Source organism: Hibiscus syriacus, unplaced genomic scaffold (genome assembly GCF_006381635.1).
Source record: "Hibiscus syriacus cultivar Baekdansim isolate YM2019G1 unplaced genomic scaffold, ASM638163v2 tig00112636_pilon, whole genome shotgun sequence".
NCBI classification, from domain to species: Eukaryota; Viridiplantae; Streptophyta; class Magnoliopsida; order Malvales; family Malvaceae; genus Hibiscus; species Hibiscus syriacus.
Genome location: NW_024063373.1, coordinates 3,954 through 146,436, shown reverse-complemented (window position 1 = coordinate 146,436; position 142,483 = coordinate 3,954). Strand labels below are relative to the sequence as shown.

At 34.4% G+C, this 142,483-nt stretch overlaps 17 protein-coding genes and 6 pseudogenes across 21 annotated transcripts; 12 read left to right on the top strand and 11 right to left on the bottom strand.

Moving 5' to 3' along the window:
* Positions 1-4,983: 4,983 nt before the first annotated feature.
* LOC120182289 (probable beta-1,3-galactosyltransferase 12) lies at positions 4,984-7,947 on the bottom strand. The gene is made up of 7 exons (XM_039187281.1): positions 7,388-7,947; positions 7,160-7,312; positions 6,973-7,055; positions 6,800-6,899; positions 6,603-6,716; positions 5,742-5,884; positions 4,984-5,184 (listed from the first exon to the last, which is right to left on the bottom strand). Exons 1-7 carry the CDS (start codon positions 7,825-7,827, stop codon positions 5,096-5,098), a joined length of 1,122 nt encoding a protein of 373 aa, XP_039043212.1. The 5' UTR covers positions 7,828-7,947; the 3' UTR covers positions 4,984-5,095.
* Positions 7,948-8,533: 586 nt separating this feature from the next.
* On the bottom strand, positions 8,534-11,281 carry LOC120182319 (zinc transporter 4, chloroplastic-like). Its single transcript, XM_039187309.1, has 4 exons — positions 11,042-11,281; positions 10,895-10,952; positions 9,948-10,681; positions 8,534-9,058 (listed from the first exon to the last, which is right to left on the bottom strand). The coding sequence occupies exons 1-4, from the start codon at positions 11,054-11,056 to the stop codon at positions 8,603-8,605; spliced, it is 1,263 nt and encodes a 420-aa protein (XP_039043240.1). The 5' UTR covers positions 11,057-11,281; the 3' UTR covers positions 8,534-8,602.
* A 2,298-nt stretch (positions 11,282-13,579) lies between these two features.
* On the top strand, positions 13,580-14,545 carry LOC120182277 (pathogen-associated molecular patterns-induced protein A70-like). The gene has a single exon (XM_039187271.1). The coding sequence runs from the start codon at positions 13,664-13,666 to the stop codon at positions 14,528-14,530; it is 867 nt and encodes a 288-aa protein (XP_039043202.1). The 5' UTR covers positions 13,580-13,663; the 3' UTR covers positions 14,531-14,545.
* A 15,440-nt stretch (positions 14,546-29,985) lies between these two features.
* LOC120182278 lies at positions 29,986-31,064 on the top strand (annotated as a pseudogene).
* Positions 31,065-32,434: 1,370 nt separating this feature from the next.
* LOC120182293 (NDR1/HIN1-like protein 13) lies at positions 32,435-33,233 on the top strand. Its single transcript, XM_039187282.1, has 2 exons — positions 32,435-32,802; positions 32,879-33,233. The coding sequence occupies exons 1-2, from the start codon at positions 32,435-32,437 to the stop codon at positions 33,231-33,233; spliced, it is 723 nt and encodes a 240-aa protein (XP_039043213.1).
* A 6,195-nt stretch (positions 33,234-39,428) lies between these two features.
* Positions 39,429-42,069, top strand: LOC120182276 (translation machinery-associated protein 22-like). Its single transcript, XM_039187270.1, has 7 exons — positions 39,429-39,759; positions 40,132-40,227; positions 40,357-40,421; positions 40,925-41,006; positions 41,098-41,165; positions 41,259-41,342; positions 41,768-42,069. Exons 1-7 carry the CDS (start codon positions 39,612-39,614, stop codon positions 41,822-41,824), a joined length of 600 nt encoding a protein of 199 aa, XP_039043201.1. The 5' UTR covers positions 39,429-39,611; the 3' UTR covers positions 41,825-42,069.
* A 667-nt stretch (positions 42,070-42,736) lies between these two features.
* Positions 42,737-48,733, bottom strand: LOC120182282 (type 2 DNA topoisomerase 6 subunit B-like). The gene is made up of 12 exons (XM_039187272.1): positions 48,637-48,733; positions 48,436-48,538; positions 48,022-48,105; positions 47,899-47,925; positions 47,301-47,409; positions 47,150-47,225; positions 46,445-46,465; positions 44,754-44,950; positions 44,332-44,470; positions 43,816-44,008; positions 43,584-43,714; positions 42,737-43,062 (listed from the first exon to the last, which is right to left on the bottom strand). Exons 1-12 carry the CDS (start codon positions 48,670-48,672, stop codon positions 42,751-42,753), a joined length of 1,428 nt encoding a protein of 475 aa, XP_039043203.1. The 5' UTR covers positions 48,673-48,733; the 3' UTR covers positions 42,737-42,750.
* A 3,695-nt stretch (positions 48,734-52,428) lies between these two features.
* On the top strand, positions 52,429-53,874 carry LOC120182281 (annotated as a pseudogene).
* A 374-nt stretch (positions 53,875-54,248) lies between these two features.
* Positions 54,249-54,667, bottom strand: LOC120182295 (glutaredoxin-C6-like). Its single transcript, XM_039187285.1, has one exon. It carries the CDS (start codon positions 54,658-54,660, stop codon positions 54,289-54,291), a length of 372 nt encoding a protein of 123 aa, XP_039043216.1. The 5' UTR covers positions 54,661-54,667; the 3' UTR covers positions 54,249-54,288.
* An 8,015-nt stretch (positions 54,668-62,682) lies between these two features.
* LOC120182285 (peptidyl-prolyl cis-trans isomerase CYP57-like) lies at positions 62,683-83,663 on the top strand. 2 transcript variants are annotated; one of them, XM_039187277.1, is made up of 11 exons: positions 62,683-62,687; positions 79,341-79,560; positions 79,668-79,846; positions 79,934-80,035; positions 80,188-80,294; positions 80,389-80,530; positions 80,859-81,081; positions 81,970-82,009; positions 82,436-82,631; positions 82,916-83,053; positions 83,252-83,663. In XM_039187277.1, the coding sequence occupies exons 2-11, from the start codon at positions 79,341-79,343 to the stop codon at positions 83,390-83,392; spliced, it is 1,488 nt and encodes a 495-aa protein (XP_039043208.1). In that variant the 5' UTR covers positions 62,683-62,687; the 3' UTR covers positions 83,393-83,663. The 2 variants fall into 2 exon arrangements, with proteins under 2 accessions (XP_039043208.1, XP_039043207.1); XM_039187276.1 differs by lacking the exon at positions 62,683-62,687 and having other exon boundaries at positions 79,227-79,560.
* On the bottom strand, positions 63,339-65,991 carry LOC120182286 (mitochondrial carrier protein CoAc1-like). The gene is made up of 7 exons (XM_039187278.1): positions 65,514-65,991; positions 64,727-64,812; positions 64,427-64,634; positions 64,150-64,282; positions 63,826-64,010; positions 63,554-63,685; positions 63,339-63,478 (listed from the first exon to the last, which is right to left on the bottom strand). The coding sequence occupies exons 1-7, from the start codon at positions 65,703-65,705 to the stop codon at positions 63,377-63,379; spliced, it is 1,038 nt and encodes a 345-aa protein (XP_039043209.1). The 5' UTR covers positions 65,706-65,991; the 3' UTR covers positions 63,339-63,376.
* On the top strand, positions 67,840-69,837 carry LOC120182287 (cytokinin riboside 5'-monophosphate phosphoribohydrolase LOG8-like). Its single transcript, XM_039187279.1, has 7 exons — positions 67,840-68,111; positions 68,577-68,674; positions 68,812-68,842; positions 68,991-69,090; positions 69,167-69,237; positions 69,321-69,464; positions 69,618-69,837. Exons 1-7 carry the CDS (start codon positions 67,998-68,000, stop codon positions 69,708-69,710), a joined length of 651 nt encoding a protein of 216 aa, XP_039043210.1. The 5' UTR covers positions 67,840-67,997; the 3' UTR covers positions 69,711-69,837.
* Positions 71,458-71,955, bottom strand: LOC120182288. The gene has a single exon (XM_039187280.1). The coding sequence runs from the start codon at positions 71,886-71,888 to the stop codon at positions 71,541-71,543; it is 348 nt and encodes a 115-aa protein (XP_039043211.1). The 5' UTR covers positions 71,889-71,955; the 3' UTR covers positions 71,458-71,540.
* LOC120182283 (U-box domain-containing protein 35-like) lies at positions 72,649-76,828 on the bottom strand. Of its 2 annotated transcripts, XM_039187275.1 has the most exons (9): positions 76,600-76,827; positions 76,358-76,431; positions 75,811-75,932; positions 75,459-75,671; positions 75,129-75,295; positions 75,013-75,089; positions 74,800-74,901; positions 73,203-74,471; positions 72,649-73,037 (listed from the first exon to the last, which is right to left on the bottom strand). In XM_039187275.1, exons 1-9 carry the CDS (start codon positions 76,757-76,759, stop codon positions 72,987-72,989), a joined length of 2,235 nt encoding a protein of 744 aa, XP_039043206.1. In that variant the 5' UTR covers positions 76,760-76,827; the 3' UTR covers positions 72,649-72,986. The 2 variants fall into 2 exon arrangements, with proteins under 2 accessions (XP_039043206.1, XP_039043204.1); XM_039187273.1 differs by having other exon boundaries at positions 75,013-75,295; positions 76,600-76,828.
* Positions 83,664-88,057: 4,394 nt separating the features above from the next.
* On the top strand, positions 88,058-89,401 carry LOC120182297 (protein ALP1-like). Its single transcript, XM_039187287.1, has one exon. It carries the CDS (start codon positions 88,192-88,194, stop codon positions 89,263-89,265), a length of 1,074 nt encoding a protein of 357 aa, XP_039043218.1. The 5' UTR covers positions 88,058-88,191; the 3' UTR covers positions 89,266-89,401.
* A 2,048-nt stretch (positions 89,402-91,449) lies between these two features.
* Positions 91,450-96,207, top strand: LOC120182299 (annotated as a pseudogene).
* Positions 96,208-97,089: 882 nt separating this feature from the next.
* On the top strand, positions 97,090-98,110 carry LOC120182292 (annotated as a pseudogene).
* A 642-nt stretch (positions 98,111-98,752) lies between these two features.
* Positions 98,753-100,338, bottom strand: LOC120182298 (probable WRKY transcription factor 50). The gene is made up of 3 exons (XM_039187288.1): positions 99,974-100,338; positions 99,754-99,895; positions 98,753-99,675 (listed from the first exon to the last, which is right to left on the bottom strand). Exons 1-3 carry the CDS (start codon positions 100,176-100,178, stop codon positions 99,552-99,554), a joined length of 471 nt encoding a protein of 156 aa, XP_039043219.1. The 5' UTR covers positions 100,179-100,338; the 3' UTR covers positions 98,753-99,551.
* Positions 100,339-101,784: 1,446 nt separating this feature from the next.
* Positions 101,785-103,168, bottom strand: LOC120182302 (annotated as a pseudogene).
* Positions 102,437-114,850, bottom strand: LOC120182303 (PHD finger protein ALFIN-LIKE 4-like). 3 transcript variants are annotated; one of them, XM_039187291.1, is made up of 6 exons: positions 113,998-114,212; positions 113,822-113,854; positions 112,992-113,220; positions 112,276-112,408; positions 111,615-111,909; positions 102,437-102,448 (listed from the first exon to the last, which is right to left on the bottom strand). In XM_039187291.1, the coding sequence occupies exons 1-5, from the start codon at positions 114,092-114,094 to the stop codon at positions 111,640-111,642; spliced, it is 762 nt and encodes a 253-aa protein (XP_039043222.1). In that variant the 5' UTR covers positions 114,095-114,212; the 3' UTR covers positions 102,437-102,448; positions 111,615-111,639. The 3 variants fall into 3 exon arrangements, with proteins under 3 accessions (XP_039043222.1, XP_039043223.1, XP_039043221.1); XM_039187292.1 differs by lacking the exon at positions 102,437-102,448 and adding an exon at positions 114,841-114,850 and having other exon boundaries at positions 111,545-111,909; positions 113,998-114,122; XM_039187290.1 differs by lacking the exon at positions 102,437-102,448 and having other exon boundaries at positions 111,545-111,909.
* LOC120182300 (solute carrier family 25 member 44-like) lies at positions 107,954-109,351 on the top strand. The gene is made up of 2 exons (XM_039187289.1): positions 107,954-108,082; positions 108,186-109,351. The coding sequence occupies exons 1-2, from the start codon at positions 108,060-108,062 to the stop codon at positions 109,231-109,233; spliced, it is 1,071 nt and encodes a 356-aa protein (XP_039043220.1). The 5' UTR covers positions 107,954-108,059; the 3' UTR covers positions 109,234-109,351.
* Positions 114,851-121,391: 6,541 nt separating the features above from the next.
* Positions 121,392-122,881, top strand: LOC120182296 (protein BIG GRAIN 1-like B). The gene is made up of 2 exons (XM_039187286.1): positions 121,392-122,111; positions 122,157-122,881. Exons 1-2 carry the CDS (start codon positions 121,657-121,659, stop codon positions 122,803-122,805), a joined length of 1,104 nt encoding a protein of 367 aa, XP_039043217.1. The 5' UTR covers positions 121,392-121,656; the 3' UTR covers positions 122,806-122,881.
* Positions 122,882-128,770: 5,889 nt separating this feature from the next.
* On the bottom strand, positions 128,771-131,177 carry LOC120182279 (annotated as a pseudogene).
* Positions 131,178-142,483: the final 11,306 nt, after the last annotated feature.

Sequence of the window (142,483 nt, the reverse complement as noted above, 5' to 3'; positions counted from 1 at the left end):
CGCAATTTATCAGGATGAAGTTTTATGCTTTAAAGGTAGATATTGTGTGCCTGATGACGCTGAATTGAGGCAGACTATCCTTACTGAGGCTCATAGTAGTCCATATGCTATGCACCCCGGAGGAGATAAGATGTACCGGAATTTGAGAGAGAGGTATTATTGGACTGGTATGAAGAAAGACATATCTGACTTTGTGGCTAGGTGTTTGACTTGTCAGCAAGTTAAGGCAGAACATCAACATCCAGAACATCAACATCCATCAGGTTTGTTACAGCCTATCAAGATTCCTGAATGGAAATGGGAGCGTATTACTATGGATTTTGTTACTGGCTTGCCTATGACTCCTTTGAAAAAAGATTCAGTTTGGGTGATTATTGACAGACTTACAAAGTCAGCTCACTTCATTCCTGTGCGAGTAAATTATACTTTGGATAAGCTGGCAAGATTGTATATTTCAGAGATTGTCAGATTGCATGGTGTTCCATTGTCTATTATTTCTGATCGAGATCCGAGATTTACTTCGAGATTTTGGAAGGCGTTACATACGGCTTTGGGAACAAGATTGGATTATAGTACATCCTTTCATCCACAAACTGATGGTCAATCTGAGAGAGTAATTCAGATTCTGGAGGATATGTTGCGGGGTTGCGTAATCGATTTTCATGGTAGTTGGGAGAACTTTTTTGTCGTTGGCTGAATTTGCTTACAATAACAGTTATCAGACCAGTATTCGTATGGCACCCTATGAAGTACTCTATGGGCGTAAATGTCGCACTCCGATCTGTTGGACTGAGTTGCGTGATAGGAAAACGTTGGGACCTGAGTTAGTGCGAGAGACGGAGGACACAGTCAGATTAATCCGTGACCGTCTGAAAGAGGCATTTGATAGGCAGAAATCTTATGCAGATCAAAGAAGGAATGATATACAGTTTGAAGTGGGAGATCGGGTCTTTTTGAAAGTTTCACCCTGGAAGAAAGTATTAAGATTCGGGCGTAAGGGTAAATTGAGTCCAAGATTTATTGGACCATTTCGTATCTTGAAGAGGGTAGGACCTGTTGCATATCAGCTTGAGTTGCCTTCTGAGCTAAGTCGTATTCATTATGTCTTTCATGTATCAATGTTGAGGAGATACCATCCAGATCCAGGTCACATTATTCAGGTTGAAGAAGTAGAGCTGAGACCTGATTTGTCATATGAAGAGGAGCCCATTCAGATCTTGGAGAGAGATGAACGAGTTCTTCGGAATAGACGAATTCCAATGGTCAAAGTTCAGTGGAGGAATCGAGGCCCCTCAGAAGCTACTTGGGAGACATTGGAGTCAATGGAGGCTCAGTTTCCTCAACTATTCTCATAAGGTAAATTTCGAGGACGAAATTTCTTGTAGAGGGGAAGAATTGTAACAACCCGATTTTCAAAATAATATTTAATTAAAATTTGAGGGTTTAATTGTGAAAATTTGGGACTGAATTGAAAGATTTTAAAACTTGGAGCTTGTTTTAAAGTTAAAGAAAATTCAGGGACCAAGCCCTGAATTTAACCATGGAGTGTCGGCAGACAATTGATATATGCGTGATTTCTGTTTTGAAAAACAGAAATCAATTTCACAAATCCTTCCTCACGCACACAACTTCCAAACTCGATTCCGACGCCGTCCGAATTCCGATCGTTGTTTTGAAACCACCGTTGTGTTCATCATCGAGCGAGGAGCAAAACCTTCAAATTAATTGAAGCGAAACGCGGCCAAACGTCGGGAATTTCCAGTCAAAGTAGCGACGGTTTTGTTAGCTCTATCGCCGAGAAAATCTTAAATTCACCGCTGATCGTTGCTTTGTTTACGACACCTCCCGCACCATCGTGTTCCTTGTGCCGTTCCGAGTTCACCGGGTGTCAATCTTGTCCGCCGTAGACGGCGGCGCGTGAGGAGGTGGTGCAGTCAAAGATTCGGCCGATTTGAAATCGAGCTCTCCGCCGTTCAAAAATTTGAACCGATCGTTGTAAGTATCTTGAAATCGCTCAAAATAATTTTTAGAAATTTTTCCGGGATTTTTAGGGCCCCGGAGGACGCCTCACGCGCCACATGCGCCGCCGCAGGGCGAGTGGCTGCTGGAAACCGGTTTGACCGGTTTTCAACCGGTTCTGACCGGTTTTGACCGGTTTCAACCGGTTCGAACCGATTTGACCGGTCTGAATCGGTTTGACCGTTGACCCGACCCGACCCGACCGTTGACCCGACCCGACCCGACCGTTGACCGTTGACCGTTGACTTTCTTTGACCAAAACTTAAAATGGCTTTGACCGAGCATTAAACGACCGTTAATCTTTTCCGAGTATACCTATCCTGATAGTTTTCGACGTGCCGAATCCGTTTCCGTGGTCTGTTTTGTCAAATTCAAATCTGAAGGTCTCCAAATCTACGGTCAAAGTGGTTGACTTTGACTTTGACCAAGAATCTGAATTTTCAAAAAGTCATACTTTATGTTTCTCGACGTCCTGATTCCGATTCCGCAGTCCGTTTGGCCAAATTCAGACTCGAAATACCCCAAAATGATAGTCAAACCCGAAAAATGCTTATATACTTAAGAATTCTAGCTTTGAACAATTAAGTAAGATTTGGGGCTGATTAATTATTATTGTTTGAAGGTACAAGAGACTCTCCGGATCGTTCGATAGCTCGACCCAACTCTTCTAGATCAGTTAAACCACGTATACCAGTATTCACTCGTAAGACTCGTAAATTTTATGATTTTAGAGATTTATTTATGTTACCCATTAGTAATATAGTGATATTATAAATTAGGTTCGAAAACTGTAGCAGAGTGTGGTGAAACCAGCAATCAGTAGATCCACGATTTGAACCTATTATCGAGGTGTGTTCCCTATTTATTATTGAACTGTTTTATTTGTTTTAATATGTGGTACACTGAATTCTTTGGTTACCGTATTGTTGATGCACCGATTTAATGTGATGATTTATGGATTATGACTGTTATCTGATATTTGTTTTGAAATGGTATAGAATTACCATGTTTATGGTTTTATGGAATTTATAACACGGTGCAATTGAATTTTTGGAATATGAATTTATAAAGTACAGCTCTGATCAAGCTGGAAAATTTTACGGACCTAATGTGACTCTTAGGTAGGCTCTGCGGCCCTGAGATCATTCTCGGGTAGGCCCTGCGGCCCTAAGATGTGTTCTTAGGTAGGCCCCACGGCCCCGAAATCTATCTTGGGTAGGCTCTCAGGCCCTAAGATGTTCCCTTAGGGTAACGTTTTTTAAAGAGATTTACTGCAGTATAATTTTATGAGACTTATTGGATTATGATTTGTTTAGTGTACCTATAGTGATTTTATGGTAATATTGGGACACACTGAGCCTAGCTCACTTTTCGAAAATGTTTTCCCCCTTTCAGATATTGTTGGTTAGTTACCCTGGATTGAGCACTTGGAGGATCAACATATCTCTTGAAGTATATTTGATTGTAATGTTTTTACCTTGCAAGTTGTCTTTATTTTGTTAACATTGACCTTATTTTAAAGTATGGGATTTTAATATGATGACATTTTTACTATTACTATTCGGTTTATCGTGATTTGATTTTTAAGATATGTTTTAAATTAATTTATTACTTATTGGTATTATATTTACAAGTTAGGTTTTGATAGTATGATTTATTATAATTTCATGTCATTTATAATGTGATTTTACATTGTTTGAATAACGGTTTCGGAAAAAAATGTCTTAAAGAATCATAATGTGATCCACTAGACTTAGTCGAAACGCATAGGCCGGGTCTAGGGGTTACAAAAATATTCAAAATCCGAAATTATAGATAAACAAGTTTATTTACCATAATCAATCTCTTAATTTTAGTAACAAGATTCTTATGTTGCGTGACACTATACCCGTACACTACAAAGGTCCCTCTTTGTACGGCAAATTATTCATTGTTGGGACTCCTCCAGTTCCTGTGGAACCCATCCTAGAACTCTTGCCAGCCACTAATCATCATTATCATCGTCGACGTCACTAATCTCCCCTTCATTGCAGCCGTCCATTTACTTTTCTTCTTCTCCTCCTACAGCATTATTGGTTAACTCATTCTGGTTAAGTACTTCCCGTTGGGTGCCACGAATACAATGCCAGCCATCCGGTGGACCAGGAGTCAGACATTGAAGCCTGCGATATCTGATTTACAGCTCTCACTGTTAACGTAATTGATGGTAAAGAACAAAAGAGACGATGAAGGTGACGACAAAGTTGTTGTCGATAAGCCTTGTAAAACCATACATTATCAACCTCCAGTTTCGCTTCTTCGAGCAAGCCCTCATTGGAGAACTTGCTTTCATCGTCAAAGCCCGTTAGAAAAAGGCAAAATCTCCAAAAGTTCAGACTCCGGCAACTTCAATTCTTCTTCTTTTCGCCTTAACATCATATTTTAGTTTCAGGAGCTACACCAAACTATTACTTCTTTACTCTTTTTTTTATAGGAACTATTACTTCTTTTCTATTTTCTATTTTGATCTTCGAATTAATTTTCTTTAAAATATGTCACTAAAATTAATTTCTTGTAGTATCTTTTAAGCTGTAAATGATATACTACATACCTTAAACCTTGGGAAGCCTCGAAAACAAGCATGAAAATTATACATCAAGAATACGAATCTGAATCTGAATCCAAATCCAAATATATATATCTATCAATTTGAGCACGATGAGTTGATATTTGTACCTCAAAGAAACCATATATGATAAAATGAATACAAAAACAACAATCTTATATTCAATATCTAATCTCTTCAAGAAGCTAACTAGTCCATAACCCTCTCTTTTTCTCTAATGCTTCTATATATAGCACAACAATCTTGCATATTGTCCAATAGAACCCATGAATATGATGATGTACATATCATTACCCCCCCCCCCCCCCAAAATTTCCGATAGCTTCAATGCAGCACGTGGCAAAAGAATAGAATGCTTGAACTAGTTTACCAGTAAGAAGAACACAACATTTATAGCATTCGGAGGTTGCTTTGAGAAACAACCCTACCTTGTGCGATCGAGATCCTGGCTAAATTCAAGCCAAAGAGGTATTATACGTCATCAGGTGGCAATGTTGGGCTTTTGGAGCACATTCCGATCTTGTGAAGCTCCCTAAGTTTGGTAGCTGGATTGCATAAACCTGAAAATCGACATCAGTTTATTCACCATAGAGATCAGACACGGATTATCGTGAACAGATTTCACAAAGCTATCTCATATTCTCATCTTAAGGCATAGCTTAAGCATTAGCCAAAGAGCAAGCTGAAAGTATTACAGTGCGCAACTTATCTAATAAACAGTGGAATCTGATAACATCCAGTCTCAAAAATCTACTAATTTCAAAGCACAAGGCCGCATTACAATGATGATATGAAGTTAAAGAAGCAAAGACGGAATTCAGGGCGTGAGCGAGAAAAATAAATGTGGAAATGTGCTTGAGGAACTAGATTTGTGTAATTGTGCATATATGAAACTTAGAAGGATACTAGCAGGAACTTGGCACAGTACGGGCAAATGCACAAATTCTAAGTCCATTTCCCTATGCCTGTGTCAGAGCTTTATAATGGAAGGAAAAGTAGAACAAGGAACAGGCAAATCATAAAAATTTCAAAAACACCCATGCACTCTTAAGAATTTATCACATCCTAACACCTCGTTAATATAGCATAACGGGGTTTATTACCATGGTCCTTTTACCTGAGCATCTTGGAATATCCCAGACTGCTATTGATGTAGGTGTACATCTAGGATCACATATTGCTCTATTATCTTCATGATGCACGTTCATGGCTAGCATCCATGATCCAATGGTGACATCCTCATTGTTGAACATCCTCAAACTGAAAGGTTGAAACCTCATTTTATAAAAGAATAACTACAAGAGGTGGAGAAAGGGAGAGCAATTGAGAGGTTATAGAGAAGAGAAACAATGAGGATAAAAACCATACAAATAAAACCAATAACAACTTTGATATTGTATATTATGGAGTCGGTCATTTCTATCAAGTATAAACGGAGTATGACAAAGTTATCAAAAATGCAGAAAAGGGATAATTAGAGCTATATGTGTTTGCAACATATCCTACTGTTTTGATTGAACTGATAGTTGCATAGCTTGTTCACTTTGCATTAGCCTTGCAACTATGAGAATCAATTTACTAAAACCAATTAAAATGAATGACCGAAGTCGGATTTGGTAAGAAGAAGTTGCAGTGTTTAACAGCTTGGTGATTCCCAACAAGTAGGAAAGTAGGGCATAAATGAGCTACAAGCTCAAGGAAATGCATTCTTTTATATTAAAAACTCATTATATCAAGCTCATGAATCATGATATTAGGTCAAAAAACAAATATCCAAGTTTCAAGGCAAACTATGAGAAGGCCGCCACTTATATTTCAGACACTAAATAGCAGCAACGACAATCATTCTAAGCATAATTCAATCGGGTGCATAAAAACAAAACACAGAACATATGCCTATGGCCGATTCGATTGGAAGAATGATCAAGATTCAAGAGTAAAAATAGCAATTTGAACCAAACTCAGATCGAAGGTAAACCTGTTATTCCTAGCAGCTGCCAATGAAGCCACCACCTCTGCAGAGAGAACATATATAGGACCATAAGCATGCAAGAAATACTCATTTCCAATCAGATGTCCTGATTTCTCATACCTGATAACTTATACTAATAAATCCTCCAACAATTTTACATATTTCAAGGTAGAATATGAATCATGAAATGAAAACATTCGTACCACTTCAATTTAGGATCAGTGATCACGGGTCCCTTCTTCATGCACCCAATGTAAGTCATCTTCTCCCTTCGTTCCTTAGCAAGAAGAGTCGCAAGCCGATCTAATGAAAGTAAAACAAAAAATTAACATCATATTCAACACATAAACACTCGAAATCACACTTTGGGATTTACCTGGACGCAAATAAATGTCATCATCAGCTTTGACATAATAATCTGCTTTGAATAGCATAAAAGCTGCTTTGAAGAATGCTAATCTGAAAAAGGGCAAAAAGAAAAAGATATACATATACATGATGATACAAGGCCATTGTCTACATTAATAAGCTGATGCTAAACATTAGCATATTATTTTCCTTACGTTTTGTAAGGAAGCTTAAGATATTCTTCTTCAACATCTATCAACATGAAATCTCTATACTTTTCAATCTCTTTCTCAAGCATTGCCATTTTCTTCGCATCTTTTGATTTCCCTATCACAAATTTGAAACCCAGACCGGTAGCTTGCTCCAGCCTTAATAAGAAAAACGTCAATTGTCAAAATTTTGATGAAACAAAAGAACCCACTTGGGAAAAATGTGAATTATACCTCAAAAGGCCCTCTGGATCGGAAGGGAACCAGGTGTTACGAAGGGCAGCTCGGCGTTCACCCGATTCGAACCCGGTTTGGATGCCGACAAACCCGAGAAGCTTGGGGCTATCAACCAAGCCTTTGCTACTGTCATCGCCGAGCTTTGCGAAATCTGAGGAAGAGTAAAAGGCTCGGAAAGTGTCCTCCGATTTACCACATCGGAAAACAGGTAAGGGCTGGTTGCGGCGGATGGTGGAGATTGCGAAGAGTGTGCCGGCGAGACCAATAAAGAGGCAGAGGAGTGAAAACACGAGAAGAGGCAAGGGAGTTCGACTTGAGGAAAATGAATAAAAGAGCTTCGATGGCTTGACGGGTTTGGAGGAGTAGAAGGAAGGGAGCGGAGCGCCGCCTGCGGAACCTCCGGATCCGGCGGAGAAGCGGTGGGAGCAAAGGGACATTTTCGGTGAATTATGGGCGGAAGGGTGTGAGAAAATAAAGTTAATTGGTAATGAAGAAAAAGATTTTTAACAGCAGTCACCCTCTGAGCTGAATAGTCGTGTACCAATGCAGGAGCAACAGCAGTCACTCACCGAGTTGAATAACTCTTGGTAGTTGCCAGTTTGTCTTTATTTTTCTTTTTCACCCATTTTTTCACCCTTCAGAGCTTCACTAACAAGTAACAATGTTAGACTTGTTTCGATCGTTTAAAATTGGTAGAATAACAAATCTAGCCCCTAGTATTTATTCCCCTTGTTATTTTGACCCTAACCTTCCATTTAGCCTTCAATCATAAAATTGGTAAAATTATTATAACAACCATTTTACTATGTATAATTTATGAATTTAATCTCTTATAGTCTAGTTTACTCATGTTTAGTCATTTACTTTTCAAATTTTATAAATCAAATTCTTACCCAAATAGTAATCATTAAATATGTTATGTTAAATTCTTCTAATAATCCATTTATCATGTATAAGTTGTAGCAAAGATTGAACCATCAAATTCTATTGAACATGGTGTATTACTGTCACATTACATATATAGAATTGCATCTTCTTTACAACAGGTAAGAAATGTGTGGAGCTTGGCAACATCTGTCTCTCTTTTTTTCTCCTATCCGTTGTGTAAGAAATGAACAAAGAAAAGGGTTTCATGGTTTGTGGTTGAATTGCAACACTAAATGCCCAAATGAAAGAACTAATAAACAACAGTCTTCTCTGTAGTTACTTCTTTTAGGCCCAGATGGCAAGGGCAGCCATCAAACCAGCTCCTAGGAACAGCATGAAGTAAGATACTACTTGAAGTCTAAAATTGCAGCTCATCCTCTTACTCAGAAAATCAGCAGCAATTAGATCCACTAATGCCATGTAAACTAGGATGCCGGCTGACAAAGAGTCTAGGATGCCTTCGGTAACCAGAGCTGCCGGGCTGTAAGGGTTGTAGAACGAAGCGACGCCAATCCCGATGCCGATTCCGGCCGGAGTCGTTGTGGCGAAGAAACATGCCATGATTGTGGCTGATAGGTTTTTGAATTGTGCTTGGGCGATGCAGCCTCCGAGGGCAAATCCTTCAAAGAATTGATGAAACGATAATGCCGCGATTAGAGGTCTTATTGTGCATGGACTCTGGGAAACACCCAGTGATAGGCCTATGATGACCGAGTGCGAAACAATTCCAAGCTCCAAAATCTGCAAAAGAATGGAACAAGAGACATTATAACCAATCAAAAAACTATTGTAAGGCATTGAATGGAACAATTTGTCACATTCAAATTAGAGAACAAACCTAAATGCTTATCAATAATGGAAAAGTTAATCACAGACAAGTCAGGCTGAATGAGACATGGATGATTGTTCAATCACAAAGAAAGATGTCAACGAACTAGAATGACATTAGAGAAACAAAGGGCAAAATCTTTTCCTAAACATCATTACTTTGGTAGGGAATTAACAAACATATACATCAGCACATGAGACAAAATTCATCGGTGAATGTTGTGAACAGTTCAATCTTTAAGTCACATAGCAAATGCATGTATTGATATAGTGGAAAAGCAACTCACTAGTATTCTACTAATTTTTGGTGGAACGACACTTTCAATTCAATTTTCTTCGTTCATACTGAAGAATTCGAACTAATAATTTTACTTAAAAAAACTTAAAGCTTCAATCCCACTAAATTAACAGGTTTCAAACTCGTAACTTTACTTAAAAGACCTAAAACTTCGTCTAGCTCGGCCAAAGTGAACAGATAATTGATTTATCATTAGATAATTGATTATCATTAGATAATTGATTTATCATCAACATTAATTTTTTTCCAATGACAAGTTGACACCAAACCAATAAAAGTACACTCAAACATCAACCTCTAAATTCTAACACCTTTTGCTAGTTGACTATCAAAAACAATCGAGGGTCCACCATTGATGCAAACGAATTCCACTGTGTTTGCTAAAGTATCTCACTCATATGGCGTCATTGATGGTAAATTTCAACTCGCCCCAAAGCTCAAGCAAAGCATAAATGGTACTTATTAACTCCAAGACAATACGTTTAAGTCGAAGAAATAAATTACCTGGGAAACCACGACGTGCCTTACGCTACTATCATCGTCCCCATGACCATGACCATGACCATGTCCATGTCCATGTCCATCATCATGATCATGTGGACGCTTCTTTAGCAATCCATCACATCCATCTTGTCCATGTGGATGACTATGCCTGTGATGTGCTGCATGCGCATGCATCCCCACGATGTGCATTCCCCCACCCTCTTCTTCCCCAAAAACTTTCCTAGCTCCATCCTTGTTATCCACAACTAGTACAATCCCGGTGTCTGAATCCGGATCCAACGATCCGACCCGAGCCTGTTCTTCAGTACTTGCTCGACCAATACCTTGTTTCCTCTCATAGTACTGAGTCCCCATAAAATCAACAAGCAGAGTGACTAAAGATGCAATCATCGCGAAGAAACCAGGGAATGGGAATTTGGACCAAGGGAATTTTGGCAAGCAAGGATCCGTGAGAGCTTTGGTACCACCAGCAAGCATGTGGACGAAGCCGGTGGCGAGGATCACGCCGGCCGCGAAGGCCTTTGCGGAGACGAAGAGGCTACCGTCTGTACGGAGGAACTTACGGTGCTTGCCGATGAGTGGGATACCGACGCCGACTACTCCGGCGAGGAGGATCGAGGCTATGGCTATGAGCTTTAACTGCAACGCCGCTGGTTCATCACGACAAGCCTCTAGCTCAGAGGATTGGCAGCTTGTGTTGCTCATTGAATCGATTATCGTTTGCGAAAAGGACTCTGTTTATTCAAACAAAGTGAAACAAATTTAAAAAGCATCAAAACTGATGAAACTTTGGGCATAATTGAACAATTTTGCAACTAAAATTGGGCTGAATTATAAAATCCCAGAACCCAAAAATCAATATTTTTTCGAAATTTAACCCATTCCCAATGTTCCGCACAGGCCAATAACATCATAAACAGAAAAAAAAAATAAGTATTAGAACTTACCTCGGAAAAGCGTACTGTTTGATCCAAAACGATCAAGTCGGAACAGCGGCAATATATCCTATAAAAAACCCAATAAACACCACGGATTAAGAAAACAACAAAAACCCAGAAACAGAAACAACATGATTTCAATCCCAAACAACTAACCTCAATGAAGAACATGAGAATAGAGAATCCAAAGCAAAGCAAGAGGCGGGTTTAATTTATACAAAAAGAGAGATAGAAAGAGGAAGAAATGAACGGAAAAGGGTTCTCCTTTTCGTTACTTTTTAGAACGACGAATCAAAGTGGGGAAGATGGAGGAAGAATCTTGGAAATATACGTATACATATGTATGTAAAAGATTGTGAGAAGATGATGGTGTTTGAAGCGGTGGTTATATATGGGGAAGCAGCAGCAGCACCGTAGGAGGGATGAGAAGACATACAGAAAAGAAAGCGAATCATAATAAGGAGAGAGTGTCGACATTGTTTGACGAAAAGCAGAGGCTAGAGCAAGAAGTGGCTTCCACAGCTGCGACCTTTTGTCAAAATATGAACTCCAATATGTCGACATTGTTTCTTCTAGTTGTTTTTGTTTCTCTCTCTCTCTCTCTCTTCCATGTTATCAATCAGTCATGTCAGGTTTAATTATGGATTTAGTGCTTTTATTATGATAAATTTTGATATTTCATCTTCTATTTTAATTTGATCCCTTTTTTATAGTGTTATTACTTATTAGAAGATTCAAATTTATAAGTCACCTTTACTTTTGAAAGGAAGATGTGAGTTTTTTCTTATAGCAGCTTTAAGTATACATGATCAGTAGTTAGACCACTTGCCTAAGTTCAAATGTTTGCATCAAACTTATGAGATTTGGGGTAAAAATATTAGACTTGAAAATAAGGACCGATTCAGAAATTTAGAGTATGAGGGGTAAAGATACATTTATAAAATTTTGGAGGGTCTAAATATTAAAATATATATTTTAAAGGATTTAAACTTAAAAATTAATTTTTGGTAGGGACAAAAGTACATTTTTCGCTTAATCAAATAATTGAAAGGCTTAAATGAAATGTTGAGTATTAGAAAGGGACTAAATATGAACATTTCCCATAAATAAAGCGTGTTGCGCCTCTTTCCGTCGTCTTTGCGAAAATGGAGTTCAAGATCCAATACTTGTACTCGTCACATGTTTGTAATATAATATTTTATTTTATACATATTATATGGTTTATATCACATAAAATTATTAGTTATTAAAATAAAAGTTTAAAATCACATAAATATTTATATAAGAAAACCAAAATAAAAATATTTAAAATTAACTTAAATTAATCGTTTATATATACGAGCGAGCTATGACAACTTCCAAAAACCTCATAGAATGTATGACATCGTTTGGGGAGACATAGCTAATAGCTTGCAGGTATGTATGGAGTTTGGAGAAGTCGCAGGGTCTTATATGAATGTTTTAGAAATCGCCAGGTGGTTTGGGTATTTTTTTTATAAATCACAAGATGATTTAAACGTCTTTTATAGGACTTTATATTATTCACACCGGATGAAAAAATAATTTTTTAATTTCTAATATAAGATAGTGTTCTTTAAATAGTATTTGAATAATTTTACTGGATTTAATTTTATAATTGAATAAAAATTGAAATTATATATTCGAAATATTTTTAATACGTGAAAAATAATATTAACAATATATATATATATAATTTTTTATTAATTGTGTTAAATTAGATAAAACATGATCAAATAATGCAAATCATAACACAGACATGAAAAGAGTTGTTGAAAACTGAAGATATTAATTCAATTAGATTAAAATTATATGTAGGTTTATCGTAGAGACGACCTTTTTAAATTCCTTTATTTATGATGTTAATATTAAAATTATTAATTTTACTTAGAGAAGCTAATTTCTCATAACATTCAACTAATTAACAATAAAAATATTTTTTTCCTAAATGAGTTAAAAATAATTAATAAAATTTTTTATTTAAATAATTCAAATTGCTTCAAATGGGAAGAACATGAAATTATATTTTATTTTCAATTATTAATGAACAATAATAGACTTGCCTGGGGACATCAAGTACTATATATAAATATATTCTTGCTTAAAACTTGGCTTTGGACCTCTCTTTATGGCTTCAAAAAGTACCAATGGCAATCCTTGGCTTGCTAGTTATGGAAGGTGTTTCCAAGACTATAATGTCACTTATACTCGCAAATATGCATATTAATTGTCATTACAACTATGCTTTTAAAAAATAAACAAGTACTTTATGCATATTATTACACTTATAAACTTAGATCTATATTCTTAGAGGTAAAATAATAATTTTTCATCCATTTTTTTTGAATAATTTAAAATAATTTTAAGATAATATTTATTTAGAATTTTTTTTATTGGTAAGATATACTCATCTTAACAATATAATTAGTCAAACATAAAATACTTCCACTTGAAAAACCATATCAGACCCTAAATGCTATCAGTGTCAGCCACTCAAGCTCCTTTAATGAGAGTACACTTCCACCGAGGCCAAACCAAATGAAGCCAACCCCATTTCCTTCTCTTTTGTCTGATTCCCATTGATCCATTCATCTCTCCAAGCACATGCACCTTTTCCAAATCCACACACACAGAAATAAACATATATATATAAACAATTTATTTTAAGTTGAGCTCTTGAGAAATATCAAAACTCAACCAATCACCACTTTACCCTTCGTCTTCCCTTATCTCTCTTTGTAAAACCAGAAACCAAAAGCCATGTTGGAAGAACCAATCCCCACAGTGCCATGTTCCATTTGGACATCGCTCCTCAGCTGGTTCACCCCAACCGTGTTCTTCGTCTTCCTCAACCTCACAATCGGTACCATTTATTTCACTTCCACTTTGACCTCCAACAAGAACGGCGGCGATGGCGGAAGACATGAACAAGACAATGAAACAAACCCAAAGCTTGTTAGATCTCCATCCGTCTTGCAGAGGTTGACATCGATCAACTTTTATGCTTATAGATCTCAAGAGCCTGTTGTTTCATACGAAAGAACACCGGATTTAAGTGATTTCCAGTTCTCTTTTCAACATCAAATCTCTCCGCATCAGCAACAGCAACAGAAACAGCAGCCACTGGATCGATCACCTTCGTTGCTGCAAAGGGTTAAGTCCATTAATCTCAAGAGTTACTTCACGCCGGAGAAAAACCATGAGAGTGTCTCTCATTATGCACCGGACGAGGTATCTGATGCAAAAGCGGAGGAACCGGATGCGACCCAAGGAGAAGGGCGGACGCTCGATGAAATCTACAGTCAGCTGAAGGTTGAAAATCATGTTTCGAGGACGAAATCAGATACCAAACCGGCATCCGGGGAGGTACCGACTAAGCTTCCGAGGAAGATGAAAAAATCCGCCAGCGTGAAGTCTGCTTTTCGGCATTTCGAGGAAGACAATATCTTGGAAGCTCGACGACCGGCCACTGTGAGGGTAGGGAAAGATAAAGCTACGGCGGAAGACGATGAAGTTGATGCCAGAGCGGACGATTTCATCAACAAGTTCAAGCAACAGCTCAAGTTACAAAAGCTTGACTCCATCATTAGGTATAAGGAGGCGGTTAATAGAGGAAGTGGAAGATGAAAAGTAAAAACAAAAATGAAAAAGCTTTAGATTTCCAATGTCCTTTTTTCTGTGTAAGGGCGTAGATCCCGTACTGGTATTGTCTCTCCAGAACTTTGTGCTTACCAAAAGAGAGAGAGAGAGAGAATGGCACCTTCAGTCCATAACTATTTCCTGGTTTCTAACCTCAAATTGGTTGAGTTTGATAAATCTTTAAACGGGTTAGAATTTCAAAATCTTACTGGTTATGCATTTATGATACTTAATGGGGTGATCTGTCATTTTCCATGCTTTTCATATCCATTGATGTTCACCATTGCCACTCATAGCATCAACCTTTTCCTAGCTGTTTTCTACTGGAACTATGTTGTTTTCTTCGTTAAATTACATTATTACTCGGTAAACTTTTAAGTTTTATATCAATTTTAGTAAATTTTTTTGAAGCATTTCAATTTAAACACTAAATTGTGATTTTAAGAATTTAAAAGACTTTCTTAATTTTAAGATGTTTATTTAGAAATATAAATGATAATAATTTTTTTTTAAAAAAATAATATATCTTAAAATTAATCTCATCTGGAGATCGTCAAAAGAGATGAAACATTCAAACATTGAAATAAAAAAGAATAAAAACAAATGAAATAAAAATGTTTTGGTATCAATATTATCACAAACTACAACTGTTAACGAAGGATAATTTATCAATAAAAATAATTACATAAGTTTATAATTTGAGAAAATCGCCTCAGTGACCAAAAATGTCTTATAATATACGATTTTAACCAACTATTTCCGGATTTGCCAAAATGACCAACAAAATCGCAATGCGATCGCTAATTCGCAACGCGATCTCCATTATCGCAAAATTCGCGTTGCATTTCGCGTTGCGATAGTTGGAAATCGCGTTGCGATGGTCTACAGTATCGTTGCGATTTTCCCAATTCGCAATGCGAATAAGTAAATCACAACGCGAATTGGGAAAATCGCAATGCGATACTGACTATCGCAATGCGATACTTACTATCGCAATGCGATAATACAAAATCGCAACGAGATACTGACTTTCGCAACGCGATTCTGACTTTCGCAACGCGATAATACATAATCGCAATGCGATTTTCAAAGCGCCATTAGTATCCTGACCAAGTATTTTATTTTTAAATTCCAAACACGAATATTAATATATTGGAACACTGAACCGTCCACAGTATATCCCGTAATCGCAACTCATAACCTAAAACCTAAAATCACAACTCAGTCCCATCTCCATCTCTCACTCTCACTCTCTCACCCATCTCCGACGAAATTCGTCCCCATCTCCGGCGAAATCCGTCTATCTCCATCTCTCAGAGCCACCCTCACAATCAGAAATGGAAAATCAACCAAATCAACCAACGAGGGTTAGTTTTTTTAATTATTTTCTTTTTGAAATTTTTGCATTATTATTAGGTTTTTCATATTGAAATTGATGATAACTTTACTGGTAATTTCAATAATAGATTAACCATTTCACTTAGATTGCTTATTATTAACCGAGAATCGCAACGCGAAATGAAAATCGCAACGCGATTTTAGTTTCGCGTTGCGATTCTCTCGTTGCGATAGTCAAATTCGCGTTGCGATAGTCAAATTCGCGTTGCGATAGTCATTTTCGTGTTGCGATTTTCATTTTCAGAAACTATTCTTCTTCTGCAAATTGAAACTTGAATGAATTGCATTACTTCAACCAAAAAACAAAGACAAATAAGAAATTCACAGTGTTGCAAATTTAAGTTTGAAGAATAAACTACTACTCTTTATGTTTATTATTGTTTTTGGTATATCTTCACAGTGCAGTTTTTGGTATATCTAACTTAGTATGTTTATTGTTTTTGTAGAACTTTTATTCGGCTCAATTAACCTTAAGAAATAAAGTCAGCCTGGCAAAAACAATTGCGTCGAAGCTTTCACCTGCACAAAGAAAAATGTTTGAGGATACTTGCTTCGGGCCATGGCTGAAAGTACAACATCCCGGTGGAGATGCGATGTTGACACACCTATTTCTTCAAACCATGACTAGGGATCTACCAGATACTATACAACGTCGTGATGAAGAGATATGGTTTGATTTTCCACCGACGTATACGTGTTTTGGGCGGGAGGAGTTTTGCTTAATCACCGGTCTACGCTTCGGACACGATGATGTAGGTCGGTACACTATACATATTACCCGCCCATCATGGTTATCCCGGGTTTTTCCTGATATGGAGAGGCCGAATCTACACGTGGAAGACCTGACGATATTATTGAATAAGAAAGATGGTTTTACTCGGATGGATGACGTCGACGTTGTCCGAGTATGCCTTCTAATTCTTTTGCATGTCGGCTTTTTAGGCAGAGAGGCCAGACAACCTATTCCAAATGATCTAATCAAATTGGTGTAAGACCTAAATGCGTGGAACCTGTTTCCGTGGGGCTCGTATTTATGGAAAGCTACATGGAATAAGTTATCGTCTGCCTTGGACGATCGAAAAAGTTTGCATGGCGATGGTTCCAAATACACTTTGACAGGCTTTATTTGGGCCTTTAAGGTAAGAATTTTTATATAATGTTTCCAAAATTATAAGTAATTATTTAACAATTACTAATGTTTGTTATTATATTGTTTGTAGATTTGGATATTTGAGGCCTTTCCCGCCATGAAGACATATGCAATAAAAACTTCAAATAATATTCCCAGGGCTATTTCCTGGAAGAGGAAACGGACCTTGCAATGGGAAGATTTACTACGGTATACGACAATAAATAATGTAAGTTAACATAAATACTACCATATGTTTATAAACAAGTTATTACTAGTATACGTTTAACTTTGTTTGAGCTTTTATATTGTTAGGAGGCCAACACTCCTCTATAGAGGCTGACACCCACGGAAGCTGAGCTTGCCACTGATTGGTGGTAAGCTAGAAAGCGTTTTTTTGATGGAACGGTTGATGAGCAGCCTCCACTTCGAGAGCCATCACCTCGCCCAGAGCTATCACCTCACCCAGAGTCATCATCTGATCGACCCGGCTATACACCTCCATAACGACAGCCATCACATATTCTGTCACATCATCGAGCCTCTTCTCCACCATCACCGCAAGATAGGCGACCGGCAAAGATGCCACGACGTTTATCTCCCTGTTCTCCACCTCCACCTCAACGGGATGAGTTAGGGGAGTTACTTGATGAGGTCAATGCCTTGCGTGAGGAGGTCGATACTTTACGCAAAGACGATGGTGCATGACGTGTTGAGGTGTCTACATTACGCGTTGAAGTAGCCACTCTACGTGAGATGGTAGCATCGTTGCAGAATGAGGTTCATACTCTACGCAACGAGGTAAGATTAAGATTTTTCATACTCGTAATTCATTCGGTTGCTGCTAATACTGCTAAACTGTTTTTGTTAGTATTGGTTTTTGGTTTTGTTTTTGTCTTTTGGTTGAAGTAATGCAATCCATTCAAGTTTCAATTTGCATAAGAAGAATAGTTTACTTTCGCAACACGGAAATGGCTATCGCAATGCGAAATGAAAATCGCAACGACAAAATCGCAGTACGAAATGAAATCGCAACGCGAAATGAAAATCGCAATGCGATTTGTGTTTCGCGTTGCGATTTTGTCGTTGCGATTTCATTTTGCATTGCGATTTTGTCGTTGCGATTTTTATTTCGCATTGCGATAGCCATTTCCGCGTTGCGATAGTCATTTTCGTGTTGCGCTTTTAAGTTTCGTGTTACGAAAGTAAACTATTCTTCTTCTGGAATGTTTATATATGTTGTCCTTTTAAATGTTTATATAAGTGCTTACTTCTGGAATGTTATCTGAGCATTTTGTGAACTATGATAGAATAATGACTTGGGTGAATACAATGCTAGTTTGAAACATATTTGTCTTTGTTTAATATCATGTATGTTTATTTACTGATTTATGTATTAATTTTTTTTAGCGACCCGATAAGGTGGATGCTTTACGTCTGGTTTTCCTTGCACGACGGAGTTCACGCATCAGACGGCGTGGACGTGCTATTACGTCTTCGTTCAACCCAATGGTGCGAAGACTCCGCAAGAAGAAGCTCGACTCACCGGTCATCCCTCAAGAGTCCCCTTCAATCGTTCAAGAGGCCCCTATCCTCCCTCCCCCCCACCGTTCAAGAGGCCACTGTCATCGTTGAAGAGGTTCCTCCCACCATTCCAGAGCCCGATTCACATGGGGTAATATATCGAAGTATTGAGAAACCCCCACCGGTTCCGGAAATGATGGATGAGAGTTGGCTCTCGTATGAGTTACCGGCTAGTACCCTTCCGGTATCTGAAGTGGAGAGGAGACAACTACCGGAAACAATTGTGGATAATACCCTTTGGGCTAAGACCGCAGTTGATTTTTATCTACATGAGCGGGCCAAGGGTGTTACACTGACATCAGCAAACTCAACGATGAAATGTTTTTGTTGCTTGATCGGTCTTGGTGGGGTGTGCTATTAGGGGTTGAAGACAGTTGCTATTTGGATGGGGAGGTAAGTCTTATATTTGTCTTATATATGATTTTGATTAATTTGTTTAAAAATTAATGTAATTCACTAATATATGTATTTTTTTGTAAAACAGCATATCGATGCGTGGGTGTCACGTCTACTAATAATAAGGGAGCTTAGGAAAAATAAAAAAAATTCGCTATATACAATAATGCCGGCAACTTTTCACGCAGTTCACTTGAAGAATCAACGAGATGAATCATTTTCGTTGGGCAATGGACAAGCTAAACTTTATCCTGCATGGTGGGAGGTCGATAAGGTTAGTGTTTATTTTTTAAATTTTTTAAAGGTGTTCATAAATAAGTGCGCAAATAAATGAATTATTACTTATGATTGCAGGTGTTTATCCCTATTTTGGAACGTCGTCACTGGCTTCTCGTCCAACTTCAGCTCCCATCCCTGAAGATAATAGTGTATGACAGCATGATCAATTACATATCACTGTCTGATTTGAGAGATATTTTCAAGGGATGGAGCTCTCATTTGGCTAAATTCTTGGATGGGATTAATTATTGGACTCATTCTGGACACAAGAAGCCAAAGAAGTTCAATGTCACAGTTGTCAGAGACGAGACCGTGCCACATCAATCGTCGGGTGCCAGAGGGGATTGTGGTCCTCTCGTATGCCTTTGCTTGGCGCGTTTGACGACGGGAAGCACAGAGTTTTTACCTCCCACCGATAGAGATAGAGCTGCAGTAGGCTTGTGGTTTCGACATTATATGGCTAGAGTAATATATTCGAGACGCTGCCTACCTGCATCCACGTTATGAAAGTGTCCATTGTTAATTGGTAAGTCAAATGCAAGTTTTGTTAACATATATACTCCTTTTGGTTTTAAAATGTTTGGTTAAGTACCTATAATTCAATAATTTGCTGTTTGTAGGTTTTAGATGTGTAGGAAGTCCTGTTTGAGCAAATGTTTGGTTTCTGCAGGTTAATCCTTAAGTGAGCTGCGTGAAATGGATGTACGGGGTCACAAAGTTGTTGATTCATTGATTCAATAATTGATGAAGAAATAAGAATTATTATTATTCTTTGATTGTTTAATTAATTTGTAAAAGATGATTTGTAAATGTTGATTGGTTTAATTGATGTGTACATAATTCTTATTTGTGTTGAAATGTAATAGTTGATTTGTTGATTTTCAATCTGTATTATGTTGAAGGCAAAACAGACTATCGCAACACAAAACTGACTATCGCAACGAGAGAATCGCAATACGAAATGAAAATCGCAATGCGAAATGAAAATCGCAACGAGAAAATCGCAATGCGATTTTCATTTCGCATTGCGATTTTGTCGTTGCGATAGCCATTTCGCGTTGCGATAGCTATTTTCGCGTTGCGATAGCCATTTTCACGTTGCGATAGTCAAATGAATGTCTAATAAGTGATAACAACTGAATAGATCATAGCAATGTTCAAACTCAAGTTACTAATACATGCCTAACTGAAAATGTTAAAAGTGCACACATAAAATACACATAATGCAAGTTTTGTTAATATATATACTCCCTTTTCATTTCGCATTGCGATTCTGTCGTTGCGATTTGCATTTCGCATTGCGATGGTCAAATGATTGCCTTTCGCAACGCGATTCTGACTTTCGCAACGAGATAATACAGAATCGCAATGCGAGTTTCAAAGTTCGCAACAAGTTTTAGTTTCGCAAGCCAAATTTTTTGTGTATATATCTACGCAGCAGCAACAACTCATAACCTAAATCCCTAAATCGCAACTCATTCCATCTCCATCTATCACTCTCTCCGGCGACATCCGTTTCTATATCCAACGACATCCTTCCCCATCTGGCAACAGGTCTTAGTTTCGCATCTCGTTTGTTTAGTAAATTAATTTACAACCATGAAATCATCTAATGTTGATCATGTTTGGATAGATTTGTGTTTTGGAGGGTCATGGGATAATGTTCATGGTGTTTTACAATATATGCCTTTACCCATGAATCTTCAACTAAAACTGTCATTAAAGAAGTTAACTTATGAAACTCTAATGTTACGTGTTTCAAAGAAATTGAATTTAGAGCCCCTAAGTGGATTTAGGCTATCTTATCAGAGAAATGGTAAAATTTATTTGTTATCCGACAATGAAGATGTTGAACGATTCATTGCTTACATTAATGTTTCAAGTGATGATGTTACATTGTATGTTGTTGAACCTAGAAGTAGTATTGTTGGGTCAGTAGCGGGTAGTAATCAACTAAGTAGGTCTCAAAACCCACAACCTTTCTCTAATCCAAATCCAAATCAACTTTCAGCACCAAATTCCGGTTTTCGTATTGACCAATTAGACGATGATGAGCCAAGAGAAAAAATTGTGAGTACTAGTCAGTATTCGAAATTTGATCTTGGTCAATACCCAGACTTTGATATTGGTCAATACTCGGATTTTGATGATGTTTCAGAAGAAGAAACAGACCCTGCGTGTAATGATTTTGATATTGGTCAATACCCGAATTTTGATGATGAAATACCCGTTGCCGAAGAAGATGTTGTTGATGATAATGAGGAGGAAGTTACGACTGTGAATGAACATGTTGAACATCCATTATGTAATTCATATAATCCTGAAGAAGAAAAAGTCCCCGAAGAAAAGAAAATGCCACGGGAGTATAACTGGAATATGCCAGAATTACTTCAGCTACCGGAAGAAGAGTTGGCAAAGAAAGCAGTTGATTGCTACACAAAAGTTATTCGTATCAAGAAAGATGATTGTTTTGATACAAAGGAAGACTTGAAGATAGCTTTGTATACGAAATGTGTGGAAGATGGCTATCAACTAAAAGTTAACAAATCAAGCAAAGATCGTTTCGAAACAAGGTGTATGATTGACAAAAATTGTACGTGGCGTATGATTGCAAAGAGGATAAAAGATTGCGAAATGTTTCAAGTTAGGACTTTTATTGATAAACATATATGTTCAAGAACCCAAGTTTTTCCTAACCATAGACAGGCAAACAAAAAGGTTTTGGGTGGTTTTCTGGCTGAGTTAATGTTTTTGAATGGCAGGGTATATCGGGGACATGAAATTATGAATGACATGAATGCTCGGTTCAAGATTAGTATATCATATTCTCAAGCTTGGAGAGCCAAATGTTATGCCTTGGAATTGTTGAGGGGTCGCCAGAAGCATCGTTTGCCCAACTGCCGGCTTATTGTCACAATTTAAAGCTGAAAAATCCTGGGTCGGTAACTCATATCAAAACAGATAGAGATGGACGCTTTGAGTTGCTGTTTATCGCCATTGGTGCTGCGGTTAGTAAATCAATATAATTCTGTTGACTCATTTCTGTTAGTTACATGCATTTCACATTTAAATGATTATATTTCTTGTGTATATTATTTTGTAGATTCGTTCGTTTATTACTTGCATGCGCCCAGTTATTATAGTTGACGGAGCACATTTGAAAGGTCGATACCTTGGAGTAAACTTATTAGCAGTAGCCATGGATGCTAACAATGGGATATTGCCAATAGCTTACGGGGTTGGCAAATCTGAAACCTCTGATTCATGGACATGGTTTATGGGGCATCTTAGGGATTGCATAGGTCCTATTAGCAATCTGAAAATCATATCCGATAGGGCAAACTCAATTGACAACGCTGTTAGAAGGTGTTTCCCAGATGCTTTTCATGGACTTTGTGGTGTTCATTTGTATAGAAATCTAAAATCAAGGTCTGCTGGTATAAAAAAACACAAATGGACATACTGGAAGGCTGTAAAGGCTTATCGGGAAGTGGATTTCAATAAGCATATAAACTGTTTAAGACGTGTTTTGCCTCAGTGTGCTCAAACACTAGAAGATGTCGGGTTTGAAAGATGGTCAAGAGTACATCAACTTGGAGCAAGATATGGTTTCATGACGTCTAATAGTGCAGAATCAATCAACGCTCTAAGTCGTCATTCCCGGAAATTACCCATTACTATGTTAATGGAGTTTTTTCGAGCCTCTATTCAACAGTGGTACTACAAGAAAAGAAACCATGCAGGTATTATTTCTTTGAATTCGTAACTTATCATATAATTTACTAAGTATTATTTATTTAAAAATTTACAGGAACATTGGAATATCGTTTTACACCATGGACTGAAAAAAAGATAACGAAACGTGTTGTGAAGTCAACGTCATGGAGAGTTGAACCATGTTCAAACACTTTGTTTGAAGTACTGGATAATAACTTAAATGGGCTTGTCGATCTAAATGCAAGGACGTGTAGTTGTATGAAATGACAAACATCTGGTTATCCGTGTGGCCATGTTATAAAAGTTGCTCTTCATCTAAACCAAGATGATTCAAGCACATACGCTATGGATTACTACACTACAGAAGTATATCGAAAAACTTATGCCGAGATTGTCTACCCTATTCCACATCCTTCTGAGTGGGATATACCAGATGACTTACAAACAGTTTTGCCACCAGTCATGGACAGAAGGCTACATGGCTGACCAAAAAATCACGATCGTATACCGTCTAAGGGTGAAGAGAAGAAGAGATCGACATGTAGTCGGTGCAAGGAAAATGGTCATACAAGGTTGACATGTGGATCACCAGTGCCATCACAATCATCTTTTCCTCTACCAAAATATGGATCATCTTCAAAATCCAAAGCTCATATGGTGTCAAGAAAAAGGCAATCAAAATCGCAATCACCTTTAAAATCCCAATCACAACTGGCTTCACATTTTGGGACTGTTAACTTAGGTGATTTTTAAATGCAAACGTTGTATTATGTAGATTTTATGTGTGAACTTTTAACATTTTCAGTTAGGCATGTATTAGTAACTTGAGTTTGAAAATTGCTATGATCTGTTCAGTTGTTATCACTTAATAGGCAATCATCTTAATGTCTATCGCAACGCGGAAATTACTATCGCAATGCGAAATGAAAATCGCAACGCTAATTTCGCAATGCGAAATGAAAATCGCAACGAGGGAATCGCAATGTGAAATGAAAAATCGCAACGCGAATTTAATTTCGCGTTGCGATTCTCTCGTTGCGATTTTCATTTCGCGTTGCGATTTTCATTTCGCATTGCAATAGTACTTTTTGCCTTCAACATAATGCAGATTGAAATCAACAAAATCAACCATTACATTTCAATCAATTAAACAAGCACAAATAAGAATTATGTTAACATCAATTAAACAAATCAACTTTTACAAATCACCTTTTACAAATCAATTAAACAATAAAAAAATAAGCGATAATTATTAGAGAAAATAACACTTCTACTATTGAATCAACTTTTGCAGCCATACATCATTTTCACGCAGCTCACTTCTGAGATTAACCTGTATAAACCAAACATTTGCTCAAACAACACTTTCTACACATCTAAAACCTACAAACATCAAATTATTGAATTCTAGGTACTTAACCAAACATTTTCAAACCACAAGCCTATAAACATACCAATTGTTTATGGACATTTTTATAACGCGGATGCAGGTAGGCAGCGTCTCGTATATATCGATCTAGCTATATAATGTCGAAACCACAAGCCTACTGCAGCTCTATCTATATCGGTGGGAGGTAGATACTTTATACTTCCTGTGATCAAACGGTCCAACGCCAAGCATTCGAGAGGACCACAATCCCCTCTGGGTCCTTTCGTTTGTTGTGGTACGGTCTCGTCTATGCTAACTGTAATATTGAGCTTTTTTGGCTTCTTTGTTTCTAGAACGAGTCCAATAATTTATCGCATCCAAGAATTTAGCCAAATAAGGGCTCCATCCCTTAATAATATCTCTTAAATCAGCCAATGATATGTAATTTATCATGCTGCCATATACTATTGCCTTAAGGGATGGGATCTGAAGCTCGACGAGAAGCCAATGGTTACGTTCCAAAACAGGGATAAACACCTGCAATCATAAGTAATAATTCATTCATTTGCGCACTTATTTATGAATACCTTTAAACTCAATCTAAAATAAACACTAACCTTATCGACCTCCCACCATGCAGGATAAAGTTTAGATTGTCCATTGCCCAATGCAAATGATTCATCTCGTTGATTCTTCAAGTGAACGGCGTTAAAAGACGTCGGCATAATTGTATATCGTGTATTTCTTTTATTTTCCTTAAGTTTCCTAATTATTAGAAGACGTGACACCCACGCATCGATATGCTGTTTTACAAAAAAAGACATATATTAGTAACTTACATAAATTTACAAAAAAATAATCAAATTAAAATATAAGGAAAATATAATACCCCTCCATCGAAATAGCCATTGTCTTCGACCCCTAATAATACGCCCCACCAAGACCGATCAAGCAACAAATAGATATCATCATTGAGCTTGCATATGTCAGTGAAACACCCCTGGCTTCGCTCATGTAGATAAAAATCAACTGCGATCTTAGCCCAAAGGGTGTTATCCAGAATTGTGTCCGGTAGTTGTTCCCTATCCACTTCAGATACCGGTATGGTACTGGCCGGTAACTCATATGAGAGCCAACTTGAATCCATCATGTCCGAAACGTCAGAGGGTTTCTCAAGAATCCTACATATGACGCCATGTGAATCGGGATCTTGAATGGTGGGAGGGACCTCTTCAACGATGACAGTGGCCTCTTGAACGGTGGGAGAGGACTCTCGAGGAATGATAGGGGCCGCTTCAATGATAGGAGTGGACTCTTGAGGGATGACAGTGGTCTCTTGAACGGTGGGAGGGGACTCTCGAGGAATGATAGGGGCCTCTTCAACGATAGGAGTGAACTCTTGAGGGATGACAGGCGAGTCGGGCTTCTTCTTGCGGTGTCTTCGCACTATTGGGGTATACGGAGACTTAATAGCACGTGCACGCCGTCTGATGCGTGATCTCTATCGTGCAAGAAAAACCCGACGTAAAGCATCCACCTTATCGGTCCGCTAAATAATTAAATAAAAATATCAGTAAATAAACGGACATGATATTTAAACAGTGAAAGCAAAGACAAATATATTTCAAAACTTCAACCAAAAGACAAAACAAAGACAAATACTAACTTCACAGTGTTAAAGAATACACAGTTTAGCAGAATTGGCAGCAACCGAATAAATTTACTTCAACCAAAAGACAAAACAAAAAGACAAATACTAACTTCACAGTGTTAATAAACAGTTTTAGCAGTATTGGCAGCAACGAATAAATTTACTAAGCAATCTAAGTGAAATGGTTAATTTAAGTGAAATTACGAGTAAATTTATCATCAAGTTAAATATGGAAAATCTTAAACTTACCTCGTTGCGTAGAGTATGAACCTCATTCTGCAACGATACTACCATTTCACTTAGAGCGGCAACCTCACCACGTAAAGTAGACACCTCCACACGCCATGCACCATCGTTATCACGTAGAGTACCGATCTCCTCACGCAAGACATTGACCTCCACACGCCATGCACCATCGTTATCGCGTAGAGTACCGATCTCCTCACGCAAGACATTGACCTCATCACGTAACTCCCTTGACTCATCCCGTGGAGGTGGAGAACAGGGAGATAGAAGTCGTGGCATCTTTACCGGTCGCCTATCATGAGGTGATGGTGGAGAAGTGGCTCGATGATGTGACGGGATAGGTGATGGCTCTCGTTGTAGAGGTGTATAGTCGGGTCGATCAGGTGATGGCTCTGGGTGAGGTGATGGCTCTCGAAGTGGAGGAAGTGGAGGCTGCTCATCATTCGTGCCATCAAGAAAACGCTGACTAGCTTGCCACCAATCAGTGGCAAGCTCAGCCTCTTTGGGTGTCAGTCTCATTAATGGAATGTTGGCCTCCTAAAAATATAAAAACTCAAACAAAGTTAAATGTCTACTATTAATAACTTGTTTATATATGATAGTATTTGTGTTAACTTACATTATTTATTGTCGCATATGGTATTAAGTCTTCCCAATCCAACAGACGTTTCCTCTTCCAGGAAATAGCCCTGGAATATCATTAAAGTTTTTATTGCATATGTCTTCATGGCGGGAAAGGCCTCGAATATCCAAATCTAAAAACAATATAATAACAAACATTAGTAATTGTTAAATAATTAATTATAATTTTGAAAACATTATATAGAAATTCTTATCTTAAAGGCCCAAACAAAGCCTGACAAAGTGTATTTCGACCCATCGCCCCGTAAACTTTTGCGGTCATCAAAGGCATACGACAACTTAGTCCAGGTAGCTTTCCATATATACGAACCCCACAGAAACAGATTCCATGCATTTAGGTCCTCTACCAATAATATTAGCTCCTGAGGAATAGGTTGTCTGGCATCTCTGCCTAAAAAGCCGGCATACAAAAGTAGTAGAAGGCATACTCGGACAACATCGACGTCATTCATCCGAGTAAAACCATCTTTCTTATTAAACAATTTCTTCATGTCGTCGACGTGTAAGTTCGGCTTCTCTATTGACTCATCAGGAAAAACCCTGGATAACCATGATGGGCGGGTGATATGAAGAGTGTACCGGCCTACTTCATCGTGTCCGAATCGTAGACCAGTGATTAAGCATAACTCCTTCCGCCCAAAACAAGTATACGCCGGTGGAAAATGAAACCATATCTCTTCCTCACCACGTTGTATACTGTCGGGTAGATCTCTAGTCATGGTCTGAAGCCACAAATGGGTCAAATTAGCATCTCCACCCGGATGCTGTACTCTCAGCCAAGGCCCGAAGCAGGTTTCCTCAAACAATTTTCATTGTGCAGGTGAAAGCTTCGAAGCAATTGTAGTGGCTAGGCTAACTTTATTCCTTAATGTCAATGAAGCCGAAAAAAATTTCTACAAAAACAATAAACATACCAAGTTAGATATACCAAAAACTACACTGTCAAGATATACCAAAACAATAAACATAAATAGTAGTTTATTCTTGAAACTAAAATTTGCAACACTGCTTTGTCTTTAGGTTGAAATGAAAATCGCAACGAGATAATGAGAATCGCAACGCGAAATGACTATCGCAACGCGAAATGAAAATCGTAACGAGAGAATCGCAACGCGAAATGAAAATCGCAATGCGATTTTGGTTTCGCGTTGCGTTTTTTATTTCGCGTTGCGATTTTCTCGTTGCGATAGTTATTTCCGCGTTGCGATTTTCATTCTCGAAACTATTCTTCTTCTGCATTACTTCAACCAAAAGACAAACAAAGACAAATACTAACTTCACGGCTAAACAGTTTAGCAGTATTGGCAGCAATCGAATGAATTTAATAAGAAATCTAAGTAAAATGGTTAATCTATTATTGAAATTACCAGTAAACTTATCATCAATCTCAATATGAAAAACCTAAAATAATGCAAAAATTTCAAAAAAAAAAACTAACCCTCGGAGGTTGATTTTCCATTTATAAATGATTGTGAGGGATTTTTGACTGTGAATGGTTGTGAGGGATTTCGCCGGCGATGGGGACGGAAATCTTCGGAGATGGGGACAGATTTCGCCGTAGAGAGTGAGAGATGGAGATGGGACTGAGTGTTGTGATTTTGGGTTTGAGGTTTGAGTTTGCGTTACTGTGGACGGTTTCAGTTTCCGATTTATTAGAAAAAAATTCGTGTTTGGAATTTGAAAAAAAAATACGCGTTAATAAGAATAGCGCTATGTAAATCGCGTTGCGAAAGTCAGAATCGCGTTGCGAAAGTCAGTATCTCGTTGCGATTTTGTATTATCGCATTGCGATAGTCAGTATCGCATTGCGATAGTCAGTATCGCATTGCGATTTTCCCAATTCGCGTTGCGATTTACTTATTCGCATTGCGAATTGGGAAAATTGCAACGACACTGTAGACCATCGCAACGCGAATTTACGATAATGGAGATCGCGTTGCGAATTAGCGATCACATTGCGATTTTGTTGGTCATTTTGGCAAATCCGAAAAAAGTTGGTTAAAATCGTATATTATAAGGCATTTTTTGTCACTGAGGCGATTTTCCCTTATAATTTTATAGGAAAATGACAGAGAAACGAAAATCTCACTATGTCATCAACGATTTATTTAAACATGGACTAACCAACAATAATAAAATTATGAAACTGTAATAAAATATATTTCATGAGATCTTATATTTTTTTATATTTTAAAATTACAAAAAGGAATACCTGTAATAATTTAATAAATTTAATAATTATTTAGAAGATTATTGACAAAAAAAATATTTTTATATAGTTCAATGACCTTGACCCAAAATATAATTTTGGGTGTTATATTTCGAGTCCATGTAAACTGGAAAGAGGCCAATAGCCCATGTTGGGAGACCAGATCACAAGAACAAAGAGAACCATACATAAGACAGTGGAAAACAGAGGAATCAGATAGGGAAAAGTTCACTTTTTTTCTTACAAAGTAAAAAACACAGAATTAATCATGTTTGGATGGTGAATCAACAGGTTCCAAGAGGAAGAACTCCAATGGGGAGTTGCATTGCTCTGTTGGCTTTTCATCATGTTGGTTACCCCAAAGATCCCACTTTCTTACAAGAAGCATCTCTATGCCGACATGCGCAACTTCGTAGTAAATCATTGTGTTTTTCATTTATGTTTAGTAGAATCATGGGAAGTGAAGTTGGAGAAAATTGTACATAAATTGTTGGTTTGATTTGATTTGATTTAATTGTTCTTTCTTTTTGTCATATAGGAGTTCCAACACGTTGAATGTGGTCACCAATTTCCCATTTCTGATTGTGGGTGTTCTGGGGTTTGTTCTTTGCCTGGGAGGAGGCACGCTTTTTCAACATAAGGTTAATTGTTTTAACACTTGTTTTCTTCCATGTCTTTTGAGTTTAAAGGTTGAATTTATGTGATTATTTGGTGACTAACTGATGTTTTTTCGACTCCGGGATTGTGGCAGATTGCGAGGAGAGTTTGGGGGTTGGGTGCTTTTCTATGGAGGGATTGCTAGTGGCCATCTTAGGAACTTTCGGTTCTTGATTGTTGTTTCCAACATTAAACTTTTTTCTTGATATGTGTATTTGCTATGCTGGAATGATGAACTTTGACATTTTGTTTTGTTCTTTGAGTTTTGCTTTCATTACCAACGCCAAGTTTTTATAATTTCATTGCCAATGCAGATGATGATCGCTTATTCCTCACTTTTCTCTAGTTTTATACTTGAAAGACTTGGCAAAGAATCGGATTAAGTTGCCTATTTTCACTGTTAGTTTTTGCTGTTCTAAGCACAACGTATGCAAGGTTTGTCTCTTGAAATGTTCTATTTATTTGTTCAATCAATCAATTGAAGCTTGTCATTCAAATTTTAATTGGTTTTGGCTGAATATGATTGATTATTGTTTACAGAACATTTAATGATCTTCGGTTGTGCGTGACATTCCAGTTAATTCCGTGTATAGCTATTCCGATCATGACATTTTTGTTCCCACCTAAATATACCCACTCGAGATACTGGCTTTGGACGGTAGGCCATTTATCTTCCTCTTTCACTCGCACTCTCTCTTGTTCAATTTTTTGTGGCATCCTGAGGTTCACATGAAAATCTCACTTTAAACTAATGATCATGTGGATTTAATACATATTACCGTACTTTGGATGTCTCTCTCTCGGTTTTGAAAGCAGCAATTCATATAAATGTTTCATGACTCTTCAAGAATGTCGGTTTACTTAAGAGTCTGAAACCTGTCCGGTGCAGGCGTTTTGCATCCTGGCCAAAATGGAAGCTCTAGCTGACATGAAAATATACCGTGCAAATAATTATTATCAGTGGACACTCATTGGAGCACCTATGCTCGCAATTGCCCCTGTTCTGATTACAGTTATGCTCATGCATAGGAGCTGCAGATTCCGAGGTATTCGAATTTGAAAGTTCAGAACGGACATTATTAAATGTATTTTAGAATTTCATATAATTGTTAATCCAAATGTAATGACTGAAATGCATGTTAAGGCATTCAGAAGTGTTTTATAATATCCGAGTGTTCTGTATTCTTGCCATTGCACATCCTAACTTTTTTACCGTCGAGTGATTCAAGTAGGTTGTTTTGTGTCTTCCCACTTCTACACAGTTAAGACATCTTTTTCTTTTAAACTGCAATGTTAGGATTGAGGTCGAGATGTCCTTGTAAATTCGTTCTTAATATGGATTGCATTTTCTGGATTAACATTTAGCAGTTGCTAGTCACATCGCTCGATAAAGGACTTTGTGAGATTTCTTCTCCCATGCTTTCTGCATTGCTCCGGAACCGCCAAGAAGAAGGAAGTAGAATCCGTTAACCATGACACCATTCTAGATATGCACACGATTGCTTTCTTGTCTCTTGACTGAGTTATCGCACATTGTGGTTTGCCATACCATGTTTGCTCGCATTGCGTCTCCTTTTTGCCCATTTTTCATGATTTCACCGTACTTGCCTTTCAATTCGACATGAATTACACTCACCGGTGACAATGTTAACAGCTTTCGGAGTTAACTATACGACTTAATGGACGTGCTAGTGACCTTCATGTAGCAGATTATGTTTGTCAATAGGAATATTGGTCGGTTTTTCGCCATTTTCATTCTTGTTTTCCGGTTTCTCTTCATAATTAGATCAGATTCACCGTATTAATCACCGGTATGTTTAATGAGGCCTTGAAGTTGGAGGGATAATCTCGGAGAACCGGCTTTACGTCATGATCCATATTAACTTACACCGATTACCAACTTCGGAATATGTTTCGGCTTCCTCATTTATGTCATGATCAGTATCGACGCATATCGTATCACACAACATGTAGGATGGATGACATTGTAGCTATTGGTTGGAATTTGGTAGGAAAAAAGGAAAGCAGAAAGTGAATGGAAACTTGGCAGATGGGTTATCAACTTAAAATGACCCTACATAGACATGATAATCATGGTTACCTATTTTTCAACTACCAAAATCAATTATATTAGGGGTATTTAAGTTACATTTTTATTATTTTCTAACAGATTTTGGTTTTGATAATTATTATTTTGAGGGTATTTAGAGAAATATTATTTCGAAATGATAAAAAATATACCTCAAAATTGGTCTCGAACGACTGTTGGAGAAGATAAAAGCTTTAGAACGCCAAACTTTTGAATGATTTTGAATTATTCAAGTGATTGAATCTCTTCTATCTACGCTAAATCTTAGCTTCGGCCTTATTTGTATTAAAAATATATATAAAGATTGTATTTTAAATTAAATATTATAAAGGGATCAAGATTACATTTTAGCAAAAAATTTCCACAAAATAATATTAAAAAATCAAATATGGTGAGGTGGTAGCATCCAAAGGTGGAAGGTACCACTCGTTTCACTTCAAAAGTTCAATTCTTCCCCTCAAATTCACTCTTTCACTGATTACAAAATCTCAGCTTTCTCCATTTTCTTCCCCAAAAGAACTTTCCAATGGCAGACAAAGTATTCCCTTCCTCCAAACCCACCGCTACTCCACCCGCTGCCACAACAACCAGAGCCAACGGTGGAGCCACCAAATCCGACCTCATTAACCCCACGGCTCGCCTACCGTACCGTCCACAGCCTCATAACAGACGGCGCCAGTACCGTCCACGTCGGAACTATTGTTGCTGCTGCTGTTTTTGGATCATCCTCATAATCCTTGTACTCGCCCTTTTAGTAGCCATTACTGGCACTGTCCTTTACGTCTTTTACCGCCCTCATCGCCCTTCATTCACCCTCGATTCCCTCCGTATCCGCCGCCTGAAACTCAAGACCGCCGCCGACGGCTCCTCCTCCCATCTTTCAACCCTTTTCAAGTTGACCTTTCTTCCAAAAATCCAAACTCCCATCTATCTTTCTACTATGACCCTTTGTTGTTTCGTGCGTGACAAGCAACAGTGATGTTTTGATAGGGAATGGAACATTGCCGGCGTTTGTCAGTGACAGCAAAGACGAGTCGACTTTCAGAGGGGTTTCCGTGGTGGCGTCGATGGGTTTGGATGCAGAGGCGGTGAATGACCTGAGGCCGGAGCTGAAGAAGGGCAATGGGGTGTTGCTGAAAGTGGAGATGGATACTAAAGTGATAGCTAAAATGTTCGGCTTGAAGAGCAAGAAAGTTGGGATTAGGGTTACGTGTGATGGAATTAAAGGGGCTGTTCCAAAAGGTAAGTCGCCGGCGGTGGCGAATGTCGCCGGAGCCAAGTGTAGAGTTGATCTCCGGATTAAGATATGGAAATGGACATTTTGAGTAAATTCATCAACAATTTTCTTGAAATTTTTCTTCAATGTATGTGTTTTCACGGCTTTCGGTGTTTGTAAAAGAAATGATCCACCAACAATGTCTGTTGAGTCCAACAATATTGTATAAATAATGTTTTGAATCTAATTTTCTTTTAACATTCGATCCAACTCCACTCTAAATACAATCAAATTCAATGCAATTATACAAGGATGAAGATTTCAAACTAAAAAGAAACAAAGAAATGGTAGGGATCAAGTACTACTGGTTGGCTTATGCATGGTGTTTACCTTTCATAACTAAATGGAAAAATTGTTGCTATAGTCTCTCCATTATGCTTAAACTTAAGATTTAGTATTAAAAGTTTTGGCTGTTGATCTTTATACTCGAATTCGATATACTTTGGTCACCTACTTTTATGATATTAATAATCAATCCAAAATAATTAATTAAGATTTTTTTTTTTTTAAATATCAACTCTTTTTTGTTATTGGAAGGGATATTTTAAAGAAAATATATGGACTCAATTGATGGAAAAAAAATTCAAGTCAAAGGATTCAATTGAGTGGAAAACATAATTGATTTTTTTCAAAATAGTTGGAGAGTTTTTTTTAACCCTTAAGCATACAAATTAGGATAGATATATTTTTCACAGAGATTTTGATTTGCTTGAGCAGCAGTGTACCCCGGTAGCACCAATATAAGCAAGACGACAACTAACAGGAAGTGTCTCACGAGCAGCCCTCCAGCCAAACATACGGTCCTGAGGGAGCGTGGGTAAAGGGAAAGGGAAAGCCATAACCTGGAAACTTGAACGTTTGTCAATTGCTGACGAACCACCCATTTATAGCCAGAACGGACGGAATGGGTACCAGATGAATGACCGCTTCATAAAAGCGCATCAGAATGAACTGCAGAGATAGGACACTGTAAAATTGCTTGAGCATCATCATCAACGAAAACTTGCTGAATCAAAGGAACATTCTAGCGGGGGACATCCGACAATATAAAATCTCCACAGAGAATCGGCTGAGAAGTACCATCTAACATATAAACGAAGTTTTAAATTAGGAAAAAAGAGTAATATGTTAGATCTATTTATTATAAATAATGTTGTAATTGCATAGTCTGAATAGTGGCAAGCTCGGACTTGATCTCATATCGAGAGTTTGATACTTCACTTAACCAAATATCAAAATATAAGTTCGAATTCGACTCGAGATGTAATCAAATTATTTGAGCTTGAACCCCTTACCCATTTTAATTCAAATCCAAGTACTCAAGCACTCAATTAAGGATGTTTGAATTTAAGCTCGAACTTAATATCAAATCAAGTATTTTTACACATAAAATTAGGCAATGTATGTCATTTAATAATATAAAACGTTTCTTCAGATACTTTATTTGTCAACCCTGAAATCAACAGATGTGAAGTAGCTTGAAAATAGAAAACCTTCTGAAAGGGTTAGTTTCTTCAGATACTTTTAAAAACTCCCCATAAAATACAGAATTTGGAGCGTACATATTACAAGGCATCAAAGTAGGAGTTGAACTTGCAGGGATCATTAGAATGAGCATCTGCAAAACCAAGAGACGTGTGGACTCCGTAAATGGAGAAGGGGAATTAGAGGGATCATTAGAATTGGAGGACTAACAATAGGGACATATAATGTTCAATATACACAAATTGTTCATCCAAATGAACAAAAATTGACAGTAGTGGAGATCTTAATGGATCCCAGCCATCCATGATTCCATATAGCAATGACTTCGTCCATCGCAGCATTTGATTTGATACAAATGACATTACGCCTCTCTAGTCCCCTGTAATACGTGTGAAACCTCGCCACAATTCTTTGACCCACAAACTTCTTGTTATGCAACAAGCGGCGGAGATGCGCCAACATCACAAACTCCTCGAGATGACCATTTTAAAATTAAATTTTTAATTTTCAGTTCAGAATAAAGACGATAATGATAGATTGATTGAAATATTTATTTTAAAATATTATACTATTGATCTTAATCAGTCGATCATAGTACATGTGAAACTTGCTCAAAATTCTTTCACGATCAAATTTCTTTCACGCTCAAATTTCACATTATGTAATGAGCGACGAAAATACACAACATCCACTGCATGCAGTTACAAAAGCAAGCCTCAAGACTCCTCAGTTTAATGATTTTTATCATCACACATTCATTCATACGGTTGAGTTTTTTTTTTTAAACTTCACACGTCTCAAAGGTAGTCATCATATTTTAAATTTAAATTGATAATTTTTAATTTGATGATTTTAGATTTTTGAAATTTTAATTTTTTTATATAATGAAATGATATAATTTTTTATACACAATTTGTATTCTCAACCCATTTACAAATAAATAAAGAAAGAAAGAAAATCAAATGACTAATTGCTCATAAGCATATTTTAAACATATATGCGTTTATTCCCCACTGTCGGAACCGTCTTTCGGTTGGGCCCCGGAATTGGGCTTCTACTTGGATTAAATGAATTGGAGTCGCCACCGATCTTACCTGATATGCGTTTTTCCAGAAATATGTCGGGTTCAGGGAGTCAGTTACGGTCAATGAAGGATTAGCACCATTGAACCACCCTTTTGGTACCGATTAATTTTTCGGTTGTCTTTAATTGCGAAATTAAAAATTTAAATTTAAATTTAAATTTAAAAATTCGATTCAAATTACTTACCTTGGATTGATTGTGAATTTCTCTAAAAAAGGGATCGGAAATGTTAGTCAAGGAATAATAAATGTTAAATAGATCAAAGAAAAATGTAGAAATAATAAAAAAGAAAAATAATCATTAAATAAAAAAAGATAAAAAAATAGAGAGAGAAAAAATAAAAATAAACCGATGAAATAAAATAATAATAATAATAATAAGATAAATTAATAATAATGCTAAAAAATAAAAAACAAATAAACATATATAGAAATAATAAAAAGGACTAAATTGAACTAAAATCAAATTTGAGGGTCAATTTCAATGTGAATCGAAGAAAGAACGAATTTCAGGGGCAAAATGAAATGTATAAACATACCGGGGACCAAAATCATAGTTATTCCCAAAAATGTGGGACACGCGTGTGAGGTTACAAGATGGGGAGGACTAAACCTGACATTACACCATTTTGGCTTGAAAACACGGGTATGAAGATGCAAAAACAACGTAGTTTTGCTCTCTCTATATATAAACCCCACAACACTCCCCAAATCACTCATTCTTCCTCATTCTTCAAATCTCCACTCTCTCTCTTCTGATGATATCTCTCTCCCCTCTCTCTAGAGACAGCTCCACCGGTGAGAAATCGGCCACCGGGCCACCGTCGCTGCTCGCCATTTCGGCCGCCACTCGCGGCGGTCGAAAAAAATCTAAACTGCACAAAACGATCCCCTCACCGTCCTAAACCCAAAACCGTAGCCAAAATCCCACAAAGCCTTCTAAAACGGCGTAGATCTGAGTGTAAAGGTTCGACGTTTACTGCTTTTCCGATGGTGACCTTTCGTTCTTCGGCGACCGTTCTCCTCTCGGTTCCGACGCGCACTATTTTTTATTTTTCGTGTTATATTTGCATGTGGGTTGGGTCTCAAACGGTTTTTGCTTCTTTTGTGTTATGGCTCCTTGTTATGCTCGTTGTTGTTCTTGTGTTGATGGCCCTGTCATTGTTTATTGTGGTTCAATCACTGCGGTTTGTTACGTTTTTGGTTCTGTGCTTCTCGATGATGATGTGTTTTTGTGATGCTTGGTTTTCTGGCAGTGTGGTTTTCCACTGGTTCTGTGTTATGTCGATTTTGTTTGGTATTTTTGTGACTTGATTTGTTGGCTGATATGGGTTCCCCCCCTGTGATGGTTGGCCGTGGGTTTTTATAACCCCCACCGGCCGTTGTGAATCTCGGATATTGTGGAGTGCTCTGTTCGTGGTTGATCGGCCATCCCGGGATGGGTCAGTCCCGGGATAACGGCTGGCCGTTTCGCCCATGACCCTTGGACTCACGTGAGGCGCGGTGACTGAACATGTTTTAGGGTTTCCAAACCCCAAACTCCAACAGGCTGGATCAAGCCTGTCTTGTGGGCTGGAACTGTGACTGTGTTGGACTAAAAATATGGACCCTGAACTTGGACCTGGAAAAGACCAAAAAAATAAATTAAAATAAAATAAATTAAAATAAATTAAAATAAATAATAATAGATAATATATATATACATAAATATCTTCAAAAACATATAACATATAATATATAAATTTTCAAAATGATTTTTTAAACTATATAATATACAAATGTTTTCAACATGTTTTCAAAAATATTATATAAGTTTTCAAAAATATACAAATGTTTTCAACATGTTTTCAAAAACATATAACATATAATATATAAATATATAAATGTTTTTAAAATATTTTCAAAACTATAATATATATGTTTTCAAAAATGTTTTCAAAAACTATATATATATATATAAGTTTTCAAAATGATTTTAAAAAATTATATACTACATATATTTTCTAAAATGTTTTTTTTAAACTATATTATATAGTTTTAAAAACTATTAAAAACTATATATTATATACGTAGTTTCAAAATATGTATATATATATAAATATGTATGTACATATAAAGGAAAAAAAATATGTCGACGAAATTAGTGCCTACACCCACCATTTATATATCCATGAAAAAAAGGAAAAGAGAGCTAATTGCATAGCACATGGAACAATTTGGAACGTACTTGTATTGATTTAATAGTTATAAAGTATTGGATTTTATAAAAACACATAAAATACTAAATATTAAATAAAACAAATTATTTTGTATACATTTATGTATTGGTCTAATAGTTATAAATATTGATAAATACTAAGTAAAATAATTTATTGATTGGGAACTATAAAATATTGATCAATACTAAATAAAACTCAATCTAATGAGTATTCTATCAATTTATAGAACAATGGAAAAAGAAAAAGAAAAAGAAAATCAAAAGGGCTAATTGCATAACACATGGGGTATATTTTAAATGTACACTTATTAATCTAATATTTATCAAATATAAAATATATAAATTTATTAAAAATAAATAAAATCATTGCATTAGAGGTGTTATTGGTATTAGTTGGTTAACCGTGTCATTTAACATAAAGGATCAGTAAATCGTTATGACAGTTATTAATTTTATCTTATTGTAATCTAATCATTAAGAAATGATTAACCGTCGATAATTAACTGTTATTAACGATTTAGTTAGAGGTTAACCTATTATCATTTTTTCAAGCAACATGCAAATTTTAAAGTTTCATAAAATTTACGATGATAAAAATATATATATCTATAGAAGTCTTAATTTTTATAGATAAATTTATTTTTATAGAAATATATATTAAGATGTATATTTGATGATTATAAAAGAAGTTAAAAATTCAATTAAATAACTAAAAAATGGTAAATATAAATAAACATCACTATCAATAAAAAAGATATACAACTCATTCACGATTTATATTTGATGATTGTAAATTAAATACAAACTTGTAGAGAGAGAAAACATATTAAAAAAACACATTATATAAGTATTTTTATCAAATAAAATTTGATTGAATTTATTATCATGAATCAATTTGAATACAAACTCAGTTAAAATTTAAAAAAAAAATATTTATACTTTAAACAATAATACATATATTATATTAGTATTTTTATTTTTATACTTTCATAACTTTTTAAATAAAATAAATAAAAATTATAACGTGAAATTTGAGGTAAAACTCATCCAATAATTCAAGCGGAATAATTATTTTAGCTTATAGGACAGCCCATAAACTAATTAACAATCTACGGCAATTGTTACAATCGTTTGGAACTCGTCACATGTGAACAATATTAAATGTCAGTAATTATATGACACAATAATATCATTCCACTTCCACGAAAAAATTGACACTCAGTTGATTGTATAAAAAAGGACTTCTTTAAATAAAATTAAAACACTATGGATCATGTTGCCAAAAAAAATTAACGGCACGATTGAAAAAATGGTTAAATGTTGAGGGCTCTTTTTACTGTTATTCCACTTTTGATTCCTTTAAAAAAAATTAAAAAGAGATTTATGATCGGAAAAGGGACCTAAACCAAGTCGAATAATCAAGCCATAACTCGATCCAGAATCACTCATTTCCTAGCCCGAGTTAGCCCAGTTAATTAGGCCTGTTTCCTAACAAGAAAGAGAGAATCGGATTCTTCTTTACAATTCAGTTTTACATCATTGCATAATCGCGGTTGCATCGCACTGTAACCGGCAAATACGGAACGTATTTCTGCATTTTTGCTTTATGAAATCTGGGTTTTGATTCTTACATCTATTAAATATGGCAGAGAAACCTCAACCGGTGAAAGTATTATATTGTCCCATATGCTCTCTTCCAGCAGAGTACTGTGAATTCGGTCCCGAGTTCGAAAAGTGTAAGCCTTGGTTGATCAAGAACGCTCCTGAGCTTTACCCACTTCTCCTTAAAGGTTTTTTAACCTTTTTTTCTATATAAAATTATTAATTTGTTTTCATGCTTTTTTTTAAATCCCATGCCTCTCTGTTTGTTTACCGATGAAAAAAATATATGAAGAAGACGATCTTTTTGTGTGGGTTTTTTGGTTTTATTTTTGGATTTTGAATTTGGTTTCTTTGGAGATAGTTTTCTGATATGAATTAATGATTTGCTATTATATATGTGTGTGTGCGCGCGTGCGTGTATATATATATATATATATTCTCTTAACATCATTTGTATAACTCTGATGTTAGCACCCCTTTTACTTTGTTTTTTGTTTTCTAACGTGAAATTCTTATAGTTATTTAATGATTTCTATTTGGTGTGGTTTTTGGTGTTTCAGAGGCTAATGAAAAGGAGGCTGAGAAGGCTTCTGAACAACTCCAATCAGCTGGTATTTCCTCGTCTTCTGATGGGGCGGCCTCTTCAGCACAACCAGGTTTAAATGACCTTCATTCATATGGAGAATATTTTATCACAAATAATATCTTTAACAAAACAAAATTATTCATCTTTTTTCCTTCGAAGAAGCATTTTCATTCATTGATTCAATGTTTTCGATTTTCAGGGAACGCATTGTCGTCTAAGCAAGAAGAAGTAAAACGTCTCCCCGGTGGAAAAGTAAAGAAGAAAGTATGGCTCTTTTATTTTTTCTTCTTCTCCAGTGTTATGTTCACATGGTATTGTCAACTAAGTCATAGGTGTAGTGGCTGACACTAGGTCCGGGGTTTAAGTCTTGGACAACCCCTCCCCTCTCCTTACAATGGCATATATATATATATATATATATATATATATATATATATATATATATATATACTTATGCATGAAACATTTATGTGGTGTTTTGAAGTGTTTGATTCCTGATGTTTAAATAACCATTTTCTTAAGTAGCTTAAGTAATCTGCAAGGACCAGGGTTGAATGTTCCGATATTTCATGGAACCAGTTTTCCTGATCTTTGCTTTTCTTTGTGATGTTTATTTCATGTTAAAAAGTATTTTAGTAATTCTTATTCGAAATTATTGCTTGTGGACCTTTACCTATGAGATTGTTTATTAGGATGTTAGAATAACATATGTACATCGTCCTAATTGTTCCCTTTTTTTTGGGGTTGGGGGGAGTGTTGTATAAAAGGAGAAACAAGAAGTTGTCATTGAAAAGGTTGTACGTAACAGGCGTAAATGTATCACCATTGTGAAAGGATTGGATCTATTTGGTGAGATTAATTTTCGCATTTTATCCTTTTCATCTATTTATTAGTTTCTTTTTTTTCAAAACAAGTTAATTTTCAATGAGTTGTTTTTCAGGAATTAAGCTTAGTGATGCTTCGAAGAAGCTTGGGAAGAAATTTGCCACAGGAGCGTCGGTTGTTAAGGTGTATAAAAGTCATCATCTTCACTTTTAGTTTAGCATTCCATTATTAATTCCTTTGTTTCTTACAAACTTTACAATGATTGGTTTCCTTTAGGGCCCGACCGAGAAGGAGCAAATTGATGTTCAAGGGGATATATCATATGATATTGTGGAATATATTACGGAGACCTGGCCTGCTGTAATATCTTCGATCATCTTATCTTAATTTCAAGCTAGGAAATATGCTTAATATGAGAAACATGGAACCATGTTCGTTTATTTTTTTTTTGTTTGTAGTAATTAAAAATGGCGTTTCCTCTGATTTTTCTCATGGAAATACAGTTCAACCGAAAATATCCAAATTCCAAGTTAGGTTTTTCTTTATTGCCTTGAAAGTGAGGTTATGCTGTTCATTGCTAATCCTGAAAGCTATGGTGAAATTTGATTATATTTGTTGTGTTTCATGTTCAACTATTTGTACATATATTGTTTAACGCATGCCTCCTTGCTGGAGAAGACGGCATTACCGTTCACCGAATTTTCTTACAATGCCTTACTAATATTTTCTTATGTTTGCACCTCCCTCTCTGAACTTAATCATGTATATGTGCTGTTCCATTTCAGGTGCCAGAAACTGCCATCTTCTTCATCGAGGACGGAAAAAAGGTCTCAGCCGCCTGATGCTAGAGAGCTTGGGGCCAGAACTCGGGACTGGGATTTCAAAAAGCACATCGACAAGCCAGTTCCACTTCGACTCGACATCACCATCTATCCATCCATTTGGATAATTTTCATGTGAATGATGGTATTACAGAAAGAAAAGAGTAGATAGAGAAATTTCATAGCACTTGATGGATACTATGACACGTTTTTTTTTGGGTGTATAAGACACATATAAGCTTTTATGGTGAATATGAATTGGGTTTTCCTGCCTTTTTTCAATGCTTGTTTCAAATCCACATTGGAAATCGATTTCCAGCCATTCTAGTGCTTCTTGTGAGGCTCCCCTCATCATAGTGGGATATAGTTAACAATGCTAATGATTGGAACAAGATGGCATATTTGTAATTTATGTGAAAATTGGATTCCATTGTGCAGTTTTACTATATTTAAATAATCATTTTGATTATTAATTTTTTAAAAGTTATAAAATAATCATTAAATTTATCAAATTGTTATAAAATGATCAATATGCTATTAAACTAATTGAAAGAGTTTGATAAATTTAATGATTATTTTATAATAGATAAAAATTTAATAACTATTTTGTAGCAATTTGATAAAATTTAATGACGGTTTTATAATGTTAGATAAACTTAATGATTGTTTTATAACTTTTGAAAATTCAGTGATCAAAATAAATCATTCGAGGATACTTTAACGACATATGATGTATTTTACCAATGGTTAGTAGAGTTTCCCCCCCCCCCCCCCCAGTAATGGAATAGGGATAACAATGCCATCTAGTTAAGCTTCCAAAGTGCGAACATAGAGATTGAGTGTTACGTTAACAAATATTCACAACGCCATCTCGTTAAACTCTTTTTATCATCTGGAGCCTGGATGGAATTGGTTATTTTGCATGAGGATAATGTATATCATATCGATCAATCCGGGAAACTAAAAACATCGTCGCCTCCTTCGTATTCCTCTGAATATGGGATTGGCTCCAGCTCCAGGGGACGGTCATCTTCGAAGAGGAAAGGTGCAGTCTCTTTGCTTTTCTCAGGCTTTCTATCGTTCGTCTCGATGACTGATATTATCTTTCCATTGATACAGTCTTCGATGGTTTTCCTTCCGATCTCTTGCGACTGCAATAACCCGAGAAGCAAGGCGCATTTGCTTCGGAACTCCGAATCATTAGATGACAAGATGATGCCAGCAATTGAGCTTGCAAGGTCCGGGGCATAACTGCAAATCTGAAGTTTTAAGACTACAGGTTACATGTGACCATTACGTGATCTGTTTTTTCTTACAATTTAGTCATGGATCATGTTATAAAACCATGGACGAAATAAGAAATAGGAAAAAACACTAGGAATAGTTAAAGTTTATAATGATGTGGTGTAATGGGGTTTGGTATAGGGCTGTAATCAAGTTGAGTCGAGCATGAGCAGGGAGAAACTCAAATTCTAGCTCGATTCGACATTTACTGCTCAAAACTCGGTTTGAGTTCGACCAAATAATATTATCTAAGCTCAAACTCGCTCAAAATTAAATAAAATTACTAGAGGTCCACTCAATTACGCTTGTTTATACAATTTAGATACTAAAGTCAAGTTCGAGCTCGAGCATGATCTTGATTTCGATCTCATCCCATATTCAATAGCTCGAGCTCGGTTTGAGGATGAGCAAATCAAATTTGATATTTTTCTCATTTAATCCAAGAGAATCACATGCATGTAAAACCATTAGAACTTCGAAAGAGATGAATGCTTACCTTCACAGCATGAGCACTGAGAAGAAACCCTGTGTATTTCCCCTTGAAATCATCCAATGCAAGTTTCACCGCCTTTTTTATTAGATGCCGATCAGGTTGATATTTATATTTCCCTGGATATATAATGACCTTGGCAACACAAGTCAAGGAATATATGCAACACTCAACGTTTTGAGAAATAAGACTAGGCAGCAATATGAAATTGAATCATAGAAACAAGATGTTGGATATTGTTTATGATAGCAGTGTATCGCCATGTGAAGATGAAGATGAGGGGGTAAATTTTCCCACTCTATCAATGCATGGTCATCTTGATCCACAACACTCCCCAAAGTTAACCCATAGCTTCTCCAGTCAATGCTAGTCAAAGCATTGAGGGATGCACCGGGTACTGAACATGGTAAGAAATCTTTAAAATGCAAAACCTGGAAAATAATGTTGTCAAATAAATCAACTGAAAAGAAATTGATTACCATATGTAAATAAGTTGATGCTGTTAGTGTTTGTGACTCGAATCCCATTTGGCTCAGTTCAGAGAGTTGGCTGTGCCATCCGCTCGGTGAAGAAATAAATTGGGAGGAAAAATGGGATCTATGATGAATCTGGGTATATACGCTTATCTGTGTATCATTATCTTTATTTCTTATTATTTTCCGATCGTTTACTCGCTGTTATTTGTAACATGCAATCATGCAAATGAAGAGAATAAAAAGGGGCTTTGAATATTTAGGTGCATTTAGATACACACCTCTGCTTTGTTGCTGCATGACCTGAAGCAGGGAGATTCCGCATGTTCACTTATTGCAATTACTGCTTCCACAATTAGTCCGGGACCCCTTTGGCTTTCCATGCTGCAAGCTACTCCACTACTGATCTTAAGTTGCTCCCTAGAAGGAAAAAGATGCAATACTTGTTAAGGGGATTGAAGACATGAGCCTTAGTTTACTTACTCCTGGATGAGTGTAGCCCCATGATAAGCAGTAAATCATATGTATGAATGCAATTACTGGTAGTACATATAGCCTTCAATTGATGTATATTCAGAATCTCAAGTATACCTAAATCATTATTATCATCACATCACTCCAAAACTTTGTTTTCCAACCCGAAAATCAACAGATGTGTAGTAGCTTGAAAACAGAAAAACGGGTATTCAGCTTATATTTTTACCTACTGCGGAAGCAAGAATCACATTTATTGTTTAAGCTATTTCCGTGCTTCAAAACATATTCTTCAAGGCCTGACTTAAATCTTTCAACATTGGAGCTTGAGAAGTTCAAAGGGCTGCATTCATTAGGTAAAAAGACATTTTCACATAGCAGTGCAGGAGCATCCCCTCGTTTAACCACCAGTTCAGCTGCTACACACTTGAAAAATAAAATACAACTCCATTAAATGTTAGGGTCTGTTTGTTTGCAGTAAAATGAATTACGGAATTGGTTTTCCCCGAAATTTCGTGTTTGTTTCATGTAATTCGTTTTTCGGAAAATGTTTTCTTGCGTTTGTTTCACGTAATTCGTTTTCCGAAAAATGTTTTTCATGATTTGGTTGGAGAAAAACTAGTTGGTCAACAGAATTTTCTGTGTTTTCTGGAAAATGACTTACGGTCTAATTTTCCGTAAGTCATTTTCCGAGCTTTTCACTTCAAAAATAAATACTCAAAATAATTTTATTTTATAAATTTAATATTAATAAAATATTTTAATATCATTTTTATCGAAATATTAATTATTAAAATATTTAAAATATATTTATTAATATTTATAATAATATAATATTATATTTTTAATATTATAATAAAATAATCAATTATATTATAATAATATAAGATATTATATTTTTATTTTAATAAATATATAATAATTTTTTTATATATTTAATAATGAATAATATTATTTATATATTTAATATTAATATAATAATCTAATAATATTTTAATAAAGATATTTGAAATATACTAATTAATATTTTTAAAATATAATATAATACTATTATTTTAATAAATAATTAATATAATTTATAATATTTTTATTTCACTAAAATATACCAATATTAATATTTTTATTAATAAAATTATAAAAATAATATTTAATAATAAATAAATTATAAAAAAACTCATCAACTAGTGGAAAAAAAATTAAAATAACATCTTCTAAATATCATAAAACGTTTTCAATATGTTTTTCAGAAAAATGTAATTTATTTTATGGAAAACATTTTCCAAAAATGTAATTCATTTTCCAGAATTCAAATTACAGTAATTCATTTTCTAATAATTCAAATTACAGTCATTCAAATTCCAGAAAACCAATTACAACCAAACAAACATATTAATGTCAATATAAAATACTGAATGAGATAATTAGAATTTTTTTAAAAAAACATGACATATTTAAATTTCCCACCTAAGTTTTATCTAGAATTATCAGAATAATATGAAAATGAAATGTTATGCTAATAAGGTTAAAATCATGAAATAAATACTTTTCCAAATTCAATATTTCCGCTTACCAAATAATATAAATGTATTCGGTATTTAACTTTCAATGGCATACAAATAATTTTTATAAATGATTCCCAAGGAGATATCAATTGAACCAAAGAAAATTCATTCCTAGCTTCATTTCAAGAAAGCTTCATGGCATCTCGGAAAACAAAGAAATTTTGCAGATTAGTTTAAGAAGCTGGCGTTTAGCATTTCAAAACTTTTCCTTTCCTTACAGTCAAGTTTCCACATGACCCAAAGTTTCAAATGAAGCTTAAACCTTCAGATACTTTTAAAATGTCCCCTTAAAATACAGAATTTGGACCAGACATTCTGTGTACAGATTATAAGGAATCAAAGTAGCGGTTGAACTTACAGGGATCATTAGAATGAGCATCTGCAAAACCAAGAGACATATGGACTCCGTAAATGGAGAGGAGAATAAGAGGACAAGAAAGGAGACAGGAAGCAGACAATGAAATCCATAAAAGTAAAATGGAAATGCACAATACTCCATGATCCATGATATCATGAGAAGACACTTTAGTGGAAACTTCCTAGGTCAAGATACAATGACATTCTCCTACAGAACCTTTTCCAAATCAGTTTTAGAATAAAAACCTGATTAGTTGTCTGTTATTGCCTTATTCAACTAGCTAGTTGCATATTGCTTATCAATGCCAACAATCATTTCTTGCACCCGTGGTGAGATCCTCAAGTGTTGCTGAAGAGGTTTCTGAAATGGTTCCCTAGAAAAATGGCAATACAGTTGCAATGGTGATATTTTGACATCACCTTAGTTACTTTATTGATTTATCTGCAAAGTTATGGTTCTTTGTTTCTAATAGATTATATATAGGTTGATTCAAGTAATTAAGCTTATTGCCAAGAAACAAACATAGTCCTAGATTTCCAAAATTATAATAGGATCAGCTATAGTTTTTGAAGGATGCAGTGTATGCTAAAGCGGCAATAGAATCCACAGCCAAACCAAATACACAGAAAAAAAATCAGCAGGTGTATTTGAGAAAATCTGTGAATAATGTCATTCAAAAACTCAGCCAAATGCTCAAAAGCAAACCTTTTGAAAGAAACGTTTGATCTCTGTGAGCAAGGCATCAATGGTGTCAGAAATGGACAGACATACTTCAGTGCCGCTGAAAACAAAGACATGCAATCATAACGTTCTATATAACCTAAGATCAGAAAAAATGTTTAACTATGGTACTTGCCTGAACTTTGCATCATTCTTAGGAATTGAAGGCAGCCTAGTGAGTCTTCTGGAAGAAACACTTTCTCTAAGATTTAAGTGATAATGATATATCTTATTATCACTCATGTCTGCAGCCTCAGACACAAATTTGAATTCATTAAATACATTCATTCACATGTATATGAGTGTTATATAGGATGAAAACAAAATAACTACCAACATGGACATGTAATGTTTAATATACACAAATTGAAGAACAAATGGACAAAAATTGAAACAAAATAAAAATAAAAGAAGCATGCTTTTGACAGCACTTTCAACTCGGGCACTATGGTAGTTAATCCAAATGAATGATGTAAAGTTCAGATAACTAAACACATATTATAAACATAGTAAACTTGAAGCAGAGTTGCAACTGTATCTGTATGATCACCTACATCTTCAGCAGCTCACAACAGGACTAAGACATTATGCATAGCTTAGTTAAAACCACATTAGTACTCCCAAAAGGAGCTCCCTAGTTCTAACTCCCCGTTCCCATTATTAGAGTCAAAATCTAAGCCATTCAACCATGGATTCTTCACCAAGAAAAAGAATACCGAGATACGAAAACTTACCCGTAGTTTTGACAGAAAGCAACCCATCTGCGGAAAAACAAAGTCAAATAATCATGAAACACAAATATGAATCCAGATCTTAATATCTAGACTCAAATGAACTAACCATCATCATCCACTTACCCCACGTCTCCGTTCCAATACCTTCTCTACTGCACTTAAGGTCCTGAAACTCCTCCAAGCAACTACCAGTGCCAGTATCTGATACTGCTCATTAAGATAACAAAATAAATATATCCTTTTTTTAAAAAAAAAACTCTTATCATTTTAACCAAAACTCTGTTACAATAATATATTTACGGATTCACCTAGTAAAACCTCATCATTTTCAAAAGCTTATTTGTGCTTTTTATGAATTCATCTGAATTAAAACTAAGACGTTTCAACTTAAAAATGACATGATTCCAGTGCATACTTTTACAATTCAGATATATTTCTCTATTTTTATGAAGGATGGCATCAAAAAATAAATCAAAGCAAATAATTAGCATCAGAATCAGGCAAAAACTAAACGAATAGTGAAAAGGAAGTGCTCACTTGAAACTCGAGCGATAGGAGTACCTAGATTGCTCTCGAGAACAACTGATAATCGGCAAAGATCTTCGGATAAACGGCATCTTTGATATGCCGAAGAAATTAGCTGCCAAAACAATGAAAAAATAATACGGGATTAGGATGGATGAACAGAAAATTATATTATCAATGAAACCTAATTTGAAGATTGAAATTGCAACTTACGTGAATGCAGAGCTTCTGAACTGAAGAAAAATCCATTTGAGAGAGAGAGAGAGCCAAACAAAGACGAACTCTCGCGCGCAACTTTGCTTTATAGACTCGCTTCCCAATTTTAAATTTCCGGGGAAAATAATTAAAAAGAGTTTAAAATTTCAAATATTTGGGCTTGATGGAGAGTTTTGGGCTTTTGTTGTTATTGCAATATATATTGGTGAGCAAAATTTCATTGGATTGAAAATTTGATTTGTAGCAAAAAAAGTCAATTTAAATTCTAAATTTATTTATTTTTTAAATGTTTTAATAATTATAAAATTAAATATTATAATTATATCATTTTTATAATTTATTTTCTAATCTTTTTATTTTTTAATTCTTATTTCGTTCTAAGTTTATGCTCCTTAATCACAATAAAAATAATATATATATGGGTTATGATCCACTTATACTATGTAATACTAATAAGTTTAAAACTAATTTATAGTTATTAGATTCAAATAAATGTATACTTAATTAAAATTTATAACCACATATAAATATTTCTTTAAATCACGGTAAAATAATATTTTTCCTTTTTAGAGTTAAGGTTTAGGGTTTAAGATTTAAGATTTAGAGTATATGATTTAGGGTTTGGAGTTTGAGGTTTGGGGTAAAAAATATATTAGGGTAAAGTATAGTAATGGTCACTGAACATTTCTGAAGCTTGCCTTTAGGTCCCCCAACTTTTAAAACTTGCAATACAGTCCCCCAACATTTATTCCGTTTGCAATATGGTCTCCCAACTTAAATCACTGTTAAAAAATTAGGGTAAATTATATAAACGGTCATTGAACTTTTCAGGCACTTGAATTTAGGTCCCCAACTTTTAAAACTTGCAAAACAGTCCCCCAATAATTTTATTTTCTTATTAAATATAGATGTATAGAAAATATAAATGATTCAATTTATATTTAAATGTATGAATCATTTATATTTTTGATATATTTTATTTTTCTTGTATAAACTAGTATTTAAAATATGTTTATATTTTAATCAAAATATTTCAATATACGAATAAAAATATATTTATATAAATGTATATTTATATTTAGATGTATAAATAAAAAAATATATTCATATATTAATGTATGAATCATTTATATTTTTTGAATATTTTATTTTTAATAAGAAATTAAAATTATTAATTATATTAGAAATACTCAACTTAAGATTATATATATAATCATGAATTATAAATATGAAAAATATAATTATTAAATTTAGTTTAAAAATATATAAATATTAAATTTATTCTTTTAAAATATTGTATCAACTAATATTTAAAAAAATATATTAAATCTATCAAACAATTTATCAAATATAATATTTTTTATTGTAAAAAATATATAATATTTTCCCATCATTTATTGCTTTCAAATTTTTTGCCGAAGTTCAAATCTCATTATTTCCATTTTCCATTATATTCTTTTTTTTTGGCATTGGTCATACTATTAGTATATGTATTATTGTATATCTCTTAACACAAACGATGGTGTTAGCTTAGTGGCTCCACCCTGTATCTTTTATTTGCGTGACTCAGGTTTGTGTTTGCCCAAGACCCAAATTTTACTTCTTTGTAACTTAATTTTCTTCTAATTAGGTGGTGACATGTGTCACTAATAACATATATCATGATCATGTGTTAACACATGTCAGATCTTGGTTAAATGATTAATTTATTAAATTTTATTTAATTTAGGACCAAATTGATAGCATATATAAATAATTAAGTGGTGACATGTGTCACCAATGACACGTGTCATGATCATGTGCTAACACATGTCAGATCCTAATTAAATGATTAATTTATTAAATTCTATTTAATTTAGGACCAAATTGATTATATAAATAATAAAGACTGAATGTATAATAATGTCAATTCCTTTTAACTGCCACTCCATCATTTGTATCAATTGGTAACGACTAGTGGCTTAGTTGAAACAGTTAAATAATTATGTTGTATGATTGATAAATTTAAAAGATCGATGACAAAAGTAAAAAGGGCTAGATAGTTAAGTTGTCAACCTAGTAGTTTACACTTTTATTTATACGTCAAAATAACATTTTATAAATTTAAAATTCGAATTATTTTCAACCTCTTCTATATCCTAACTACTTTTTTTAATTAAAAAATTTCTTCAACATATAAGAATTATACTATTATATTTATATAAAAAATACGTATCACATGAAATAAGATGAAATTAAATAATAATAAATATGACATAATTGAATTTAATTGATTTGTTTTGGAATTTAGGGTTTAGAATGAAATTAAATTACTTTGGAAATTGGGGTTTAGAATGAAATTGAGGACTGTTTTGCAAGTTTTAAAAGTTGGGGGACCTAAATTCAAGTGTCTGAAAAGTTCAATAACCTTTTATATAATTTACCCTAATTTCTAACGGTGGTTTAAGTTGGGGGACCATATTGCAAACAGAATAAATGTTGGGGGACTGTATTGCAAGTTTTAAAAGTTAAGGGACCTAAATGCAAGCTTCAAAAATGTTCAGTGACCATTACTATACTTTACCCAATATATTGTTATACTACGAGATAAAGAAATATTTGTTTAAGGGTTATAAATTTTAATCAAATTTAATTCATTTATTTAAATTTAATAACTATAAATTAATGTAAAACTTACTAGTTTTACGTAGTGTAAGTGAAAATTATCTCTCTCTATATATATAAATTGAACCATTAAAGGTATTTGACCTTTTCTTTGAAAGACTCAATAGAGCAAACTGCAATCTTCTCTTGATTTTCGAAAGTAAGGATTGTTGTATTCATATGCAATGATCAGATCGAGTATTTTAAAAAAATATTAAAAAAATTATGGAATTATTTTTTATATAAACTCTTTTTATGAGAAAATTTCTTTGAGGAGCCTCGTATATTCGTTAATGATAAAATGTAATTGTGATGATAGTAGACAATTCATTCATTTTTAATGGAGAATTGTAGTTGATTGATTTTACAAAGGAGAAACGAAATGAGTTAAGAAGGATAGAGTTTCAATGAGAAAAAAAGTCTTTTGATGTCATTCTCAATCTTGTACGAGGATTTATATGTTAATTCCAAGACAAATGAACATAGCCGTAAAGAAAAAATTGACTGACATATCATGTAAACCTATTAAAGATCACATCGATGAATTGATATCAGACTCAAGGATATGTAACTTTAGAGATTTCGAAAAAGTTTTTTAAACAAATTGATGAGTAAAAAAATAATAGAAAAATATAATTTGTAAATAATTTTATTCGACTAACAATGTTACATCCACTTCTAACACTAAATTAAGAACATTTCCAAGTTCCCCCCCCCCCCCTCCAATTGATGCATTCGGATACTGAAATTGCAGATAGATCATTCGATGGCGGAAAGCTTCGGTGGGGAAGGAAGAGCATGCATCATTGCTAGAGCTTACCCCCAAGTTGGCCATTGATAGCCAAGCCTACCTATATTCATTCAATAATGACACTTCCCTTTTAACCATTTTCAGTCACCTTTTGCATAAATAAGAGGATTAAGGTAACACTTGGCAAAAGCTAAACAGTTTGTTGAGCCTTAATCAATGCAAATGAGGAATCTTAATCTCAATTACCAAAAAAAAAGAGAAACATTGTATAAAAGAAAGCAGAAAACCTAAGTTCCCTCTGATCAAACAACACTATCCGCCTAGTACAGATTTCATTATTTTCCTTTGGTTGGGAACACACTCGTAGATGAGAGGAAAAAAGGTCTTTCTAAGTAATGAGTAAAGAAGAAGTAGAAAACAGGGGAGGACGAGGGTTGAAACCGACGTCGAGGCCGTATGAATGGCTGGCGAGCTTCCACCGTGATCTGTTGGCTGGAGCGGTGATGGGCTGCGTGGTGCACACGATTGTGGCACCGATTGAGAGGGCGAAGTTGTTGCTTCAGACCCAAGACAGCAATTTGGCTTTAGTGAGGAGGAAATTCAAAAGGATGCTTGATTGTATTGTGCGTACCGTTAGAGAAGAAGGCATTCTTTCTGTATGGAGAGGCAATGGGAGTAGCGTTCTCAGATACTACCCTTCTGTTGCTCTTAATTTCTCCCTCGAGGTAATACATTTTTTTATTCTCAAATTTAGCATCATTTCCCTTTCTTTTCATTGATTCATGGTATGAAGTGAAATGGAACCTGTGATTTTTTTTCTTGGATATTTAGATTGGTTGGTAACGTTCTTGAGGAGATATTCCATGCACGTGAAATGAAGATAAAAGGTTTCTTTGAGATCCTGTGATGTTTTTTTCATTACATGGGATGTTGGTATACTGGTTTGTTATGTTTGAATGGTAATTAATGCCGGTCATGCTGATCTTCTTGTCCATAAATTCTGTTACCGGTGATAGATTAATGCGGTTATCTTGCCTATCGAAGGTGTCGGATTCCGAGTAAACTTACAGCATCTTCATGTAGTTATCTTATCATTTTACTCACCTTGCATCTCTTGATGTAGGACCTGTATAAAAACATATTTTTTTTACAACATATAAAAAAAACATATTAAGAAATTATGGAGATGTGAGATGGTCATGTTTTTTCTGGAGCATCTGCCAATTTTGTCGCCGGAGCTGCAGCTGGTTGCACAACATTGATTTTGATCTACCCTCTTGACATTGCTCACACTCGTCTTGCTGCAGACATTGGAAGAACCAATGTTCGTCAATTCAGAGGCATCTACCATTTCCTGAGCATAATACGCGAAAAAGATGGATTCCGAGGAATTTATATATAGGGGTCTTCCTGCTTCCCTACATGGGATGATTGTTCATCGGGGTCTGTATTTTGGAGGATTCGATACAATAAAGGAAACCCTGTCGGAACAATCCAAAACCGAATTAGCATTATGGAAACGTTGGGTGGCTGCACAGGCTGTGACAACATCTGCTGGACTGTTGCCGTATCCACTCGATACAGTTCGGAGGAGGATGATGATGCAATCCGGTTTAGAACAACCGATGTACCGTAGCACTCTGGATTGCTGGAGGACGATTTATAGAACAGAAGGGGTGACGTCTTTTCACCGCGGAGCACTTTCTAACATTTTTAGGAGTACTGGTGCCGCAGCCATCTTAGTTCTGTATGATGAGGTGAAGAAATTCATGGATTGGGGTGTTTTGTAGAATCGGAAGCAATACTTTTGACTGTCCTCTTGTTGAACAGAAAGGATTAGAGTAGAATGAGATTCATGCCATGTACTAGATGATGATTCTTTTACCGCATTTCATCCCGAAACATCGGCGACACAGGCCATGGTTTTACTTGATGAATGATAGAGTAAGTTTCTGCTTGATTTTATGTTCGATGTTATTATGGAATTTGTGTTTTTTTGTTCATAGTTGTCTTTGGGGTAGGGATAAAGCGAGTTCAAGCAGTTTCCCCTTTCATATCAGCATCCTTGTTCCCATGTCTGGTTTATTCTTGTGGATATCCATGAGCCAAAACGACATGATTGCTTGTTTGTTTCATTACTTACTTCTTCCAGTTTACCTCATGGAAAGCTGATACATACATGCGTACATACTAATAGGGAATGAAAGAACACGAGTATTTGATAGAAAGAACTTCCACACACACATATATATATATCATACCCAGAGAACGCCAACTTCGACGAGCTTCGGGACGAGGTGGCCACTAAGGTGGAGAGCGACGAGGGATTCGAGTCCACCGATGCAGGTTCCGCCAATGAAGATGGCTGGTGCGAGATTCCGGGAGGAGAGGCTGCCATGAGAAGAGGGTCGAGGGAGGGAAGCGAACTCGTGGTCATCGAGTTCGATTACAGTAGGGTGAACACCGATTGTGGCCAATAGCTTCTTCATGACATGGCACATGCAGCAAGATGATCGGCTGAAGATTATGAGTGGGTGCTCCGATATCAGCCTCCTGATCCGTGTCTCCGCTGTCTCCTCCTCATCTATCGAAAGGCCGCCGCCGCCACAGCTGGTGGGACTACTCATGGTGTTGGTGGATTTAAGCTGCACCAACGTTACTAAAGCAAGTGTTTTTCTTTTTAATTGTGGTTTATGGTAATGGAGTGTCAATGAAGGTTAAATATTTAAGAGGGAAGAGGGCAACGCTTGCTTACATCATAAAGTACTGATCTATATTGACTTGGGATCATGGGTTTTTCAAGGAGAACTTAGGAAATCATAATATATATATAAAAAAAACTAAAAACTTAAAATTTTAAATTATAAATAATAGATAGTAGAAGGATTAAATTTTAAATATATATATCAGAACCCAAGATCATAATAGTTTATGGACGAAAATCATATTCAACTTTTTTGAATTATTTTTAATAATCCTTGTCAAATAATAGTGATGTTAGAATTTGTGACTTAAATTATGTTTTATTCGATCTAAAAAATTTGTAATATGATCCATTTGGTGAAGAAATAAAATAGGAGACGACATTGAGATTTATAATGGATACAAATGCTCTCGTATTGATATGATACAATCTTGTTAACTATATATATATATGTATAATATATATATATATATATAGGATTTGAAGTAATCTCATAAATTTATTGTAATTTATTACCGACTACAGTGAAATTCTTTTTATCTACCCATAATTTTTTCCTTTTAGATTTTTTTTCAACATAAATATGTGAATTATTATCTTTCTTCTTCATAAGTTTATGGTTATTTACTCGTCATATCCGTTACAATTATATATATATATATATATATATATTTATTTATTTATTTAAATACACTAAAAATGTATAGTTAAGTCAAGGTCTCATTACTTATTTATATATATATTCTTTTCTTCTTTATCTCCATTCTGATTTATCTTATTATTGCACTTAATACTTGTTAATTATTAATAACCTTTTTTAAATTTCTCTTTTGAAAAATTACAATCACAATTAACATTGTAAGAATTTTAATAAAATTTTCTATAGTAAAATATATGTTTGAGGGTTATTTTTGACCCTATAGTAGACTTAATTTATCATTTTTGCTCCTATGATATTTTCGCATCAATTTAGCCTTCGAAATTGTTTAGGGGCATCATCCTAACCTTCGAAGTTTATTTTGATTAACATAACTGTTAGTCTTCTACGTATGTGGACGTCATCAATTTCCACGTTAGGCATTTTTTGTATATAAAAGCAATTTAGATGATGACACGACATTTATTAAAAAATAAATAATAAAATATTTGAAATATTTACTAAATACAACGGTTAAAAAATCTCTAAAATGTTAATCTAATCATTTAATCCCACTGAAATAAATTATAAACTTTTGAGAATTTTTTCTAACTTTTTATTTAGTAAATATTTTTTCTAATCTTTCTAATGATTCTATTAGTCAAAACGGTCAACGGAATTTGAAGACTAGAATGATGTATCTAAACAACTTTAATGATTAAATTAATCTGAAAATACAATAGAGGCATAATTTATAAATTAAGAAACAAAAATAACACTTAAGCCTAAAATATAAAATATTTTAATTGGAAAATGAGAGCTGACATGGAGGATCACTATGGAGGCGAAGGTGGAACAGTGGACCCCACTTTCAATGAGATAATCATTGGACTTAGGGATGGCAACTCAACCCGAATCTGACGGGTTCCGACCCGATCCGACCCGATCGGGTCGGATTTTTAAAAAAAAAATCGGGTTCGGGTCGGGTTTAGGGTAAAAAAATCCGACCCGACCCGACTCGAAAAATATATATAATTTTATCTTATATATTTAGGGATAATTACAATAATATCCCTCCATATATAATTTTTTTCAATTAAGTCACTGTTTTTATTGAATTAAATTTTTTTTATTTCGGGTCGGGTCGGGTTTCTAAGTCATATATTCGGGTCGGGTCGGGTCGGGTGAAACATTAATTTTGTCGGGTCGGATCGGGTCACGGGTGGAGAACCCTTTCTTCTCGGGTCGGGTCGGGTGGCCCAAAAACCCGACCCGACCCGACCCGACCCATTGCCATCCCTAATCGGACCTGAATTAAGGTTCATCGATTTTTCATATTGCCACGTGGAAGCTCCTTCACACCTTCCTTCAGGCATGGAGATTGTGGGCCTTACTTGGCGGAGGACAAAATGTGGGACCTATCAACCCTTTTGGAGTCTAAAATGGAGTCCCTCGAAGGGGCCCACGTGGATTATAAGCTGTTCGAAACTGTTGGTGATGAAGAATCGGGTCCCGCTCCCACCCATCGAAGTTGGTAGTCCCGTTAAAAGAGCTGCATCATTGATGGTGGTCGCTGGAGATGATGTCTTCCTGGTTGGTAAGTGTCAAGCAGGGGAGGATGTATATGACTGATGGAAGTTAATGTACCCCATTATTTTAAAAAAGCGTTAAATTTATTTTAATTTATTAATAAAAATAAAAATTATTTACCAAATTTTTTTAAATTTGGATATTAAAATTTTAGACTCTCAATTTTTAATTTTTAGATCCGACACTTATGTCAAGTTGTTATAGTTGTATTTAGTTTGGATCATTTTTGCTGTACATTTTGTTGGGATTGATCTGCATCTTAGTATTTTTTTTTCTACGTATTAGGATTTCGAAATTTTTTTCGTAAAAACAAATTTGAAAAAAGTTCTCGAAGTATAACTTTCTTCTTCATTTATCCATTCCCTACTTCTTAATAGGATATATAACCTTGACACTGATCAATAGTTATTTTATAATTAATAACCGGCGTAATTTATTTATTTTTATCAACGATCTAAAAAAATTAAAATCGAATTAAGTAAAATATAAGGAAAGAAACTCATTTAAAAACAATTTTTGAATTGGTGAAAGAGTTGGAGTTTTATCATCAGAACTTGTTTGGGGTCGTGTTTTTGTTCACATTAATGAGGAGGGGAAGACGTGATAGTATAATGTCTCAATCAGCTGGCCACTGTTACTTTCCACTTGAAGCATAATGAAAACCTTTTCGTGTGTTGAAATTACGTTCACAATAAGTGCAGAACGAGAGGCCCATCCAGTGTTGCCTTTCAACTGTTCTGGTAGCCGAAAGGAACCAAAGTCCAAGTTCTGATTAGAGTTTACAAGATTCAAAAGCAAAAGCGGTTTATATTATATATAGTGGACATTTGATTTGATTGTGTTGAAAGAATGCGTGAATTATTGTCTCTCTCTCTATATATATATTTCATTTGTAATTTTTTATAATTCATCATATATATGGAGTATTTATTTTACGATATTGTTTCTTCAATAGTATAATAATAATAATTTACAAGATTACGGATTAATTAGTGAATTTTTGTAGATGAAACTTAGAAGTGGCAGTCGTGGCCACCATGCAGGAGGGTGGAGTCCAAACATCAAATCAGAAGGAAGTTTTCGTCATGCTTAACCTCACCAGCCATTGTCGATGGACGGAAAATCCTTTAAGGGCTGCCACTTGCTTGCCATGCCTTGCCCGTATGTTTATACACATCCACTAATCATATAATATGGGCAACAGACAAGAAAGTGGAACAAAAAGTTTAGCAATACCCTAGCTAGCTAGTCTAAGCTTGTAGGAGCATGAGAGAATATTCAAATAATATAATTATTATACTTTATTTAAAAAAATAGTAGCAGCTAATTTTACAAAAAAAATAAAAAAAAATATTTAAAACTATAATAATGGTTTACAATTAGGACATAATTAGGGTAGTCTTTCATAATAATTAAGACAAAAAATAGTCACTTAAGATTATATAAGAACCGAATAAGGAAAATGTGAAAAACTCATCTAAAAAACTTAAACAATAGATAAATACAAAAATATTTGATTGCTACGGCAAATGAATCATGATAAAAAAATTAAACTATTTAAAGACTACCGATAAAATGAAAATCATAACTAAACATCGTGAGAAAACAGAAAAAGATCAGCGGGATAACAAATGAACATCGTCTTGATAAGTCGTGATCATGTCAAATCTAATCTTAAAAAAAGAATAAATGACAAGAACGGTCAAACAATCGAAAAAAACCAATAAACATATTAAAAAGCAGGAAACAATAACTTGTCATAAATACAAAAAATATGTCATGAAAGCATAATTTTTAAAGACAAAAGAAAAATAAATATGCGAGATAAGAAAATAAAAAAAGATAAAATCGTCTCAGTGACCAAAAATACCTTATAATATACGATTTTAATCAACTTTTTTTGGATTTGCCAAAATGACCAACAAAATCGCAATGCGATCTCTAATTCGCAACGCGATCTCCAGTATCGCAAATTCGCATCGCAAATTCGCGTTGCGATTTTCCATTTCGCGTTGCGATAATTAAAAATCGCGTTGCGATTTTCCATTTTGAGTTGCGATTTTTCATTTCGCGTTGCGATAGTTGAAAATCGCGTTGCGATATTCCATTTCGCGTTGCGGTAGTGTACAGTGTCGTTGCGATTTTCCATTTCGCGTTGCGATAGTGTACAGTGTCGTTGCGATTTTCCAAATTCGTTGCGGTAGTCTACAGTAAATTAAAAAAAGATTTTGTTTTTGTTTCTTAAGAATTTTCTCTAAAAAGATAGTATCCGCGCGGACGTGTCGAAGACACGTATTACCATTACCATTACCACGACCACGACCACGACCCGACCCGAGACGAGACAACGGCGGCGGCGACGCGCGAGAGTCTCCCTTGTTCTCTTTCACTCAACAAGGAAATGAGAAATCCAAGCCTTAAATACACTTCCCAATAGTGTTTCCAATACTATGTGGGATTGAGCATTACTCAGCACTTCAAAGAAAATATAGCAATTTTTGTAGCATGTTTCCCACTTAATCCATATCTAAAACATTTTATCATTTTATCAAGAGAATTAAAAGAGTTGTAGATATCTACATTTCAATTCAAACTTATACATATAGTTTTAATATGATGAAATGTTTTAATATTTTTAGATATGGATTAAGTAGGAAACATGCTACAAAAATTGATATATTTTCTTTGAAGTGTAAAGTAATGCTCAATCTCACATAGTATTTGAAATACTATTGGGAAGTGTATTTAAGGCTTGTATTTCCCATTTCCTTGTTGAGTGAAAGAGAACAAGGGGGACTCTCGCGCGCCGCCACCGCCGCCGCCGTCTCGTCTCGTGGTCGTGGGCGTGGTCGTGGTCGTGGTCATACGTGTCATCGACACGTCCGCGCGGATATTATCTTTTTAGAGAAACAAAATCATTTTTTAATTTACTGTAGACTATCGCAACGAATTTGGAAAATCGCAACGACACTGTAATCTATCGCAACGCGAGATGGAAAATCGCAACGACACTGTGCAACGACACTGTACACTGTCGCAACGCGAGATGGAAAATCGCAACGACACTGTAGACTATCGCAACGCGAAATGGAAAATCGCAATGACACTGTAGACTATCGCAACGCGAAATGGAAAATCGCAACGACACTGTACACTATCGCAACACGAGATGTCGCAACGAAACTACGCAACGACACTGTACACTGTCGCAACGCGAGATGGAAAATCGCAACGACACTGTAGACTATCGCAACGCGAAATGGAAAATCGCAACGACACTGTAGACTATCGCAACGCGAAATGGAAAATCGCAATGACACTGTAGACTATTGCAACGCGATTTTCAACTATCGCAACGCGACGAATTTGCGATACTGAAAATCGCGTTGCGAATTAGAGATCATATTGCGATTTTGTTGGTCATTTTGGCAAATCCAAAAAAATTTAGTTAAAATCGTATATTATAAGGCATTTTTGGTCACTGAGGCGATTTTCTCATAAAAAAATATTGATGCCAACAACTAACACTAAGGTGGTGTTTGTTTTCACTGTTTAAGGTTTGTAAAGCTCTTATGTCTGTGCCGCGCAGACCACGCGCAGACATTGGGCTTCGCAGACTGTTTGTTTTTTAGAATACAGAAGCTCTTCTAACGTCTGCGCGTAGTATGCGCGACGCAGACGTTGACTTATGTCTGCAGATGTCTTCGAACCTGTTCAAGGACCAATTTTAGCTATTAATTTTGGTAAAATTATAAAATGTCATTAAATTTAATGAATTATTACAAAATAGTCACTATAATGTTGTAATAAATTATAAAAGTTCGATACTATAATAATTATTTTATAGTATTTAGATAAATTTATTAATAATTTTATAATCTTTTAATAAATTTAATAAGTATTTTAAATTTTTTTAAATTTTATTGACGAAAATAATCATTTGTATATAACTCAACGATATCTAATATACTTTATTTGAAAAAATATATTAAACTTAGTAAAAAATCTTATTCTTATTATTTAATTCTGGTAAAGCACGAAAGTCCCTTTATACAGAATAAATAAATAAATAACAAATAATATATTTTTTTCTAAATAGAAAATACTAATTGACGTATATTATATGGAGTATATATTATATATATTTTTAATGTTACTAGAATCGGATTGTACCACTCGAATAAATTAAGATGATTTAAATGATATTATAAAATCAAGTATTGATATATTTGTGAATCGATAATAATTTAGAATTAAAATATAATTTTTTAACATTTACTTAAACCGAAACAAACATATTGAATTAAAATCTAATTGATTTCATTATCGATTGATTTAATAATAATTTTTAAAATGATATATAATATTAAAACCAAAATCTAATAGTCCGTAGATGTAATAATTTATAATAATAAAATTCGTATAATATTTATTTAATATATTTTTTCAAATAAAGTATATTAGATTTTCGTCAAAAATTATAAAATACTTATTAAATTTATTAAAATATCAGTTTATCTATATTTCAGTTTATTTTAGCAGTCTGCATACGTTAAAAAACAAACAGTCTTCTTCTTGCAGACTGTAGACTTTTGGTCCACCTCTTCTGCTGCAGATGTGGTCCGTAGACTGCAGACCTTTTACCTCTACAAATACAAACACTACCTAAGACTGGTGCTACCGTTCCTCATCCAAAAATGAAAAAGAAAAGAGAAAGATGAGGTTGGAGAAAAAAATTACTTGTGATTATTATACATTAATTATTTACGTTAAATAATATAACTCAAAATTAAACTGATATTTTTATTTAAAATTTAAAAGGTAAAATAAAAATTAATTATTTCTAACATGTAGTCATAAAAAATAATAAAGGTTAATGGTTCAGTAATCAAATCATAACAAATTAATAATAAAATTTATTAAAATATACATTTAGAAAATTTAATAATTAAAAGCAACAAAATCAAAACAACAGTGAGCAGACTTGCTTATTTACATCATTTGTTTATGTATTATGTTATATAACTCATGTATTTTTGTTTTTAACAAAGAAGAGGAGTTCGTTAATTGATTGAAAGGTGACGCACCTGATGTGATAGTGACAAGTCAGTTGGTGCGGCCCGTTGATGTCATCATCTGTCAGCTCTTGAGTGTAAAAGAGTACTTTCCTCTCATTGGACCGGAGTTTCCAATGCGACCATGGCTATTGAGGTTCACTTGTTCCATATCCTTCGATTGCAACTCTATCGGGATCGGGTAGTCTCTAACACACCCATAGCGAGGACCAACACAAATAGTCCACTTTCAAAACAAACCCATGGCCTTTTTTTTCTTCTTTCTGAGCAAAAGGCATCTTTCATTGACCATTAATAGCATCCATAGTTACAATCCCAGCAAACATATTCGAAATAACTAGCTGATCGACCAGAAACAGCTGCTTGAGCCAGATCAGAGTTTGCTTGTCCACGAATGCAGCGTACCTGGATATGCTGGTGATAGCGCAAGCATTGTCTCGCAGAGATAAGTCTTGGCTGCTGGACACAAGACGGTGAACCAAGTTCGATGCATCATTTCCAATAACGACATTTGGCCATTCAGCTTCGATCACAAGATGTAGACCCGCCGTGATGGCCTTTGAATCTGTTGGTTTTGATGTTGCCATTGGACCTTTGATCTCCGCTACTTAAACTCTTATAGCTTCAAATTTAAGTATGAGATTCAAAGTTGATTCTATGTTCATTTTTGTCTCTATAGTCATTGATATTTAAAATACAAACAAAATAAATGAAAAAAAGAAACAAATAAACAAATTTGTAAAAGAGTTATTAAACGAGAACATAAACAAAACAAAATACAACCTTTGTGTTCATTTATTAAATGGACATAAAGATTTTATTCATACCCATTTAACTTAACAATCGAACAGTTCATCAAATATTTTATTCATTTACACTCCTAATTTAATACTATTAAATAAATATAAAATTATTAATATAAAACTCTAACTTCTACATATATATATATATATATATATATAAACACATATTGTATCATGTGTGCACACACACATCTTTATCAATTCATGTATCATGTGTGCACACACACATCTTTATCAATTCATGTATCATGTGTACACACACATCTTTATCAATTCAAGGGGGCCTTAGACAGTGCTTTTTGACCTTGTAAACCTATGTATGACTGTGATTGTGATGCAAGAACCATACTATGGCCAACCATATTGATCATGAAAAAACATGCATGTATTTAATTTTCTGGAAAAAAGTGAGAAACAAGGTATTTTATATGGCATCCCAAAATCAAAAGTATATAAAACTAGTTTTCTTGTTGCCAAAGTTCCTTTTTTTCTTTTTTGGAATTTCTGTTGAGCCCATTATAAATCCATCTCTGTTTATCCAGATGATGCCATCTGCGATTTCTGTCGGGGTGGAATCCGAAGCCACACCTTCATCATATCGTACGCCGCAAATCCAATCGCCACCGAAGGAACAATCTGACAACCAAATCCTAACTGTTAGGATGAAAAGTAGCAGATATGTTTGATATGATTGCTGAGTATATAAAATACCTTGATGTAATTAATGCTCAATCCTGCAAACAATTGTCTCCATCCTTGATTATGGACGATAGTAGTAAGCCCATCGTATGTGTTTCTAAATCTTGCGTCACCTGGAATCGTTGAAGACTGAAGACTTCCAACCTGTAGGGCAACATTTCAAAAAATTACTTCTCGGGTGTTCCAATCGTGTTGACGTTATCAAGAAAACACTACAGAAAATATATCAGGTTGAATCAGGCTGATTCAAAACCAGGTTATGTAACCAGCTTACAGCACAATACCTGCATCTGTCTCCTTACGACATCTAATGGGTATGTGAAGGTCTGCCCAAGTAATCCAGCCATCGCTCCGCAAGAAAGATTCATCACGATGGACTTCTGTTGTTCTTCGGGAACATGCGTCTTTATTACCTCATAAATGTAGAACTTTAAACCGGCGTAAGGTAGGATCCCGGCCAGTGTTGGACCTATGTAAGCAAAAAGTTTCATCAAGTCCAAGCATATCTAGAAATGAAAAATTAAGGGTAAATCGAAGCAGCTATAATAAAAGAATTTCAAGATTACATGCTGAACTAATGAAAATCTAAAAACCAACTGCCTACATACCTACACCTCGATATAGTCCACGTAATCCCCCTTCTCTGTAAACACTTGTCAGTACATCTCTTATGCCACTATATGCAGGTCGAGGATATAAACTTTTCATACCAGAATTGAGTTTTGTCCTAGTGTCAACAACCTGTTAAACCGTAAAAGTTAAATGAGAAAGATAAAATTCTTTAAGGGACTAATGGCATGGATGATTTAGTAATTCAAATCCACAACCAGAATCAGCAATTTCATGATGTAATAATTATGGTATTCTCATGGAAAAACTTCCAACCTGATAGGCAAGTTTTGTGCGAGCCAAGTCCAACGGATAAGTGCACAACACCGCTGTTCCTCCAGAAGCAGAGCCAGCTAACAGATCTACAACAGGTCCTGATCCAAAGAAAGTACAGTTATCTAACATCCAACCTCGATACTGCTCGTAAGTCATGAAATGTAAGGCTGCATAAGGAATGATCCGAATAACACTCGCCCCGTTTCCTCTGCAGGTTCAAATAGGCAATTAGTACTTTCCTTTATGCTTAAGGAAGGGCAGAGAGGGGGGGGGGGATGGTGAAATAATCTGTAAACTTACTTATAAAACCCCATAACACCTTCATGCTTTAGTACTTTCCTCAAGGATTGATACACCCCAAGAGATTGGAAACCATCAGTCCTTGTCTGTACAATAAAGAATTTACACTCAATTGTAAGCAACAACGAATGCATGACAAACAAGAAGCAAGTACCAGAGCAACATATATATATAAACACATAATATATATAAATGCATACATTTGCATAAACACATACATATACATAAACATAAACACATACATATACATAAACATAAACAAACACACACATATATAAATGCATATATATACATATACATATACATATACATATGCATATACATATGCATATACATATACATATACATATACATATACATATACATATACATATACATATACATATACATACATATACATATACATATACATATACAATACATATACATATACATATACATATACATATACATATACATATACATATACATATACATATACATATACATATACATATACATATACATATACATATACATATACATATACATATACATATACATATACATATACATATACATATACATATACATATACATACATATACATATACATATACATATACATATACATATACATATACATATACATATACATATACATATACATATACATATACATATACATATACATATACATATACATATACATATACATATACATATACATATACATATACATATACATATACATATACATATACATATACATATACATAGGTGATAGATTATATCAGTTAGCACTCACCTGCAAGAGTATTTTGATCCTTTCTAAAGGTGCAATGGTAGTTTTAGCAATGGCACCAGCAACGCCACCAGCTATTAGCTCTTTGACATAAACAGGTAAACAATCAATCAAGGAAACATCACTGCGAGCGGTCGAACCTTCGACAAAGTCGGCCATATTCGTCTTTAACGTGGAGCCTTGAGGAGAACCCATCTCAAAAACACCCAAACCCAAACCGATTATATTACCAAAATCAATGAATCCGTCAAATTATAATCACCCACCTTGAAGCTTGAAGAATTCTTTATCCCATCTATCTCTTGGAATACAAAAGCAAAATGATTTCTTTTCAAAGGGTAATTTCAATGGCCAGAGAACATCCAGATGAAAGCCAGACAAGTTCACAAGCCGATCCTTTTCTTCGGTAAACCCAAGATACATCCAATAAAAACAGTTTTTCAGTTACAAAACTGAACCATGGGATCGATGTGATAAAAAACTTCGATTACCCTCAAATTCAATCTAGATTTATAAAAGAAGTCTCCTTTAAAGTATCCAAATTCACCACTTTCAGAGCTTAAACAAACCCAATTTGAGATTAATCCAAGGGGGATTAGAAAACGTACAGGAAAAGCAAAAGATAGATAATAAACCAGAGAAGAAGGAAAACGTAAGTAGTGGGTAAAATCAAGAATCCTAAAATATGGAAATTTCCTTAAAGGATTTTTCTGTTCTTCCCCTTCTATCTTCAAAATATCGAATTTTTGTTGGGTTTTTAAGCTTCGGAGGGACTTTTTGTTGGGAGTTTGAAAGGGGGAACTGTTTGACTATAAATATTGCAGTAGAAGTTTAAGGTCGGCGGGATCTTCGAACTTGAAGTCGTAAACCGCGGTGGATAAACACTGTTGTAGGGTACGTTGGCTTAATTTACGGTTCAATATCCTAGGAATTAGGGATACATGAAACTGATCAACTAATTGATTTGCTTGGACTAGGATGTCTTTATCTTGGGATGGGTGGAACTGAATCTCTTCTTAAATGTCCGATTTGATTTTCAATTCAATTGATAATTTTTTAAAATAATTTATAATGATTATAAGATAATATTTATTTAAAAATGTTTTTAAAATTATTTGAATTTGAGTTGTTAAATCTATAGAATAAGTATACATTATCATTTTGTTAATTTTTTTTAAATAATTTTTTTTTATAATTATATCATACTATATATTTTCTTTTAAAAAAAATCTTTTAACCTACAAGTGAGATTAAAAAAATTATCCTTTAATAATAAATATAAATCGACAACTCTAATAATTATTGTCACTAAAGCAATGAGGTAAACTTTTAATATTTTAAACAATTATTATTACTTAAACACGATCAACTAATTTTTTGTTAGACTTGATTATGTTATTGAGTTGATAACTCAAAACCATAAACTTTAAACCCTAAACACTAGACTTATAAATTAATCGAACGAATCCGAATGAGAGTATGTTCATATTTATTTGTTTAATTTTAACTGAACAAATGAACGAACACGAACAACTAAGCGAACAAAAATTTTAGTTCATGTTTGTTTATTAAAGAATGTAAATTGTTCGTGTTCGTTCGTAAAATGATAAACAAGCACAAACGAACATAAAATGTAACTTTTCAACCAAAAAATCTTAAAAGAATATAAATAAATGAAGATAAATATAAATTTAATTAAAAAATGAACATAAATGAACGAATTATCGAACGTAAACGAACATTAACGAAAGGATTTTTGAACATAAATGAACGAACGAACCCTTTGTTCGTGTTCGTTCATTTAATTAAAGGAACAAAAAATATTGTTCACGATTGTTCGTTTAATAAATAAACAAACATAAACGAACTAACCACGGAACGATAAACGAACAATTCGCTGAACGTTTGGTTCGATTACATACCTATACATTTTTTAAAATGAAAAAGATAGAAAACAAAAGAACACTATTCCGGCATTCCAGCTTCATCCTGCAGTTGCTTCACAACTTCCATTGGAGGCGAGCTAAACATACCTAAAAATTTTAAGTTAACAACTAACAATGTCATTAATTTGGACTACTAATAATATAATAACAGCATACGATTAAATTACACTAATTAAAACAAGCGGATTAAGTCCAAAAAATTAACATAATGAAAGGACTAAAGATATAATTTGACCATTAAAATTTTATCACATGTTTTATTTCTGAAAAAAAAATCTAAATATTTGATTTAAGTTAACAAGGTTAAATTGTATTTTATGAGTTTGCTCTCTACTAAGTCTAAAGCCTTTGTTATTAGTTTTATTCCATAATTTAATATATATGATTAAATCCTGAGCTTTCTTCTCGGACAGTTTTCATTGTCAGGAGGACAATTGTCATCTCTTCAAAGGGAAAGGCTATTGCCTTTTGTTTTCTTTAGCAAAATTCAGTGATTTTAGATTGTAATAAAAACAAAAACTGATACACACATTGTTTGTTAATGGAAGAAGAGAAAGCCAGAAGCAAGTTCATAAGGGTGTGTGTTTTCTGTGGAAGCAACTCTGGACATAGGAAAATCTTCAGCGAGGCTGCTCTTGAATTGGGCAATGAACTGGTTTGCCTTTGCTTTTTCACTTCAATATTCTATCTATTACACATTAGTTTCAAAAACAAAGTTTGTGTTTTTGGTTTCAAAAGATGAACTTTTCAATGTTTTAGCATGTCTTTAATGGAGATTGGGATGATTGTTTGAGAGCATTGGGTGTTAGTTTCTAGTGAGAAAGATGGGATTCTTACTGGATTTTGTGATTCTGTAACGGTGGAGTTTGTACATTTGGTGTTTCATTCATGTACTGAGTTGGGGTTGCTCTCTTTGCTGAGTTGACCATCAAAGGTTGTTTGTTCCTTTAATGCAAGTGAGCTGCTTGTAAAAATGGGTCTTTTCTAGTTTTCTCTACCTAGCCTTCTTTGTGTTTTCTATTAATAATCTATTTTAGTCTCCTTGCTTCTATGCTGCAATTGTATACCTTTTTTTCCAACAATTTGTGGAGTTCGCTTACAGGTGTTGTTTTGATCATAGGTGAAGAGGAAGATAGACTTGGTATATGGTGGAGGAAGTGTTGGGTTGATGGGTTTGATATCCAAGACAGTATATGATGGAGGCTGTCATGTTCTTGGGTATGTAAGAAAGTTGCATTAGTGAGCCTATGCATAATGCTTTTTTTCTTCTCTCTCTGCAATTACAAGTTGCAGGCAGCTTCCTTCTTTCACATGAGGTGAATTACTAAGTAAAATAGCCTGTTCTTTACATGCAGGATAATTCCGAAAGCTCTCATGCCTCTAGAGGTATCTGTTCATGTTTAATGTTTGGTGTTGCTCATCGGTGCAAGAATTTGCTGGAATATCTTTAATGCCAATTGTTGTTTTCCTTAGTTTTAAGCATTTATCTCTAGGCTGAGATAGATTGACTGTTAATGCATAGAAAATATGACAGATATCAGGAGAAACATTTGGAGAAGTGAGAATGGTTTCGGACATGCATGAGCGCAAAGCTGCAATGGCTCGAGAAGCCGATGCCTTTGTTGCTCTTCCTGGTACAAGGTTCCTCGGCCTTTGTGAAAGAGTATTGTTTAATGTAACCAGTTCTAACATTGAAGTTTGGTGTTTTAGGTGGATATGGAACAATGGAAGAGTTGCTGGAGATGATAACATGGTCCCAACTTGGAATACATAAGAAAACAGTAAGGAACCATTCTTCAAGATTGAAGAATTAAGCTTGCTAAGTTAATATTTGTTAGTACAGCCTAAATTAATCTAAATGCAGGTTGGTTTGTTAAATGTCGACGGTTACTACAATAATCTGCTCGCATTATTCGACAACGGCGTTAAAGAGGGTTTCATCAAGCCAGGTGCTAGGCATATAATTGTCTCTGCTCCAACAGCCAAAGAACTTATGGAGAAAATGGAGGTATGAAATTTCTGAGAAACATGTAGCGGTACTTGAATACGTAAATTGTGTTTTCCTCGTCTTATTACATTAACCAACCAGACGAGGCATGTTTGTTATGGTTAAATTCTTAGGCCTTGGATTACACATCTAAATTTGCACTTAATTTTGCAGCAATACAAACCTTCCCACCAACATGTGGCTCCTCAAGAAAACTGGCAGATGGAGCAACTTGGTCATTATCCCAATCAACAAAATGCGCAATGAAGCATTGTTGGTAGGTTTCCCCTTCTTTTGTGTTCCTGATGTGATTCATAATCATTGAGTCATGAACGACAAAACTCTCTTTGAATGGGCCACATGTTGGCCGTTTACCGTGTACTTTTATCACCATGTAAAATGATTCTATTAAAATCATCTTAGCTGTTTCTTCACAGACATGCACTGATTTATGGCCAACCAAGTTGCCATTAGACCTCATTCTATATTTATATAGTCATATTATGCTTTTACTACTACTATTACTATATATCAAAGACAAAAGTACTCTGTAATGCAAAAAGTTTATTGCAGAATCTTCAATAAGGTATGGTGAGACGGCCCCACCGTGCCTTTGCTGGGGACATCTTACGAATTTAGCAGTAAAGTTAAGGAATCTCAAGGCATTCCTTGGTATTTAAAGGCAAAATCTGGCTTTATAAGGCATTCCTTCAAGGAGAGGGAGACTAAAGTTAGAACTCAAACCGGTTTTACATTTACTGATATAGGGTAAAGTTGCTTGTTGACAGCTGATTCATACATCTGTTGACAATGTTTTGCTACAAGAATGACAGACCATTGGACCGACTGTATGGCCACGGTCATGGGGTCACCTTTAGGTCTAATCTCTAAAGAGAGTTATATTCCTTGATATTAGTGCTCAAGCAATCATTCCATCTCAGCTCCCACCTTTTATATGTCCCACTTTCTAATAGATTTAAGGTGATATTGTTGGCTTTGGTTCATTCCCTCAGTGGGGCTCAAAGTGGAACATTTTGGTTCTGCATAACTTTTGACAGTGATAAATTCTGCAGGTTTTTGAATGATATTCCCTAGGGTCAAATCCGAGACCTTGCTTAAGGGACATTAAATTCCTTACACTGTTGGCATTACCCCACGCTACCTTTTATGGGGTATATGTTTTGCTGTCATCTGTCATTTCGAAAACAGGAAAATGGAACAGGCCAGCCTATTTCCATTGGAAGTAATGCCACTTCATGGCAGGGAGTGGCCCATATGACTTCTGCTGGTGTGATTCTTGATAATGGATTGTTTTTCCCTGTGGAACATTCACTTCACTAATGGTGAACCTTGGTTGTTGGAGGTGGCTGTCGGATGCCCCAGGGTCCATCTTCTTCCCTCCATTTGCTTGCTCTTAAATGGTTTGCTGCAACCCCAATAGCCATTAACTGTTTACCAGACATACCATGAGTGATTGCAGAGGTTTCCCATCGCTATTCTTCTGCCAAATAAGGACTACGGGGTTAGGGTACCCTATGAAAGGACTATGGGGACCCTCCTTTCATTTAGACACATTTTTTCATCTGAGAATCAGGTATTGTTTTCATATCCAGACATAGTGTTTTTCATTATTGTCCTCTCATTTCTGAGTTTGTGAGTTGATTGTTTCACATATATATTCCTTTCATTAAAGAAAAAGGTGTTCTTGAGTTGAGAAAATGATACTTTTCACCTACAAAAAAAACTAACTCTTTCTTCTTAGTCTTAACATCCTTCCGAGTAAATATACCGAATTTTGGATCAATCCACAAGTAATTCGATGTCCTTTAAGCATGGTTTTAAGGTTCACCAAACACAAAATCCTTCAAAATTTGCCATCAAAGCTCCTTTATATGTTTAGTCGCAAAAGGTTACGCGTATGAAAATTGAAATGTTTTAAAGGTTGGCCAAATTTGAATAACGAGAGTTGTCTTGGTTTGAACACGAGATACAATGTCAACAAAGGCTTAAGTATTTCAAGTCATTTATCATTACATACCTTGGATACAAGCAAGGTCAAGCATAAAAGAAAAGGATCATAACAACTTGCAATAATCATCACCAGCCATAAACAACTTCTGTGTACTTATCTTTAAGCCACCTGAAGCTCCTCCTCAAGGACCCTTTGACCTTACCTTCAACACTATACATCTTATAGCTAGCAACCCTTTTCTTCCTTTGAAACTCAGGGTCACCAAAGGTCCACGATCTTGAAGAAGACGAACCCGAAGTGCTCTTCACTTTCTTCAACTTGAAGTCCCTGGTGTTGGCCGCCATCCGGGACTGTGCATAGGAAACGCTATAGGACCTTAGCTCATAGGAACCTGGCCTTGGTGGTGCCTCCTGGTAGGTATCCAACTTCATCATCCCATTGCCATATGACCTTGATCTGCTGTAATATTCCATTGAAGTCTTTGAGAGATTCAGAAGAGAGAATTCTTTAAGCAAAAGGTGGCCTGGTGGAGGGCGTTTGTTTTTGTAGTTGAGTTTTCTTTTGATCTTGTTGACAGGTAAGGGAAGAAAGTAAGAATATTTAATAATCGTTTTAGTCCCTCTATTATGAAATTCGATTTTTAATATCTATATTCTAATTGACGTAATTTAATTATTCTACCTTTTGTATTGTTGATTAACAGTCCAAATTAATTACTTTAACAATAAAAAACTATTGATCTTATGAATTTGGATATGTTAATTATAAAAATAGGACTAAACTTCACCAAAACTAAACTGAAACGGTTAAAACTTGAATTTCAACTTACTATAGGGACTAAAACCATAATTAGACCACTATGGGATGATAGAATATAGTTTTAATAATTTAAGTTGGTGGATGGTTATTGACTTTGGAGACATGGGAACTGATCGTAGATGGCGTGTTTAACAATTTAACAAGGTTAATAACCCTCGATATTTTAATAGTCAAATTTTATACTTTAATTTAATTTTAAAAAATATTTTTTAATATTTTACTAATTTAATAATTCAAAAAATAGTTATAGTAATTTATGCCAAAAGTATGTGCAAAGATCAACCTTAACAAGGTCACCAACAGCATTGACGTGTCACTTCAACAACCAATGAGATTGTTGACGTGGTCAAAATATCAGTATCATTAATAGGATTGTTTGTTGAAGTACCATATATATCAGTTTGAGAATTTTTTTAAAATTAAATTTGATTAATATAAATGAGTTTTAAGCTTCAAAACAATGAAAATCTTTGATGTTCATCTCTATCTAGGTGCTTAGCCAGTTTATATACAATACATCTCTGTTAACATGGGAGACAAGTTTAGCCCTTCAAGCCCCTTCATTGGATTTTTCTTTGCTAATGATCACCTCTGCAAGACCAAAAAGTTGAGCAGCTTTATGGCTTGCTTTTCAAAAGCAGCTCTTCTCGCAAGTGCCATGTACGTGTTCCCGGTGTCGTATTTGAATAATCCAGAATCGTTTCCTTTCCGTTTTGTTCACAAACAATGTTGGTTCACTCTCATCCGGAACTTCAGTCAGAAGCGCCATCTGGTTCCGAGTTTGCAGACTTGGTCGTTAATTCCTAGTCAATCAATAAGAAATACCATGTTAGAAAACCAGCTTTCAAGAATCATATGTACGTTTTGCATCCATATGGAGATTGTGTAGCAAGTAACTCTTGCTGTTTCCTCTCATTATTCGGCTGGCTACACGTCTAATTAATATGAGCGATAGGTAAGTCTCAAACCTGACTTGGTAATGACAACCTCGAACTTGAAACTGCAGTGCAAAAAGCATCACTACTACTGAGTGCACGGCTAGCGCCACATGTGTAGAATCCTTGGCTATGATCACTGCTGCCCTGTCCTTGGTAATAACCACAACTGTTAGAACCATTATTGCTGTATCCAATGTCCCTTAATCGGTTAAGTTCTGGCACTATAACGGTGGCAAGATCTGGTCTGTCCCTCTTCCTCAGCTCTGCACATTGTATTGCCAACCGAGCATATGATAAAGCCTCTTCAAGTGGCCAATTTGGCACAGCTGGATCAAGTACATCGGCTAAAGTTCCTTTCTCAATGGCCCTGCCAACATGGTGAGCAATACCCATCGCAGGCTTGGCTGTAATAATCTGGAGCAACATTATTCCTAGAGAATATATGTCTGATTTAGTCGTTAGCATGCCTGATTGCTGATATTCAGGATCTATGTAGCAAAAGGTCCCTGCTGCTGAAGTCATGTGATATTGTGTTACACTGTCAGCTACAGAAGGGGGAACTAGCCGTGCTAGGCCAACATCACTAATTTTGCTCACAAAATTGCGGTCGAGGAGAATGTTAGCAGGCTTAAGGTCTCGGTGCACTAGTGGTTCTGGCTTTGATTGGTGAAGGAACAGAAGTGCAGTTGCAATTTCAGCAGCTATTTTAAATCGTCTCCTCCATGAAAGTGGACGAGTATTTCCTTTTCTAAATAGTCTATCCTCTAAGCTGCCATTGTGCATGTATTCATATACCAAGCATCCATACTCGGGGCAGGCACCAAGTAGGAGGACCATGTGAGGGTGTCTAATGGTGCAAAGAACCTCAACCTCTTGCTGGAATTGTCTCTTCCCTTGAGCAGCATCTGGTCTCAGAATTTTGATGGCAACTGGAGTGTGATCAAGTTTGCCTTTATACACAGGTCCATAACCTCCTTCTCCAATCTTGTTTTCTGCTGCGAAACTTTCAGTAGCTTCTTCAATTTCTTCTATGGTGTATTTTCTGTACCGGACATCGTTAGTTGCCAACGCATGCAAAGCTCGATTTTTCTCATCTGACTCTTGCTTAGCTTTATACTCTGCTTGTTTTCTTCTATATGCTTCCATCTCTGCTAGTTTCTGTGCTGCCTCAGCTGCTTCAAGGGCAGCTCTGCATTTAGCCTTCTCCTTCTCTGCCATGGCAAGAGCTGCTTCTCCAGCTTGCCTGGCTTCCTCAAACCTGCGAGCCTCCTCCATCTTCCATTGATGAAGCTCATTGGCCTGCACTCAGAAAAAAAAGTTGACTATGTTTTCAAAATGATGTTCTTGAGAAAAATTGACGAAGCTCCATTTTCAGATTCTTGTGTTCTTGTACCAGTAGTTACAAGAAGAATAACCATCTGCAATAACTTTATCATCTGCTAATTTTTACTTTGTTTATCATTTATTCATCAAAACCATCTTATGCTTATGTATAGAAAATTCCAACTTTCAGACTCCTGAACAAAGTCAAAGTTTTTTTATATTTAAGACTTGGGATTTCATAATTTTCTTGGAAGATATTGTTGATAGAAACAGAAAAGTAGAGAATATGATAGTAGTCGATCACCGTTTTCTTGGCTGTAAGAGCTTCTTTGCAAGCCGAGCTGTACATATCCATGGTTTGCTTAAGTTCAAGCTTTAACCTTCTCATTTCATCTTCTATGTCTTGCTGCAATTCATGGTCATGATCATATTATGGTTAGCAGTTCTGTCATTAAGCCAGTAGTGCTTTACTGTACAAACACATTACATAGGCTAAATACTGAAGGATGGTGCTTACCGAACTTTGTTGAAATGTATCAGAATGGCTGCTTGAACCCACATCGAATTCTAGATCTTGATCAGATATATAAACAGATCCGAGGGAATGTTTTCCTGGAAATTCAATGTCATTATACAAAGAATCTTGTCTAGATGCTGATGATCCTCGGGCTGCATCAATGTCCAATGACATGTTTCCTGGAGAGCTTCTGGGTCTGTCTCGTATAGGCACTCTTGAGGAATTATCAAAGGAATGTCTCTCCAATCCCGCATTTCCAGGTACTCCCTTCATATTATATCCTCTGTTACAAGTAAAACATACAATGTCAACATTGTGCCAGTACGAAAAGAAAAAAAACCATTGGTAACTTTTCGAACAAAGTTTTAAGATTTTGATTGTTTGCCACATTTTCCCCGCACCAAACTTTTAATCAAATATCAATAATGTAACTGAATTTTCCCTACCTGTATCCATCATCTTCACTTTGATCCAATGGAATCTGTGGTGGCATTCCTAGAGGTGCCTTTGGTGGGGCAACGGTATTCGACACAGGTCGTTGTGCTGTTCGCACGTTGGATATCTTACCTTTGGAAATCACATACACGGAACAAAACTCTGGTGCAGATTTGATCAAGGCAGTCGGGATGTCACATTTGAATTTCCTATAAGACAAGTAACTGAACTTTGATGTGTTAGAACATAATATAAAGAAACACCCTGAACTGAACTTTGATGTGTTAGAACATATAATATAAAGAAACACCCTGAACTGAACTTTGATAGTTAGAACATAATATATAGAAAACCCAGAAACACCTTGATATTGCACTCCTGGTTGCTGCACCAAGGACTATGGTGTTAATCAAGTTTCTACTAATGTAGTCCAAAAGTGCTTTAGAGGTATCAGCATCCTCAAGGACAACCTCCTTCATTTGAATCTGAATTTCACAGAGAAATTGGATGATAATTAGCTTCAATTTGGTGAACAAGTTCTTAAGGTCAGGGTCCTCATATTATGCGTTTTATGGTGAAATTATCTTCTACTTTTCGAAATATGTATTTCAATCCTTAAACCAACAATTTTCTATTAGTTACATCAAATAACTTGATATGTGGTGATGTGAATTGTGGCATACACAACATACATTGATATTTTTATATAGATGGACAAATATTATACATTCTTTTCTTCTTTTTTTCTTTTTTGTTATGCTAAAAGTTTGTTCAACCAGTACAAAAATTACCAAGATATATATGTAGAGGGACTAAATTCGTAAAAAGAACATACAGTAGAGGGACTTCCTATAGCATTAGACTAATTCTTTAAACAATTGTTATTTGTTCTTGAGAAATGCTTGCTTACCCCTTTGCGAGCGCAGTAGCCGCGAAAAGGGACGAAAAGCTGGCTTACGTCGTTATCAGGTTCGCATTCACCTTCTGCATGAAAATGACAGAGAAATCAGGAAAAAAAAAAAGGAATGCATGGGGCGAAATTTCTTTTATGGGTCTTTTTCGAATACTTCATTGTCATGGACACTTTTCTTCGAACACTAAAGGGGCAATGACGATGATATAATATGAGAAAACAAGAGAATGGGTACCTACGGTTTCTATTCCTAACGTGGATCAATACGATGAGCGGATTGGAGGTGACGAGATGATCGATAGCCCAACGAACGGCGTGTGAGCTGTTCTTGTCTTTGTCAATGGCCACCGCAGTGGTGTTGGATGGTACATTGTCGTCCGATGAGAAGCGAGGAGCCATATAAAAAACGACGTTGTCTCCGGTAGGGGCGCTCACGGAAATGGTGGTGTTATCAGAATCTGTTCTGGTTGATGACCGAAACAAGTTTCTGCAACCACCACCACCACAAGCACCGCCGTTGCGACCACCAGGGGGCAATGCCACCTCCAGCGCCTGCGATGGCTTTTGCAAACAAAAATTAAATGGGAATGATCAAGGAATGAAAGAAAATATAGGCCTAGTTTTAGGCTTGTTCACCTGGTAACTTAGGTGAAACTACCATGGATCCTCCATTTCCGCCATGGCTTGTTTTAGACAATTTGACCAGGTCCCGTGCCTGTAAAAACTCTGATTTGTGAGAGAAACATGTAGAAATTTGTTGCCTTTACCAACAGCTTTTGCTACAAGCTGAAAGCCACCCTATTCGAAATATATATATATATATATATATATATATATATATTCAATTTCAGTTAATCTCAGCCATTTACGTCATATAATCCAACCGTTCTAAATTTGTATAAAATTAAAAGAATATAACATTGTATAACATAATATTATCCATATATATATATAATACATCATGAGTCACGCATTTAAATACGAGACATTGATACAAGTATACATTAAAAATATTTTATATGAAATATCACGTTTATCAAGACCGCCAAATTTGGACAACTACTTGGAAAATGTTAGAGAGACCATTTATATTGGTTTTGTGAAAATTGTAAGTGACAATAAATCATAGAAGATTGTGAAAGAATCACATCATATTCGGTATAAATACCTATCTAAGAAAAAACTCTTACTAATTGATGTGATTAGATAAAATTAAATTTGATTTTCTTAGATCGTGGAATCTTATATCATTTAGTTTGATTTTAGCCGTAGATATAAATCGATCTAGGTCATTGATTGTGTAAGAATTTTAACTATAAATAGAAAGTCTTCTCACTTCGTTTGTATCTCATTTCATTCCTTCTTACTTTGAAAGAGTAACAATTCTCTAAGTGTTTGTTCTATTCTCTTTGTCGCTTTATTTTTAGTTATTTTTGTGCTTATTGTCACTATTAGTTGTTATAGATTTTACATCCGTCGAAGTCTTGAGGGCTTATAACTTATTCTAATCTTTGGTGAGTTTAAGTTCTTACAAGATGTGGTTTAAGGCTTATCTAGATGTGCAATCGATTAAGAAATTTCTTTAAATATTGAAGGCCGCACATCCTATTAGACCCAAACTCTATGTGCATGATAAATACCATGACCGTCTAACAATGAATTTTTTTAATTTGATTACTATTTTTTTAATTTTATTAGTCATACTATTTAATCATTTAAATGACATCAATCAAATCATATGTCATTAATATATTACGGAAGAACTGACGTGATCACAAATACCCTAAACTAATCATTAAAGAACATAATAAGACCATACAAAAAAAATGATTAAAAATTCAATTAAACAACTCGAACAAAAGGATATATACAAATAAAAATCACTGAAAGATAAATACTATCAACACTAACATAGAAACATATATATAAAAATAACATGTCGATAAACTAGTTTTATTATAACTCAATCATGATTTATCTTTGGTGATTGTGATCGTTTATCAATGAAAAAAGAATCAATTTTAGAATCTAAGATAGAAGTAGATCAATAAGATAACTAAGTAAACACTAATTGAAGAAACGACGTCAAAATTAACCATGAAAAAGAGAAGATACATGTTACAAGAGTTGATAAATAACGTATTATAACAACATATAAAATCATCTACTATTTTTATACGAGAAAAGAGAAAGTAATTAAATAAAATAAAGTAACACAGCTCTGATATATAAAATAAAAATTTGATAAAATCTAAGGCAAAATACGAAAAAAATAAAGGATAAAAAAATCAACTATCAACAATCAATTTAAAATTAATATTAGTGAAAAGTTTTATAATAAAAATATTACTCAAATATCAATACAATAATATAATAAATAACAGTATAAGGACTGAACTATTCGTGACAAAGTTTTTCATGAGCAAGATTAAGGTAATGATACATGTCTTATATATTTATTTAAAAATAAAAATGTACAAAATTAACTAATTAAGTTCCAACATTTTATAATTAAATATCAAAGTGTAAACTTATTGTTAATTGAGCTATCATTGTTTAATTTACCCAAATTAGTTATTCAAGTTTCGTAGCATACGGATTTAAACTCTCGGAAGAGTTTCTTGAGAGTTATTTTTTTCTTTTTTATTTATAAAAAATTATCATTATTTTCTTCTTGGTATATTGAGAGAAGTTGTAATTCATATTTTATTATAGTGAAATTCTTCTACTGTTGCCCGTACTTTTTATTCTATATTATTTAAGGGTTTTTCACGTAAATTTTATATTTTCTTTATATTATTTTTTATTTTCTCAAATTATCGATTGTGATTTTATTTTATCCGAAATATCACAACCGACGTCGCTTAAACCAGTTCTCGTTCCCTACTCGTATTCTAAAAACAAAACCCAGAAAGAAAGAAAAAAAAAATCAATTCGAAAATAAATTTCGACTCCGATTTGAGAATCTTCTTAATAGAAGATGTCGACGGTGTACGTTTTAGAACCTCCGACGAAGGGCAAAGTGATAATCAACACGACATACGGCCCCCTCGATATCGAGCTTTGGCCCAAAGAAGCGCCAAAAGCTGTTCGGAACTTCGTTCAGCTTTGCCTCGAAGGCTATTTCGACAACACAATCTTTCATCGGATTATCAAAGGCTTCCTCCTCCAAGGAGGTGACCCCACCGGTTCCGGCACTGGTAATCCCCCCTTGTTATTCAGAAATTTTTTACTGTAGCCGTTTTAAATTAGTTAGGGTTAGGGTTAGTTGAAAATTTAGTTATGAATTTGAATTTTTTGTTTTTAGGTGGAGAAAGTATTTACGGGAGTACGTTTTCGGATGAGTTTCATTCGCGTTTAAGGTTTAATCATAGAGGTATTGTTGCTTGTGCCAATGCTGGTACGCCGCATTCCAATGGGAGCCAGTTCTTTATATCGTTGGATAAATGTGAATGGCTTGATAAAAAGAACACTATTTTTGGAAAGGTAACAGGTGATTACATTCTAATATAATTTGTTTTATGCTGTAATCCATTCTTGAGTGTTACTAGAACTGATTGTTCGTTTTGGTAGGTTACCGGAGAATCTATATTTAATCTTCTGAGGATAGGCGAGGTAGACACTGATCAGAATGACAGGCCTTTGGATCCTCCTCCTAAAATAAAATCTGTTGAGGTAAATTTTCCTTGTTATGCTTATGTTTAAGTAAATAATTAACAAGATTGCTATGGTGTGATGTAAACAGCTTATTGTCCTTAGTTTTTATTATTTTTGAAGAGGATTATGTGAGGCAGTTTTTTTTTTATACTTTGAGCTGCTTCTTTTAGGTGCTGTGGAATCCATTTGAAGATATTGTTCCGAGAGTAACTTCTAGACCTTTGACCCAGCCTACAGCTGAGGCTGAGAACAAAGATTCAAAGAAGAAAGCTGTTAAGTAAGTATTCTTCTTCCATAACTGAGCACTCTCTTTTGAGCATGTTGAATGCGTTCTTGTCGCTTAAGTTGTATGTTTTACTTGGAGAGTTCAGAAAGCTGAACTTGCTGTCGTTTGGGGAAGAAGCAGAAGAAGAAGAGAAAGAATTGGAAGCGGTGAAGTTAAAGATCAAGAGTAGTCATGATGTATTGGATGATCCCCGTCTCCTAAAGCAAGAAGTTCCTGATAAAGAACAGGCAAGATCGCTCATCTATCTTGATGTGTATTTTCCCTCACCTTTTTTTAATACTTAAATAGATTGTGAAACCACGATAAAGCCAAGTAAATTGAAGCACAGTTTTCTTGTTTACAAAAATTCTTTATCCAATCATTCTCTTTACTACCATTTTCCTCAGTGTGATTTTAATATGGTTATCCGTTAAAGAATTCAAAATTGGTGTCCCAACCACTTAATGGTAAACATAGTCAGTGATGTATTTATGCTGAGTTGCAGAGTGTTTTTTCCGTATAATGAGCAATCAATGAATCTTGTGTCTATATTATTAATGCAACTATTTGATGCAGGATTTAGCTGCTGCCAAAGCTGCTAAGGAGTTGCAATTGTCTGTGAGGGGAGCTCTAAGATCAAAAAGAGAAGGAGATAAAAAAGATGCAGAAGCTGAGTTGTCTGATTCCCTTTATCATAGTGACGACGATGAAGCCAGTTTTGATGCTCGAATGCGTCGTCAAATACTAAACAGACGGAAGGAGATTGGAGATCTCTCACCTAAGCAAAAGATGCAAAATGGTAACTCTTTATTATGGAGCTCATTTGTCTTTTGTGTTTAAACAGAAGTTTGAAATCCCGAACACTATTACACTATTAATTATCATAAAACTAGGCTTTGGCTCAGTCTTAAAATCTCTCCTAAAGAGAAAAACATATATATGGGTAACTATGACTATTCCTTGCGCTACATTTCCAGTTCTGTAATGGTCTTTGGAAATCCTGACGGTAAGGTAGACTGTTATATATGTAGTTTGTTCCATGCATTTTTTGTCACTTGTGCATGAGCACATGCAATTAGGCATAATATCTTCTGAGTTTAATGAAACGTTGAAACAATTTTAGATATTATTAAGAGACAAGTGGAGAAGTATTTAAACTTGTCACCGTCATGGAAAATGTGAAAGAGGCAAGTATTTTGGTTTTGCATGAAATAAATGTGAATGCAAAGTAAAATTTCTGGGTTTCTGCATTTGGTTAATTTGGTATTGATGTTGTTATAACATGTTGGAGAAGTAATGTCTGGAAAAGGATATTCCTGCCATAACAGGAGCTGTTGGCTTTTTAATATTTAGCTCTTGCTTAAATCATCAAAGTGAATCACTATTCAATACAGTTTCGTGGGTAATTAGAGCTATATGTATCATCTAGTAAGGAAAGAGCATTATTAGTCTACACCTTGAAATTTCAATTGGTGTTTATTTAGTGATATGATGCACATGGTTTAGGGTTTAGAAGTTAGAATTTACCCAAATATTTTCATCTACTTGTCAATATTACATATATGGAAATTGGCCTGTTATCAGAGAAACTATTTTTTTTCTAGTACACATCCTTCATTCTCTCTGGTTTATTTATTAGTTAGTGATTACCTTACAATTTGTCTTGACTTTTGGAACCTATGTGCAGAGAGCTCTAAAGCAAATGACGATAAAATTTCTGCCCGGAGGTAAACATCTGAAGTTTTTGTTTTTATTTTTTTTCTTTTCATTTTCTATCGAAAGCAAAAGAAAAAACCAAATAGAACCTTAATTAATCTCTCAAAAGATATCTTGTCGAATCTACCTGTGTAGTAACTACCGTACATATATTTGACATGTATGGCCTGCCAGAAAGTTTCAAAATTACTGAAGTTCGTCATCTGAATAGCTATGCTCCCTTAGTTGTTTGAGTGGTTTTTACTTTTTTCTTTGTTGTGTTAATTTTACTATGGCAATGACTTGACCCATGTTTCTATCCTAGTTTTGTTTTTGTTTCTTTTCAAACATTATCACCTCTTTCTGCCCCGTCCCCCTGATTATTCAAGACACAATCTATTGTTGCCTTTTCCTTTTTGCTCATATACGGCTTTTTTGATGCTGTAAATCTACGCCAGATCCAATGATGAAAGTAGTGATGATGATCAACCAAGGGTTGAAAAGCTGTCCTTGAAGAAAAAGGGTGTCGGATCAGAAGCCAGAGCTGAGCGCATGGCTAAAGCTGATGGAGATTTACAGTTGTTCAGCGAGGCTGAACGAGGACGATTATTGCAAAAACAGAAGAAGCGTAGAATTCAAGGACGTGAAGATGAAGTATGTTATGAAATTTCTGGTTCAATGTTGTTCTTTCCTTCATTGCCTGGGTTTTCTTGTTTGTCTTTGCAATGCAAACTCTCACATGTTAGAATCTCCCATTCAACTCGACTTTTAGCATAGAGCAAGTCATTATGCACCTTATATGTGCTAATGAAACCCTTTTATTGATATAAGAGGTAAAGAATGGTGATAGATCTAGGTTGAAGTTTGTTCCTTTTAAAATTTGAAATCACATTCTCCACACATGTTGGAACTAACTCTACCGTTGTTTGTAAACCTAGGTCTTAGCAAAACTTGAGAAGTTTAAGCAATCTGTTTTTACAAAACCCACTGCTTCTAGCTGTGCGCCTGGAGGTGATGATAACGAGGATTTGTCTGACTGGAAAGCAGTTCGGTTGCAGTTTGCTCCTGATACCAAGGTAGGTTTTCTTTCGTTTGAATATAAACAATTTGATTTCTTGTACTCATATACTATGGGCAGCACCAAATTAGTCATGCCAAAAGCGAAAAAAAAGGAAGAAACTCTGTAGAAACTTTGCAAAATCCCCCCCCCCCCATTTTTTTTTGTCTGAGGCTTTATGGAGTTGATCAAGAGTTGCGCTTGACTCATGATGCAGGATGGTATGTCTCGCAAGGATGATCCAAATGACTACGTGGTGGTTGACCCTCTTTTGGAGAAGGGGAAGGAAAAATTCAACCGGATGCAAGCCAAGCAGAAGCGAAGGGAGCGTGAATGGGCTGGCAAATCTCTTACCTGATCTATTCCATGCCTGATAAAAATGATTTGTTGGTTCACATGATCGCCATCGTTTTTTGCTTCGACAGTTCAGCTGCTGCGGGGATATGGATTTATAAAATTATGCAGCCGAAGTCCCCAAAATTAGACGCAGCCAGCGTCTGATTTTCATCGAAGGAATTAGGTATTGATCAGACCCCAAGTTTTGCTATTATGTCAATACATTTTTTACTCATTTTAGTGTATCTTAGATTATATATTATGTTGTATAAAATTTCATACATTTGTGTTTATTTTAATTAAATTATGAAACATTGTGACAAATTTAAGGGTAAAGTACACCGGAGGTCCCTAAACTATATGCAAATGATCTTTTTGGTCATAAAACTTTCAAAAGATACAAAATATTCATTAAATCAGCAAGTTGATATTCAGTTAAAACGATTATCAAAATTTTAAAGAAAAAAAAAATATATGAATAGTTAAGTGATTATTTTATGATTTTAATAGTTGAGTTATTCAATAAAATAATATTTTGTAGTTGAGGAATTATTTTATAACTTTTAATAATTAAAAGATTTGATAAAATGATATCTTATAATTTTGAATTGTCTGTCTAGTTCAGTTGGTAGAGCACAAGGCTATTAACATTAGGATCGTGGGATCGAGTCTCACGGTGGGTAATTTATAATTCAGAGGTCTCCATGGAAATTGCTCTCAATCTAGTGTTGGGAACAGCCTACTATACTACCTCCTTCTTACCTCATTACATATGTAAATAAGGGTCAACTAAAATATCTTATAATTTTAAGATCATTTATGTACTCTATCTAATAAAATAATTATTTGCCAGTAGAAAATGAATCACCCACTATAAACAGGGTGCGTCGTAATCAAACAACTGCCTCCACGAATTACGTGGAAAATAAACAGTAGAGGTATCAATGGCTGCGTTCACACTTGCTCACGTTTTAATAGGTTACAGCGTCAGTCTTATCTTTGACATTACCGTATTTGCATGGATCAAAGCTATATGGTTTGCAACTTTGAATTCTTTTTATATTTTATTTCCTTAATTAACTCAAACGGAAAAAGCTTACCCCTACATTTTTCAATAAAAAATCTAAATTACTAAATTGAAAATTTAACTCCACTTAAGATTTTTTTGTCATGGACTTTTTATTTTTAAAAATATAAATTTTATATTAGATAATAGTATTAAATTTCAATTAATGTTAAAAAATCAAATGAGAGATTTATAAGAAATATAATTTTTATATAATTTTTATCAATAAAATAAAATTTTATATTTTTATATAAATATTAATATGTAATTCATTGACCAATTAATTTGAATCAGAGTATTATAGCAAATATAATGATCTTTACAACTCTATTTCTTTCATTGATAATATTTTTTTTAATTTTCATTCATATTTAAATAATATAATATCTTGTATCACTGAATTAGTTAATTAGGAGCAAATTCAATCTTATATCTTAAAAAAATAAAGAAGAAAATAATCAAACCCATTCTCACTCATTTCTTATTACCATTTGTACAAATAATTAAAGAGAACATCCGTTTCAGTTATGAATTAAAGAATTTTTTAATTTATTAAGTGAGTTTAGTAATTAAAATGAGTGATGCTTTCTCTTGCTGTCTTACGTTTACCTAATTGTGTATGTAGGATACGTGCGTCGTTAATAGTTAACAAATATTATAAGTAAATATTATCTTGTAATTATCTTATTAATTTTCTATTTAAAAAATTATTATTACTCTTTAACTCTGATATCTGATTATTTTAAATATGAACTTATTTAATTGTTATTATTTAAACAAATCTTATTTAATCTATAATTTAAAAAATAAAAAACTTTTTATTATTCGATCTAAGCTTTAATTAAATTTACAAATGCTGTCTACCCTATTTCGTACGTGTCGTAACCGTCTTTCGGTTCGGGCCCCGGGATTGGGCTTCGACTTAGGTAAATGTGGATTGGAGTCGCCACCGATCATTTATTTAAAAATAAATAGGTAGATCGGATACCTTATTTCTTACCTGATCTGCGTCTTACCAAAGATGTGTCGGATTCGGGAGTCGGTTACAGTCAAGGAAGGGTTAGCACCCTTGGACTGCCCTTTCGGTACTACATAATTTCCAGTTGTCTTTAATTAAGAAAATTGAAAGTTAAATTAAAAAGTAAAATATTGATCCAAATCGCTTACCACTGATTGTTTGAAGTTCTCTCAAAAAGCCGAGGAAAGGGTTAGGTAATGAAAGTAATAAAATAGAAAAATAAGGCGAACAAACGAAATAATATAAAAAAAATAATGTATACAAAAAAAAAGGAAAGAATGAAATATGACTAAATACAAAATAAGATATGCAAAAGAAAAAAAACGAAAATACAAATAAAGAAAAAGAAGAAAATATAATAAAATATAAAAAAATACACATAATAAAATAAAATATAAAACAATGAAAATGAAAAAAAAAGAAAAAATATGTGTAATATACATATAATAAAAATAACAGTTATAATAGTAAAATAGTAATGAAATAATAATGATGAAAATAATAAATAAAATATATATATATATATATATATATATATATGTAGAATATAAAAATACATAAAATATATAAAATAAAAAGTAAAAAATGAGTAATACATATACGTATATAATAAAGAATATAATATAATAGCATAAATAAACAAATAATAATAATAGTAAAAAGTAAAAGGGGAATAAAAATAAAAATGGAATAAATAATTAATGAATGAAACGAGAAATATATATATTAAAGTATTAAAAAGGAAAATATCAATAATAGGTAAAATGAATATATATATATATATATATATATATGTATATACATACATAAATACAAAAAAAATAAAATGTTAATAGAAATATAATTATAAGATAAAATGAGTAAGGTTGGTAAATAATAATAAAAAAATACATATATAACGTATAAAATTATAAGATGTAGTAGCTAGATAAAGAAATGACCAAAAAGTTAATTAAAATAATATATATGTATTAACACTAAGTATATAGATGAAATATATAGAAAATACGTATATATATATAATTACATGAATAAATAAAAAAAATAGTAATAATAGAAATAATAAGGATAATATAAAGAATAATAATAATAAAAATAAAAATGGTAAAAGAGTATAAAAAGAAATAAGTAAATATATACATATATATACATATAATAATAATAATAACAATAATAATATATATATATATATAATAAAACGTAATATATAAAAAAAGATTTAAAAAATACGAATTGAATTTAACAGGGACCAAATTGAAAGTAAAACGAATTGAGTGGTCGAATTAGAATAGCATTGGAGTTTGAGAACCGGATTTGGGGATCAAAATAACAGACTTTTAAAATAGGAGAGACCAAAAGCGGGTTTACCCTAATTTAAGGCAAAACACACGGATTCTGACGTGTATGGGTATTATTTAACTCAAATTTTTTTTTAAAAGCTTTCGTTTCCCTTCTCTTCATCTAAATGGATCAAAACCCATCCCTCATTTTCTCTGTTTTTGTTCATCTGTGTTCTTCATAATGAAGAACACAGTCGCCCCCAAACCCAGAAATACGATGGCACCGCCTCACCGACCGCCTTGGATTGGCGCCGGCTGCCCGGTCATCGGCGGCAATCTAAAAAAGTTTTGATTTTTTTAGTAGATCTCGACCCCCACTTCTCCAAAAACATATTGGTTTTTAAAAAATTAGCCTCAGGAGAGCGTAAATCTAAGAACGAAAGTTCGAAGAACTCCCCCCTTTTGTTCTAGGCAAAGCGTTTGAATCAAAAGAACGGTGAGCAATATCAACACATGCGAAGCAGGAAAATGACCACAATCGAAGGTAAAACAAAACTACCTTTATTTATCTTCAAGCTTGTTACAAATGCTTTGAAATCACTATTAACTTGCTCGTATTTTTCTCTGATCTTTCGTGAGTAATCCTTGTCTGTGTGAGTGTTCTAGTTACATGTGATTTATAGCCTTAGATTTGAAGAGTCATGTTCCGATTATAATGCTTATTTGCTGATTTTGTGGGTTGCTGGTGAGTTGGTGTTCCACACGTTTGTTTGTTGCCGAGATAATCGATTGCGTGGAGCGTGAAAAGCGGCGACCGAGCGGCTGGGACTCTTCACTGGCGGCGCTGGATGAGAAAAGAATGCTAGGGTTATCAAACCCTAGCTGAACCAGTTCAGGTTGGGTACTTGGACCCGGTTTGGAGCTCTAAGCGATCTGGGATAAGAGTGGGGGAGATCCAGGGTTTCCAGAAACCTTAATCTTCTGCGTGGGCTGCTTTGTTGGGCCACTTTTATTTGTGTGTAATGGATCTGGCATTACAAAGTAAAGAAACTGTATTAATATAATAATAATATCATATGTATATATAATATATGATGTACGTAGTTCCCACTAAAATATGTAACACGCATATATTGTATAAATATATATAGTTATAAGCAAGGACGAAATTGTGTGTTTTCAGTACGCATCCACTAGGAGACAACGATGTCTTATCAAGTGTCAACTTCAATCTCTTTACGTTCACACCTTTAAACCACTTTTTAAGCTCTCAATAGCAACAATCGTTTACCAAACATTTTCTTATCTAATTTCGGCGGTCTAATCACTTCTTCTTCCTTAAATGCAACAGTCTGCAGCTCAAACGCCCATTTCTTCTTTCTCCTACACTCCACTCTTTTTCCCTGGAAAATATGAATAGTAGCGACGTTCTTCATAACCGGTGACGAAACCAGAGAATGCCCGTCGAAGAAGATGGTTGTTCCAACGATGAAAAAACCATTTTTGATTCAACACACAAGAGAAAGGCTCGAACCACGACGGAATTTATCTCCGACGACCGTGTAAGGAGGAAGATTTCCAGTCCGACGGCGACATCTGTTATTCGAACTGAAAAGGAATCCGGGTCTAGTCAGAAATTATGGTGGAATGAGTGTGACGGACCCGATTACCCGGAAGATGAATTCAAGAAGGCGTTTAGGATGAGCAAGTCAACGTTCGAGCTCATTTGCTCCGAGCTCAACTCTGAAGGCGATGAAATCGCCACGTTTAGGCAAAGTGTGGCGGTTTGCATACGGCTTTTAGCGACGGGAGAACCGTTTCGACTCGTCTCGAAACGGTTCGGTTTACCCATCCCGACATGCCGTGAATCGGTCCTCGTCGTCTGTTCGGCGATACGCACCGTTTTGATGCCGAAGTATCTGCGATGGCCGGACAAGAATTCGTTACGAGAAATAAAACAAGAGTTCGAAGCCATCTCATGGATACCAAACGTCGTCGGATCAATGTCCACGACCCATATCCCGGCACCACCACCACCGGCGGCGTCGATGATAGCGTATTTCAACAAAAAACAAACGGAACGTGACGGGAAAACCTCGTACACTGTGACAGTACAAGGCGTGGTCGATCATAATGGGATTTTCACCGACGTTTGCATAGGCTGGTTGGGATCAATGAACGACGATCAAGTGCTGCAAAAATCATCCCTTTATCGAAGAGCAAACGGCGAGTTCTTCAATGGAGTTTGGGTCGTGGGGAGCAAAGGGTATCCATTAATGGACTGGGTTTTGGTTCCTTACAATCGAAGACGATTGACATGGGCACAACATGGGTTTAACGAGAAGATTGGTGAGATTCAGAGAGTTGCTAAAGAAGCGTTCATGAGATTGAAAGGGAGATGGTGTTGTTTGCAGACAAATAGTGAGTTCGAGTTGCAGGATTTGAATGTTGTTGGAGCTTGTTGTGTTTTGCATAATATTTGTGAACTGAGAGGTGACGGGTTTGAGTCTGATCAATGGGATTTGAGTTAGTTGACGATGAAGAAGAAGAAGAAATGGCGGGTGAAACTGATTGAGATCGGTAAGTTCCATGGAAGCTAGAGATGCCATTGCACATAATCTTTTACACCATGCATCCTATTAGTATCTAGGACAATATTTATCATAAAGTTTAAAGTATTTTAGAGGTAATTAAACTATTTTGTAATTAAACTATGAAATATTACTTTTGTCACTAAATTTTCCAAAGTTATATATCGATTATTAAATTTATTAAATTATAATAATATGATCACATCGATGTTATAATAATTATAATAGTTTATGAGTTTATTGATATTTTATAACATTTTGATAAATTTAATAATCATTTAATAATAATTTTATATATTTAATAATTAATTTTATAATATTATGATAAAATTTAATGATTATTTTATACTAATTAATTTTTATAATTCTTTAATAAACTAGTTAAGTGACATCTAATATATCCTACCTTACTATAAAAGGGTTTATTGTAAAATTTATTTGATGTGATGTTTAAAATTGTAGATTTGGTCCTTTTTGAAATGAAATATTAGGTTTTAATGTACACATATTATTAGATAAAGTCCACCAGTTTAGAATATAAACATAACACAAACAAAAAAAATTAAATTAGCTGACTCTATTCTCATATGTAATGGGGAGTTAAGGTAGTAGGCTGCCTCCAACGCCAGATTGAGAGCAGCTTCAGTGGAAGACCTCCGTTATGAATTGCCCTCAGAGAGACTCGATCTTACGACCACAAGGTTAAGAGTCTTGCGTTCTACCAACTGAGTTAGACGGACAATTCCAAAAAAAGTAAAATTGATTTAATAAAATTGTTCAAAATGAAAGGTAAAAGTAAAATAACATATTTAAAATGACTTCATTTTATTAATCAGTTTAACATAGTTGTTCCAAGTTAAATTTTTGGATAAATTACACAAATGGTCACTAATATTTGAATAAATTTTTTATTTTCTCACTAAAATTTCAAAAGTAACAAATTGGTCACTAATGTTATCGATTTATAACAAACTAGTCACTAACATTATTGATTTATAACAAATTAATCACTAATGTTATTGATTTATAAACCTAAAAAGTCATAACTAACATGTCACATCAACATTTTGTTACTCCAATAACAACTGTTGATGGCTGAGTGACAAATTGATCAGTAAAATTCATGTTGTTACCTTCTATTAATTAGGGCTTATGTGGCATGTTATACCTCAGTTAACCTTCTTCTTTTTCCTCTTCGTCTTCTTCTTGGGAAGGAATGGAAAATGACCTTTCAACATCGACAACCGAAAAAAAGTCAAACCAAGCAAGTACATTTCTTGGATCATCTTTGTGCATAGTACCCTAGCTTGAACAGAGAATTACCCCATAAAAGAGATGATGAATATTTCTATGGAAACAAAGAATTACCCTATATATCTATTACAAAGATTCATCTCGAGTGAAATCCAAGCTTCAACAAGAAGCGAAGATGAACAAGAAGAACCAACTTCAACAAAGATTGCATGTTTTTTAATACATTGAATGTCTTTTGGACTATTTTAATTGATGCTTGGTAATAAGATGTTGAAGAATTTGACTTCTCCTGTGTCTCGTACCGAGCAACCATGGCATGTCGAACACTGGTGTCGAGAATCTGTGATCGAAATACTGATTACTCATTTGGTAAGGAACAACTGGTTTTAATGTTTTCTACGATCACATTCATTGCAAGAGATAGAAGTAGTGGTGAAACAAGAAGCTCCGGTAGTTCCTTATCGTCGCATGATAAAGGCATCGAGAGGTTACCGATTCTTCGAATACGAAGACGGGTGAAACAGGTAGAACCCCCAGATTGCTGGGCGAAACTCTACATAAGACGATTGAATATAAGGGGAAAGAACGAGGGTGAAGCTCCTTAGAAGAAGAAGAAGAAGAAGAAGAAGAAGAAGGAGAAGAAGAAGAGGAAGAGGAAGATGAAGAGAAAGAAGAAGAAGGTTAACGGAGGTAATATGCCACATCAACCCTAACTAACAGAAGATAATAACATGGACTTACTAAAAACTAACTAAAAATTTAATAACTGAATTACAAATTTTAAAAGTTAAGTGACCAAAATACAAATACTCTAAAAAATTAAAAACTATTTATATACTTTACCTTACAAAAACCCACACTCCCCACTCCCCACTCCCCAGTGTTACCACCCTGAACCCACCTTCAAAGAAGCATCAAAAGGAAGCCACGTGGGTTTTAGAGAGAGGGGGGAAATGGAGAACATAGATGAAGAAGGGAGCGGAGGAGAGGAAGCGTTAGGGTCAAGCTTGACGCTGGAGAAGGTGGCGGCGGCGAAACAGTTCATCGAGAATCATTATAGAGCTCAGATGAAGAATATTCAAGAACGCAAAGAAAGGTATCGTTTTTGCTGCTTCTTTAGAAATTTATTTAATTTTTGCAGTATCTGTGATCTTTTTTTGGTTGCTTAGAAAGCCTAAAAATTAAAGATAGGAGCTATGAATGATAGATTAGTTAATTTTTTTGGGTGGAAATCGATGAACTTCTCAGTCAACTGAAGTGCTGAACCTGACTTCAATAACTTCTTAAAAAAGTCTTTTTTTATAATTTTGACCTGATGAGCTTGGTGCTTGTCTTGTATGTGGCTTAGTAGGGAGTGTATAAGTGTTAAATCATGTTTCTTTGCAAGGAAATGAAACATTTAATTGGAGCAATTGAAACTGCTTTCCCCAAATCAGGGGTGGATTTTTCGGAAATTGGGATATCAAAGTATCCACATAATGATTTTTTTTGTGTGTGTGTTCCCCCCCTCACACAAACTTTAGGGTTAATTACACATGATCTGGTGCATGATTTAATTATCTATGCAAAGTTGACACACTAGCAAGTGCATGGCTTTCTTTATCTTTTTTTACTTTTCTCTGTGGAAGTCCCAACAACAAATATGCATTTTTTTTGGAAAACCTGGGACTAATATAAATATCTGTGTATTTCATGCTTCATTGATGTTTAGGATATGCATTTTCCCCCCCTCTTCGAAGTAATCTGCACATTTTATTTGTTGAAGTTGTTTAGGATATGCATTTTTTGTGCAGCATGCAGATTAAATATATGCTGTCGTAATTGAATTGTTATCTTTAGCATATCCATATCAAACCTACTAATGACTTGTTTTTCTTGAACTTGATGTATCCAAATGTTGTCAGCATTTCTGTGCTTGGGATTGATAGGTCAGGTTTCAAGTTAATAACATAACTTAAGTTCATCATTGCAGACGATGGGTCCTGGAGAGAAAGTTAGCTGCTTCAGATGTGCCCAAGGAGGAACAGATCAATCTGATAAAGGATTTAGAGAGAAAAGAGACGGAGTTTATGAGACTTAAAAGGCACAAGATTTGTGTCGATGATTTTGATCATTTGACTATTATTGGAAGGGGAGCCTATGGTGAGGTAAAAACTTAGAATGCCAATTCTTGTTATAAAGTCGTGCCTTCATAGTTTCTTTTATTTGAAATTGTTGTTTTCTGCTTCTGATTTATATTGCCTTTCATGCATTGGCTGTTTGGAGTTTTTTATTTATCATACTTTTTTCTGCAGGTTCGACTGTGCCGGGAGAAGAAATCTGGAAATATTTATGCAATGAAGAAGTTAAAGAAATCGGAAATGCTTATGAAAGGGCAGGTAACTAAGGACGCATGAAGCTATTATTTAGTTCCTTGTAGCATTTAATTTTTAATTGGAATCGGAAATATTTGTTGTACTGCTAATCTAACTTATGTCTTTGGCTCCTTAGGTGGAACATGTTAGAGCGGAGAGGAACTTGCTGGCAGAAGTTGCAAGCCACTGCATAGTAAAACTTTATTATTCATTTCAGGATGCTGAATACTTATATTTGATCATGGAATATCTTCCTGGTGGCGATATGATGACTCTGCTGATGAGGAAGGATACCTTAACTGAAAATGTGGCTAAATTTTACATTGCTCAAAGTATCTTGGCCATCGAGTCTATTCACAAACATAATTACATTCACAGGTTAAAATTTAAGCTTGCCCTACTATGTTGTCTAGTTTATTCATTTTGGAGCAAGGTGATGTGGTAATTTCGGTTCATAGTTGTTCAAGTTATGGTTTACCCATCTTATTTCTTTACATTCATTTTCTTTTCAGAGACATAAAACCCGACAATCTTCTTCTGGACAAAAATGGTCACATGAAGTTATCAGATTTTGGCCTTTGTAAGCCTATTGATTGCACAAATTTACCAGCAATCCATGAGAATAAGCCGATGGATGATGAAAATATAACAGAACCTATGGATGTTGATGCTGACAATAAAAGCAATTGGAGAAGCCCTCGTGAGCAGCTTCAGTGTTGGCAAATGAACAGAAGAATGTTGGTATGTATGCAATTGACTTCACAGTTGTACTGTTTAATGCAGCATTCGTAAAATACATTCCAGTGTATTAATTAATTAAAGCACATTAACTCCTTGAGATGTTTCTTTAAGGTATGATATTAACCATTCTCAAGTTTCCCATGCCAAGTTTCAGTTTTGGCTCTAATTGATGCCCCAATATTACATATTGGACTTTGTGAATTGCAACTAATGTCACATATCATTACTATAAGCATTTTTAAAGTTTCTTTCCCTTGCAAAGGATTTACAAACACCCACACTGTTGATTCAATTAGAAAAGTTTTCGGTAAGTTTCCAAATGAGTAGTTGCATAAGTAGTAATACAATCAGATTATGGCATGAAAAACTTGATTCAGCTGCAAAGTTTTCCAGCAATTTTTGCCATCTTTTTTTTTACTGTGAAGGCATTTTCAACTGTGGGAACACCTGACTACATCGCTCCTGAAGTGTTACTGAAGAAAGGATATGGCATGGAATGTGACTGGTTAGTTATATTTATTTTCAGTTATCTTTGTTTCTCGTGGTTGCAATTGGATCTATTACTTATTCTCCAATTTTTTGCTTCACCTTCATGCACGATGCATACCTGTTCTACTTTTCTAGCTGCACACCGTCCATCATTTTCTTGCTACAACTACAAAAGTGGGCTAATGCAGCCTTTTCTGTGGACTTCTTTAGGTGGTCACTGGGGGCAATAATGTATGAAATGCTAATTGGATACCCACCATTTTATTCTGATGATCCTCTTACCACATGCAGGTATATGCTTCTGCCTGCTTTATTTTCTCTTCTAGTTGATCTTTAACTTGTGCTTTCTAGTTTGGGTTGCTATAAAACAAAATCTTTTGTTTTAGAGATATATACTGTTATTTCTAATGAACTCCGATGCAAAAAAAGTCCCAGATGTGTAATGTACCTTTGTCGTGTATGATATTAAGTTGATATGCATCTATGTTATAGTTACTCCAATTGTGCCAAATGCTTGCTTGTGTAGTGTAATTAAGTTCTTTGGTGTCCTACTAGCACTATGCTTGATGTTCTGTTCTATGAGCATTCAGAGAGTAGACCCCTCTTCCAATGCACCATGATTGCTTTTACCCTTTTGCTTATATGTCTTGCATGCTGTAACCCGTTGTTCCTTGCTCCCTTGTCCTTCCATAAGTTTAAGAGGAACATTTTCCCTCTGGTAATCATGATGAAGATATTGTTCATTTTCCTGATATTTTGGTCACCAATTACTGTCAGATTGTGCACTGGAGGAATCACCTAAGATTTCCTGAAGATTCAAAGATAAGTCATGAGGCAAAGGATCTTATATGTCGATTGCTTTGCGATGTTGAGCACCGGTTGGGAATTGCAGAGGCAATCAAATTAAAGTAAGATTATGTATATTGAACTGTTATTTCTTACCAACTATTTTTGCTTCCTTTGGTTGATGACATGTAATTTTATCAGGCTCATCCTTGGTTCAAAGACATTGAGTGGGATAAGCTCTATGAGTTGGAGGCAGCATTTAAACCTGAAGTGAATGGGGAGTTGGATACTCAAAATTTTATGAAGTTCGATGAAGTATATATAACTCGAACTCCCCCTTTTTGTATTACTTTTATTTTTGCTTATTCCAAATACAAATCGCTTTCTTGATTACATATTTCTTAGTGAAATTAAAGTTATCTGTTTTAATCTGATTATTTGTTGAATTATCAGCAGTTGGATCCTCCAGCATCAGCAAGAACTGGCTTGGGATCCTCACGGAAGGTCTTTAACAAATGATGCTATCTGTAAACTTATTTTGTTTGCACCTTTTTTTAGCATGCGACGGGTTTGTGTTCTGTTCATCAACAGACATATGGTCTTTTGGTAGAGTGACCCGACTCTTGGTTCTAAAGACCAAGAATCAAACTCCGGTAACATAAGAAATAGGAAGTTTGTGTTCTATTTTCTGATCAGAGGACGCTATGAATGTGCAATCATGTAATTTTATTTCTTTATGCAGATGTTTTTAACTCCCAAAGACTTAAGTTTTGTTGGCTATACATACAAGAACTTTGATGTCATCAAAGGGCTACGCCATTTTGTCGGTATGCAATCCGTCTCATAGTTGTCAAGGTATTTCTGCTCCACTTAAAAAGAGAAAATTTGACACCACCTTTCTAAACTGTGCAGATTTCAACAATCCATCAATGGAGCAGCCATCCGTCGATTCTATATACAGTAATGGACCTTTCTCTTCTATCTTTTCTTCTTTCATCATCAACTTCCTACCATTATTGTAGTCATAGAAATGATATTTGTCTTTCTCCACTGATAGATTAAGTTTATCAATAAATGCAGGTGATTCGGGGGTAGGTTATCCTACTAAGATGTCAGCCGAGGAAACAGATATGCAGATGCTTGCTTCAGGTGATCCAATGTTGCCATAAAGTAACCTCCAAGACCGGCAGTTCTTGAGGAGTGGCTGCCATCCGATTACCGGAATCACTTAATGAAATGTACAGTAATATTTAAGAAAGGTCTCGAAAACCAGTTTCCGAGTCGAGTGGTGGGACGAGGGAAACTCTTCCCCCCCCCCCCCCCTTTTTCGGGCAGAAAAGGCTGTGTTAGAAGATTAGATGAGAGTTTGTGGATGCACTGGCTGCCCAGGTTGGCTTGTGTTAAAATTTGCCTTCACTAGTGGCAGTTTCTGGTCTAAAATTTTAATTGGTAGCACAGTACTCGTGAAACTCCATAGCCATATTGGGAGCAATGATACCTTCCCTTGTTGTGTAAAACTTATATTACCATAACTAGGAATTAGCTACGAGGAAACAAACATTTTCCTTAAAGAATGGTTTTCAGTAAAATTTTCCATCTTAGTACTCTTACAAATATTTTGTTGTATGATTTTATATTCTTAGTACGGAGTCTAGTGTTAAATTTTCAGTATTTAAAAAAAAAATCTATCATGCATATAATTGAAATTTCTTCCATTCTTCACATTAAAACAAATTAGATATATTTTAGAAAAAGACCCTTCCTAAGATTAGACAAGGGACCATAAAAAATATTATAAAATTAGATTTTAATGTTTTTTTATATATAGCGAAAATTTTATATTATTTATAGTTGATTTAGAGATTGTTGTTTTTTTATAAATATTTTAATATTAAATAACTATTTTTATAAAAGATGTTTATAAGTTGTTAATGATTAAGAAATATTTTTTATTAAGCTAAGGTGATTATAAGGTAATATTTGTTCTAAATATCATGATCAAGAAAGATGTTCTAGTATTTCCGAAAGATCTGAACTTGAATCCTCGTTGGACACTTTTGAGTTGACTAAGACATTGTCGTTAGTTTTGCTAAATATTGATTAGTAGTGTGATATCCGAAGGGGGTTGAAGGGGATTTTGATGGAGGAGTTGCCATTTAGATTAGGTAATTCATTCTGTGAAAACTCAAGCTTTGCAACTTCTATGGACATCTCAATTCACAAGACTTAAGCTTTTATGGCAAATCCCACTGGTATTTTAACCGATGAAGATGTCAGTTGCTATTGCGATGATATGGAGACTGAAGAAGCATAGAGGTGCCACTACTAGAAGAGGTAATGGAAGAAGTTGATATGGTGTCTAGTAGTAAAGATAGTTGCATTGCTAGTAATGATATTATAACCCAAGAAAGTGAGTAAGATGATTCTTTGTCATTGGAGGGCGATCGTATTTGCGACCTTGATAGCTCGTGCTCATATTCTGTGGCGAGTGAGACTAGTAGCTTCTGTGGAGAGGATTTCCTGGGTTTTGATGTGGCTTCCGGTGTAGGTATCGAGAAAAACATTTGTGGTTTGGATATTATTGCAAAAGCTACCATGCTTGTTGAGTCGAATGTTGTAATAGATGTTGCAAGTGATCCCATTTCTGTGGGGTAAGCCTCGAGGAAGAGATTGGAGATGCGTATGAAGAGAAACTATCTGAAGGGGTTCTCCAATTGGCTCTCCAAAAGGAAGAAACTACTATGACAGTTCCGGTTCCGTGCAGCGTGTTCGAGGTGGAATATGTACCTCTTTGGGGATTTACTTCTATATGTGGAAGGAGACCCGAGATGGAAGATGCAGCAGCTGCTGTGCCTCGGTTCGTAAAGGTTCTAATTGGAATGCTAATTGGTGATAGGGTACTCAATGGAACGAGCAAGGGCTTTGCTCATCAGACTGTTCAATTCTTTGGAGTCTATGACGGTCATGGAGGTTCGCAGGTCAGTTTTACGATTTCCTTTACTACCTTTCCTGTTAAGCTTTTTTTCCATTAAGAATTTAAGATCATGTATGGGATGTTTAGGAAGTGAATGTCTTTATTGTCGTTTACTGTTATACAGGTTGCAAACTACTGTCGAGACCGTCTTCACTCTGCTTTGACAATATGTGCTCAGGCCTCATAGGTTGTGTAACTTGTGTGTCTATGGAAAACCTTGTTCCCTCAGTCATTAATAGGATTGAAGCCCTTGCATTAGAGGGTTTGAGAATTCAATGTGACATGTCTAACGAGGATGCGCCCTCAAATGTGAGTCCTTCGTCCTCCAGCGACGTGCCGTTTACCGTTGGTAAGGATTCAAAATTGAGTAGTTTGCTCAGTTTAGAGGGAGCTGCTAGTTCACAGTCCCTTGATTTCAGAGATGATGTCAATAGATTAATGGGCCTTATTATAACATTGGATGAGTGGTTACGGCTGGACGGTGGAAATATAGTTGATGGAGACCATATTAGTGACAATACGATCCAGATCCTTGAGGCTTATCAAGCCAAGTGCCTTGTTTCAGTTAGTGGAAAATCGATAAAACATGTTGACTTGGGTAAAGCATCTGGGTGAAAGCACGGGTTGTTGGGGAATAACTTTACACTAGCTGTCACGGTGTTGCTTAGAGATCCCTTTCGAAACTATGAACCGGTTGGCACTTCCATGATGGCTTTAATTCAAGTAGAGCGAGCTCATGTCGCTCTAGAGCCAGAAAGATATCGAGAAGAGAACCCTGAATCCAAAGCTGCAGAGGAAAGAGAAGGTACTCCATTTTTTTTATATCACCGAAGTTCATCTTGCAGGGTTAAATACTGAGCCTGATAAGCAGCATCTTTGGGGTAGCAAAGCACAGCAACAGTCCGGGACACGCTGGATGCTTGCTAGTGGCACAGCTAACTCCAAAAGGAAACATTTTCAAAGTGAAAGGCAATTGTAAAATTCTACCCATCAGTGCTGAGAAAAATGCATGCTGGGAACGTGCTGTGGAGTCTAACCTGAATGTCGATGAAACATTTGCGGGTTTGAAAGGATTGGCAGATTCGGGTCCACATTATCGAAACCCTAATGTCATCTTCCTAAATTAAGTTGTCGAATTTTGTTGTAGATTGTGGATTTTGACCGTTTACTTTGTATGCATGTATCAGCCAACTTTTCTGCAACTAAAGTTGTCAAAGATTGTACAGTCCAATAAGAATCAATTTACAGTTGAATATTCATTCAAATGTAATCAATTCATCTCAATTTGATAAATGAAGCATATAGCTAAAGTTTTCTGCTTTCTTTTGTGCCTTCTTATTCTCTTGCAATGGTTTCTTAATGCTGCAATCACTTGGCTCACCAAGAAGTCTATAATTTTATTGATGATTTCGGATTATTATTACATATTACATCAAGTGTTCAAAGAACAGATCCGAACAACCTCTTCTGATAAGTCCGGTCCTTGGATTTTCTTACAGATACCCTACAAGGATAGAAATGCAGAGAGACTTTTCGATATTCTATGCAGATGATGCGATCGTTGCAGATTGATGTTGGCCTTCTGCAGGAGTTGGCTCTGAGATCCTAAAGGTGAATTGTCGATTGATTCAAGAAGCACTTCGGTGGTTGTGGATCCCATCGTAAGTTGTGATTACGTAACTCGGGTCGTCTTTATCTCTTTCGACTCTTTTCTTCACGGGGCATACTTCAACAGAGCATCTATAGTAGTTCCTATCAATCAAACAATAAGAAATGGATACAACCGAGAGTTTAAAGGATGATTCAAACCATACAAGCAGGCTAAAATACCTCGGATTCGGGCTGTTCTTCACCATTTTCTTCCCGTATTTCCTCCACCGGTATCCATCATCCAATATCTCGACCTCGGACTTGGTCTTGAATGCGTATCTTTCTCTGGCTTCCCTCCTCTCCCTCACAGTTTCATTTTCCCCTATCAACACAAAGAAGCATTGATTCTCGAGTGAACAGATTCGTAAGAACTTCAAGAAGTTTTAAGTAATTTCATTACCAGGTACTCGAAGGAGGCTGCTAGTGCCAGCAAAGTCATTAGCTTCATTGTCCTGATTAAAAGGAAACTGAATTGGCCCTGAGATGATGGCTTCAGGATAATCCTCGAGCCAACCGTCGAAAGTCCACTCGTCAGGGAACTCGAAATTGGACTGATAGGCGCTTTCCGGGGAGCCTGGCAGCCTAAAACTGTTGTTGTTAGACATTTAGAGAAGCTAAGAGACTGCTGTCTAATGGTAGCAGTATAGAGCTATACATATACTATATTCTGCTGCAAGGTGGTTTCGCCATGACCTTCCTATGACATTTACAGGAAGCTTCAATGGTTAATGTTGAAATAACATGCCTAAGTGATTAGATCTTTGGGTCCCATCTAGCTGCTTACTATTAAGAAGCTAAAAGGAAAATGATGACTTCTGGGAATTTTGCTTGTTTTGGTGTGAATTTAGCTTTTGATTTGTTCAGTCTCGTGCATAGACCAACTCTTTCACAACAATGAAGACAAGTCAAAAGTGATTTAAGACCCCCAACTATGAACTATAAGCTGACCAAAACATTCTTTAAAGATGGTTATGCATACATACTTACATACATACATATTGTCAGTATGCTACATGCTCTCGGAGGACTGTAACATGCTTCATCATGACTATATTAAAGCAGGTAATTAATGGAGATTAATTGAAGACAAATCCACCTTCATCATGAAGGGGGCACACTGTAGCTGTCTTAGTCCACCACTTGTTTTACCTAATAAAAGACGCATTGACCTTGACCATCCCTGCCCCCACATCTTCACATGAAACTTCCATTGTCACTGTAAAACTTATTCAACTTTCCAAGCTTTAAACCAACTGATTTAACATTAACTTCATCATCAAACTTTCTTGTTAAATCCGTTCTTTATGCTAATTTATTTTTTAAAGTTTGGCATTTTTAATGTTTGATTTTAATTATTAGAATTGTCAAACAATAAATTTCAAGATTTTAAAATAAAGTTTTGATTTATTAATGTGAAATAACTAAAATTCAGCTGATCCAATTATTAAATTAAATCGACCAAAAAAATTTATTCGGTTAATTTACATATATAAATATACATGAATTTTTCTTTGAGAGTAAAAATTTTACATATTAATGAAAAGAAATTCTACTTAAACTAAAGAAAATTTTAGATTTGAGTCGAATTATACTTTATTTAGATTTAAATGAGTTATGTATATCATATCGAGATAATGACAACAGGACCACACAAAAAAAGATATCAAAATTTTACGGGAAAATTTATGGAAAAAGAAAGAAAATTTTCATTAATATTGAAAATAAAAATAATACAAGATTATTGCAGCTATATGTCACTTTTAAGGCTTAATCATTTTACTTCTAACCCTAATTTATAATATTTATTTATAAAAATAATTACTAATCATTGATTAGTAAGGAAATTTGTGTAATAAGAAATATAATAAAATTAGATTTTTACTGTATATCAAAATTTCATCTTTATTTTATTATAAAATTTTCGGATCAGATTAAACAAAGTTCGAGTCACGAAACTCTAACAATGTATAACAATGAAAATAAAAATCATTATTTATCAATTTATTCAAAAGATTCGAAGCTAAAATCCAACAATTGAGGGAAATTAATGAAACGCAAGATAAATTACCAAGGTTTCAAGTGAATTTCATCTGAACTTTATTTCTAATGCATGGGAAATAAAGCTTTACGCTTACATATATCTTCTTATTTCAAGTGTGTTAATATCATATACTTCTCACGCCATGAAAATAGTATATGAACAAGGCCGTGCTAGTATCGATATAAAGCACGTAAGCCATTAATGTCGTCTTGGCCAAGGTTCCTTTTGGTAGTTCCGACTTGAAATGACGGAAACATGATCGCACTTCGGTCCTGACTGTGACCGAGGCCGAGAACGTGCCCTATTTCATGCACGGCTACCGATTCCAAGTCCACCTGTGATCCGCTAGGATTGCTGCTCCAATTCTCTTCCGCATCGTAGTGAAACCTCCCATCCTGTGGCGAAAATGCATGAGCCAGGACACCTCCAGGGCCGTCGAACGGAGCACCATCGCCGTGACTGCGACGGTAAAACCCGATCCGAATATCTGATCGAGTTCCCTGTGCCACCTGTCGAAACCTGAATGGAGAAACATTTGCCCATGTTTGGAACGCTCGAGCAATAATGGGTCCCAGTACTTGTAAACTAACCACTGGGACTGAATCAGACAGGAAACTGTAGGTGAGTTGATACCTGCTCCATTAGAAGTTTTATTGATGTTAAGATTATGGGTATAATTAACATCACGATCGTTGAATTGTTCGTATAATATTTATTTATGTTCGTTTATTAAATTAAATAAATAAATAAAAATAAAATTTTTATGTTCATTCATAATAAACAAATAAACATGATCAATAGAGGTATGTTCAGTTCGCTTATATTCACAAAAAACTCGTTTAAAAGCTCGTTTATCTAATTCTCCCTTTTTTATTTTTATTTTCTTACATTTAAATATTGAATAAGGTAAAGACAAAATTCAACATAGAATGAACTTTGAAGTTTAAACTATGAAGTCTAAGCATAACTTCACCATTTTTCTGAACATAAACGTATATGATCAAAACGCTCAACCAAACCATTTTGATGAATGCGAACATGTTCAAAAAACGTTAAACGAACATGTTTACAAATACTAAATGAATCAAACAAAAACACCTCCAAAAATAAATAAATGAATACCTGCTCCATCTGGGATTCCCGGGGAAGAAGGAATAGTCAGCAATTATGCGAAACACACGATGATTACTGCCGCCATTAGAAGTTTTATTAATATTAACATCAGGAACACCACAACGAGGAGTTGCCATTGCTTTGATCGTATTAGAATCAAGCAAAGCAGTCACATTCAGATGATAAAGTTGTTGGAACACAGTGAGACCAGCCTCCAAAGCATCATCAAAGTGATCATCCAGCCGATTAATCTCACGAGGATAATACCCGAAGGCTTTGAGGAATTTCTTCACTTGATGAACTCCATTGACTACATCTCCTTTCTGGGCATGTTCAAGATTTTGAAGGGATTCAAGTTTTAAAGTCGCAGACTTGGCTGCAAAGGATGCAACACCAAGAACACAAGGATTGCTCCAACTGATGAGAAAATCTAGTTGCCATGGTAAGCTGTGTGTTGCTTTGGTGCTTGGTTTCACTCCTATTTATACCAAGAAAATTACCATGGACCATTTTCCCCCACCATTGCACCGAAACTCGGCCATGCAAGAATACCAGAAGAAAACTCCATAGAAGATCATTAATTGATGGCCAAAAGATAATTAGGTCATTAATATGTGTATATAATAAAACTCTTTACATTATATATATATAATAAAACTTCAACATAGTAGGCCTTCATATTTTAATAATATATGTATATAATATTATTTTTGTAAATATATTAAAATATATATATTAAGGTAATAAAAAAAATATTAAATTGGTAGAAGAATTTTTATCATAAATTTGAATTTACTTCGACTTCAATTTTATTCCTTTTAAAATTTGTCTCGAACCAAAATTTTAGAAGAAAAATTAATCTTTACAGGGTAGAGGTGGATCAAAATTCAGATGAAATTATAATTTCTAACCTTAAGTCATATTTTTAAGAAGTTGGTTATTATTAGTATATATTAAAATATTAAAATTAAAAATGAATTATCTTGCTCAATATCATATAATTTGATTTTTTTATTTTGAGTTTTCCATATTTATCCAATACTCTAATTACTATGCATGAATCTAACTATGTTTGTTTTTTTTAATTAAAAAGGAGGAATAAGCCATCAGAGAATCTGACTTTTTTTAACATTAATAGATCCATTCCCACATTGGCAAGTTTACTTGCAAGTGCACTTTGAATGTAAAAATTTAGCAGCTACTAAAGCAGCTTACACCCTACGTTCTATTACTAATCTTTTAACAGTTGTTTAATTTGGGTGTTTTTCTCGAACAAGGCTCTTAACCTTTGTGGTCGTGGGATCGAGTCTCACGGAGGGCAATTCATAATTCGGAGGTCTTCCACGGAAGCTGTTCTCAACCTGGCGGTGGAGGCAGCATACTATCCTATTATCCTACCTCCCCCTTACCCCATTACATATGGGAATAAGGGTCAGCTAATTTATTGAATCCCGTCCAGCTCAGTTGGTAGAGCGCAAGGCTCTTAACCTTGGGATCGTGGGAACGAGTCCCACGGTGAGAAATTCATAATTCTGACTGTCAGAGGTCTCCCACGGAAGCTGCTTTCAACCTGGCGTTAGGGGCAGCCTACTATCCTATCTCCCCTTACCCAATTACATATGGGAATAAGGTCAGCTAATAAAAAAATTTAGTTTAATCAGAGATGAGTACTACATAGAGTTAAATTACATCCAATAAAATATTATTATCATTTAAGTTTATTTAAAAAAAATTTAGAGTCGGATTTATAAAATATGAGTTAAATAAAATATATTTATTTAAATTTCTATTTAAATTGAATTGTATATTTATAATATTATGGCATTGACTGGTTCTAATTTAAACTTACGATATACATACATATATATATATATAAAGTAAGCTTTATAGTATTATTAAATAAATCAAATATCATTTAATATATATATATATATACTATATTTATAGTATTATTTTTTATAATAAGTTTTGAGAAAAAAGTGTTGTGATAGTATAAAGGAATCAAATAATTAATTGGAAGAAAGAATTTATAAAGAAATGTAGTAAAATGACCAAATTAAATAAAATATAAAATTAAGTAATTAAATTATAAAAAATAAAAAAAATACAAAAAAAATGAAAGACCAAATCATTAAATAATTCAAACTCGAATTAATTGTGTGGTTAGCTATACAACTTGGTGTGAGGATAACAGTAGAAAATTCAATAGAATAATGGGTCATTAATTAATGGCTAAAAGGTCATTAATTTGAGTTAATTACTAGGTTTGATTAATTTTTCAAGTCCAAGTATATTAAATTCAATAAATATAAAAAATATTTAAGTTCATAATATTTAAATTTATAAAAATTAAACTAAAGAATGTTAAATACTATATCAATATTATACAATATTAAATAATTAGGCTCATTTATTATATTTTATTGATATTTAATGTATAAATTTTTTTATTTTGCTATTAAATGTTTACATTAAAAATGTTTTTAATAACTTTACTTAAAATGTTTACAATGCATATTGATGATTAAAAAAAGGGTAAAGTACTCTAAGATTCATTGAACTTTTAAGGTGGTTTTACTTTGATAATTGAATTTTTAAAACTTGCATTACAAATTTTTAATTTGTTTTCATTATGATCATTGTGTTAGCTATCGTTAAAAAGTATTGATATGACGGTGAACATAATGGTCGCCCGTCAATTCTAATGGTGAAAAATACTTAATTTGGTTATAAAATTAACATATTTCGATTTTAAGTTGATCTGACGAATAATTACGAATTACAAAGTTTTAACTTTTAATTTCTATTAAATCATCATCTCGTTCTATTGTTGTTTCTGCCATCATTCGATGTTTTCCCAATCGAAAATATCACCAAGTTTTTCCTCTTTTTCTTCTCTTTCTTTCCTTCTGTTCAAAATTCTCAAATAATCTTCTAATCTCCTCAAATCCTAATCGAAATTAAATAGCTAAAAAGATTATCCGTCGCTGTTAACTACACGACCAACTTGAAATCAAATTATGTTAATATTTTAGCCAAACAAAATTAAGTTGACTGTTGGAATTGATTAGTGGTTGTTCTTGAATTTATCTTTATGAATCTTAGGGTTTTTTTAGTGGGGAGAAGATTTTAATATCAGCATTTGAAATAGAAATAAAAGTTTATTGATGGTAATATAAATTATAAAAGTTAGGTGATCAAAATGAAAGTGTATTAAAGGTTCAGCGACTACCAGATGTAATTTACCCAAAAAAAACTCTTTTGACTACTTTACACTTAGCGACCCACATTACGAGAGTTAACATCGACATGGAAAGGCAGCCATGTAATCAGCAACAAGATCATGCTCATCGATGAGATGAAACTTATCATGTTGGCATCAAGGTACTGATTATAACATCTCTTGTTTCTATATGCCGTTATCGAAGTCCCCCGCCTCTGTTGTTGGCTTGGGGTGCTTGTACCGAACCACAGACCACCTGGGAGGGGTTAGTCGAGCTTGGAAAGACACTGTTGCCAATTTGCCATAAGTGATGCCACCACCATCAATGAATCTCGTTTCCTTGTGACCCAATCTTCCTTCTTCAAAGTCTTTTCGAGCACCAGCATTCGAGGCCCCGAATACGAAATTTCAGCCGCTCTTTGGCTAGATAAAGAAGGTTTGTATAATCTCCTTGACGAAATCTGAATGTCCAAGCATTGCTGCAACATGTAAAGGACTCTCGACCGCATAATTAACGAGCACTCCATCGAGAAGCTGCCGCTGATAGCTTAAGCAGTTGCAGACAAGAATTTTACAAGTCAAATTTATGTGATAAAGCTCGATGAGACATTTCTTTCATGCTGATGTCGACAAAACCGTTGAATGGTTTATAATTATATAAAGGAAGCTTAAGTTGACCAAGAAACATGGGATGATTACTAAACAGTGAAGAGATTATCTACGTAAAAATCAAAACATTACACCATTTTGGCAATTTCCACACAAAGTAGGTCATTGTGACACGACTTGTTATATATTTTAAAGAGAAAGTGGACAAATTTCATTGAATGGTACCCAAAAGCATGAAAAGGCTAAATCAAAGCTGGAAGAAAATAATGCGAATATAATAGAAATAAGGTACAATGTTGAGAGTCCAATGATTATTTGAATGATATTTTAACTCTTATTTTTTTTTATTTTAGTCTCTTACATTTTAATTTTTAATTAAAATGTAAATTATTTGATTAAAATTATTAATTAGTCGACAATCAACCCGTATTGTTAACGTAATATTTTCATGTGTGTTTAATTGTTAATATATTTAAGATGATAACATAACATATGTCACATCAGTAAATATGATAATTTGATAGGTGTCATATTACAAGATGATGATACGTGTCATCTTATCCAAATAATAATATAATATGTATCACGTCATATAATATAATAATATGATATATATCATATTATCAAAGCAATGATGTTACATGTGATATTTCATCACTCAAAATGATGATATAATATATGACACGTTAACAATTAAACATATATAAATTTTATTGAAGTTAACTAATAAAGATAATTGAATATAAATCATTTTTATTTAAAATTAAAATAATAATTTAGAAAAACGTTGTCTCTTAATTTAACATTACACCAAGAAAGAAACCCTATAATCATACTAGGAAGAATCTTATGAAACCGAGATGGTATACACCAACAAACCAATCACCGACTAGATTAAGATGTGATTCTGTTTATGGAATCGGTGAGTTCAGCTGAGCCAAGTAAGCCTAAAAGTAGGCTAATAAAGCTCCCCCCATATGAACACCAACACGTGTCCACGTTCCTCGATCCGCAAAAACCCTTGCTAAAATCCAGAACCATTGTTGTTTTCCTCTCCCTCTACTACCGTTAAAGCTTCCCTCTTTCACTCTCTCCCACCTCTCTCTTTTGGATATCCTTATTGTTAACGCTATCCATTTCGCTTTCTGTGAAAAAAATCCAACTTTGTATTTTCCCTTCTCTTTGATTCTTTTGGTTCAAGATCTGTTCTTTCACTCCCTCTCTGTTTTGGTTTTTTCCCAGTTGCCCTATTGACAGTAAAGATGAAGCCCTGAAGATGTTGCAAAGACATGGTCTTTTTCTGGTAAGAATCAAAGATAAAATCTGGGGTTTTTATATAGAGTTTAAATGCTCGACTTATTTCTCCTGATCCATTTTCGATCTCAAATTTGGCTGCGCAAAAGGAAAAGGAAGAAGAACCAACGAAAACCCTTTTTGATTTCTGGTTTTACAGCTAAAAGAAGCTAGAAAGTCACTGTTTTTCCTTTTATTTTCTGCTTAATGTTCCTAACTTTTTTGTCCAAATGCTAGAAGTACTTAGCTGAGTTGATTTGTGATTAGTTTTGGTGAAAGGGTAACAAAAAAAGGAATCAGATTTTACTTGGTTAAGCTAAACGGATTGAAAAAAAGTGGCGAAAATGAGCATAAGTGCAGTGAGGATGATTCAGGGTCAGAGATTCACATACCAGCAGATATAGATTGGCATATGCTTGATAAATCCAAGTTCTTTTTCCTTGGTGGTGCTTTGTTTTCAGGTGTATCAGCTGCTCTTTACCCTATAGTGGTGTTGAAAACTAGGCAACAAGTTGCATCTACACAAGTTTCTTGCTTTAAAATGTGTTTTACCATCATGAAATATGAAGGATTTAGAGGGTTCTATAGGGGTTTTGGTACCTCTTTGATGGGGACAATCCCAGCTAGATCCCTTTACATGGGAGCCCTTGAGGTTACCAAGAGCAGTGTTGGCACTGCAACTGTTAGTTTAGGGTATTCAGATACTTCAGCAACTGCTATATCTAATGCAGCTGCTGGTTTGAGTTCAGCCATGGCTGCTCAACTGGTCTGGACCCCAATTGATGTTGTGAGCCAAAGGCTTATGGTTCAAGGATACAATGATGTCAACAGTAGCAAAAATGTGAACAATGTGAATTTTTGTAGATACAGGAATGGTTTTGATGCGTTTAGGAAAATTCTATATGCAGATGGTCCTAAAGGACTATACAGGGGATTTGGGATCTCGATCTTGACGTACGCCCCGTCGAACGCCGTTTGGTGGGCATCTTACTCCGTTGCACACAAGTTCATTTGGAGTGGTATCGGTTGCTCCTTGTGTAAAAAAGATGAGAGTGGTTTTAGGCCTGAATCGAAGGCCTTTGTGGCTGTCCAAGGGGTAAGTGCAGCCATGGCCAGTGGCGTTTCGGCTTTGATCACCATGCCACTCGACACCATCAAGACCAGATTACAGGTACTGGACAGGGAAGAGAATGGGATAAGAAAACCATCGAGTGTGCCGCAAACGGTGCGGAATTTAGTACAAGGAGGAGGATTGGCAGCTTGTTACAGAGGATTGGGACCACGATGGGCATCGATGGCTATGTCAGCTACAACCATGATCATGACCTATGAGTTCTTGAAGCGGCTATCGACCAAGACCCGAGAGCCATTGACAACATGAAAAGAGAGCCTGATGGGTTTAACCAGTTTGCTTAGTAAGGAGTTACTAACTGTAAATTCTTTTCTTCCTTTGGTTTGTTAATGTAAAAAGTATATCTGGCAGTTTGTTTATCCTTCCCCCCCCCTTCATCTGGATCATTATGTACTAATGTAGCTTCCATGTTCTCAATCTTGGAGAAAAACAGGAAGATGAACTCATACATGTATATATACACGCGAATGTGAGAATTCGGATCCACCTACATATCATAAAATTTTAGTTTTTAGTCTTTCATTCATTCACTTATCTAAATATAATAAAAATAAAAATAAAAATCTAAAACATTTATATTGTATCAATGGTTATTACTTATATATATGTATATATATATATATATAAAAGAATAAATTATCTTTGATGATCACTTAACTTACGAAATGTTTTCATCTTACTCATTGAATTTTTAAAATATATTTTATAATCATTAATTTTTTAATTTACTTTCATTACGAACATTATCGTTAATAAAAATTGATATTACATCTTAAAAGTTAAAAAAAAGAAACTCCGACTTATCTTGTTTCTTATCGACAATCATAGTTCATTCTTTTGTTGTCCTTTTTGTTGTTGTTTGGTAGTTTTTCAGTAGAGAAGATAATCAAACTACTCTATTTTATTGAAAAATCTTTCAATATCTTCAAATCCTAATCGAAACTAAAACTTAATTTTTTTAATTTATCATTCTCAATCGTCGGATCAATTCAAAATCGAACAATATTAATCTTCTGGAAGAAAAAGCTTAAAATTTTTAAACGTATCGCATCAGTTTTTCTTAGCAACAACTAACGATAGTGATCGTAATAAAAATGAATTAAAAATTTAATGACTATAATGTAATTTTTAGTATTCTAGTGATAAAAAAAAGTATCCTAAAAATTTAGTGATCACATCAGTGTGTTTGCCCTAAACATAAGGTGCATGTCAGAATCAGATAATCATAGGGTCGGAAAACCAGGGGCTGATAAAAAAACCCAGTGGCTGCATTGGATTTTCCATGGGCCATACAACATCTGCCACCATTAACACCATGAATGGACCATCAAGTAGAAACAACAGACATACACCCACCGCTCGATTTTGCTGTCCAAGATTTTATCCAAAACAAGCACACTCGGGGATGGATCGAAGTGTTACTTGAATTTTTTTTTAATTTTTTTATATTTTAAATTTATTGGTAATGAGTTTCGTTTCTCTTAAAATTTATAAATTTATTTTTTAATTTTTTAAAATTCATGTTTAATATAAAATTTTATGTTCCTTGGGTGCCATTTTGGCTTGTTAGTCATTTCTGTTGGTTTAGTTATTACATAGAGAGATGCAGATTTAAGAAAACTCCTATGATTGCACATGCAAGTGAGTCCACGTCTGGAGCCTATATTGAGCAGCAGTTACGGTTAGAAATTATAACTGGAATTTTATTTAATTTAATTTAATTTAATAAAATTGAAAGAAAAAAAATTTTATGGTGGAAGAGGAGATCTATTTATTATTAGGATTATGTATCTATACAATTATAAATATATAATTAATTTTTTATGTAAATTTTTCACATAAGTTCAATATTATTTCTTTACGATCGTTTCTTGTTATATTTCTGATTTATAACTTTTTCTATTTTATTTTTCTGTAGTTTTTCTCTTTCTTAGAAACAGGAGTCCGATGCACGTGCAAGTATTGCGGCTTTCATTCTGGATGAGGCGTCACATTCGAGAACAGTATAATATATATATATATATTACTATTTTGGTCTAATTTTGATTTTAGTCCTCGTTATTTTACTTAAGTGAATTTAATGTTTTATTTTCATAGTGTTGTTAATAAGTTTATAATGATAATGATTAATTGTTGATTTTAAGATGGTGAATTTTTTTTTAATTAGATAAAATTATGAGAAAATTCAGTTAATGTGTTTAATCAATCAGAGATATTACACTTGAAAAGAAAATGAATGAAATGAGGTTGATGAGAGTTATTTAGAGATTTTAAGTGTTTTTTATAATGTACCTTAAACTCGTCATATAAAATAAAAAATTATACCAAGTTTATCTGAAAAGGGCACAAAACACGTTTTCACGATCACAAATTTTGCAAGAGTTTAGGGATTAAATGTGAAATTATGGCACGGTAAAAGATTCAAACATAAAAGCAAGTCTAGCTTCCAATTGCAGAAAGAAACGATTATAAATAGCCAATTTTATAATCAAATTAAACAGCAAGTTCACGACCTCCATACATTCTAAGTAGACACCAAGTAAACAAAGGTCTCCTAAATTAAACCACACACTGACTACTACGCCACCTACTAGACAGTTAGGAAGTCCACGATATCCGAATCCACATACAACAAACCACCAAGCGCAACCGTCGTCAAGGTCGAGCTCTCTTGTTGCTGCACGATGGGCATTTGTACTGCTTAATATGCTCGGCCCTTGCAGGCGTAATCTTAACGCACTTCCCATGGAACCATTTCTCGCACATATCACAGCAAATCCAGAATTCATCAGCTGCATAATTATCTCCACAAGCCCCGCATAATGTCTCACCGTGCTCCTCATCATCTTCCTCTTCCAAACCACCTTCAACCTCATCCTTGGCTGCCACCGCCTTCGAATACTTGGGCTGGGATTCAGATCCTCGCTGTGTATTATCAAAACATAAAAGGGGAAAAAGAAATCTAATTTATAAGGTCCATTTCCATTGAAATCGTAAGGTTACTTCTCCCTTCGGGTCTGCTATCAGCACATGACGAATGAACATTGAAAATCTATTAATGAAAATCCATCGCGCTGACTAGATTCGGTATAACTAAATTAAGTTCTAGTGCCTACATGGGATTTTGATAATAATTAAAAAAAACAGCAACCAATGATAAAATTCACTCCATAAACCCATCAAACTGCGAGAATAATGTAATAATATGTTTGAACTCAACCAACCTTAACCTTAAAATTTAAACAGATAAACATTTAACAGAAAAGTGAGCAAGATTTTTTTTTTCCATACCTTAGAGTTTGATTTAGATTTGTTGCTGCTATGATTTGAAACTGCCGATTTTTCCTTTGTCTGTTTCTTAGCTACTCCTGTCACAACTTCGAATATTGTCGGAAGATCATTTATCATATTAAAAAGGCGTTTCCTGCATCAAATCGACTGGTATTATTGCAGAAAAACAGTAGCTCAAAGTATATCATACTTGTTACAATCAAATGCAAAACTGTTACACAGTGTCCTAAATTAACATGCTCATTCATGCAATGCCTAGCACATACTGTGTACACGGACACTAAAAGCACTCCATGGCCACGCTGAGGCCTATATTTAAGGATCAGTCCGATCGTATATTGGATGTAGAACACCTAGCTTTAGCATTTTTGCAAAGATTTTAAACTAGTAATGCAATATATTTTCAGGGAAGCCTTATATATAGGTGTTTAAACAAGAATAGTAAATGGGGCTTCCCGAACCAAATAGCAAATTCTAGCAAGTTAAACAGGTTTAGATAATGTACTAAAAGTTACCTTAAAATGAAGATCCATTTACAGAGAGGGAGAGAGAAGAAGATAACAAAATACTAATGATTAACAGAACACCAAAACTGCAAGATACTTGAATCAATTTGGATGGACCGTTGCATGCCTATGAGTAACTTGGCTTATTTACATCTGTAACGGTGTATAAAGCCAAAACAGGATATGACACTTGGGTATAGGAGAAACTACCTATCATATTTATCGAATCCGAACCTAGCACCAAAATAGAAAGCGACAGAAAGTAACCATGCATCACTGTGTACGGCAACCAAAGACAACCAGTCCTTTTCTTGCATCCCGTCTCTGGCAAAGTTAATACCCAGTGCAGGCTCCGGAACCTCTGGAGGCACTTCTTCAGCTGGTAAATTCACCTCCCACTGCTCACTGGGATATCCATAAAGGCAAAGATTCTCCTTCTCTGAAACCAAAATTTAAAGAGTCAATTAACTCATTTCCATTTCCATTTCGTGCATCTGGAACTGAACGAGGTAAAACAAGTAAGCAATCATATGATGAACATACATTTTTATCCAAATCAAATCCTACAAACCAATAAGCAACTAATAATGAGCACAAACAAAGAAAACACTACTTTTAAAAATCGAATAGTAGTTTATAAGAAAGAAAAGGAATCCACATTTGTGAAAAGAACTCCTAAGAAATAACAACAAACTGTTGAAATAAACAAATCTACCTCGTCTGAACAGAATGTTGTAAATAGATCACTCTTAGTCCAAAATAATCCATTCATATTTTTAGAAAGGAAAGTTCAAACTAAGCATAAATGATTGCTCAAAAACTGATAATTTTGTCTTCATGACATCAGAATTAAACAACAATACAAGCTAGAATCGTTAACAACATTGCATGCACTACAGATAATTTTGTCTTCAGTTGAATTTAAAACAAAGAAAATACATTGAAAACGAAAAAAACTCAAACTTCAATTCTCCAGATAAATCATTTCAACAAAACGAAGCTGGGAACAACAAATTCAACAGCGAAGAAAAACTCAGTACCTGGATCGCACTGCTTGTAAAACTCTTCCACATCTGCAAGCAACACCAAACCCAGAAAAGTAAACAAACAAACTTTAAGATATGGAAAACAAAAAGGGTGGTTAAGAAGATGACTAAGGAGTAAGACAAAAGAGTAGAAATTTTAAAAAAATGAAAGAAAGGGTGTAGAATAATACCAGTAGTGAGAGCTTTAATCATGGCAGCTCGACGACCCTTGAAATCTCGAAAGACTTCTTCAACAGTACGTGGGTTGTAGGCAGCACCGCCGTCCATAACCCAGACTTTTCTTTTTCTTTTCTTTCTTTGAGAGTGGTGGGGAAGCAGAGAAGGAAAAGGAAGGGAAGATTTGGGGAAATGGGTGCTTCTTTTTTAGTGTTCAATAGAGCATTTGACCGACCAGTTTCTCTCTGAAGGAGAAAAAGTAAGGAAAGAGACACAGATGGGAGTGTATGAGCAGAATTTTGAAAGAAATTGGAGTTTTTCAATTAAGCGGATTTGATAAAGGGAGGAGGAGTCCGTAATTCTCATATCAGCTTGGCCCAGGTGTGTATGACTATAACAATACGATAAATTAAATTTTAGTCCTTAAACTTAACAGTTTTTTTCAATATAATTCTCAAATTCATAATTTTTTTCATTTTTTATACTTTTAATTATGTGGAATTCTAATATTGTAATACATTGTGCGTCTCTTAATATCATGTCATTAAAACAATAAAATTTAAGCTTAAAATTAACTTATAAAAAATTTACGAACCAAATTTTAAAAACTTATTAAATTCCAATATTAAGTTATTTTATTCCCCATTCAACTTCGAGTGATATTTCTTGGACTCCTAGTAAGAACCATAGTTTTATATAGGACATTTCACCCAAATTTAATGAGTTTGGACCTTATTTTATAAGTTTTTTTAATAAAAAAATTAAATTTAAGTTGGATCGAGTTGGATTAGGTTTAAAGTCAAAATTACATGATTCGACTCAATCTGAAAATAATAGTATGCTTATCCTTTATATATTTAAAGAGTAATTGTTATAATATCACTCTATTTATATTTCTATCAATTAAGTTCTTATTTTACTTAATAAAAATGAAAATTATATATATATATATATATATATATATGATGAGCCGGTGCGATGCGGTATGAATTTTCACCTTAAAAATCGGATTGACAAAACTTTACTAAACTTGAATATAACGGAATGATTGATGAAAAAGTGTTATATTCGAGTTGGTTTCGGATGAACTAAAAATTCAGTGCAATCCTACCCATGATCCCTACTTTTTGCCTTGCACTATTTCGACAGATTCATCCCTCGACATTTGCTGATTCATTTGTTTTTTTTTTCCTTCAGGGGTGAAAATATGTTGTCATGGATGCAAAACGGAGATTTAAGCTTCTTTCTTTAATGGCAAAAGTACGGTTGTGGACCTTCTGGTTCCTTGTCGGCCACGACATGAAAACGAAGCTTAACTGTTCCATCACCTCTTCCATCCTTCACCCATATAGTCTCCACCTTTAGCTGTGAACTCAGCTCGGATCTTCCTTTCGCAGGCGTAAATAACTCATCGTCGCTTTCATTTTCCGCAAAGCCTCCGATAATGTCGCCGGACAACGCATGCTCTTGCCCCATTCTTCTGGTTCTTCTTGCTTCATGCGTAACTGTGTTTGAACACTGCCCATTTGTTTTTCCATGGAATCTTGGGGACTTATACGATCAAGGTGGTGGAGCTATGAAATCATCTATGGAGGTATTAATTGACGTGTACCGTGTACGCCTATATCTTACCCAATGTTAACCTATATGGACTTGTTTGATATTCATTTAAATAATACTTATATTACAATATTAAAGATTAAAAAATAGAGAATTTGTTTTTCTATTAATTTAATATAAAATATATACTATTCATAGTCAACTTTATCCATAAATCGGATGATATTAAGCGTTTACAAAGCTGATGTTATATCCTCTTTTATATTGTACCAAACATAATATTAATTAAATCGATAAAAAGATCACTCTTTAAATTGAAGACTGATTAAGGTGACAAGTCATATATTGCAGTGCACATGGAAAAATAAATTAAAAAAATAAACATCGTTATGATTATGGATGGTAATTTAATTTAAATTTGATATGTTTTGTCTTTATAGGTTTAAATTTTCAAAACAATTGAATTAATTCATTCGAATTTTGTAAAATGTGAGATTAAGTTTGGGTTTAAAGTGAAAAAGTCTTTAATCCTACTCATAATAAGAATATAATTTTCTTCTATATATTTATGGATTTTTATTATAACAATTATATTTTCTTCGATTAGGTTATTATTTAAAAAAATTATCAAAAAAATTCATTTTTATTTTAAAATTTATGTTGAATTTTGAAATGGATGAGCCCTCTTTAAACTTAAATCGGATTCGGGTGAAGGGACGAGGGATCCAATCTCTGGCGTCTGATCCTCCCCCCTTGATGTGGAGTGATCAGATCTGCTAAGTGATGGACCAAGACAATGTACTCTTGCAATCTCATTTTCTAACATTTGATTTGGGCCTGAACCGACCCATTATGCACAATCACCCAAGTTTTCATATTATTTATGAATCTGGATTCACGTACAAACTATACAAATATATCAGACAACAAAACTTACAGATAAAGAACAAAAATAATTCGAATGAGAAAATATGAATTCAGTTCATACTGTTATTTTTATAATATGTGTTGATATTATAAATTTGTATGCACTTTTTATTATATAGAAATTAAAAAATTATCGATAATTTAAAGAGAAAATAACTTCAGTGACCGAAAATGCCTTATAATATACGATTTTAATCAACTTTTTTTGGACTTGCGAAAATGACCAACAAATTCGTAACGCGAACTCTAATTTCGACACACAGGTTCCAAAATCGCAACGATAATGAAATTCGCAACACAAGTTCCAAAATCGCAACGCGAAAGTCAAATTCGCAACGCGAATAGGTAAATCGTCGCAACGCTATGTAAATCACAACGCAAATTCTTCAATTTTCGCAACTCGAATTTCGCAACGCTAATTACCGATATAGATAATTAGCGTTGCGAAAACGAAATTCGCAACTTGAATTTCGCAACGCCAATTACCGATATAGGTAATTAGCGTTGCGATTTTGGAGAATCGCGTTGCGAAAACGAAATTCGCGTAGCGATTTTCCAAATTCGCAACGCGAATAGTTAAATCGCAACGATAATATGTAATTCACAACGCGAATAGGTAAATCCCAACACGATTTCTCCAAATTCGCAACTCAAATTTCGCAACGCTAATTACCGATATAGGTAATTAGCGTTGCGAAAACGAAATTTACGTTGCGATTTTGGAGAATCGCGTTGCGAAAACGAAATTCGCAACGCCAATTACCGATATAGGTAATTAGCGTTGCGAAAATGAAATTCGTTACGCGAAAGTCAAATTCGCAACGATAATATGTAAATCGCAACGCGATTTCTCTAAATTCGCAACTCGAATTTCGCAACGCTAATTACCGATATAGGTAATTAGTGTTGCGAAAATGAAATTCGCGTTGCGATTTTGGAGAATCGCGTTGCGAAAACGAAATTCGCGTTGCGATAGTACTGTTTACATATATCAGTAATTAGCGTTGCGAATTTGACTTCTGTGTTGCGATTTACATATTCGTGTTGCGATTTACATATTATCGTTGCGATTTACCTATTTGCGTTGCGATTTTGGAACCTGTGTTGCGAAATTGGAGTTCATGTTGCGAAATTGTTGGTCATTTTCGTAAATCCAAAAAAAGTTGATTAAAATTGTATATTATAAGGTATTTTCGGTCACTGAAATTATTTTCTCTAATTTAAACAATGTATAGTAGAAGAGGATGCTGAATGATTTCGAGGATTATGATATAACCATACCGATAGAGTAATGATAAATATAAATAATAGTAAAAAATGAACCCACGTTTAATTATTAAATTAAAATTTTAAAATTAAAATTTAATTTGTTTAAATTTAAACGAAAACAATGTGTAAACGGTTCACGTGCCTTCCGAAATGGACCGATCCCACTCCCCACTCCGGCCACCACAAATGACCATATTTAGGGTCCCACCGGCGGAGCAAAGCGTGATGGCATCCATATCAGCCGTTAATTATTGGCGTCTGTGCAAAGATTACGGTCCTTGTTGTTTTTCTCTATTTTTAAGAATGAAAAGAAAACAGTCAGCTGACAATCCGGTCTTGTTTCGTTTAAATAAAAATTTTAATTAAAAAAATAATATTTAAATTATAATTTTGGATATTTAAGAGTTTTTTATCTCAAAATAAAAAAAATAATGTTGATTTTCGTTTTCTCTTTCTAGTTCTCTCTTTGTAACAAAAAAGAAATAAATAATAGGTGTATATGATCCACGATAGACCCATTAAACTAACTAACTAACTATATATATATATATATATATATATTACATGTGTATTTTAAGTTCATACTCGTTAAGAATCAACATCTAACAATCTTTTAACCACAATAGGCTCATTAAACTTTTAAGATTGAATCAAATTTTAACCAAAATAAAAATATCAATAATACTAAACCCGAATTAATCCAACTAAAAACTTATAACAAATTTTGGTTAATTCAAAAATCAAGCGAATTTTTTTCAGTTCGAGTAATATTTATCAAAATAAAATTGATTCAATTAATGATAAAAAATTTGATTAATTGAATTTAAAAAAAATTCAACTCAATCATCCACCAATCTAAACCGACTGAACATCTATACTTTCAACCTGCCCAGTTGATTGGGATCGTCAGAATGACTTGTTTGTTATTTGTGAGTTGTGATATATACTAATGCTAAAGATGAGTTATACCAAATATATATTATGGATTGTTATTCTATACACAGACAGTGAAAACAATAGTCCACAAACATAGTTTTAATGTATTTATGTGTCTTATTTAGACTTTAGAGATTATAATTATATATTTTAAGGTTTAAAGTTTGTAATTTAAGGATTAAAACCATTTAAATATATTAAAAGACATTATAATTTACGGTAACTTATGTCCTAAAAATAAATAAATACTCATGATTAAATCCAAAACCGAAAAACAAGTGATCTTTTATAGGGATTATTATCGAAGATCCACCTTGTAACCTCAATACATCACTTTCATCAACCTAAAACATGTTGTTGATTTAACCCAAGTTGAATTTGGCATGATCGTGCGTTTGCTAACTATAGTTTAAAATTGAACTTTATTACATAATCTTTCATGTGATCTAGACTCCTTTGCACCTCCTCGTCCACTTGATTCATCATTGTTTGGTTGCTGATTCAATTCATACCATCTCGTTATATATGTATTCACGTGTGTTGGTAAAATTGTGAATTTAGGGAAATTTTATCATGCGACAACTTTAATATACGGTTAAGGAAATATGTTATCGGTTTTGTTATTATTTTTTTAACAAAACCAGTAAAAATATTATCGAATACATTATTATTTCTACCTAAAATATTAAATTTTTTTAACATTTCCGGTAAAGTACTCAATAATAACAAAATCGGTAGAAAAATAACAAAAATAGTAGCATTTTACCATGTATGTTAACAAAACTGGTAAAACGTCCAATAATAACAAAACCAGTAAATATAATAATGTTTCCGGTAATTTTTTACCGATTTTGTTAAAAAAATAATAACAAAACCAATAACATCTTTTCTTAACCGTATATTAAAATCTTCTGGTTCAAAGCACAATTATTTCTTAATCAAAACAATAATGTGGGTAACTACATGATCAGACAGAAATGGCTTAAGTATCAAATCATGTCGAGCAAATGATTGTAATATAATTTGCTTTTCTGAAGTAGGGATCATATTATGTGATGATTTTAGCTTCTTGATTAATCGCCACGTGGCTGAAATTTTTTTGGTTAAAATTATTTTGTAAAAATGATTATCATATTATCTTTAGAACCCCACTAATTATATTTAACATTAGTAAAATAAGTTTTGAGTTCAAAAGTCGACACATCCGAAAATATTTGAATTTATATTCAAAATAATTATTTTTATACTTCATATTTAAAAAATATTTTACGATATACATATATATTTATATTTATGAAAATTAGTTTAACAAATAATTATAAGTGGAATGAAAAATGTTTATATATAAATTTACTATTTTGGAACTTTTAAATTTAAATAATTTAATAAATTTAAAATTGGCAACGGTCCATAAATTTATTTGGTAACAATCTAAATATTAAATTCATCTAGATTCTTACCTTGTATTATATGATTAAATTGTTTAAATATAAATTTAAAAAATTAATTATCAAAATAATATATATTAGATTATTTATTAAAATAAATTCTTATGCCTTGTAAAATAAAAATATATTTAATCAACTATACTTTTAAATTACACACTTGATTGAATATACTTTTAACACATTAAAATTTTACTTGGTTTTTAAAAAATGTACCATATAGAAAATAATATTTTTTTTTCAATTCACACACTAAATATCTATATATTTCTTTTATTTTCAAAGGAAAAAATATATTATGTCAATTAATTAAATTATTTCACATTACGATATTCATGCAAAAATTTTGCCTAAATTCATTGTGTTGATATCCAAAATTTCTCCCATATCAAAGTATATACAACTTTTATTTCCAAAAGAAACTTAAATTATTAAGAACTATTATTCATTACCATATTTAAAAACCCAGAAAATTTTTCCACATGAAAGAAACATTTGGGCCCACCGAACTGACAGACCCTTCTCTTCCTTCCCATAATAATCAAACGGCCATAAATCCAATTCTCAAAGTAGATAAAAGGACCAAATTTAAAGGTTCAAGAATTCTCGGGATTGAAAATAAATTAAAAAAAAGAGTGCCACGTAGACAAATGATAATCTGGCATTGGCTACAAAAGGTCAAATTATATTTTTAGTCCTTGTTCTATAAAAATTCAGTATATTTTTTAAATCAAGGGTAAGGCAAGGAGTTGAGATTATGGCCACCAAAAGGGGACAATTCCAAATCTACCTTTTTTTTAAGTAATTACCGGTATCTGATTTATTGACCGACTAATTCAGATCGGGTATTGCAGAGGCGAGGGCGACCCTCGCAATCCAGTTTGCTCCATTCGCAAACGCCAGGATTCAAACCCCTGACATTGCTTAAGGGATCTAGTGCCTCATCCCACTAGACCAAATATAATATACTAACTTTGATTTGTTGTATTTATATATAGTGAAGTTTGATTTTAGTTAAAGTACACGCTTATAATTTCAATTCAGATTCAGTTGTACTTTTTCTTGTCTATAATTTCAATAATTTATTTTAAGTAAACGTTCTCACATCACATTAACAATAGTATAAGGACTATATTTCAAATTGAGAATAGTATAAGGACTATATTTCAAATTTAGAATAGTATAAGGACTGATACCATAAATTGTCATACCTTTTTATTATATATTGACAAGCTTCTGTTCCTTCCTTCTCATCTTCCACAGTTTTTTTCCCCTTTACTCTCTTCCCTTCCTTCCCTTTCTCTTCAGCAAAAGCATCAAATCTCTCTGTTCATGTTCCATTTCTTTCGTTTCCAAATTGCAACAGTACGAAATACACTATAGAAACAGTGATTCGTTTCCTGTTTCATAAATCCCTGCTCTTTTTCCTCTTTATTTTGCAGCTTTTGAGCCCTTCTTCACGGACAAAAAACCCCAACTCCTTGTTTTGTTCTTTGATAATAGCTTTGTTTATCTCTTTGTCCTAAACGAGAAACCATGAAAACGTCGATGAGAGATAGCCCATCTTTCTCTTCAACTCTACTCGACAAAATCTACCGTTCAATCGACGATGGGGAAACCAAAAATGAAGACCTGAGATTTTACAGCGAGACAATACAGAGGAAACAAAGGATGTCGGGTTTTCAACGAGCTTGTTTGATCGAGAAATGGATGGAAAAGAAGGTTAGTGAAAAGGCAAATGCAGATAAGAAATATGTTTTCTCTGATTCTGAGTTTGTAAGAAAAACACATCACGATCATGATCATGATTGTGTTTTCTTTAGCTCTACTTCGATCTCTTCTGATTCGAGTTCCGGGGGGTTTTCCTTTTCATCATCTGACACCGAATCTATGTATTGTACGAAAACCAAAGCTCCATCATGTTTTGTTCGACCATGGCCGAAACCAGTTAAGACCAGATTGTCGGCGGCTCAAACCGACAAGCCAGTCAAAACCGAACAAAGGGCGGCCGAGAAAATCTATGGTGATTTGAAGAAGGCAAAACAACGACAACCACCCATTTCGCCAGGCGGTCGGCTCGCGAGTTTCGTTAATTCGTTGTTCACGACAGGTAATACAAAGAAATCCAAAAGTTCATCATCAACACCAGCATTATCTTCAACCGTGTCCGTAGTAAGCCATGATCAAAAGCAGGTCTCGTCGTGTTCTTCGGCTTCATCATTTTCGAGATCCTGTCTAAGCAAGAATACGCCATCGACGCGTGAAAAGCAGCGTGATGGGGCTAAAAGAACTGTTCGGTTCTGTCCCGTGAGTGTAATTGTGGACGAAGACAGCAGACCGTACGGACAAAGAGAAATATGGAAACCGCCGTCGGGAAAGTATGACCAAGAGATAAAGTTTCAGACAATGGAGAAAGCAAGGCGAGTTGAAGAAATGGCTAGAGAGTTTCTGAAAGAGTATAAACTAAATCAAGAGAAAAACGAATTTATTTCAGGGGATTCTCGCAGGAATTATGTACTGAACCATGAAGAGGAAGATAATGTGAGTAGATGTTCGAGTTCGGATCTGTTCGAGTTAGATCACCTTGTTCTTTTAGGTAATCATAGGTACGAGGAAGAACTGCCAGTGTATGAAACTACCCATGTTGAAACAAATCGAGCCATTGCTAATGGCTGGATAGTTTAGTTCTTTTTCTTTTTTGTTCACAATACACATGGAACCAAAATTTTCAGCTTTGACCTTTTCTTCATGTAATTTTCATTATTGTTTAATTTGTTCAATCGAAAAATTAAATTAATTAAAAGATTTGATCAATTTTTGTCATTAAGTTTTAGTAGTTTTGTTCTGATGTATTACTTTCATGCGGCACATTACATTTCTGTCATATGGTCAATATTGATCAATGGGTGAATTGGTGAAATTTTAAAGTATAAAGGCTTAATTGGGTGTATAAAAAGTTCAAGGACATAATTGATTTTTAAAAAAAATTAAATACTTTGACACCCTTAAATGTTTTTTTACAAACAACCTTAAGAATTGAACTATAGTTAGATCAACATAATTGATGTATTACCAATAATTGACAAGTTTATCAATTTGGACCTATTAATAACATTATAAAATGAAAAGGATCGGTGAAGATATTAAACCTCAAACTCCAATGTAACAGAGGGACTAAAGGGGAGTGAAGCCAATAATAATGGTGTAAATGTCCAAGTTTAAAGTGAAATGAAATGGTAATCCTAGGGCCTAGTTAGCATGTGGAAATGAAGCAAGGAAGGGGGGTGGGGAATGAAAAGAGGGGAAAAGTAAGCATGGGATTTTGGTATTTTCTGAAAAGTAAACAAGTGGGGATGCGTTAATTCTTTGATCATGATCTCAACTGACAGTTTCCAATTGATTGAAGAAAGGGAAAGAGAAAAGCAAAGATTCGAGATCGTAATCACAAGCAAAATGAGAGATGAGGGTAACTGTGAGTGTGATGGTAAAGGCAAAGGCAGATATTCTCCCACGACCACGACCCGAGATGAGATGGACGGCAACGGCGGCGCGCGAGAGTTTCCCATGTTCTCTATCACTCAACAAGAAAGTGAGAAAGCCAAACCTTAAATACTATTCCAATAGTGTTTCCAATACTATGTGAGATTTGAGCATTACCAACACTTGTTCCCAATACTATGTGGAATTGAGCCTTAAATAGTGATATTATTTTTGAATGTTTTGCTTAAAATTGTAATAATCGCGATTGATTGTAGATTGACTTTTAATTATGACATATTTAATCGTATAATACTAATGCAATTAGTTGCTAATTCAGTTGTTTTAAGGTGCATGATTGTTAATTATTTCCTGAATAATCACATTGTATTATAAACAAGTGTTGGTAATGCTCAATCCCACATAGTATTGGAAACACTATTGGGAATGGTATTTAAGGCTTGACTTTCTCACTTCCTTGTTGAGTGATAGAGAACAAGGGGGACTCTCGCGCCGCCGCCGCCGCCGCCTGTCTCGGGTCGGGTCGTGGTCGTGGTAACGCGATTTTCAACTATCGCAACGCGAAATGCAACGCGAATTTGCTATAGTGGATATCGCAATGCGAATTAGAGATCGCATTGCGATTTTGTTGGTCATTTTCGCAAATCTAAAAAAAGTTGGTCAAAATCGTATATTATCTGGGATTTTTCGTCACTGAGGTTATTTTCTCAAAAAATAATTTTATTAAATTAAATTAATTTAAAATCCATCAAATACGATTTTACAAGTTCTCATAGAATTGTAATTTTAAAGTTAGTCTTGTGATTTGAACGGTTGGACATTGCATTTTGCATAACCATTCCCCCGCCTTTCCTATTGCCGAGAGAAAAGGGCACTCTTTGGGGCTACCTATCCTTCCACTAATATATGGTCTTTATATTTTAACTTAGAATGATTTTGTCCTCCTGTTTTTTATAGTTATTAGTTAATCCAAATTGTTAACCATGTTATTACTCTAGTTAAAGCGATGATGTGATTTTTTAAAGAAAAATACACCCGAACATTCAAATACCATGCAAACTTTTTTATTAATTTGAGTAGCTGGTTATGGATTTTTATTAATAGCATCCTTAAGCATGTAAATTATTTATATAAAAAATTAATTTACACTTTAATGAGAATAGTTAACAATTTGGATTAACTAATGATGTTATGAAAATATGAGGACAATGCAATGTTAAATTAAAATAAAAGGACTAAAGCAAAATTTGAACATAATAGAAGGATAAAAACCAAACATGACCCCAAAAAAGGATTCAAAGCCCTACACTTGGACTAATATATCTTTAATAAACACTTTTACATTACATATAACATCTCGAAATTTAGATTAATAGAATCGAATATAGAATCAAATAGTTGATTCGGTTTAATTCTTAATTTTCTAGATAATTCAAATCAATTTTAAAAAAAATTAAAGATGAAATTGAATCAACCGCTCACTTACATATTCGATTCTACTAACCCAGGTTTTAGGACGTTACGCCACAATTGGTCTGATACAAAGCAATGGAAATTAAAAGAAAGCTTCATTGGTAGACCGAAACATTACTGTAAATAGTTAATGGAGACACCTTTATTTCTAACAACTAAGGACTACAATAATTATTACGGTTATTATGAACATGAAAACTCAAGTCTATTACAACATTTATGTTTGTTACTGTTGTTTGTTTGACCTAGACAAGGAAGAAGACGATGGTCCACGTAATTTAATACAGCGGAGTAGGGTTGTTTTCGTGTTGAAACAAAGAGACAGGGTTTGTAGGGTTTTGTGAGTCTTAGGATTCCTGTAAAGGGACCAACAACATTGTAAGTGTGCTCATAAATTAGTTTGGACTTTCTACAAACAAAACTGGTGGTTTTGTCCGAAAGATTGGAGAAATAATAGCTCTATAAAAGTTGCCTGATATGATTAGACTGCTTGCTCAATTATATCCCAAGGGACCATTCTTCTTGCAGAAATTGTGATACATGTGATTCTCTACTAGTATTCAATCGGTTGAACGATCAGTTTCTTTATTTCGATCTTTTTTAACGATTAATAATGTTATTTAATTTTATCATATTACGAGTTACACGAAGAAAAAATAAACAAAAGAAAGAAAAAAAGATAAATTCATTATAATATTAAAATTATAAGATATTTATGACTACAAGATTTTTTTTTTAACTTCTCATCCTCGTTCAATGATCGTAATTCCGATTTTAACAACCATCACATGAAAACAAAAGAGAGGAAAACATGGATCTAAAGTATGGTAAAAAGGTATCAATTTTGGTTATAGACAACCTCAAAACAAACTTAGTAATAAAAACAACATAGATAATGATGTTTTAACCAAGTTCATGGTGTACATCTAAATAGAATAATTAAGTTTAACAGACCTAATTAGCAATTTATCCATAAGCATGCAATTAGGGTTTGTAATGTTCAAAGAGAAGACATGGGGCCCCTAAATTCTCCATCTAAGTTGAGACAGGATCTGTGCAAGTCAAATTCCAACATGATCATATGATTACAAACTAATAAACCTGCACTAGTGGAATCCCCAACTTCTTTTCAAGAATTGTAGGCGGATAACTGTTTATTTTAATTATTTGTAGTTTCTTTTTCCTTTTTTTAAATGAGTAAACTACACTATAGTAATCTGTATTTGCATTTTGTTCACTGAACTTTTGAAACATATAATAATAGTCTGAGAGAGGCCGAAACAAAAATAAATTTAAAGTTTAGTGGCTTCAATACAAAATTTAAAAGTTTGATGACCAAAATGCAAGCATCTTAAAAGTTAAAAAACTACCAGCATAATTCACCCTAAAAGTACTCCATGGTATGGTGAAATTGCTTTTCTATCACCCTCCAAAAACTAATAATTCAATCTAGGCCCTTTTAACACAAAATTTATGACAGTTATCCATTGGTTCCTATGACATGATCACATTTTAACCCCCTAAAATTAATAATTCAATTCTCCTAACACAAATTTACCTCCCAGATATTTTTAATTTCATTTCAACCTCCTAACGAAAAAACTTTGGCCTCACTCTTGTGTCAATAATTTTGTTTCAATTGACAACGTTATTATTATAACATCTAGAAAATTACTAGTTCGAATTTGTTTAATTTAAAGGTCGGAGGACTATAATTAGCTTACCCTTATTCCCATATGTAATGGGATAAGGGGAGGTAGGATAGTAGGCTGCCCCCAACGCCAGGTTAAGAGCAGCTTCCGTGGGAGACCTCCGAATTATGAAATGCCCTCCGTGAGACTCGATCCCACGACCTCAAGGTTAAGAACCTTGCGCTCTACTAATTGAGCTAGATGGTCATTTCCAAATGTATGCTTTAATTTATTGCAACTTTACTTAACATCAAGAAATCTCTTGTCTCTTGCTAATTCCAATAAAGAAAGCAAATAATCGTCATTTCCAAATGCAGGCCAGACAATGCTGCCATTCATAAAACAAATCCATTCTGCAAAACAGTACACAAAAACCCAAGCTTTGATCCAATAAATATTCGTTAAAAAGCGATATTTTGTATATTTAAAGTTGGAACTTCAATATTTTTTTGATATTATTGATTAATTTATCTACCATTCTTATGTTGAAAGTGGTCCTCCACTGTGTGCTGCTACTTTTGCTTTGGTACGTAGTAAATGACAAAGATTTCTGATTGTTGATCCCAATATGTGTGTTTACATAAGATCCCTACCTGCTTTACCGATCTCTTCTACGTTACAAAAGCAAAAGAATTGAAGATACCATGACTCAGGACTGAGTACCGAGTGCTTTCCGGGTTTGATCCACAAAAGACATCCAATCTTACCATGAAAAGGGGTTGGAAATACAAATAACATTAAATTTAGGGTAAATTTGCAGAGTGAAGCATGTATTAGAATTGTGGTCCAAAATTGGATCCACGACTCTCAAATACCAATGAGCTTTATTTTCAGGTGAGGCTGCCTCAGCATCAACATCTTCGGCTTTGCCATAAACGTCCAAATTTAAATATTTACAAAGCTAACTACGTTATCCAAAATGGCAAACTCCAAAGTTCAATATATATTTTTGAATATTTCTTTTAATAGCCAAAGTTCAATATTTAATATATAATTGTAAACAACAACGTTCATTATAAAAACATCACATATTACAACGTTAAAGATTTAGAAGGCTTAAATATACAAAAGGCGACTTATGTTCATTTTTTCGATTTAGTGCCTAACGTTTATTTCGTTCTAATTTGGTGCCTAACGTTTTATTCTGTTACTCAAAATAGGTCAAGCTACGACAAACCGTTAGTTTTCTTCGTTAAGTGACACGTGTCACAATCTGATAATTTTAAAAATTTTATATAAAATTTAAAAAATAAAATTATATATTTTTGAAAAAAAATACATAAAATTTGAAATAACCCCAAAACTTTGAAAACCTTCATTTCACCCCTAAACCCACGTCGACTGTCCGTCGATGAAGTTCCACCCGACCTCACCTCCCCCGACAACCAAAACCCCTATGAAATCGTGACCGATAAATGGTCTATCGACGGTAAATCAACGTTTTATACTCTGCGAATCCTAGGATGAAAATCACAATCCCAAGCGATTTCGACGGCCAATCAACAACAACTTCGACGACTTATAACTAGGATGGTGACAATGACTATGTCGGCCGCGGTGGTCATGGTCGGAAAGGGCGGCGGCGGCGGCTAGTTAATGTTAGGATTTGGGGATTTTAAGGATTTTGATGCCTTTTGTAATTTAAATGAAATAAGGGTTTTTTATAAATATAATAATATTTTTAATATTTAATTTTTTTTTCTTCAAAATTACGATATTGTGACACGTGTTACTTAACGGAGAAAACTAACGGTCTATCTCAACTCGACCCATTTTCAGTAACAGAATGAAACATTATTGGAACAAAATAAACTTCAGCCAATAAACTGGAAAAACGAACATAGGTTGAGCTCCTTTTGTATATTTAAGTCAATTTAAAATAATCAATTGGTCCAACAGGACAAAGCAATAAGCAACTAATTTAGAACATTATCATAGATATAATCCAAGCTTACATATACAATATGACTCAACTATATTTGTAGGCTGGAACTTTTCTTCTGCAATAACCATTTTCCCCTAATCCGTATTAGATTACAACTATAGGTATTCATTGCCGCTCTTGGCCAAGCTCCAACAAATATTATACAAAACTGTAAGCAACAAGGAATACTTAAAGATCAGGTGCCGCATATGCTGTTGCGTCTGGCTTGTCTCGAGTGTCTTGGTTTGGATTCCCCTGTTCGGGAAGGAGATCGTACCTTATGCCCAATTCTTCCATAATTCTCTTTAATTCAATGATTAAATCAGTTCGACGCCTGTTCCTCTCCCTGAAGTCCTGGAAGTTCATTGTATGATTACAATGGAGAGCCATCTTTAACTTCTTGTCGTTCTCGATCTCCGTCACAGCCACGAGGTGGTTAGGATGCCATATGACAGAAGCTTCCAAGTGCCTGGTTGAATATGGCAGCACAAATGCATAGACCAATAAGTTCCATTAACCATGATCCTATATGATCTAAAGCAAGGATTGATCTACATTCAACTTACTTCCTTATTTTATCTTTCAGAATGGCTATTGCTTCTGCTGGTGTCCTGAAATCAATGCAGAACTCTATAACCTCACCCATATCAGGGCTTCTGTAATAGTTGCTGATAGGCTTCGAAAACAAAACCGAGTTTGGGTAGTACACCTTTTCGTTATTGAGCTTCAGGAAGGTGGTCGTAAAAATATTTATCTCCTCGACCACCAACTGTGAGTTACCAAGTGATGAAGCATAGTTAGTAATCCTTTTTTTTTTAATTTTCCCAGAAATTCACAATGAAAGAAGCATGTCCTTTCAGTAATTTACCTGAACACCATCAACCACACAACGATCACCGACATCAAACGGATGCATCACGAATATGAATATGACGACTTGAAATATCGTCTTGGAGGTTTCTGCAAACAAAAATGCTGCAATTACAAGAAGCACTCTTGTGGTTGCAGTTCCCACCAAGAGAAGCCATATAATGAAAGTGACCACAATCAAGATCGCCTTCACAAGTTTATTCAATTGATCTACAACTATGTTGGTGTCACTCAAAGTGTTTGCTAGTCCCTTCCTCTCCCTGTAAACCTTTACCTGTATGAAATGACAGGAAACAAGCTTTTTTTTTAGCTTAAACCATATAAATAACTAGAGTTTCATATAGTGCTCTTACCACCCAGTTTGTCAAACTATTTCTGTCAATTTTTCCAGCATGTGATCCTTCAAACAATGGAAACACAAGCTCCACCTCCTCTTTAATCATGAACCTTAAAAGGTCATCCCCATCAAAGTAACTGATCATAAAGAGACTACAGTTAAAGGCAAAATTTAAACAAAAAAAAATGAAAGAAATGGCACCAAGCATCATGAGAAGCTGACCGGCTATGCCCACGAGTAATGTTATTGAAAATTTGATAAGCAACATAAATTGCCTCCTCCTCATTAGTGATCTCTTTATCGGCTAGTTCACCGCCTTCCTCGTAAGTATTTTCGTCAAAGGAGTAGGAGATTGTGGAAATCCCTGAATTGGTGATAGCATCAACCAACACCTTCATATGCCAAGATGAAACTTTTTCTCGCTTCAACCTATGGACCTTTCCCATGTCAATTAACTTTTTGGTTTTATGTCCTTTACCCATTTTCGCATTGCGAACAGTCAATGAGCCGTTGTTTCTTCAGCCAATTCCATCAACGGAGGTCCCGAAAGGGTCTGGATTATGTACTGATAGAAGACTGATTCTTGTATTCTGTCAAAGAATTTTTCTTATGGAAATTGGAAGCCAACATCATAAACAACAAAGTCTTCAACAACCACAAGAATGCTCCAATTACAACACTTACAAGAACCCATGTTACATTATCGACGATTTTCGTGGTGGTTTTCGATCTCTTGACATCAAGAAAAAAAAGAACCCAAGTAACAAGAATTGAACTAAGCCATATGAACACTTGAACACTCTCTTCAAACCATAAGCAAAATACAGCACTTTCTTCCCCAGTAGGAAGTTGATCTCAATCAAGAAAACAACAAGACGTACAAACCAACGAGTAATCAACATACCAGAGAATATAACAATAACAAGTACACACCATTTCCAAGTTTTCAACCCCCAAAAATGGATATTCTGCAGGTTATCTACGGTTAAGCAAGCTATCAAGCATCCCAAGAGTAACAAAAATATGAACCACTCAATCACAACTCCCTTAAGCTTCTTATTACGCCATTTACCTTTCTCAATTGAAACTTTATCTAGAGTTGGACCAAATTTGGTGGGTGAAACATGAGCATTTTGCTGAGGGTCCAATGCCTCTATTTCGATTGGAGCTGACCCTTTTAGCACTTCGGGATTTTCTTCACTGTGAACATTAATCACTACTTCTCCTCCTCCACCACTGCTTCTCTTCTCTGCCATGTTTTGGCTTCAATCAAAACCCTGATTAGAAAACAAGTAAAGTAAAACATGGATGATTAACACATAGAAAATATAGGATCAGACTTACCTTTAGGGCGTTTGGTTTATGTAATGTAACATTATCTTTGGAATAAGATTACTCTAACATTAACTGATACACTATTGTGTTTGGTTTATTTGACAGAAATGTAAGATTTCAGTGTTCGGTTAAAAGAATAAGAGTTTACTGGAATGTATATTTTATCAAATTATCATTGTGTTATATTTTTAACAAGTTGAATTCTAAATATTTAAAAGAAAAATATTTATATAAAAATTCATAGAAAATATATTATTTTATTATTTTTAATTTATATATTGTTAATAAAATTTAAATTCATAATATATATATATATATATATATATAATTTAAAAGATAAATGGATAGAATAAAAAAGTAAATATATCATATATTATTTATCTAAATTATAATTATAATTAATATTAATTTTTATTTTATTTATCTAAAAATATATAAAAATTTTCATCAATATTTAACTAAATAAGAATATGAAAATTTTAATAGATGAACCATTTTACTCTTACCAAAATGTACATGAATTACTTTATTATTATTTTTTATAATTATTTTTTATTACCCAAAGAGCAAAAAATTGCACAAAACAAAAAGAATTCTGATTATAAAGATCACCCTAACTTAAAAAATAATCGGCGATCAAACAAAACTCAAACTATACCCCAATGATTACAAAGAGTAATATTAACACTATCTAATCTATTTATATTTCTACCACTTAAGTGCAACCCAACAATTTCCTTGATGACATGGAACATTTCTTCAACTTGTCTAGATCGACCTTGGAAAAGTCTCTTGTTTCTTTTTGTTAAAAATTCAATATTAGCATAAATAAGTTCACACCTAAATTAATTTGATGTCATTGCTTACATCAATTTAGTTTTGATGTCATTGCTTACATCAATTTAGTTAGGTGAAAATTAAGTATTTTTCTCATGTTTTAATTTCAATGGTTTAGATTATTTAGTGCTTATTTTAATGAGTGGTTTAGATTGTTTCTTGTAACCTATAAATATCTTACTTGTATTTGAGTTTTATCATCCAACAATCAAAGCTTAATTATAAGCATTTGAAAGCTTTCTTAAGAGTTCTTCCCTTTTACAATTTTGTGAGATTATTCTAAAGAGTTTTTTCTTCTTCTCGATCAATTAGAGTTTTTACTCTATTTTGATTCAACAATTGGTATCCAAGCCACGTTTTTAAGGTCTCTTGAAATTCTGAGTATGCTCTGTGGCTGCAGTTTTTAACTGATCTTCCACATCAGAAAATATTTCTTGAGTTATTGTCGGGGTTATTACAAACCTTGTGGAGCTTCTTTGTGTTTAGAGTAATTTAGTACTCTGCACGTTTGTTACTCAAGCTTGTTCGGTGTAGTCAAAGCCTTGCCGTTAAGATGGGTGATCTTCAAGTAGTTGGAGGGATCAAGAAGCTCAACAACAAAAACTACAACACGTGGGCAACATGTATGGAGTCATACTTACAAGGTCAAGACCTTTGGGAGGTTGTCGATGGTGGTGAAGTTACACAACTGGCGACAGAAGATGGCAATAGAATCTTGCGAAAGTGGAAAATTAAAGCAGGCAAAGCAATGTTTGCTTTAAAGACCACAATTGAAGAAGAAATGTTGGAGCACATTCGGGATGCTAAAACACCAAAGGAAGCATGAGACACTTTTGTTACACTCTTTTCGAAGAGGAACGATACAAAATTGCAACTTCTCGAGAATGAACTTCTATCAATGGCGCAACGCGACATGGAGGTTGCCCAATACTTTCATAAGGTGAAGTCGATATGTCGCGAAATTTCAGAATTAGATCCGACAGCTGCTATTGGGGAAGCCATGATAAAAAGAATAATTGTCCATGGTTTGAGACCCGAATATCGAGGGTTTGTTGCCGCTGTACAGGGATGGCTGACACAACCATCGCTTGTTGAGTTCGAAAATTTGCTTGCAGGTCAAAAAGCCATGGCCAAGCAAATGGGAGGAGTCTCGCTGAAGGGTGAAGATGAAGCGCTCTACACCAGCAAAAGCAGAGGCACTTTTCAGCGGTATACTGGCAGTGGATCTAAAAAGGATGGTGACAAGGTGAAAAATTACCAAGGAAAGGGAGGCCCTCATTCAGGGGGAGCATCCAAGAATCGCGGTAATAGTAGAAAGTTCGATGGCAAGTGTTATAACTGCGGGAAGATGGGTCACATGGCAAAAGACTGTTAGACCAAGAAAAAGCCTGTTGAAAGTAATACTGCTACTTCTTGTTCGAAGGAGAATAGTGAAGATGGTTGGGATGCTGAAGCATTATTTGCTACGGAGGAAGAAGAATTAGCTCTCACGGTAACTACACCAGAACGGATTGACTATAAGAATGATTGGATCGTAGATTCTGGCTGCTCAAATCATATGGCGGGTGACAAACAGAAGTTGCAAAACCTGTCTGAGTACAATGGATGTCGTGTGGTGGTGACAGCTGACAACTCAAGGCTACCGATAACTCAAATCGGTAAGACAATAGTTACGCCTCGATATAATACTAACCAGGTGCAACTCCAAGATGTTTACCATGTCCAGGAATGAAGAAAAATTTACTATCTGTGGCTCAACTAACATCATCAGGCCATTATGTCTTATTTGGTCCCCAAGACGTGAAGGTTTATCATGACGTCAAAATCTCAGAAACACCAACAATGGAGGGACGACGTTTGGAATCAATTTACGTGATGTCAGCAGAGTCTGCATATGTAGACAGGACAAGGAAAAATGAGACATCAGATCTATGGCACATGCGGTTAGGTCATGTTAGCTATTCCAAGCTAAGTGTGATGGTGAAAAAGTCGATGCTTAAGGGGCTTCCTCAACTAGACGTGAGAATAGACACGGTCTGTGCGGGATGCCAGTATGGTAAAGCACACCAATTACCATATGACGAGTTGAAGTTTAAAGCAAAAGAACCGTTGGAGTTGGTTCACTCTGATGTGTTCGGACTGGTTAAGCAACAATCAATTAGCGGTATGCGGTACATGGTAACATTCATTGATGACTTCTCCAGGTATGTGTGGGTTTTCTTTATGAAAGAAAAATCTGATACTTTCTCAAAGTTTAAAGAGTTCAGAGACTCAGCTGAAGGAGAAGTGGGAAAGAAGATATGTTGCTTGCGCACAGACAACGGAGGAGAGTATAGATCAAACGAGTTCTCTCAATACCTAAGGGAATGTCGAATACGTCATCAGTACACATGAAGTATGCTACATGCAAAGAATGTACCTGGAAGGTTTTGGGCTGAAGCAATGAGGACTGTAGCCTTTGTGATCAACAAACTTTCTCAACCAAGGTTAGGATTTGTTTCACCCTTTGAGAAACTATGGAACATAAAACCTACAGTTAGCTACTTTCGAGTATTTGGCTGTGTATGTTATGTGTTTTTTCCTGATCATTTACGAAGCAAATTTGACAAGAAAGCTGTTAGATGTATCTTTGTGAGATATGATAGCCAGAGAAAGGGGTGGAAATGTTGTGATCCAATTAGTGAAAGATGCTACACGTCACGAAATGTGGTATTTGACGAAGCATCTTCTTGGTGGTCCTCAGAGAAGGAGGTGTTGCCAGATTCGAGAGAATTTGGAGACAAGCTACAACAAAAGATGGGGGAGCATGATGTTCAACTCCAAACAAGTTCAGATGAATCAGAAGATCCAAATGGCGATGATGACCAACAAAGAGTGACTCAGAATCCTTGGCAATCTGGCGTGTATCAACAACCAAATGAAGAAGGTGGGCCTAGTGAAACAGAAGAATCAATTCCACAATCTCAACTCCGAAGGTCAACAGAATACGAAGGCCAAATCTCAAATATGCCAATGCAGCCATAATTAAAGAAGCAACGGAGCCTGAGACGTTCGAAGAAGCATCGAAGAGTTCTGAGTGGATGACAGCTATGAAAGAAGAGATCGATGCACTTCAGCAAAATCAAACTTGGGATATTGTACCAAAGATAAAAGATGTGAAACTCATATCTTGCAAATGGGTTTACAAGATAAAGCGCCGTCCAGATGGGTCAATCGAGAGGTACAAAGCGCGATTGGTAGCTCGTGGTTTCTCTCAACAGTATGGACTAGACTATGATGAAACATTTAGTCCAGTGGCGAAACTTACAACCGTACGAGTCTTACTTGCACTTGCAGCCAACAAAGACTGGAACTTGTGGCAGATGGATGTGAATAATGCTTTTCTTCATGGAGAACTAGATCGAGAGATCTACATGACCCAACCAATGGGTTTTCAGAGTCAAGATCATCCTGAATATGTGTGTAAGCTGCGAAAAGCACTCTACGGATTGAAACAAGCACCTAGGGCGTGGTATGGTAAGATTGCTGAATTTCTAACGAAAAGTGGTTATTCAGTAACACCTGTAGATTCTAGCTTGTTTGTCAAAGCCAATGAAGGTATCGTACTAGTGTACGTAGATGACTTAATCATAACCGGTGATGATGAGGCAGAAATTCTTCAGACGAAGGAGAATTTATCAGTTCATTTCTAGATGAAGGAACTTGGACAACTTAAGCACTTCCTTGGTCTAGAGGTTGATCGCACACACGAAGGAATATTTCTATGTCAACAGAAATATGCTAAAGATTTGTTGAAGAGGTTTGGAATGCTCGAATGCAAGTCAACTTCAACGCCAATGGAACCAAATATCAAAATGTGTGCATATGAAGGAAAAGATTTAGAAGATGCAACAATGTATCGACAATTGGTAGGTAGTCTGATCTACTTAACCTTGACCCGACCTGACATTTCTTATGCAGTTGGTGTGATGAGTCGGTATATGCAAAATCCAAAGAAGCCTCATTTGGAAGCAGTTCGACGAATACTGAGATATGTGAAGAATACAATTGACTATGGTCTTTTGTACAAGAAAGATGAAGACTGCAAGTTAGTTGGTTATTGTGATGCTGATTATGCAGGAGATCATGACACCAGGAAATCAACAACTGTATATGTGTTTAAGCTTGGCTCCAGAACAATTTCTTGGTGTAGCAAAAGACAACCAACGATATCATTGTCAACCACTGAAGCTGAGTATCGAGCAGCAACAATGGCAGCTCAAGAGAGTACATGGTTGATACAGTTGATGAATAATCTACATCAACCAGTAGATTATGCAATTTCGTTGTATTGTGACAACCAATCGGCAATTCGGCTGGCGGAGAATCCTGTCTTTCATGCAAGAACTAAACATGTGGAAGTACATTATCACTTTGTTAGGGAAAAAGTTTTGCAAGAAGAGATTGAGATGAGGCAAATCAAGACAGATGAGCAAATTGCTGACTTGTTTACAAAAAGCTTGAGTGTTGGAAAGTTTGAACATTTCCGTCGTCAACATGGCGTGATTCAAAGAATGGAGACTAACATTGAGGGGGAGTGTTAAAAATTCAATATTAGCATATATAAGTTCACACCTAAATTAATTTGATGTCATTACTTACATCAATTTAGTTTTGATGTCATTGCTTACATCAATTTAGTTAGGTGAAAATTAAGTATTTTTCTCATATTTTAATTTCAATGGTTTAGATTATTTAGTGCTTATTTTAACGAGCGGTTTAGATTATTTCTTGTAACCTATAAATACCCTACTTGCATTTGAGTTTTATCATCCAACAATCAAAGCTTAATTATAAGCATTTGAAAGCTTTCTTAAGAGTTCTTCCCTTTTACAATTTTGTGAGATTATTCTAAAGAGTTTTTTTTTTCTTCTCGATCAATCAGAGTTTTTACTCTATTTTGATTAACACTTTTTTCCCATAGGATGTAGATTAAAGCATTCGAAGCAATCTTCATAATAGAAGTAAGCAAGGATTTTCCTTTCCAATAAACACAAGCCCAATCAAAGAGAACTTCCCGTGACAAATGTCTAAACCACAAGCCATTAAGGGAGAAAAGAGCTGTCCATAAAGAAGCTGAACTTTCTTTCTAGAAAGAAGCTAAGTCACGGGGAGAAGAGGATAAGGAACAAAAGGGAAGTATTTTTGAAATAATTATATTATTTTAAGACTATTTTAGTCCAAACTTATAGAAATGGATATATATCTATGTAATATGTGAGAATGACATTTCCCATAAAACACCCTTAAAAAATTACTATTGGGAATGGATTATTACTCCTAACTGAGAATCTTTTCCATTCAAATATGAGTATTAAATTCTGAAAAAAGTTTTCTCCATGTAATCATTATTTCCACCGTCCAAAACACCCCTTAAAATGAGATGTTAGATTTATCGAGTAAAATTAGAAATCAAAATTATAATGTTTAAGAATGAAACACATTAGATTAAAATGATCGTTTTTATATTGAGTTTTTGCATTATCTGATTTTGATTAATTGATTGATAAATCGAATATAAATAATTATATCAAAATAAATTAAATAACGTTTTAATAATATTAATGATGAGTGATTAAAACTTAAAATTTTGAAAAACAGAATTACCAAAATAGAATCAAACTCAAAGTTAACCGACTATCCTTGTACTTAAAAAATGCCTTCATGATTAAAAACTCTAATGTTGGAACAAAAGCGGTAAAACGTCTAATAATAACAAATCGGTAGAATAATAATGTTTCTGATAATTTTTTATCGATTTTATTATTTAAATAATAACAAAATTGATAACACTTTTTTAACAGTATATTAAGACTGACGTACGTGATCATTTCCCATGTAGTTGCCAACTGCATCCGTAGACCATATATGGAACAATCCAGTGCATGGCCCTACTCCCAAAAGTTTTTCTAATAGTAATTTTAGTCGTTGCTAGTTTAAATATTTATCAAAATTCATTATTCCTTCTTAAATTTTGAATTAAATATTTAATAGATCTCTGTTAATTTTAAAATTAGGTAATTTAGCCTCTCCTATCTTCTAATCCTAATTCCGCCTCTAATTGCATGAAAAGTTAAGGTTTGGGTGAATTTATTTTTAACAAAAAAAAAAATACTTTGATACTATTTAATGTTTAACTGACACAAAAATCAAATAATCGTTAGTAGATTGTATGTTGTTTTGATCAGGGATGGATCGAATGGAGAACAGATGGGGCAATCGCCCCATAAAAATTTTAAATCTGTATATATTTTTAGATATTTTCTTTGTATTTTCAATTGATAATCTGTTTTCACCCAATATAATTTTATAAGTTGACTCATTCATAAAATTTTAAAAGTTTTCCTTAACATAAGATTATGAGTTTATCCATGGTTTTAATATAGTTATTGATTAATTAGAATTAAATATATAATGTAAATATGTCTTTGAAAGATTCCTTTGGATCATCCTTGGGTATATATCAACCTTTCTTTCCAAGTCAAAAAGGAAAAGGGTAATGCACCAATGCAAAAGAAAGAAGCAAGGCCGTAACGGTACGCCTTTTCGAGCCATGAGATAAGCCTAATAACGTCACAACGTTTGTTTGTTTGAGAGAAGTAACGTCACAAGTAATTAGTGTGCATGCACATGCCGAGGAAAAAGAAAACACTACTTTCTTGTACTACCCTACTACAATGATCATCACGACTCATGAGATTTTGTGTATCCAATTTGAATGAACAAATGTTCGATAAAGAAGGAGTTATTATCGATTATTTTAAGTTAGAGACAATTAAATACCTTTAAACTTAATATATGTTTAATATCAAGATCAAAATCGAGTTTAAAAACTGCTATGCATGAACAAGTTGAAAGCATCCCACCGTGCCCAAAATTAAACCATAAGAAAATGTTATATTATCTAAAAAAAGACGAGGTTTGTAAAACAGTGATGATCAATCCGTAAAACAAACATGCTTGAAACTGAACTTAAAATCTTATTAATAATCTTAAATTAGGACTAAATTGAAGTTGATTAAAATATAAAAGTCAATCCTGTAACGGTATTTAGAGCCTAATTGAAAGAAGCTAAATTGATTAAGCTTTATAATCAATCAATTTAATTAAATAAGGACCTAAAACTTATTCGATCTGATGATTGAGCCTAGAAAAATATCATAAACTTTGACCCCTGAGTTACAAACTCTAAACCTTGTATATAGTTCTTAATAATATAATCACAGACTTGAAATCTTAAGTAGGACGCATGACAATATCACAACACCGTTTGTAAATTACTTATTCTACTGCGTGGGATAATAATTCATTTGGTCCATTAATTTCAAAGTTGTTTAATGAAAAAAGAAAAATAAAAGAAAGAGATTGATCGATGATTTATTATGTAGGCCAATGTAGTACAAATAATTCATTCAATGTCACATTAAACAGATAAATGTTTTCCATGCTGCTCTTTAAAGTTTAAAACCCTTTTTGTGATTGTCGTTTTGCTGATAAGTAAGGGCGAATTGATATTTAATAGCGTTAAAGATGAGATGTGTTGAATCAGCCAAAGGACTTGGTGTAGGGTGTATTCAATTGGGTTCGGTTTTTATTAAAATTGAATTAAATCGAAATAAATTAGTTTTAATATTTAAACCGAAATCGAATAGTTAAAAAATCGAAAAAATTGAAACTGATTTTTCGGTTCGGTTCGGTTTTTTTAACGGTTCAGGTTTTTCAGTTCGGTTCGGTTTATCGGTTTTTCAATAAAAAATCACTTGAAACTATAATTTTTTTTACAAAAATTGCTTATTCGGTTCAATATGGAACAAATTGGTTCCATATGAAAAATCCGAACCGAATCGAATAAAAAAATGAAGCCTTTAAATCGAACCGAAAACCAAACCGTTTAATACCAAACCAAACTAAATCAAATCGAACCGTTTTATTCGATTCGTGTCAATTTTTTAATTTTCTCGATTTCGTTACTCAATCATAATATAAGTTGACATGAAATGGACTGTTTTGAGATATTCATATAAAATATGTCACGTCATGTAAATAATTGTATAAAACATTTTAAAAAAGATGAGATTTTCTTTTATCACTAGTGACCTTTAACTTATGGTGTTAATCAAAATTGGAACCATTTGATTGGCTCTTCTTATTAATATGTTAAGCAATTTCTAGTATAATAGAAGTATATTATACTATTGACTATTTAACTATTTAATATTTTTTTTTATTTCTGATTTTTTTAATTTTATCAATTAAATCATCTAACTATTTAATTATATTTAATTAGATCACCTACCGTTAAAACCCAAACAACGCGTTTGACATGGTTGTTATCTGCTAGCAGTGAAGTAGATGTGTAGTTTTTCTAATATTTTAAAGACATGTCGAAAATAGGAAAATACTCAAAGTAAAAAAAAAATAATGTCTTATTATTGAAAAGACACGAACCCGATTAACTTCCTTGAAACACTAAACCCTTTCTTTTCAATCTTCAGAAACAATTAAAATCATTTATTTTTTCCTTGAAGCACTAACCTCTGGTTTAGGTATGGTTTTTAAAACCGGACCGGTTAACAAACCGGTCATGCTACCGGTTCATTAGTTCAACCAGTCGAATCGGTTGAATTGGTCGGAAGAACCGGATGACGTCATAATTATTTAAAAAATTAATAAAAATATCAAAAATATTAATAAAAAATAATTTTTTATATCACAAGTCATATTCAAAGCAAGTCATAACATATATAAGTTAAAAACCATAAAATCAAGTAAAACAAATGATTCAAATTAACTACAACATAATAATTAAGATAAAACATATTAAAATAAATATATTATATAACTATAATTAAAAAATAAATTTGGGGATAAAAAAATCATAACAAAATAATATTGTTTGGTTTAATTTTTAAAAAAACAATCTCACATGATAAGAAACATAGAAGAACATCCCAAAAGTTTAAAGAGAAAATATGAGAACAAAATAATCTCACATGGCTAAGAAACATAGAAGAGCATCCAACTAACTTCTATAAATAATAGAGGTAATTTGACATTCAAAATCATAGAGCCTTTTGGTGAGCATTGAGTGAACTATTATTTCACTTCAATCAAGCTCGAATTTTAGGCTTTAATCGAGCTTCTAATTTTTTTTTGAGTTCAAGCATTTTCGATGTCAAGTTTCAATATTATATTTCGAGTTCGAGTTGAACTTGATAATTTTTAGCTCGTGAGTTTGAGTGGAGTTGAGTTTACTTTTAAAGTTTTCAAGTTCGAGTCGAGCTCAGTAATACTCGAGTTCGACTTGGCTCGTTTAACAAACGACGTTGTTTGGTTTAATTTTGTTTAAAAAAAAAAACAAAATTGGCGGGTTTTTCCGGTTTTTCCCGATTTTTTTTCCGATTTTCAGCCGATCCGATTTGAACGGTTCAGCGATTACGGCCGGTTCACTAATAACGGTTTAACCGGTTTAAATTGAATCGGACTAGACAGTGACTCCTGGTTGAACCGGTTAAACCGGCCGGTTTGGTCCGGTTTTCAAAACAATGGGTTTAGGATAAACATTCCGTGAGAAAAATTCTGAGAAAGATTTTAGAGATATTCTGAGTGATTGTCTTCTTCATTTTAAGTTTTGGACTAAAACACCAAAATGAGTACAAATATCATCGCGATAGGGTAGCTACAAGTCTAAGATATGGTAAGTGAAAAAAGAAGAAGAGAGTTTTGGGTGTTAAAAAAATATAAAAAGAATGTTGGTTTTGAGTTCTAGGGTTTGTTTATGAATTTCTACTGTTCTAGAGTTTGAATAAAATAATGTTCTTAGGGTTTTAAGTCAATGTGTAAGATTTTTGACATGTTTACTGTTATAGGATTTTCGAGTTCGATAGTTCTAAATCAATTTTGAGGTCAGAAAGATTCTTCTTCTTTTCTATTATAGGATTTGAAAAAAGTAAATAGAAAATTGAAAAAAATGAACTGAAATCTTAGAATATTTATATTTTTGACTGAAAAAAAAAAGAAAAGTAAATACAAAACTTAGAAGAAAGATTCTTCTTATTTATATGTCTGAAAAAAGTGAATATAATTTTAATTAGCTGATTTTATTCCCATGTAATGGGGTAAGGGGAGATATGGTAGTAGTAGACTGCCCCCAACGTTAGGTTGAACAACTTCCGTAGAAGACCTCCGACAATTATGAATTGCCCACCGTAGAACTCGATCTTACGACCACAAGGTTAAGAGCCTTACGCTCTACTAACTATATAGAAATATACTTTTAATATGTGTGCTCTTACTGTATGATTCTTGTTTTTATTTTGTAAATATATATATGTAAGATAAACATGATCCATTTGTTGA

Bases quoted from the DNA above. Each gene is read 5' to 3' on its own strand.
- LOC120182289 (XM_039187281.1), bottom strand. From the start codon at position 7,827: ATGTCCCTTTGCTCCCACCGCTTCTCCGCCGGATCCGGAGGTTCCGCA. The intron at 6,717-6,799 runs GTACGAATGTTT...ATAAGTTATCAG, and splicing joins ACTGATCCTAAATTGAAGTG to GTATGAGAAATCAGGACATC. The intron at 5,185-5,741 runs GTAAAAGGACCA...GTCGATTTTCAG, and splicing joins GGATATTCCAAGATGCTCAG to GTTTATGCAATCCAGCTACC.
- LOC120182319 (XM_039187309.1), bottom strand. The intron at 10,682-10,894 runs GTAAGTTCTAAT...TTGAATAAACAG, and splicing joins AAACAGTACGCTTTTCCGAG to AGTCCTTTTCGCAAACGATA. The intron at 9,059-9,947 runs GTAATTTATTTC...ATTCTTTTGCAG, and splicing joins GGCACGTCGTGGTTTCCCAG to ATTTTGGAGCTTGGAATTGT.
- LOC120182277 (XM_039187271.1), top strand. From the start codon at position 13,664: ATGTTGGAAGAACCAATCCCCACAGTGCCATGTTCCATTTGGACATCG.
- LOC120182293 (XM_039187282.1), top strand. From the start codon at position 32,435: ATGGCAGACAAAGTATTCCCTTCCTCCAAACCCACCGCTACTCCACCC. The intron at 32,803-32,878 runs GTTGACCTTTCT...GTGCGTGACAAG, and splicing joins CATCTTTCAACCCTTTTCAA to CAACAGTGATGTTTTGATAG.
- LOC120182276 (XM_039187270.1), top strand. From the start codon at position 39,612: ATGGCAGAGAAACCTCAACCGGTGAAAGTATTATATTGTCCCATATGC. The intron at 41,166-41,258 runs GTGTATAAAAGT...GGTTTCCTTTAG, and splicing joins CAGGAGCGTCGGTTGTTAAG to GGCCCGACCGAGAAGGAGCA. The intron at 41,343-41,767 runs GTAATATCTTCG...GTTCCATTTCAG, and splicing joins TTACGGAGACCTGGCCTGCT to GTGCCAGAAACTGCCATCTT.
- LOC120182282 (XM_039187272.1), bottom strand. From the start codon at position 48,672: ATGGATTTTTCTTCAGTTCAGAAGCTCTGCATTCAC. The intron at 47,226-47,300 runs GCAAGTACCATA...CTTTGTTTTCAG, and splicing joins AAGAATGATGCAAAGTTCAG to CGGCACTGAAGTATGTCTGT. The intron at 44,951-46,444 runs GTAAGTTCAACC...TTATTTTTCAAG, and splicing joins TGCTCATTCTAATGATCCCT to TGTGTAGCAGCTGAACTGGT.
- LOC120182295 (XM_039187285.1), bottom strand. From the start codon at position 54,660: ATGAGTAGTCCCACCAGCTGTGGCGGCGGCGGCCTTTCGATAGATGAG.
- LOC120182286 (XM_039187278.1), bottom strand. From the start codon at position 65,705: ATGGGTTCTCCTCAAGGCTCCACGTTAAAGACGAATATGGCCGACTTT. The intron at 64,813-65,513 runs GTGAGTGCTAAC...TTTATTGTACAG, and splicing joins GGATCAAAATACTCTTGCAG to ACAAGGACTGATGGTTTCCA. The intron at 63,479-63,553 runs GTATTTTATATA...TTTGGTTGTCAG, and splicing joins TGAGCATTAATTACATCAAG to ATTGTTCCTTCGGTGGCGAT.
- LOC120182287 (XM_039187279.1), top strand. From the start codon at position 67,998: ATGGAAGAAGAGAAAGCCAGAAGCAAGTTCATAAGGGTGTGTGTTTTC. The intron at 69,091-69,166 runs GTACAAGGTTCC...TTGGTGTTTTAG, and splicing joins TGCCTTTGTTGCTCTTCCTG to GTGGATATGGAACAATGGAA. The intron at 69,238-69,320 runs GTAAGGAACCAT...ATCTAAATGCAG, and splicing joins TTGGAATACATAAGAAAACA to GTTGGTTTGTTAAATGTCGA.
- LOC120182288 (XM_039187280.1), bottom strand. From the start codon at position 71,888: ATGGAATATTACAGCAGATCAAGGTCATATGGCAATGGGATGATGAAG.
- LOC120182283 (XM_039187273.1), bottom strand. From the start codon at position 76,759: ATGGCTCCTCGCTTCTCATCGGACGACAATGTACCATCCAACACCACT. The intron at 75,296-75,458 runs GTAGGGAAAATT...TACTTGTAACAG, and splicing joins AGTGAAGATGATGGATACAG to AGGATATAATATGAAGGGAG. The intron at 73,038-73,202 runs GTTTGAGACTTA...TTGATTGACTAG, and splicing joins GGTTGTCATTACCAAGTCAG to GAATTAACGACCAAGTCTGC.
- LOC120182285 (XM_039187277.1), top strand. From the start codon at position 79,341: ATGTCGACGGTGTACGTTTTAGAACCTCCGACGAAGGGCAAAGTGATA. The intron at 79,847-79,933 runs GTAACAGGTGAT...TCGTTTTGGTAG, and splicing joins AGAACACTATTTTTGGAAAG to GTTACCGGAGAATCTATATT. The intron at 80,531-80,858 runs GCAAGATCGCTC...TATTTGATGCAG, and splicing joins AAGTTCCTGATAAAGAACAG to GATTTAGCTGCTGCCAAAGC.
- LOC120182297 (XM_039187287.1), top strand. From the start codon at position 88,192: ATGCCCGTCGAAGAAGATGGTTGTTCCAACGATGAAAAAACCATTTTT.
- LOC120182298 (XM_039187288.1), bottom strand. From the start codon at position 100,178: ATGTCTAACAACAACAGTTTTAGGCTGCCAGGCTCCCCGGAAAGCGCC. The intron at 99,896-99,973 runs GTAATGAAATTA...TTGTGTTGATAG, and splicing joins CAGCCTCCTTCGAGTACCTG to GGGAAAATGAAACTGTGAGG. The intron at 99,676-99,753 runs GTATTTTAGCCT...TTTGATTGATAG, and splicing joins AAGAACAGCCCGAATCCGAG to GAACTACTATAGATGCTCTG.
- LOC120182300 (XM_039187289.1), top strand. From the start codon at position 108,060: ATGTTCCTAACTTTTTTGTCCAA. The intron at 108,083-108,185 runs ATGCTAGAAGTA...CGGATTGAAAAA, and splicing joins TTCCTAACTTTTTTGTCCAA to AAGTGGCGAAAATGAGCATA.
- LOC120182303 (XM_039187292.1), bottom strand. From the start codon at position 114,094: ATGGACGGCGGTGCTGCCTACAACCCACGTACTGTTGAAGAAGTCTTT. The intron at 113,855-113,997 runs GTATTATTCTAC...TGTTGCTTGCAG, and splicing joins GATTAAAGCTCTCACTACTG to ATGTGGAAGAGTTTTACAAG. The intron at 111,910-112,275 runs GTATGGAAAAAA...GATAATACACAG, and splicing joins AATCTAAATCAAACTCTAAG to CGAGGATCTGAATCCCAGCC.
- LOC120182296 (XM_039187286.1), top strand. From the start codon at position 121,657: ATGAAAACGTCGATGAGAGATAGCCCATCTTTCTCTTCAACTCTACTC. The intron at 122,112-122,156 runs AACCGAACAAAG...TGATTTGAAGAA, and splicing joins CAAACCGACAAGCCAGTCAA to GGCAAAACAACGACAACCAC.